This window comes from Cetorhinus maximus, chromosome 19 (genome assembly GCF_964194155.1).
Source record: "Cetorhinus maximus chromosome 19, sCetMax3.hap1.1, whole genome shotgun sequence".
In the NCBI taxonomy this organism is placed as follows: domain Eukaryota; kingdom Metazoa; phylum Chordata; class Chondrichthyes; order Lamniformes; family Cetorhinidae; genus Cetorhinus; species Cetorhinus maximus.
Window position 1 is genome coordinate 90,065,375 of NC_135897.1, and position 111,445 is coordinate 90,176,819.

A 111,445-nucleotide genomic window follows, 5' to 3' on the forward strand; every position below is an offset into this window, starting at 1 on the left:
CCTAATTCGTGCACTCTTGTGCTGTTCTTGGGATCTTGCTGTGTGCTAATTGGCTACTGCATTCACATTACAACAATGACTGCACATAAGAAGTGCTTGATTTGCTGTAAAGTACTTCTGGGACGTCTTGAGGTTGTGAAATAAGAGACATGATACAAATCTTCCTTATCCTCTTACTACCAACAAACAGTAGTGCATCGCACATTTCACATAAAAAAATTTCCAAGACACCGTGAAGAGTGAACACAGGGCCAAGGAAGCTGAAAATTAGAGGAGTCGTCAATCATTTGCTCAAAGATGAGGGTTTTAATTAGGGTCATAATAGAGGGAGGCGAGTCAGGGGGCTTTAGGAAGAGAGTTCCGGAATTTGGGACCTAGCTGACTTGAGGCATAGTTGTCAGTAGTGCACCAGAGGGAAAGGAGAATGCATAAGAGGTCAAAGACAAAAGAATAAGAAGTACAGAGGTGGTTTTATAGGGCTGAAAGAGATTATGTAAAGGGTAAAGAGCAGGACCATAAAAGCACTCAAACGTGAAGATGAGAAGTTTAATCTGAATCATCGCTGAGCCCAGGGCCAATATAGGACAGGTATGAAATTAGCTTGCTTCTGTGCCTGGATAGAAATGTGACTGAAACTCCTGACCCTGGAATCAGGAATGTACAATTATATTAATGTATTAAAATAGTATAAAGAATTTCTAGCGCATGTATATAGATTGGCTTCAAGTCTCATTCCAAGATGCACGTGTTTTAAATAAGGGAGTGCTGCTGCCTTAGAGGGAATGTCTTGGAGATGAATTGTTAAACTGGCTTGAACTGAATTTTAAAGGTCTAAGGGAGTTATTGGAGGGGCAGCAGGAAGTTCTCCTGGTGTCCTGGCCAATATTCCTTCCTCAGACAATGCTTAAAAATGACAGATTAACTGGTCGTTCATCTCATTGCTGATTGTTGGACCTTGCTGTGCAAAAAATAACTGTCGCATCTGCCTATGCATGTGAAGTTCCTCCAGATGTTTTGGCGAATGCATCTACACCGCCATCTGAAATCATTAGCTATAGTTTTGTATCCCAGGCAAGCACAACACCCACTCTCGTTGCTTGGCTCCTCCCCTAATGTAAACTCCTGGCTGGGGAGAGAGCTGTGTGCTAAAACAAAAATACCTGGAAAAACTCAGCAGGTCTGACAGCATCTGCGGAGAGGAACACAGTTAACGTTTCGAGTCCGAATGACTCTTCATCAGAACTGTTCTGATGAAGAGTCATTCGGATTCGAAACGTTAACTGTATCCCTCTCCGCAGATGCTGTCAGACCTGCTGAGTTTTTCCAGGTATTTTTGTTTTTGCTCTAGATTTCCAGCATCCGCAGTATTTTGCTTTTACCTTAGAGAGCTGTGTGCTTCCTGGATACATGCTTGCGAAGACATTGCAGTGGACTTATATTCCAAGTAATACCAAAACCAAACCAGCACAGCTGTGAGACTTCTGTCTCCAGTGGGACTTACCCCTCTTGAACCTATGGGGGGTTTAATATAGGTTCAGACTGAAATTCCTACAGGTGCCCTAAGAAACATGATAAAGTGTCATATAGATGCAAGTCTCTTGCTCTTTCATTGTTATAGAGCTCAAATATAAATTAAAGCTCTCTCACTCATGACAACCATTCCCCACTGCATTCAACCCCCTCCCCCAGCCATCCCCAGAAGATGGCAAGGATAAGGAGTGGAAACCCTCATGTCAGTTGTAGCTCAGTGTGTGCACTCTGCCCTCTGGGTCAGAAGGTTGGAAGTTCAATCTTGCCCTAGTCACTCGAGCACAATAGTGAAGGAGCAGAGCAGGAGGTCTTTTGGATAAGATGTTAAATCTGGTGACAATCAACAATCCCATTAAAAATACAAAAGCTAAATACTGCGGATGCTGGTCATCTGAAATTAAAAACAGAAAATGCTGGAAATGGTCAAGCTGATGTCGTGATGGTCACTGACACAGGAAATCGGAATTGTAGGACTTTCAGTGAATGGGGATTTTTATTCCCGGTATCACACTCAGGTGAGTTTATCACGGATAGCCCAGGCAGAAAGGCACCTTCTGGGTTCCCTCCTCCCTTCCGCTCCCTTCTTCCCTCTTCCAGCAGCTTGTCCTACTCTGCACATCCTCCCCTTTATTCTAGTGCACTAGCTTGCCACACCAATTCCTTCAGATTTCTGCAATTTGAAACAACGACAGAAAGCACGAAATACTTGTGGAATGGTAGCAGCAACCAGAAGAAAATCAACCAAGCTACCAACATGTAAGTAGTTGATGATTCCTTTAAATAGGGGGAGTCCCATCCTTCTGCTGAACATTTGACAGCACTGGTGTAAATGTCAGCATTTGATCAAAAGTCCATTTAATTATAAGGAATCATCATGCTTCACATGCTATAGACTTTTCTATGTCCTATGAACACGTTTTCATGATGGATCTCCCTTTTGCATTTTCTGGGTGGACATTCACTGCACAAGCACCAATGCCTGCACCACATGTGCATGCGTGCCATGGATGCCAATTTGGAAATTTAAGGGCACTCACAGCTACCAAAAATTGGGTGCTAATAAGTCTAATTAATTACTCTCGATGGCTTTTTTTGTAAAAGGGTAATCATTTTTAATGAAATGCCCACACATTACAACCCTTTTTCCAGGCACCACGAACATTTTTTTCACATGAGACACTTGCTGGAAAAAAGCTAGGAAATAGATAGATAGATTAATCTTGCAATCATTTCCATATAAGTTCTGATGATAGTTGGAAACTTGGGAACTTCATCAGTTATCCTGCCACACATTACTCATAGCATTCTCTGGGCATGGAGTTTCCATGTCATCAAACAAATGATGGCTCTTACACTTCCATAAAAGTACATTGCGTGATGCTAAAAAATATATATACTTTTTATTTAGTCCTATGCATATGAAGAGGGGAAATGGGGGCTATTAACTGTAAACTTCTCTGCAATTTTTTATGTACAAATTAAGAAATCATACATTTTCTAGTAGAAACAAAGCTCTATCCATGCTTCCGCATGGATATTTTATATGGAAAATTATATATACAGCTCTAGGTAAATACTTACGGTTATGGCTTGCCTAGCTTTAAGTGTAAAACATGCAGGAAATTTGAATGAAATCTGGGTCAAATCCTCAAATTGTCTTCTTATTGTCCATCCACTTAATGGCTGATCCTACAAGGATATTGCAAAATTTGAAAGTACAATATTAAATTATTCAGAAGTAACAATTTCTGCCCAATGTTGATTTCTTTGCACACAATTTTCAAAGAAAAAATGCACCTTTCATTAAAACCCAAGTAATTTGGTTTAGTTTTTTAAAAAATATTTTACGAACTTGACAATGTAACATGCCTGCCATAGTTATGCAACATTTATGTGTTACATGTAACAATGAGCCCTAATGACAATGCTCAGAAAATAGTTTATAGTACACCTTTTGTGTAATGTACTGGAAAGCAGTGTCCAAGACACAACTCATAGACCAAATCTACTCTGCAAGCTCTTATCACCCAAAATCCCAGTTCTGTTCTTTATGCATAAAGGCCTAATTGACTTAAATTTCCTCAGCCTCCAAGAATTAAAAAAACAGGGCCATACCCTAGACCAGTGAAGCGGCAGCTTTTTTGACAAATATCTAGTTATGGGTTGTAAATATTGAGTTTTAATACGGGACTGGAAATCATTTTTTACAACTCTCTTACCATTTCAACTTGAAAGACTAAAGAAATAGTAAAATTCAACTAACTGAGTCAGCACCGTCAGATGACAGAGGGAGGGAAATATGGTATTCGTAGATCTTATACTTGAAGAACTGATTTAATTAGCAAATCACCAATTGCTGCATACAACTGCATTTTTAGTGCAGTAAAATAAACTCTAGGTGGGTCTTTATCTTATCAGAAATATTCTTTACTTTGAGACATTTTCCTTCTTTGTCAATTTCTTCCAAAATAACTTTTCCTATAGAAACACATGTTCACGTGTTTCGTAATTGTTCAAAGACAGAGAAGCTCTTTACAAGAAAATCAATGAAGGTGGAAGTATCTTTAATCGGTAGAATGTGGTATTAACATCAACAAAGGCTATGAATAAATGAATTAGGCAGCTGAGATACCCTTAGGGAGAGATCAAAAGTGCCACTCTTTATTGATGATGTGGCAGAGATTCAAATATTTTTTTCTTTCCTGTTTAACGCAGCCATGCTGCAGAGCATTCAATTAGAAATAAGCATATTTACTATAATTGTTGACACTGAAAGATGTAGCTAATAAATGTTTAGTGAAGCAAGAAAGTGAAAGTGAACATAATCATCTTTCATGGTCTCTAATGGTTTCAGACTATCAATGTTGAAAAAAAGAGCTTAGTAACTGACAATATCTTCTTTCTCATCCTTCAGTACAAAGGTGACCATGTTCATCATCTGGGTTGTTTGATAGGATTCTGGTGGGTACGTGGGTGACTGTTAAGGCTGATCAGCACCCACAAGGTTCTGCTCCAAATAGGACAGGAAGCTTTGCTGGCTCAGGATCTCCTCTCCTCGTGTTTTCTCTCTGCCTCGATATGCGCTTGCTTTCAGAGGAGGCGGCACTATTTTTTTAGGTTGTGCCAGATGCAGCGATCCTGGGAAAGCTTCACCCAGGACTTGAAATCAATACCAAAATTCCTAAGGGAAGCCTTCAGAGTGTCCTTGTCACGCTTCCTTTGACTGCAATGATAACACATCCTAGACTCAAGCTCCCCATTGAAGATGCACTTTGGTAAGCAGGTATCAAGAATTCTGGCTCCATGACCAGCCCAACTCAGTTGTCACTGTCTCAATATGGTGTAGATGTTTGGCTTGCCAGCTTGGTGAACACCTCAGTGCCTGCTATTTGTCCTGCCATCTGATCTTCAGAAGCTTCCAAAGACAGCTCAAGTGAAAATGGTTGACCTTCTTGACATGATGCTGGTACACAGTCCAAGTCTCAAACACATAGAGCAGAGCAAGCAGGACTATTGCTCTATGGTATTACAGTTTGCTGGGCAGTCTTGTTCCCAGACTGATATTCAAAGTCTGCTAAAGGCTACATTTACTTTGGCAACTCTTGCATGTGTCTTGTATCAATATAGAGAGCTCGAGAGAGAAAGAGAGAGAGAGGGAGAGAGAGAGAGAGTGCTGTCGAGATAAGTAAGCTTGTCCACTGCTAACAGGCTCTGATCATGGAATGAAATCTTGGGCTCGAGATAGGGCTTTCCTAGAGCAGACTGGTATAGTAAGGCCAAAGTTGTCGCATGCATTGGAAAACAAGTTCATGCTACATTGCATGTCCAGTTCTAAACCAGCAGCTAGTGCACAGTCATTGGCAAACAGGAAATTGTGAAGTATGTCCTTGGAGACCTTGGTCTTTTCCTAGCGTCGTCTCAGATCGAGCAACATTCCATGTGATATATGAATTCAATGGGGATCATAATCATGGAAGGAAACAGAGAGCACGACAAAGAAAAAACTGCTGTATAGGGTTGGCGCCAGCACACAGCCCTGTTTAACACCATTAGTGACTGAAATTGGGTAAGAAAACTCACCATCACCCTATATATGTGTGATCATGACATAATGGAACTGTCAAACCATTGTGGTGAATTTCTCAGGGCAGCCAAATTTCTCCACTACCTTCCAAAGGCCCTCACAGCTGTCTGTGTCAAAAACCTTGGTCAGGTTAACAAACATGGTGTAGCGGCCTATGCTCTGTTCTTGGCATTTCTCCTGGGGCTGTCTAACCACAAACACCATATCAGTGATTCCTCGACCTTTTCTGAAAGTGCACTGACTCTGTGGCAGCAGACCCTGGTTGAGGTGTTGCACTAAGTGGTTCAGAAGGACTCGGGTAAAGATTTTGCCGGTGATGGAGAGGAGTGAAATTCCTCTATGATTGTCGCAAGATTGGCAAGTTTCTTTCTGCTTGTACAGGTGGACAGTGGAAGCACTTTTGTATTTTTGTAGGATAGTTCCTTGTCCCCACATAGACTGAAAAAGTGAGCTTCTTGACCAGTCATTGATCTCCAGCCTTGTAGACATCAGCTGGGATAGCATCAGCTCCTGCAGCTTTGCCCCTAGCTAAGAGTTTTATTGCTTTCATAATTTCTAACAGCATGGGAAGATCATCAAGAGAGCAGTTGATGGCAACCATGGCAGCCTGTCGATTGCTCCTTCATTAATGAATGAAGACTGACTGAGGATGTGGTTAAAACACCTTACCCAGCTTTCTAGAATTTGAGCTTTTTCTGTGAGCAATGTTGACCTGTTGACATTGAGGATTGTTGGTGAACCAGTAGTCCAAGGCCCATAGACAGATTTCAGAGCGACATAGAAACTCTCCCAGTCTTTGTGGTTTGCATATGACTGAAGCTCATCTGCTTTGTGGTTCAGTCAAGTGAATTACATCTCTCTGAGCTTACACTGGATAGTCTTGCTGATGTTTTGATAGGCATCATGCTTGGATAGTGATGACTTGTCATTGAGGTAAACCCTGCCCTGTAGAGGCAATGTTTCTCCTTCAGTAGTTACTAGATTACATCACTGTTGTCATCAAACCAACCTTGATGCTTACCAGAGATAGGGAAACGGTCTCTAAAGCAGAGTACACTGTATCCCTAAAAGCTGGTTTAGTCATCCTCCATGCAGTGAGTATCCATTTTCACTGTACACTGGTGACTCTCAAGTTTCTCTGAGAGAGGTTCCTTCATCATTGCCCGTTTGAACCATGAAGTATTGAGACACTTCTGGACCTTCATGCCCTGGTGCATCTAGGGGGATAGATTTTGGTGTTTAGCTTTGAAATGATAAGACAGTGGTCAGTCCAGCAGTCAGTGCCTCACATGGCTTTTGTTACATGCACTTCCTGCCTGGTGATGACATTGTCAATTAAATGCCAATGCATAGAACGGGGATGCATCCAAGATGTCTTGTTGCGATTAGGGAGGTGAAAAACTGTGTTGGTGATGAAGAGCTCATGTTCAGCACACACGTTCAGCAAGAGGAGACGATATTGGCTACAACTGCCAACCCTTTTTTCTGATGGCCCTACTCACATCTGTTGACCTGCACAAACTCTTGCACTGAAGTAACTAAGAACGATTATCTTGCCTGACTTTGGCACAGTAGCAATCAAGGATCGAAGGTCATCAGAGAATTTATTCTTGACTTCACCAGGGTTGGTCATGGTTATGTCATACATACCGATGAGAGTTGCTTGCCTGTTGCCGTGAAGGGGGAGTTTAAGCTCTATCAGAAGATCATTAACACTCTTCGGAAGGCAAGTCAACTTACTAGTGAGATAGTTCATGACAGTAAAGCGTACAAACATTCAAACAAGGAGCAGGAGTAGGCCATTCAGCCCCTCGAGCCTGCTCCACCATTTAATAGGGCAATGGCTGCTCTGATTACACCAGCTTTGCACAGTTCTTCTTTTCCACGGCCGTCCAAAAGAATGTGGAGAATCTGTGCCGATTTCCTTGAGTTATCCTCCTCAGCTGACCCTCTCACTGAGGGCAGCAGCAATCTGGACACTGTATCTAGCCAGCTCTCTGCCAACAAGAGCAGTTCTTCTCTCAGGTCTGTCAGCTGCGGCGTTGTCCATGAGGGTGCACGTATCCATGCACCAATGGGGATTGGTGTCAACTTTACATTCTTTTTTGAAGTTGACTTCCGACCATATTGGACAGACCCCTGCCTACTGGCCAGGGAGATGAAACAGTCAATGTTTAGGGCACCTTTACCAGCTCCTTCCTCATGCTAAGGAGGTGAGCAGTGTGGTCTGAAAAGGGGTGCTCGGTCGCTCAGGGGGGCTGTAGAGTTTCACTTCTGTTTCCTTCCAGTGAGAAATGACCCTATGGCCTGTGCTGCCTGTGTGCAGGCTCATGGTTACAGCTCCCAGTGAATCAACACCTGCTTCCATGTTGCCTGCCCATCGCCACATGGGTTGTGACAGTTAGATGTTGGATTGCAAATGATAGAAAGATAGTGAACATGAATTAGTGAATTGGAATATAGTGAGGGAGAGTTGCACATCATCACCATCCAGGACAAAGCAGCCCACTTGAGTGGCACCCTTTCCACAAATATTCACTCCATCCACCACCAACGAACATTAGCAGCAGTGTGTACCATCTACAAGATGCACCGCAGAAACGCACCGAGACTCTTTCAGTAGCACATTCCAAACTCACGAACACTACCATCTAGAAGGACAAGGGCAGCAGATAGATGGGAACACCACCACCTGGAAGTTCCCCTTCAAGTAACTCACCATTCTGACTTGGAAATACATCGCCATTCCTTCACTGTCACTGGGTCAAATCCTGAAGCTCCCTCCAGCACTGTGGGTGTACCTACACCACAGGGACTGCAGCGATTCAAGGAGGCAGCTCACCCCCACCTTCTCAAGGGAAGTTAGGGCTGCGCCTAGCCAACGACACCCACATCCCATAAATTAATTTAAAAACTCTCGTTGGGACCTCTCTTGGTTCAGTGGTAAGACAAGTCTAGACGGCTGGTGACAGATCCAGATGCTGTGAGTGACCAGAATGTCTTCTGTGTCTTATCGAGCTCTATGCAAATCCACAACACAGTGCTGACCTGCCTGCCAGGCTGTTTGAGCACAGATTGGTCCCAATCCACCAAAATCAGTCTTCACGTGCCAGGGTAGACAAATCCCTGAGTCGCTGAGGGTAAGAGACCTGACAGATACCCTCACCTGGTTTGGCCCATCTCTTGAAGCGTTTCACTGGCATGTGGCCGCTGCCGAATGCTAACAGCTACTTCAAGCCACAGGTGAGAGCTGACTGAAGGTGAGGACCAATACAGGATGAGCCACTCTAAACAACGTGGTGAGCCCAGCTGTGAAAGGTGCTACCCCTCCCTTAGACCCTTGGACCCTTTACACCCCAGCTGACAATATAATGAGCTTTCCTTCACACTCGTATGTAGAAAAGATTCCACCATTGGTTACTTTGAATGAGATGTTAAACCAAGGTCTTGTTTGACTGATTCAGGTAATGGCAAAGATCCCAGGGCAATATGCAAAGGAGCGGAATGCCCTGGCCTCCCTCGGCCAGCACCACCATAAAGGATGGCCACTGGTCTTTCATTGATTATTTCAACTTTAGCATATTTACAGTGCACAAAATGACTTCCATATTTGCCGGCATAACAACAGTCAATTCATGGCATGTAATGGGGCATCTAGGCAAGGTGTAGAAAAGGTGCTCCATACACATACGTCTGTCTTAGAATCACAGAATTTTAATGGCATAGAAGGAGGCCATTCAGCCCCTCGTGTCTGCACCAGCTCTCCAAATGAGCATTATGACCTAATGCCAACCCTACCTTTTCCCCGTACCCCTGCACATTGTTTCTATTCAAATAATCATCTAATGCACACTTGAATGCCTCAACTGAACCTGTCTCCACCACACTTCCAGGCAATGCATTCAAGACCCAAACCACTCGTTGTGTGAAAAAGTTTTTTCTCATGTCACATTTACTTCTTTTGCAAATCACTTTAAATCTGTGCCCTCTCGTTCTTGCTCCTTTTATGTGTGGGAACAGTTTCTCCCTATCTACTCTGTCCAGCCCCTTCATGATTTTGAACATCTCTATCAAATCTTCTTAGCCTTCTTCTCTCCAAGGAGAACAGACCCAACTTCTCCAATCTATCTTTGTAACTGAAATTTCTCACCCCTGGACCATTCTTGTAAATCTCTCCAATGTGTTCACATTCTTCCTATATGTGGCGCCCGGAACTGTACACAATACTCCAGCTGAGGTCTAGCGATTGTCTTATATAAATTCAGCATAACCTCCATGCTCTTGTACTCTATGCCCCTAATAATAAAGCCTTGGATACTATATACTTTATCAACTGCACTCTCCACCTGTCCTGCCATCTTCAGTGATCTATGCACATATACACCCAGATCTTTCTGCTCCTGCACCACCTTCAAAATTTCACACCTTATTTTATATTGTCTGTCCATGTTCTTCCTACCAAAATGCATCACCTCACACTTCTCCACATTGAACTTCATCTGCCACCTATCTGCCCACCCCACCAACTTGCCTTTGTTCTCTTAAAGTTCCACACCATCGTCCTCGGAGTTTACAACACTACCAAGCTTCGTATCATCCACAAACTTTGAAAGTATCCCCTGCACACCAAGATCTAGATCATTAATAAGCATCAGAAATAAGATGTATGCCTGGATCAATTGTAGACTAATTGATAGCAATTAACTATTATGGTTAGCCAATAATTCCATTGTCATTGTAAAGAAAGACTTGCATTTATTTGTACTTTTCACGACCACCAGTGTCTCAAAGCACTTTACAGCCAATGAAGCACTTTTTGAAGTGTAGTCACTGTCACCATGGACAAGAAGGGCCAAACGGCCTCCTTTTGTGCTGTACTCAATCTATGATTCTATGTAATGTAGCTGCCAACATCACACACAGCAAATTCCCACAAACAGCAATGTGATAATGACCAGATAATCTGTTTTTTGTGATGTTGATTGAGGGATAAATATTGGCCGGGACACTTGGGATAATTCCCCTGCTCTTCCTCAAAATAACAGAATCTTTTACATCAACCTGAGCTGGTAGTTGGGACCTCAGTTAAACACCTCATCTAAAAGGCAGCAGCTCTGACAAGAGCAGCACTCCCTCAGTACTGCATTAGAGTGTCAACTTTGATTTTTACATTCAAGCCCTAGATTGGGACTTGAACCCGGAATTTCGTGATTCAGAGATTAGAGTGTGACCAACTGAGCCACAGCTGACACATGCACCATGTGACTACTAGGATTGTAGAGGTTGGACTGGATGGACCCTGGTCTTTTCTTGTCCAGCAATTTCTATGTTCCTATATTGTGTGTTACTTATATCTTAAATTGGCAAAGTAGCAACTTAGCAATATCTTAAGAACAAAGAGATATATATATATTCCACTTAATTAATTCTCAGTGGTTTACTTGGAACACCAACACTTTCTTTGTCTCCTGAAGCAATGTCCTTAATCCCTAAGGTATGCATCACTGCATTATATAATGGGTAAGTGATCTGCCTCCAGCTCCTTGCTTTTGCTGCACCAGACTCTCAATCACCCTCTACTTTTCCCTTATTCCTTTATGGGAGACACTTTATTCCTACCTTGTATCACCCCAAGTCCAAGACAAGACTGTCATCTCATGTTGATGTGGATAATTAGCCAACTAATTCAACATGAATTGTGCCCAAGACTGTTGCATTCTTTTGATTTAAATGTAATTTAATTGTTGATGTTAGATCAGTGTTATTGAGCAAAGATCACTGACTAACTGCATGTGTGGCTCCAGCAACACTATTTTCACACATGTGACACATGCGTCATCTTAGTAGCCTTGCACACGCTCACACAGTGCAGGTAAATGTACCTGTCCATGTATATATCTACTTAACAAACACCCATCACTATTCAGTAACCAAAGAAGGAAAGCGCTCATAATGATCAAAAAAACATTTGTACACTCTGCTTTCCGTCTCATCATTTTACCAACAAATGCACGAGGATTCACATGTATACACCGTGCAAATATTTAGTCATCAGATCACAGCCCCAAAGCAGTGTATGTTACTTTTATTTATGAATCAGAAATACAGTTAGCCACATGCTAAAGTATTGGACAACATTGCTAGATTGCAGTCTTCAGGGAGTATCAATGGATGGACGATTGCTGGCAAAGGTACTTTGAGAAGGAGAAAAAAAGTCACAAATCTACAGACTCTGCTCACTAGAGGCCATCACTCATTCAACTGACTAAGAGAAATTATCTGCAGCTGCGGCTCAGTGGGAGCACGTTAGCCTCCGAGTCAGAAAGGTTTGTGCTCAAATCTTTCTTCAGAGACCTACATCCGTAATCTAGGCTGACACTGCAATGCAGTGTTGAGGTGCTGTGTTTTGAATGAGATGTTAAATCTCTGCCCCTTTCTTTCTACAGCAGTCACTATGAAACTGTAGTTTAATGAACAGATACATGGTTGGTATTCTGGAACAATGTGATCAGTGAGCCGAAGGGCTCATCAAAGTTCTTGGTGATTTCCAGTATTTTCTGTGTTTATACCAATGATTATATGGCTTCAGTGTAAGTCAATGTTTATAGACAGAACATTAATGAATTGGCACAGTTACACCAGCGAGTACAGCCGCCTCATACCATTGATTGTTCATGGTGACTCCATGAGTTTAAATATTGACACAACCAATGAGTGAACGAGGTGTTGTAACAGTCATTAGAGCTTCATTCCACTTCAAACTCATGACTGAAACATGGATCAGATTTATTGCAGTATCTTGTGCTTAGGGTTGCCAACTGTGATTAAATTTACTTCAGGAGATTTCATCCCATGACTTGCCCCCACTCTCCAGTCATTAGTCGGCCAACACATCCATCCTTTCGATGCACTGTCTTTACTGTCTTCCTAAGCAAAAAAGGCTCATTACCCAATTGGATAAATGCTTGACTGTGAGCCAAACAGCCTTTTTTCCCATTTTCAATATTTTTATATCTGGTAAAAAGAAATGTTCAAAGGAAATGATAAAAAAAAATCTTTTTTAATGTCCCGATGGTTTTTCTCCAGGGTTGCAAACGGCAGTGTCCTGTAGATTGATGTTCAACTCCTGAAGACTCCAGGCCAACCCTAGTGGTTGACAACCCTAATTGTGCTTGGGATAAAATGTAGAACTAAAAGTGGACATCTATAATGGAGCCACACTCAATTTCCCATTCATTCGTTTAAATGAGCAGAAAATTGGGCAGGATCCTGTAATCCTCCCATCCAATTTACTATTGCATTGTCTGGAGCCTGTGAGTTTGGCAATTCATTATTTGCTTAATTATTAAAGGGAGATAAATTCTCATTCTGGTGTAATAACATGAAAAAATGTATTAACCTGACAAATTCCCTTCTTTTTGACAGAATCTACCTAGCTCCTTTATTAACGTTCTCTCAGCTTTCAAGAGGAGGGAAGTTTAGTCAAGATAGATAAATCTTCACTGATTCAATATTTTGAACACCCACCTACTCCTGGAGCAAGATGAGCAGAACTTGTTTCTTTTCCTTCCCAAACAGGAACATTTTCCTCAAGATGCTCACCAATTACCTCAAAGAATTCATTTGGAGCTGATTAAATACATAATTTCAGGTAGCATTATGATTCAAATTCATGACCATCCGGTTGGGGAATCAGTGATGTGGCTAAGTGACTGGCCATTGACATTGTCAAGCAATTGGTCAAGCTAGATCATTGTCCTCTGTGGTCATATTTACATGTTTTACAATGGCTTGGAATGATTCCATGCTGCCACACTCATCCTCAGTGGGAGTTGACACCTTTTGGCTCAGCAATATCATTGTCTTCCTTGACCCTGATCCACCAAGAATTGGCTTGAAGCGTCAACATTTTCCGCTGGATTTGGCATGTGTACAGACCCTCGTTATACTCATTTGCCACAATACTGAGGTCCTGGTCTTTCACAACGAAGTATCCAGGCACTGAATTGGCTAACAATTCCCCATCCTTGTACCAACTGAAAGAAACAAACCAAATGTTAATTGTTGTAGCTGGAGGGGAAGAGCTTGCATTTACATAGCATCCTATCATACAAAAAGGAATTGCAGGTGATGTCAAGTACTAAAGACATCATCCATTTTACACAACAAGATTCCACAAAAAGTAATGAAATGTTTGGCCCGTTTACCTGGTTTTTTTTGGAAGTGGCCATAAGATCATAAGACGTAGGAGCAGAAATAAGCCACTTGGCCCATCGAGTCTGCTCTTCCATTCAATGAGATCATGCAGCTCTCTGCAGTCTTTCTCCAGTTAAATAATATTCAGCTCCTCTATTCTTCCTGCCAAAGTGCATAACCTCACATTTTTCCACATTATATTCCATCTGCCATGTTTTTGCCCACTCACTTAACCTGTCCATATCCCTCTGTAGACTCCTTGTGTCATCCTCACCACTTGCCCTCCCACCTATCTTTGTGTCAACTCCAAACTTGGCGATAGTACATTCACTTCCCTCATCCAAGCCATTAATATATATTGTAAATAATTGTACCCCAGCACTGAACCCTGCAGCACTCCACTTGTTACAGATTTCCATCTTGAAAATGTCCCCTTTATCCCAACTCTCTGTCTTCTATTAGTTAGTCGATCCTCTATCCATGCTAATATACTACCCCCAACGCTATGGGCTCTTATGTTATTAGGTAGCCTTATGTGTGGTACCTTATCGAACGCCTTTTGGAAATCTGAATATATTACATCTACTGGTTCCCCTTTATCTACCCTGCTTGTCACCTCCTCAAAGAATTCTAATAAATTTGTCAGGCGTGATTTCCACTTCATGAAGCCGTGCTGACTCTGCTTGATTAGATTACGTATTTCTAAATGTTCTGCTATTACATCCTTTATAATAGACTCTAACATGTTCCCAATGCCAGATGTTAAGCTAACTGACCTATAATTATCTGTTTTTTGTCTCCCTCCCTTTTTGAACGTGGATGTTACATTGGCAGTTTTCCAATCCTCTGGGACTTCTCCAGACTCTAAGGATTCTCAGAAGATTACTACCAGTACATCCACTATCTCTGCAGCTACTTCCTTTAATATCCTAGGATGCAACCCATCAGGTCCAGGGGACTTATTGGCCTTTAGCCCCATTAGTTTCTCTAGTATTTGTTCTCTAGCGATAATTGTTGTATTTATTTCCTACCCCCCATTTTGCCCCTTGATTATTTAGTATTTTTGGAATGTTATTAGTGCCTTCTGCCGTGAAGACTGATGCAAAGTATTTAGTTAGCTCCTCTGCCATTTTCTGATTTCCCATTATTATTTCCCCAGCCTCATTCTCTAAGGGGCCTATGTTCACTTTGGCCGCTATCTTCCTTTTTATATATTTAAAGAAGCTGTTGCTGTCTGTTTCCCTCAAAGTTTATTTTCTCCTTCCTTATTATTTTTTGGTCATCTTTTGTTGGTTTTTAAAACGGGGTAGAATGCAAGTAGAATAATACCACAGGATGCTCAATATCCACGTGAACTGCAAGTCAGAGGACTGAAATTGAAATTCGACAGGGACACAAAATGGGCGGAGGCAAATTTCCCACCCATTATACACTCCAATGGAAAGGAATATCATGCCAGGTATAGACCCAATGAGGAGGTCTTGTGGTGCAGTGGGTAGTGCCCTGCCTCTGAGTCAGAAACTTTGGCTTTGAGTCCTAACCCAGGACTTGATGGCCAAGGCCGAGGAAGATGTGTTCACAACAAGGCCAAACAATTTGCTATCAATCTGAAAATCCATCCAACACAGGCCAACAGCGAGTGGTAAACATGGGAGAGATTCCTGGGCAGCCATGTGATGGAAAGAAAGTTGAAGCCTCCACCATCACTATCCATAGCTCCAGGCTACAACCTACATGTATAGGTGCATGCTGCCACAGCAAATGGACTTCCTGAATGATCTGTGATACACATGTGGAACCAATCTGTTACTGCCTACTTTGCAGCTTCACTGAAGTTGTGTTTTGGAAATAATTATTAGAAAGACTTATATTTATTTACCACCTTTCATAACCTCAGGACATTCCAAAGCATTTTACAGCCAATGAAGTACTTTGCAGTCACAGTTGTGAGATAGGAAACACAGCAGCCAATTTGAACACAGCAAGATCCCACAAATGGCCATCTGATAATGACCAGATCATCCATTTTAGCTTGTTTGTTGAAGGATAAACATTGCACAGGGCACCTGCTCTTCTTCAAAACAGTATAGTTGGATCTGTCATGTCCTTCTGAGGGTGCTGATGTGGCCTTGGTTTAACGTCTGATCCAAAAGATCAAAAGCTCCAACAGTGCAGCATTCCCTCAGCACTGCACTACAACGTCAATCTATGACATTGTAGTAATCTGATGTCTAATATGCCTTTGAGACAAATGTTGTAATGTAAGATCACATGGCCTTGTTACCTAATAGCAGAGTAGTGTGGGCTACCTTTGTAGCCAGTAGTCTTGAGTTAGAGTCTGAAGAGTAAAGACAGAGTTTTGAGTTGTATGCACACAAGTGTAGCTAAGAACGATCTACTGATCTTCTCTGTCTTGGTACCAACTCGGTCACCCTGAAACAAGCGTGTAACCCAGATCCTTTAGCCCCAACAAACCAGGGCACTGGATCCAACAGATATGTGCTCAAGTCTCTGGTGTGGGATTCAAACTCACAACCTTCTAACTCAGAGGTGAGAGACTACCACACATGAACCACAATTTTATTGCCAGAGACTGTGCGTAACATCACGCCCAAGTAGGTAACGCAGTACTGCACTAGATTACATTAGAGCTGCTATTTAAACCCACATTGTTGTACTATCACTGTTTAAGAGAGGACTGCTCACCAGGACACTAGGTGAATTCCCTGCTATTCTTTGAATAATGGTACATGAATATAGCTAGGCGATTACGTGACAATGATTCAATGAAGCTCACCTGACATTAAGAGGAGTTGTATGTGAGAGAGTCTTTCCACATCGGAAGGTCACTATACGACCTTTGGATACGTATTTCATCTTGATATTCTGAGGTAGAGCAGTGGTTGTAATTGCTGCATCTGGTGGTTCTGAAAGCAAATGAGGAAAGTTTGTTACCGAGTCAAAGCTGCATACTTTGTCAGCAACTTAAGTTAACTTTTCATTGTTCTATTTTCCATCTTATTTGAAAATGGAACTGTCATTGTTATGGAGAATTAAGTATCCCCAAGCCAGAAAAAGAATTTTGTGAATTGGCAGATGACCATGATTCTCCTTTAGTTGTTATTTTCATGAAACATATTTGTTTTAGATTAAAATGAAAGCCTTTCATTTTCTCTTTTTCAATATACTTTGGCCGTTTGACTCCTGCTGATCTCGATGTCAAAGAGGTTGTAGTGGGGGTTAGGTGGGTTGGGACAGAGAAGTTGAGTTGTCCTCCAGCTGCATTGGTGGGATTATTAAACCTCCAGGATTGTCCTGGAATGTCCAGTAATTGAAGATTAACCTCCAGGGCAGTGTTGCAACACTCACGAGAAAAGTCATAGGAGACATTAAAAGAAAATGTTTTTTTTCATGTTTTCATTTTTTAAATTTTCTTTGATTGTTTATTAGTTTTGCAAATATTGGAGACTGGGGGCAAATGTTGTTTGACTGACAGGAGTCATCCAATCAGGTAATGGAGAACCATTCCTATTGACATGGGTGCAATGTGAGATCGGAGGTGTTGGGAAACCCATGGCAGGTGCAATTTGTTGGTGGAACAGTCAGAGATGGAAGATCATGTGGTGAAAGCTTCAGGAAAAATGGACTTAAAGTTGGCAATTCCAGACAGTAGTTTGGACATAAGAAAGATAGATCTGAGTATTTTTCTAATTGACAGAACCCAGGAGCTGTGGAGGAGCAGAGAGATTTAGGAGTCAAGTACAGAAGTGACCAAAAGCTAGTGGACAAAAATAATTGAAAAGATTAATTAAATGTTGACATTTATTGCTAAAGAACGAATCATGTCAAAGCTTATTGTCTTACACTCATCAGGACACTTCGCAAGAATATCAGTATAAGGGGAAATTTGTATAAATATATAATTTATACAATTTATTATATACAATTTATATTTATTTGCAGACAGAAAGAACATGTACACATATTGCGCCTGTTTCAGCTAAACAAAATAAATGACAGCCATTCACTGACTCATTCCACAGGGCAATGAATTGACCAATCAGGGTCAAGCTGCCTGGTTTAAATTTCAAACAATGCTTGGCAGTTAACTGTCAGCCACCATAACTGGTGCATTCTCCATGGCAACGTCTCTACCAATCAGAATCCACTTGCCAACCAATCAGCACTCTCTTCACATACAATATAAATTGTTATTTTCCCCTTATATTGGTATTCTTGTGAAGTGTCCTGATAAGTGCAAAGTGAAAAGCTTCAACATGTCACTTTTTTCAGTAATGCTCAAGTTCTGTACTACCAAATGACTCTTGACATTTATCTGAAGGGGGCGGGAATAAAAATGAGTGGAAGTTCTGGAAAGGTCCGGTTAGGCTTGTTATTCTGTCTGGGCACTGTAACTCCAGAAGAATATATTGGTCTTGGAGTGAGTACAGCATAGATTCACCAAAATGATATGGGGGCTAAAAGTATTAAATTAAGAAGACAGGTTGCATAGACTAGGATTGTATTCTCTTGAGTATATTAGGTTAAAGGCTGATCGAATTGAGATGTTTGACATGATGAAAGGATTTTGATAGGGTAAATGGGGATAAACTATTTCCTCTGGTAGGAGGAGTCCAGCACAAGCTTCTAGAAACTTAAAGGTAGAGCGAGACCATTCAGGGGTGATGTCAGAAAACACTTCTTCACTCAAAGGGTAGTGGGAAGTGGGAACTCTCCCAAAGTGCTGCTGAGACTTTCTTTTCAAAAGTTTAAAATTTCAAAAACTGAGATTGATAAATTTTTGTTAGGAAAGATTATTAATAATTACATTGGGTACACGGAGTCAAGATATCAGTCAGCCATGATCTAACTGAATGAAAGCAGAGGGTTAATGGGCTGAATGGCATCCTCCTCTTCCAAAGTGAAAAGCACCTGACAAAATGAAGGTACCATCAAAGGCCGGACTCAAATTGCTGCTAGGCTTGGGTCTCCCACAGTCCACATAGGTATTTGGTCTCTGCCATTTCTCCCATCCCTCTTCCAGCAATGGCAGGGACCTGAATGCCATCCATAGTGGCACGAGCACCATAGCTATGCAAAACAAGGAACTCTGTCTCTATGATGGTTGCTCTAATAGCCAGGCCAGAAACTGAACTGGACCAAACATATAAATATTGTGGCTGCAAGCGCAGGTCAGAGGTCAGGAATTCTGTGATGAGTAACTCACCTCCTGACTCCCCAAACCCTGTCCACCATCTACAAGGCACAAGTCAAGAATGTGATGGATTACTCTCCAGTTATCTGGATGAGTGCAGCTCCAACAACACTCAAGAAGCTCGACACCATCTAGGACAAAGTAGCCAACTTGATTGGTACCCATCCACCACCTTCAACACCCTCCCCCACTGATGCACAGTGGCAACAGTGTGTATCATCTACAAGATGCACTACAAATACTCACCAGGAGTCTTTCAACTGCACCTTCCAAACCCAAGGCCTCTAGGAAAAAGTCAGCAGACACATGGGAATATCACCATCTGCAAGTTCCCCTCCAAGCCACTCACCATCCTGACTTGGAAATATATCGGCCGTTCCTTCACTGTCACTGGGTCAAAATCCTGAAACTCCCTCCCTAACAGCACTGTGGGTGTGCCTACACCACATGGACTGCAGCGGTTCAAGAAGGCAGCTCACCACCAGCTTCTCAAGGGCAACTAGGGATGGGTAATAAATGCTGGCCCAGCCAGCGAAGCCCACATCCCATAAATTAATTTTTAAAATGGAAGTGTCATTATCATTGCAGAGCACAGGCAGGATTGAAACTCACCAAAACACAGGTCACACACTTTAGGACAATGCTTTTTCATGAATGAGCGACGCTTCTTGCAGAATCCAACTCGTGCCCAGGGATCGCACAGCCTCTTCTTATCAATGCAGCCTGTAGGGGAAGGGGAGGGCATTATTGGAGGATGGCATATTGCAATGAATATACCAGGACAGAGAGTGGAAAATCACCCCGGGTTACCTCCACGAATCATTATCTCGCAGCCCACCACCCCCGACCCAAAGTGGGTGTGCACAGAGGATGGGGAAGGGTTTACGAGTGTTGGCGAGAATGTGAATCCCTCTGTGGTGTGCACCTAAATGGGGAATAGTGACTTGGGCAATGTCCTTGGTTGTGCAACCCTGGCACAGGAAGAAGTCACACCTTCAGGAGAAAACAGTGATGGAAGCAGGACACATGGTCATTATCTTTTCAAGTCCTCTTTTTTAAAACAATTAGAAGAGAAACAAATTAAAATGGTGTGAGGAAAGGGACTAATTGGATAGCTTTCAGAGAGCCAGGTCAAGCATGAAGGGCCGAATGGCTTCCTTTGCTGCCATTAATTCTGTGAAAACATTGGAAATAAATACCAATATTTGAGTAACACTTATTACCCTGACATATTTGTATCATCAGCAACACCATATACAGAGCAAACAGCTATAAATGAAGGCACTATTTGTCTTACTCACCACATGGGAAGGGGCACATCTGTAATTCTCAGCATACCGTACTGAGCAGGTGAGTGATAACTGCGGCAATAAAATAGTACATGGTTCCAGATGTTGTGAAATTACAATATTATTCTCTCACACTTTTTAAGGTCAGAAATGAAGCTTCTCCTTTCTTGATTCATGTAGAGTCTCATTATGTGGCCCATGAAGACAGGATCTTACAGAACAGAAGGAGGTCACTTGGCCCATCATGTCTGTGCTGACTCTTTGAAAGAACTATCCAATTAGTTCCTTCTCCCCCTTTGCTCGTTCCCCTAGAGCCTTTGCAAATTTCTCCTTTTCAAATATTTATCCAATTCCCCTTTGAAAGTTCTGATTGAAGCAGGTAGTGAACACCAGATTATAATCAGTAGTAATCATACCATATAGTCGCTGGATTCCCCAGATGTCATCCTGTGTGATCCTTCGCTGCCCGGTAAAAGTTGCATTGGGATGCATCAACGCACTCTCATTGCGGGAGTGCATAAGCCCCAGTGCATGTCCAATCTCATGAGCTGCAACTTGCACCAGGTCATTTAGCCAAACACCTGTCAACAGAACAGAGTAAAACTATTCAACAGAGCAGGACAGAGGGCCAGGATTAACTGATAAACAGTGAAGATCCTTTAAGAGCAGGAGAATCCTTTTAGGTCCAATAGGTTGATCACTTCACGATAGATCAATCTCACAAACCCACCTGTTAGTGTCAGCCATTGCTCAGTGATACCACTCTCTCCTCTGAATCTGAAGGTTGAGGGTTCAAGTCCCACTCCAGAGACATGAGCACATGATCAAGGTTGGTACTCCCAGTGAATTACTGAGAGACTGCCGCACTTTCATGTGCTGTTTCTCATTTGGGGTTTTAAATTGAGGCCCGATTTCTGATTGAGGAGGGTCAGCCTGCCTCTGTACATTTTGTGCAAGCAAGAAAGGTTATCTTGGGATGTTGCTGAGCTACCCTGAAAATTCCCTCCGGCTTGCCCAATGGAATCCAAGTTCACTAAGGGGTAAGATGGTTCGATCCAGGAGAGGACCGTTTATCACCCAATGCCAAAGTTGCATTTCCTTGTGGTGAAACAATTTTCTTATTCATTTTAAAATTCTGGCCCATCACTTTCAGAAGAGCAGGGCCTTGGTTTCATATCCTTTAATAGCATTTCCCAACAAAGATACATCAATCCCAGTCTTGAGATCTTCAATTAACCCCCAACCTCAACAGTTCCTGATTTCCATTACCCTTTGTGTGATGAAGTGCTTCCAGAACAGCCTAGCTCTAGTTTTAATGTCATTCCCTCGATATGAAGTCAATATAGTGAAAATTGTTCTAACTTTTCCTGTTGTACAACCCTATTAAACGTCTATTTCAAATACTAGAAAAGACTGGCTAACCCCCATCTGCTCTGAATTTGGTAAATTTACCCACAGCTTTCAATATCTCATTGATTATTTCCTCATGCTTCCTAATCTTCCTGATGCTTCTTGTTCCATCTGGAGCTGTATCTCCTCAGGGGCCATCTCCTTCGAGCTTGGTCACTTGACTGCATCACCGCTGCCAGAAAGCAGCAATTGAAAATGGAACAAAGTAAACATGCCGGGCAAAACAGAACAGCTTTACTCATCATTCTCATTATTTCTTTCTGTTACAAAAGGTTGTAGTTACTTAGCGCCTTGACAAAAGAAAGAACTTGCAATTCTCCCCTTGCACAAGCTCAAGGATGTCTCAAAGTGCTTTACAGCAATGAAGTATTTTTGAAGTGTAGTCACTCCTGTAATGTAAAAGCCACTGCAGCGAATTCGCGCACAAGCTGCCACAGGCTACGCTGTGACGATGACCAGATAATTGTACTCTATTGAAAATTGCATTGTGCTTTTTGTCCACTTGAGACTACCATACACACATGTACCAGCAGAGGGAGTGAAAAGAATCCATGCTTTAACAGCACGTGCAACAGTTCTTTTTCCTACTGAATGTGGCGGAATCTTACTGTTTCTACCCAAGAGCTTCACAATAATCTGTTTTTTGGTGAAGTTGGCTGAGGGATAGCTTTTGACCAGGACACCAGGGAGAACTCCCTTTTGAATTAGTGCCTTGAGATCTGTTACATCCACCTGAGGGGGTAGATGGAGGTCACAGTCGGGAACAACTGTCCCTGATTATACAGGTCTGTCCATATTTGAGGTGGTCGTCCTGTGTCCTGTATTGTTTGGTCTGGGACAGCCTTTGTCCCCTATTTTTGATCTTTTGGTATAATGCACACAGATTACACACACCTCTCAGTGGCAAGCTCCCACTGTCTCAGCAGCAACCAGCCCCTTCCCCAACCCTACCCCCACAGTCACGGCAGCAACACTCTCCCCCTGTTCCCACAGCCATGGCAGCATCACCTCTACCCCCTCCTCATACAGCCCCCATTCCAACGTGTTCCTTATTTTTTCCCCCAGAGTTGGTCACCCTGATAGCGGTTTATGCATCATCTGAAAGACAGCACCTCTGACAGCACTCCTTCAGCACTGCACTGAGAGTTTCAACCTGGATTGTGTGTTCAGTTCCTCCAACAGGATTAATACCCATAACCTTTTGCCTCAGAGCTAAATGTGCTCCCCACTTTCAACACCAGTCTTTCAGCTCACATCAATACCTTGCTTCCAGCTGAATCGAGACTTCCCCAGAATCCAGAACTCATGATTGTCGAAGTGAATCTCACCAAGTGGTGGTAGGAAAGCGTGACCCAGCTCGCCATTGAGTCCATCAAAGCAGGGGTGAAGTGGGGCGAACCAGCAGTCGGTGTGATTGAACGTGTAAAATCCTGAAATGCATTTAAAGTCAGCTTTAATAATGCACAATCACCCTGAAGGTCATGCTTTCCATGAATGATTTGGAGGAGACTATGTCCTCTCATGTTGTAACATTTGCTGAGGACACCTGGTGTGTGATGAGTACTTTGAGAAACATTTTGACATACAATCATACGGAATTTGACAGGTTGGAGACTAGTTGGTCCATCACGCCTGCCCCACATCTCAATATTGGTGGGACAATCATGATTAAGGACTTCCTCCCCCATCTGCTACTTCCCACCAAACCCTGCAGCCATGTAGGATTGGCTCAAGAAATTGGCCCTTAGCAAGGGTGGAAAAGGGGAAGGGTTTGGGTGTGACACAGTGAAGATGTTCAGACCCTGGGGATGGCAGAGAAGCATCATGAGGCTGATCCCTGGGATCAAAAGATTGAATTATGAGGAAAGACAGTAGGACAATAAAATAGTACACTTTGGGATGAACATCTGGAAGTTCTTCTCTAAAGGACAATCAGAACATGGAATGGACTTTCAACTAGGGTTCTGGGGATTTAGGAACAGGAGAAGGCCATTCAGTCCCTCAAACCTGTACCGCAATTCAGTTGGATTGCGGCTGATGTCAATTCTATCTAGTTGCTTAGATAATTCTGCAACGAATAATATCATAAATAATTTTAAAAGGGAGTTGGACAAATCCTTGAGGATGAGGAAGTTAAAAGGTTACAGACAAAAAGTGGAGAATTAGGGCTAAACACGACTGCTCTTTTAAAGAGCCGGCACAGGCACTGGGGGCTGAATAGCCCCCTTCTATAATACTATGATGAATACCCTTCCCTAATGAAGCTTTATTAATTTCAGTATTGAAATTTTCAATAGACCCTCCAACCTCAACAGCTATTTGGAGGTGAGATTATCCATGAAACAATGGGATGCTTTGATGATATGGAACCTGTAGGTTTTAAATGAGTGCATTTGCTTAGTTGGGCTGAATTGAGTTGAAGTCTTGCAATTAATCTCCCGCTGCTAATCATTAATCATCGCACCCTGCTCCCATCTTGCTGGAAGTGTTCGTGTGTGGACATCGGGTAAGCAGAGCGTCGGGTTTGGTTGTGATGCCCCATATAGTCAATCACCCTGATGAAAATGTTGTCCCACCTGCTCAAGCATCCACCGAACAGTCACCCTCATTGTGGGAGAAGTGTCATAGGCAGTGGGGCCAGGGTACCAATGAGGTGACTGGCACAAGATGGAACCAAAGGAGTCAAGCCAACAGGAGAGAAGAGAAGGGGAGAAAAATTGGGGGATTAAAAAAAATAGAAATAGAAAAGTTCCTGATCTGAGATATGAATTCTGAACAAACACTAACTGAAGCTGTCAAGGCTGGAATCATGCTGTGTCACCGGATGCTTCATATTCCACCTGTGTTATGGTACCTTCCAATACTTTATCGGACAAGGATTCATGGGCCTTCTACAAACTCTGCTTACTGCTACTTCCCTAACTTGCTATCTGGTTATTAACAGATGTTTCTCCAGCTTTTCTGAAAAGGAGTTAAGCAAGGTCTTTTTCCAGAGGTGGGAGTAGGTTCATTCCCACTACTTTGAGGGGGGAAAAAAACATTCTTCTTAATCTGTAACCTGACTGAAACTTGTTAACATTGGATCCATTCTCACAGGAAATGTAATGGTTGTTGTATCCTGCTTCACAATTGAGGCATTAATTTCAGGGTAGGGGAAAAAACTGAAAATGGTGAGCTGCAAATGCATCATTTCCTGAAGCATTCTCCCTAAAGAACAGAAGCAGCACATTTAACCCAATATCCCAAAATGTAGGAGAAAGTTTGTGTGGAGCATTAACGTTGGCGTTGACCAATTGGGCCAACTAGCCTGCTTCTGTATGGTACATTCAGCTTAACTCGATATCCATATTAGGATAATATAAGAATTTGATTCAATCTCTTGAGGGTAATTTGGCCATCTGGGCAGGATATTTTTATTATTATTTGTTCTCCGTTCCTGGGCATTGTTGGGAAGATCAGCAATTATTGCCCATCCCTCGCTGCCAGGAGAAGATGAACGGGATTTCTTCTTGAGCCAATGCAGGAGTCACATAGATGTCAGACTGGGTAAAGACGGCAGGCTCTGTTCCCTAAAGGGAACTTATGAACCAGTTGGGTTCTTACAACAATCCAACAGCTCTTTAGTTCGAATTGAAAATCATACTGCTAGGGGTGGGACTTGAACCTACGTTCTTCTGGATCTTTCATCCAGAGCTTCAAAAGTGTTAGTTTCAGCACCAGAACCACTGCACCGCTAATGCTGGAAATGAGAACACATTACAAACACTGGTTTATAATCCTGAGGAGCTAAAAGAAATAAAGACTTTCATTTCTATAGAGCTGTTCACGACCACTGGATATCTTAAAGTGCTTTACAGCCAATGAAGCACTTTCGAAGTGAAGTCACTATTGCAATGTAAGAAACGCCACAGCTAACGTGCGCTCAGCGAACTCCCACAGACAGCAATGTGATAATAACCGGATAATCTGTTTGTTGTGATGCTGATTGAGGGGTTATGTTACGTTGCAATGTCAACACATAAAGAGAAACAGCTTTGGATAAAAAGAAATGGAAGGAATTTTCATAGAAGTCAGTGCCCACCAATTTTGATATCTGCATCCTTCTGTGGTGGGACCTCTGTGAAGGTCAGAGGTGACACATCACTCCACATTACAAAGGCTATTGCAATGGCCTTCCTGGTGTCATCTTTATTCAGAGTGCTTGGAAACTGCACAATCCTGTGGAGAAATGCAAGAGTTTCAGGTTGTAGAAGGCATTTTCTCTGTAATCCATTGGTTTACCATGGCCTCACACTGCTTATCTTTCTGGAACAGGAATTTCCATCCTTCGGGGATAGCAAGTCCTGCCTCAAAGAGCTGCTGGCCAATCAGAGGCCAGCAGCACTCCAGCACTTTGGGACAGAGGCATTTGGCACTGGATAGATTTGGGTCGGTGTTTGGTGGTCTCATCAGGTGCCAAGCTGGAAGGCTCCCGTGAGGGAGATGAGGGACTGGGGTCTGAGAGGCATGGAGGAAGGACATTCAATGGGGGGGGCAGGGGACTGTAAAACCATGGGGGGACCCTCTGATTGGTCCAGGGTGCCCATTAAGGATGTGACCCTCCCAAGGCCAATGCAGGGAAAGCGGCCAGGCTGATCGGATGGTCTCCCACCACCGGTTAAATCCCAGCAATGGCAGGATGAGGCCTTTAACTGGGCATCAACTGCCTACTTAAGGGCCTCAATTGGCCCACTGGCAGGCAGGTTGGCCGCTGGTCTATTTGTGGTGGGGGAAAGGGTGGGTGGTAGGAAGTGGGCAGCCTGCCTGGTGGATTTAATGAGCCTCTTCCCCACCAATCACCTTCAAACCCATCGGCAGGGGAGTGTTAATCCAGCCCATTATGTGTTTTCTTTCCCATTTTCTTTGAACATTTTTGCTTATTAACTACAAAAATATTGGAGATGGGAAAAAGAAACTGTTTGATTGGCCAGGGGCAGGAGACGAAGAGATGAAACTTCCAGGAATACATTCAATCAGAGTTGCCAGCCCAAACTCTCAATCGAGAGTATTGCTCACCTGAAATGTAGAACAGGAAAATCGGATGTCTGTGCACAACTGGAAAATCAGGGGTTCGTTGCCTGGGATTTTCCATGCGTCCATTAAAACAGAGATTAAGCTCCACAATTCTAGTAGGTTCAGACAGCAAGTGAAGCTGGGGTACAGTACTGATGAGTATAAGTTTGACACTGTATAACACTGAGTGCAGTACTGGGTGGGGACAGGTTGACATGCAATGGCATTACCATCGCTGAATCCCCCACTATCAACATCCTGGGGGTTGCCATTGACCAGAAACTGGACTGGGACTAGCCATATAAATACTGTGGCTGGTCAGGTCACAGTAGGTCAGAGACTTGGAATTCTGCAGAGAGTAATTCACCTTCTGACTTTGCAAAGCTTGTCCACCATCTACAACTCAGGGGTGTGATGGAATACTCTCCCCTTGCCTAGATGAGTGCAGCTCCAACAACATTCAAGGAGCTTAACACCAGCCAGGACAAATCAGCCCACTTGATTGGCACCCCATCCACCATCTTCAACATTCAGTCCTTCCAACACCAATGCACAGTAGCAGCAGTGTGTATCATCTACAAGATGCACTGCGACAACTCACCAAGGCTTCTTAGACGGCACCTTCCAAACCACTGACCTCTAACACCAAGGAGGACAAGGGCAGCAGATATATGGGAACATCACTACCTGGAAGTTCCCTGCCAAGCCACTCACCATCTTGACTTGGAAATATATCGCCGTTCCTTCACTGTCGCCGGGTAAAAATCCTGGAACTCACTTCCTAACAGGACTGTGGGTGTACCTACACCACAGGGACTGCAGTGGTTCAAGAAGGCAGCTCACCACCACCTTCTCAAGGGCAATTAGGGATGGGCAATAAATGCTGGCCTAGCCAGCGACGCCCACATCATGTGAAAGAATTTAAAAAGTTTGTTACTCTACAACATTGGGGTACATTACTGGCATGTACAGGTCTGTCACTGTATAACACTGGGGTACAATTCTGGTGGGAACATGTGTGTCACTGTGTAATGCTGGGATACAGTATTAGTGGGGACAAGTCTGTCAATGTGTAACGCTGGGATTCAGTGCAGTATTGATGAGTGCTGTACTGGTGAGAGCAATTTGAGGATATTAATGAACACAATTGTGGAAGGACAGTATTGGTGCACCATTATTGTTCATCTGCTTAATATTTGATCTTTCCTAAAGCGTTCAGATGCCAATTTGCTGAACTGACCCAGGAATAAATTTATCTGTATCTTTGGTAAGGTCTAGCTACTGTTTTGTGTTCACTCACTTATAGGTGATGTTGAAGTGGTCCCATTTGTGCAGCAAGGGGTTAATGGCGTAACGCTTCTGGCGTGACAGGAATGTGCTGGGCAGCTCCTCTGGTGAAGTAGGAATCTGGTATGATTTTCTTAATGCACTTCTGCCTTCTTCCTAGAAACACAATCGAAAGGATTCAGTTCAATAACCATTAAAGGTGGTGAAGAAAGAAATGTGTCAATCTGACAGAACACAGGAGAAAAAATGGAAATATTTGAATCATAAAATTATAGAATTTACAGCACAGAAACTGGTCATTCTGCCAATAGGCTCACTGTGGTGTTTATGTTCCACGCAAGTCTCCTCCCATCCTACTTCATCTCACTCCATCAGCATAACCTTCTATTCCTTTCTCCCTCATATGTTTATCTAGCTTTCCTTAAATGCATCTATGCTATTCACCTCAGCTGCTGCACATTGTAGCAAGCTTCACATTCTAACCACTCTCTGGAGTAAAAATTCTTACAGCAGTATTCAGTCCATCATGCCTATGCTGTCTCATTGATAGAGCTGGATAATTAGATCTACTCCCCTGTTCTTCCCAATAGCCCAGAAAATTTCTCACCTCCAAGTATTTATCCAAATCCTTTTAGATAAGAGCAGGAGTAGGCCATTCAGCCCATCGAGCCTGCTCCACCCTCAGTAAGATCATGGCTGATCTGAATGTGGCCTCAACTCCACTTTCCTGCCTGCCCCCCATAATCCTTCACTTCCTTGTCTATCAAATTCTGTCTAAATCAGCGATGAATATATTCTATAACCAACCTCCACTGCTTGCTGGAGTAGACAACCCCAAAGATGAACCACCAAGGGAAGAAATTCCACCTTATCTCTGTCTTAAATGGGAGACCCCTTATTTTGAAACTGTGCCCATTGTTCTAGATTCCTCCACAAAGGGAAACATCCTCTCCCCTGTCAAGCCCCCTCAGAACTTATTGTTTCAATAAGGTCATCTCTTGTTCTTCGAAATGCCAATCACCTCAGACGTTCCACATGAGGCAACCACTTTGTCACAGGAATCAAGCTTGTGAAACTTCTCTGAACGGCCTCCAACACAAGCATATTGTTTCTTAAATAAGGGGACCAGAAATGTACACAGTGCTCCAGGCGCAGTCTCACCAACACCCTATACAGTTGTAACATGACTTCCTTACATTTCTACTCCAACCCCGTGCAATGAAGTCCAACGTTCCAATCACTTTCTGAATTACTTGCTGTAGCTGCATGCTAACTTTTTGTGATTCATGTGTGAGGACACCCAAGTCCTTCTGTACCGCACCATTCTGTAGTCTCTCTTCATTTAAATAATATTCTGCTTTTCCATTCTTCCCACCAAAGTGGACAACCTTACATTTCCCTAGATTATACTCCATCAGCCATCCATCCGAGTGACTGAGGAATCTGATTCTATCATACACTCAAGCAGTACATTCCGGATTGACTTTGAACTTACCCCCTTCAAGCGCAAGGTCATCTTCACTGGTTCCACTCTTCTTTGCACAGAACACCGTCGTTTAGGAGATGAGGTTGAATAACTGCAACCCTGGTGCTGTGGATTAACTAAACAAGCCCCAGGCATTGTCCTTACATTCCAACACCTACTGGTTGGGATCACCAAACCTGATGTTGACCCTTTTCCAGGGGGTTACTCCTATTTTGATTCCTCCCCACCGTTCCAGCAATTTAACATGCACGTGCAGTTTGAGTTAGTGTCCTTATGTGGGTCAGGGAACAAAAGGGTGATGAATGAATGGGACTTGATGTGGGTTACGGCAGTGGGAGCAGAGTTTTGGATGATCACAAAGTTTTGGAGAAAACTTTGGGAAACCGGCCAGGAAAGTGGGTTAGTCAGGTAACCAGGTTACATAGGAACAGGCTGCACCTATTCATCTAGTATGGGCAACATTAGCAACCAAATCTTCAAGCCTTCTCATGACAGACCAGTAAGCCATTTCAAACGGGAAGGCAGTGGCGTAGTGGTATTGTCACCAGACTAGTAATCCAGAGGCACAGGGTAATGTCCTGGGTGGAATTTGAATTCAATAAAAATGTAGAATTAGAAGTCTAATGATGACTATGAAACCATTGCTGATTGTCAGGCAAAAGCCCATCTGGTTCACTAATGTCCTTTATGGAAGGAAATCTGCTGTCCTTACCTGGTCTGGCCTACATGTGACTCTAGACCCAAAGCAATGTGGTTGACTCTTAAATGCCCTCTGAAATGGCCTAGCAAGCCACTCAGTTGCATCAAATGGCTAAAAAGCCTAAAAGGAATAAAACCGGACTGACCACCTGGCATTGACCTAGGCACCAGAAACAACAACAGCAAACCCAGTCCTGTTGACCCTGCAAAGTCCTCTTTACTAACAACTGGGGGTTTGTGCCAAAATTGGGAGAGCTGTCTCACAGACTAGTCAAGCAACAGCCTGACATAGTCATCCTCACGGAATCATACCTCACAGATAATGTCCCAGACGCCACCATCACCATTTTAGGTATGTCCTGTCCCACCAGCGGGACAGACCCAGCAGAGATGGTGGCACAGTGCTATACAGTCAGGAGACAATTTGCCTGGGAGTCCTCAAAGTTGACTCTGGACCACATGAAGTCTCCACACGGAGTGACCATCGCACAGTCCTTGTGAAGACTAAGTTCTGCCTTCACATTGAGGAAACCCTCCATCGTGTTGTGTGGCACTACCACCGTGCTAAATGGGATAGATTTCAAACAGATCTAGCAACTCAAAACTGGGCATCCATGAGGCGCTGTGGGCCATAGCAGCAAAATTGTACTCAACCACAATCTGTAAACTCATGGCCTGGCATATCCTCCACTCTACCATTGCTACCAAGCCAGGGGATCAACCCTGGTTCAATGTAGAGTGCAGGAGGCCATGCCAGGAGCAGCACCAGGCATACCCTGAAATGAGGTGTCAACCTGGTGAAACTACAACACAGGACTACTTGCGTGCCAAACAGCATAAGCAGCAAGTGATAAACAGGGCTAAGCGATTCCACAACCAAAGGATCAGATCTAAGCTCTGCAGTCCAGCCACATCCAGTCGTGAATGGTGGTGGACAATTAAATAACTCACTGGAGGAGAAGGCTTCACAGATATCCCCATCCTCAATGATGGGGATGCCCAGCACATCAGTGTAAAAGATAAGGCTGAAGCATTCGCAATAATCTTCAGCCAGAAGTGCCGAGTGGATGATTCATCTCGGCCTCCTCCAGAGGTTCCCAGCATCACAGATGCCAGTCTTCAGCCAATTCGATTCATGGAGTCATAGAGTTTTACAGCACGGAAAGAGGCCCTTCGTCCCATCGTGTCTGCGCCAGTCACCAAGCCCCTATCTAATCCCATTTTCCAGCACTTGGCCCGTAGCCCTGTATGTTATGGCATTTCAAGTGTTCATCTAAATGTTCTGAGGGTTCCTGCTTCTACCGCCCTTTCAGGCAGTGAGTTCCACGTAACCCCCCACCTCTAGGTGAAAACATATTTCCCCAAATCCTCTCTAAATCTCCTGCCCCTCACTTTAAATCTATGCCCACTGGTTATTGACCCCTCCACTAAGGGGAAAAGTTTCTTCCTCTCTACCCTATCTATGCCCCTCATAATTTTGTACATCTCAATCAGGTCCCCTTCAGCCTTCTCTGTTCAAAAGAAAACAACCCCAGCCTATCTAGTCTCTCTTCATAGCTGAAACACTCCAGCCCAGGCAACATCCTGGTGAATCTCCTCTGCACCCTCTCTGGTGCAATCACATCCTTCCTATAGTGTGGCGACCTGAACTGCACACAGTACTCCAGCTGTGACCTAACTAACACCTGGTACAGCTCCAACATAACCTCCCTGCTCTTGTATTCAATGTCCCGACTAAGAAAGGCAAGTATCCCACATGTCTTCTTAACCACCTTATCTACATGTCCCGCTATCTTCAAGGATCTATGGACATGGACGCCAAGGTCCCTCTGATCCTTTGTATTTCCTAGGGTCCTACCATTCATCGTGTACTCCCTTGTCTTGTTAGTCCTCCCAAAATGCATCACCTCACACTTTTCTGGATTAAATTCCATTTGCCACTGCTCTGTCCATCTGACCAGCCCGTAGATGGGAAAGGTGGAAAAAAAAGATGGGAAACCGGCCAGGAAAGTGGGTTAGTCAGGTAACCGGGTTACATAGGAACAGGCTGCACCTATTCATCTAGTATGGGCAACATTAGCAACCAAATCTTCAAGACTTCTCATGACAGACCAATAACCCATTTCAAAAGGGAGGCAGTGGCGTAGTGGTACTGTCAAGTCATGGCATTGCTTTCATCAGGGCAATCAAAGTCAAGCTGCCTGGTTTAAATTTCAAACAATGCTTGGCAGGTAACTGTCAGTCAGCATTAATTGGTGCATTCTCCATGGCAATGCTTCTTCCAATCAGAATCCACATGCCAACCAATCAGCAATCTCTTCTCATACAGTATAGGGTTGTTGCTTCCCCTGACGTTGGTGTTCCTGCGATTGCCCTGATGAGTGCAAGATGAAAAGCTTTAACAAAATGTCTTTCTTCAGCTTAAAAAAAATGCTGTACAAAGGAATGCCTCACAATTGCTGATATACGTACAAACATACATATGAATATACGAATTAGGAGCTGGTGTTGGCCACTCGGCCCCTCAAGCCTACTTCGCCATTCAATAAGATCATGGCTGATCAACCCAACATTCCTACCTACCCCTTATAACCTTTAATCCCCTTGTTAATCAAGAATCTATCTAGCTCTGCCTTAAAAATATTCAAAGACTCTGCTTCCACCACCTTTTGAGGAAGAGAGTTCCAAAGACTCACAACCTTCAGAGAAAAAAATACTCCTCGTCTCTGTCTTAAATGAGTGACCCCTTATTTTTAAACAGTGACCCCTAGTTCTAGATTCTCCCACAAGAGGAAACATCCTCTCCACATCCACCTGTCAAGACCCCTCAGGATCTTAAAGGTTTCAGTTAAGTCACTTCTTACTCTTCTAAATTCCAGTGGATACAAGCCTAACCTGTGCAGCCTTTCCTCATAAGATAACGCAACCATTCCTGGTATTAGCCTAGTAAACCTTCTCGGAACAGCTTCTAACACATTTACATCTTTCTTTAAATATGGAGACCAATAATGTACATAATACTCCAGATGTGATCTCACCAGTGCCCTGTATAACTGAAACATAACCTCCCTACTTTTGTAATCAATCTCCCTCACAATAAATGATAACATTCTATTAGTTTTCCTAATTACCTGCTGTACCTGCATACTAACCTTTTGTGATTCAAGCACCAGGATTCCCAGATCCCTCTGAATCTCAGAGCTCTGCAATCTCTCGCCATTTAGATAATAAGCTTCTTTTTTATTCTTCCTGCCAAAATGAACGATTTCACATTTGCCCACATTACACTCCATCTGCCAGACCTTTGCCCACTCACTTAACCTGCCTATATCACTTTGTAGCCTCCTTACGTCCTCTTCACAATTTACTTTCCTACCTATCTTTGTGCCATCAGCAAATTTAGCAACCATTCCTTTGGTCCCTTCATCCAAGTCATTTATATAAATAGTAAAATGTTGAGGTCTCAGCACTGATCCCTGTGGCACACCCCTCGTCACATCCTGTCAACCAGAAAAGACCCATTCATGCCAACTCTCTGCTTCCTGTTAGCCAATCTTCTATCCATGCCAACATGTTACCCCCTGCTTCATGAGCTTTTATTTTCTGCAATAACCTTTGATGTGGCACTGATATCCAAGTTCCCAATCTCCGACGAAGGGTCTCAATGTGAAATGGTTCTCGTATGATGGACTCCCCCTTCCCCTCGATAGTTTTCCAGCTTTTCTGTTGATAACTTAAGGTTTCCAGGACTTAGATGGATGAAATGGCAGGGACACAAAAATAGGCGATAGCAGATCAGCTGTTATGCACCATGATGTACCTCTCTGGCACAAACAACTGGTCTATCAACATCAGCTTCCTGCATCCACTGAAGTTTAAAGATTGGTTTTCAGGATATTAAATTACAAGCCAACTGTACGGGCCCTCCCTGTGCATATAGAGCCCTTCATTAAAAGTTTGGGTGGAAATGCTGCAGGGATTTAACTAAGGCCTTGCCACGATGTTCTTGGTGGTGGTGGGGTTACTAACTCTGGATTCTTGGTGGTTTCATCACACAATCTCCTGCGTCCAACCACCCCATCCCCATACTCCCAGCACTGGTCACCCAATATGCCCGTGCTCACAGCAACTCACCTACCCTGTTAATTAGAAAATGTCCAGACATTTCATTACCCAATTGAATGATTCTTGATAGTCAAACAGCCATATTTCCCCAATCTCTGAGTCACATGGTTTAAGCTTTAAGTCCCACTCCAAGGAGTAAGCACAAAAATCCAGGCTGACGCCCCAGTGCAGTACTGAGGGAGTGCTGCACTGTCTTTTGGATGTGATGTTAAACTGAGGCCCCATCTGCCTGCTCAAATGGAGGTAAAAGGGCCCATTGTATTATTTTGAAGGATAACCGGGGAGTCATCCCCAGTGCTCTGGGCCAATAATTATTCCCCAGTCAACATCACATAATCAGATTATCTGGTCATTATCTCATTGCTGTTTGCAGGAGTTTGCTGTATGCAAATTAGCTGCTGCATTTCCTACATTACAACAGTGATGACTTCAGGAGTGCTTCATCAGCTGTAAAGAGCTTTGAGATGTCTAGAGCTTGTGAAAAGCGTTACACAAATGCAAGTCGTTCTTTCAATCTCCAATATTTTTGTAAAAAATAAACAAAAGTGTTCAAAGATAACTGAAAATGAACACAGTTTTTAATGCCCTGACAATTTTTCTCCTGCCCTTTGCTGACAGCAGTGTTCAGGAGATTAATATTTAATTCCTAGGAATTTGAGCACAGCCCTGAAGGGTTGCCAATGCTATTGATGGAAGGTTGGTGGAAACCATTGAGAGAAATGACATAAACTTCAGAAGGGAGAGATTTATTCTGGTCACTATCAGAGCCAGAATCGAACCACCTCAGTAAAATTTCCCCATTTTGTATCTTAAACGAGCACGAGTTGAAGTTGCAGTTGGGAGGAATAGGGGCAGAATACTCGACCGGCTTTCATGGCCAGGCGAGATCTTTATTATTCCATAAAAACAATTTTTCATATGAAGGAAGAAATATATCAAACAAGTTTTAAGACTTCTGAAAAATATTTTGGTTAATTCTTTCATCTTGACGTGGCAGCTTTCTCAATAAAACGTTAACATTTCTCTATCTCAGAATTGATTGATAGTTTATTTTTCTGGGTGAACAAAGGATCTCTTTTGCAAATGTTTGTAAAATTCGTTCTTACCAGCTCAATCTTCCACGTTGGAAAAGCTTCAGCGGGACTGAGGAACGGCGAGGACATCCAGAGCAACAGGAACAAAGGGAAACTCCAAGAAAATATTTCATAATCAGACCCTTTGCACCAATAACTCGTTCCTAAAGATTTCCTGTACATTTTTTTTTTTTACTCACTGAGCAGCTGGAAAGTGACCTTAAGTAAACATAAAGAGAAATGTTACACAAGTTGCTGAGACTGTGCTCAGTTGGGTCTCTATTAGCAGTGAATTAGGAACAAGTTCTTGCACATTTCTGTTCTGAGCCTTGTTACAAAGGGGTAACATTTACAAAAATGTCAGGAGTGGATGGTAGCCCTCTAAGGCAGTCTCCCTCTCAGTCTCACCTCCCCAGATTGAAACCAGCTGTAAGAAACTGGAGAGGACGCCAAGGGAAGACTCCTGCCAGCACAGCACTTCTGTCTTCTTATTTTATATGGTAATTGTTGCTCCTTGTGGTGAAAGTGCACAGCAGTGACTGTCTGTGATTTGTATTACAAGGGCTTTACCGTGACTGAATAAGTCAAGTTTTACTTTTATTGTTTTGGATTCTGCGATTGTTACTAGTGTTAACTCTGCAAATGCATTTACTATTTAAGTAACTCAGTCATGGCTAAGTGGGCATCACTTTTGCCTTTGAGTCAGAAGGTCACAGGTTCAAGCTGTATTGGGCAGGTGGTGCATAACACTATAACCATAACTTCCTCCTAATTGTATTCAAGTCCCTTTAATAGCCAAGGTCATGGAGCTTTCAAAATGGAAGAGCTGTTTAAATGTAACTGATAGGGTGAATGTGTATGGGAATACTCGTTTGAACTGATTTAGGGAAATCCATACATTTCAATTAACCCAGGAGTTTATTATTTCATTTATGACAATCTGAAACACGAGGCAGGGCATAGGTTCTGTGTATGTGTAAAACAAATAAAAGCCAGAAGAGGGAGATCTGTTACTCTACAATCCAGTTGGTGGCTGTAGAGGTTTCTCAATCAAGTTGGAAGTTGGAATGTATCTGGAAAACAACAAACAAGTAAGGTTATTTTAAAAAATGTATTCATTCATGGGATGTGGGCTTCACTGGCTGGGCCAGCATTTATTGCCCATCCCTAGTTGCCCTTGAGCAGGTGGTAGTGAGCTGCCTTCTTGAACCACTGCAGTCCATGTGGTGTAGGTACGCCCACAGTGCTGTTAGGGAGGGAGTTCCAGGATTTTGACCCAGCGACAGTGAAAGAACAGTGATATATTTCCAAGTCAGGATGGTGAGTGACTTGGAGGGGAACCTCCAGGTCGTGGTGTTCCCATCTATCTGCTGCCCTTATCGTTCTAGATGGTAGTGGTCATGGGTTTGGAAGGTGCTATCTAAGGAGCCTTGGTGAATTTCTGCTGTTATGCTATGGATATATTCAGATTCCACTCTTGAAAACCAATGATGGATCAAATGATACAATCTTGGTCCCCATCAAGTAGAATACTTCCCCCCACCACCTCCCCCCGCACCCTCCAACCACTTGCACCATCCTTATCACAGATAGCCATCTACAGCCAGTCCACCAGGATTGGCCGGGCATCTCCAGGAATGGAAGATTAATCCCCAGGACAATGCTGCAAGAAAAACCTGGGAGAAAAATTATCGGGCATTTTAAAGAACAGATCCTTTTCTTCTGCTTTTTTTGTTTCCTTTCATTAATTAGATAAAACAATTTTGGGGGTGGTTAAAAAGTCAATGATTGGATCATTCTTGACTCTCAAACAGGTAATAAAGAATCTGACTGCTTTCCAGTTGGCTGCGGGAATGCGGTGTGCCATGAGGATGGACAGGTTTGGTGACCAAAGGCGTGGGGGAGGGAGGGGGTTAGGGGTTGTGAGGGAGGGTGTGGGGGTGGGCAAGTCAGTTAACAACAGCTTGCATTTCAATAGGGTTTTTAACAAAATACTATTAGATATTTTACTAAGTTAAAGGTGCTATAGAAATGCAAGTTAATAGAAACATAGAAACATAGAAAATAGGAGCCTGCTCTGCCATTCATTATGATCATGGCTGATGACCCATTCAATAGCCTGCTCCTGCTTTCTCCCCATATCCCTTTCGCCCCAAGAGCTATATCTAACTCTTTCTTGAAAGCATACAATGTTTTGGCCTCAACTACTTTGTGGTAGCGAATTCCACAGGCTCACTACTCTATGGGTGAAGACATTTCTCCTCATCTCAGTCCTAAATGGTCTACCCCGTATCCTCAGACTGTGGCTCCTGGTTCTGGACTCCCCCACCATCGGGAACATCCTTCCTGCCTCCACCCTGTCTAGTCCTGTTAGAATTTTATAGGTTTCTATGAGACCCCCCCCTCATTCTTCTGAACTCCAGCAAATACAATCCCAACCAACTCAATCTCTCCTCATATGTCAGCCCTGCCATCCCAGGATTCAGTCTGGTAAACCTTCGCTGCACTCCCTCTATAGCAAGAACATCCTTCTTCAGATAAGGAGACCAAAACTGTCCACAATCTTCCAAGTGTGGTCTCACCAAGGCCCTGTATAATTGCAGCAAGACATCCCTGCTCCTGTACTCGAATCCTCTCGCTATGAAGCCCAACATACCATTTGCCTTCTTTACCGCCTGCTGCACCTGCATGCTTACCTTCAGCGACTGGCATACGAGGACAACCAGGTCTTGTTGCATATTCCCCTCTCTCAATTTACAGTCATTCAGATAATAATCTGCCTTCCTGTTTTTGCTACCAAAGTGGATAACCTCACATTTATCCACATTATACTGCATCTGCCATGCATTTGCCCACTCACTCAGCTTGTCCAAACCACACTGAAGCATCTCTGCATCCTCCTGACAGCTCACCCTCCCACCCAGCTTTGTGTCATCTGCAAATCTGGAGATATTACATTTAGTTCCCTCATCTAAATCATTAATATATATTGTGAATAGCTAGGGTCCCAGCACCGATCCCTGCGGTACCCCACTAGTCACTGCCTGCCATTCGGAAAAAGACCCGTTTATTCCTACTCTTTGTTTCCTGTCTGCCAACCAGTTTTCTATCCATCTGAATACACTACCCCCAATCCCATGCACTTTAATTTTACACGCTAATCTCTTATGTGGGACTTTGTCAAAAGCCTCCTGAAAGTCCAAATAGACCACACCCACTGGCTCCCCCTCATCAACTCTGCTAGTTACATCCTCGAAAAATTCCAGTAGATTTGCCAAGCACGATTTCCCTTTCATAAATCCGTGCTGACTCTGTCCGATTCTGCCAATGTTTTCCAAGTGCTCAGCTATTAAATCTTTTGGACTCTAGAATTTTCCCCACTACTGACTTCAGGCTGTCTGGCCTATAATTCCCTCTTTTCTCTCTGCCTCCCTTTTTAAATAGTGGGGTTACATTAGCTACCCTCCAATCTGTAGGAACTGTTCCAGAGTCTGTAGAATCTCGGAAGATGACCACCAATGCATCCATTACTTCTAAGCCACTTCCTTAAGTACTCTGGGATGTAGATTGTCAGGCTCTGGGGATTCATTGGCCTTCAATCCCATCAATTTCCCCAACGCCATTTCCCTACTAATACTGATTTCTTTCAGTTCCTTCCTCTCACTAAACCCTGTGTTCCCCAACATTTCTGGTATGTTATTTGTGTCCTCCTTTGTGAAGATTGAACCAAAATATGTATTTAGTTGGTCAGCCATTTCTTTGTTCCCCATTATAAATTCCCCTGTTTCTGACTGTAAGGGACCTACATTTGTCTTCACAAATCTTTTTCTCTCCCTATACCTATAGAAACTTTTACAGTCAGTTTTCATGTTCCCCACAAGCTTACTTTTGTACTCTATTTTCCTCTTCATAATCAATCCCTTGGTCCTTCTTTGCTGAATTCTAAACTGCTCCCAATCCTCAGGTCTGTTGTTTTTTTTTTTGCCAATTTGTATGCCTCTTCCTTGGATCTAATATTATCTCTAATTTCCCATGTAAGCCATGGTTTGGCCACCTTTCCTGTTTCCCACCCCCCCACCTTAAACCAGCTTATATTTCACCCCCCTCCTAATATTACTCAGTTCTGTTGAAGGGTCATGAGGACCCGAAACGTCAACTCTTTTCTTCTCCGCCGATGTTGCCAGACCTGCTGAGTTTTTCCAGGTAATTCTGTTTTTGTTTTGGAATAAACAATTGTTGCAACTCACCCATGTGCCCTTTGAATGTTTACCATTGCCTATCCACCGTCATCCCTTTAAGTAATGTTTCCCAATCCATCATAGCCAACTCGCGCCTCATACCATCGTTGTTTCCTTTATTAAGATTCAGGATCCTAGTCTCAGAATCAACTATGTCACTCTCCATCTTGATGAAGAACTCTATCATATTATGGTCGCTCATTCCCAAGGGGCCTCGTACAACTAGATTGCCAATTATTCCTTTTTCATTACACAATACCCAGTCTAGGATGGCCTGTTCTCTAGTTGGTTCCTCAACGTATTGGTCCAGAAAAACATCCCGTATACACTCCAGGAATTCCTCCTCTATGGTGGTGTTACTAATTTGATGTGCCCAATCTATCTGCATATTAAAGTCAGCCATAATTACAGATGTTCCTTTATTACATGCGTCTCTAATTTCCTGTTTAATGTCATTCCCAACATGACAACTACAGTTTGGGGGTTTATATACAACCCCCACTAATGTTTTTTGCCCCTTAGTGTTTCTTAGCTCTACCCATACAGATTCCACATCATCGGAGCTAATATCTTTCCTCACTATTGCGTTAATTTTCTCTTTAACCAGCAATGCAACTCCACCACCTTTTCCTTTCTGTCTGTCCTTCCTAAATACTGAATACCCCTGGGTGTTCAGTTCCCATCCCTGGTCTCCCTGCAGCCATGTCTCTGTAATCCCGACTATATCATACCTGTTTACATCTATTTGCGTGGTTAATTCATCCACTTTATTGCGAATGCTCCTCGTGTTAAGGGACAAAGCCTTAAGGCTTGTCTTTTTAACATTACTTGTCCCGTACCCACTATTTTTCACTGAGACCCTGTTTGATTCTTGCCCTTGATTTCTCTGACTATCACTTTTCTTATTCCCCTTTCTGTCTTTTGTTCTTGTCCTTGATTCCCCTTCCTCTGACTCCTTGCATAGGTTCCCATCCCCCTGCCATTTTAGTTTAAACCCTCCCCAACCACTCTAGCAAATATTCCCCCAGGACATCAGTCTTGGTCCTGCCCAGGTGTAACCCATCCAGTTTGTACTGGTCCCACCTCTCCCAGAACCAGTCCCAATGTCCCAGGAATCTGAAATCCTCCCCTTCACACAATCTCTTCAGCCACGTATTCATCCAATATATCCTGCTATTTCTACTCTGACTAGCACGTGGCACTGATAGTAATCCTGAGATCACTACCTTTGAGGTCCCATTTTTCAACTTACTTCCTAACTCCCTATATTCAGCTTTTAGGACCTCATCCCTTTTTTACCTATGTCGTTTGTACCAATGTGTACCACAACTACTGGCTGTTCGCCTTCCCCTTCAGAATGTCCTGTAGCTGCACTGAGACATCCTTGGCCTTAGCACCAGGGAGGCAACATACCATCCTGGAGTCTCGTTTGCAGCCACAGAAACACCTATTTATTCCCCTTACAATTGAATCCCCTGTAACTATGGCATTCCCACACTTTTTACTCTTCCCCTGTGCAGCAGAGCCAACCATGGTGCAACAAATTTGGCTGTTGCTGCTTTCCTCTGAGAGGCCATTCCCCTCATCAAAGCAGTATATCTGTTTTGCAGGGGAATAGCCACAGGAGATTCCTGCACTGCCTGCCTAGTCCTCTTGCTCTGCCTGGTGGTCACCCATTCCCTTCCTGCCTGTGGACTCTTAGCCTACAGTGTGACCACCTCTCTATACATGCTATCCACGATACTCTCCACCTCGCGGATGCTCCATAGTGTCTCCAGCCGCCGCTCCAGCTCCGAAACCCGGGCTTCCAGGAGCTGCAGCCGGAGACACTTCCCGCACACATGCTGGGCCCAGGCACTGGAAAAGTTCCCGGCTTCCCACATAGAGCAGGAGGAGCACACCATGGCTTTGAGCTCTCCTGCCATGACTTACCCTATTAAATTAAATTAAACCTTCTGGAAGATACTTAATATAAAATAACATCAATTACTCTAGTGCCCTCCTTCCCTGCTCCTCGTTGTTACAGAATATAGCCCTTACAAACCACAAAATAAGACCTTAAAAACTGTAAGCGATAAAAGTAGTAAATACTTATCTGATCATACTCACGGTACTCAAAGGGTCACCTTGTTCCCTCCTCACCAAACCCCCAAAGCAGCACTCTAGTGCAGACAGTGATGCTGACTACAGGATACTCTTCCCAGACTGCTTCACTGCGATGCTGACTGCAGGACACTCTTCCCAGACTGCTTCACCGCGATGCTGACTGCAGGACACTCTTACCAGGTAGAATTTAATGCCCTCCTCTGTGTCGTCTTTGGAGGTGCAGTGGCATTCAATCAGGGGGGAGGGTATTAGGCAGGCACCTGCCACCTTCCCACCTCTGCCAGGATTAAGTCTGTGGCGGAAAGGCTTATGGACGGCCTTCCTGCCCTGCTGTCAATTGAGGCCCTTAATTGAGGCAATTAGTGCCCACTTAAGGGCCTCATCCCACCACTGCTGGCAATCATCCTGTTGGGGTTGTTTGCAGGCTCCTGTGGCGGTGGTAGGGAGGTGGGGATGGTCCCTTATTCAAAAGCACTCAGTGCCTGATCGAGGGACCTGACATTGTGAAGATGTTGGGGGGGGCGGCGGGTGATGGGGCACTGTTGAGAGCCAGCCCCCTGCTCTTGCTGCCAATGTTCCTCCTCCCCATAACCCCCCAAACCACGATCCCCTTCCCACCATCACTCTCCTGTGTCCAGCATCCCTCGGTGATCCTGGGCCTTAGGTGAGTACATTACTGGCAGCAGCCACCTCTTCCTTGGGGTCACTGCTGAGCAATGAAGAGTTGCTGGCCTCTGATTGGCCAACAGCTCTTGAGGCAGGCAGGGCTTCTGCCTATGGGTTCCTTGATTCTGGGGAAGACCCACCACTGCCCTGTTAAGTGCCTGATTGGCACTTAATGCGACAGGCTTTCCCAAAAAGAGGCAGCGTGGGCTCTCGCTGACTCTCCAGGAGGTAGGCGAGATCCCATTACCTCCAGTAAATACTGTCCACCTTCCCAGAACCCCTTTCATTTTACCTACAATACACTCAGTTTTTAAAACACTGAAGTAAACTGCAGATAGAAATAAGTAGAAGCTACACCAATCATATTTACCCACCCTGTCCCTCTATCTCTTCATCCACCTACCTAAGCTGCTCCAATGAACATTGATCAAGGTCAACCACAAACCATGGAACTGAATCCCACTCTCAACAATAATCCTCTCCTTAGTTAAATCAAATTTTCTCTTGGACCAAATTGTTTTTTACATTTAAGCTTGTATCTTTGGCTGCTTGTTCTAGCCACCACAATTAGTGGAATCAGTTCCCTTCCAGCTACCATGCCCCATCCTTTTAAACATTTCTGTCCTATTTCCCTGTAATTTGTGTTGTTCCAATGGGTTAAAATAGAACTAATTTGTCAAGTCCTTTATTTTCTCATACTGGGCAGCATAGCACAGAGTCTGTATTGTACCCTCTCCAAAGCCTTAATACCCTTCCATTAGTATGGAGTCCAATTCTACACTTATTTAACTGAGCTTTTTACATATGTTCATTACCTCTCTTGCTGTATGTTCTAGACCTCATGGCAAACTAATAATTCCATTAGTTTTATTTTTCAATAACCTCATCAACCTGAGGTGCTATCCTTAATGTTAAATGCTTCCACAGTACCAGCTTATTCCAGACTATAATTACTGTTTATTCACCAAAATGCATTTCATGCTTACTGACATTGAATTGCATCTGCCATTTTTAGCCCATTTCTCCATCTTATCAATACTCCAATTCAGGAGAAACCTCTTTACCCAGGGAGTGCTGAGAATATGGAGCAATAAATGCAACTAGCATAGATGTACTTAAGTGGAAGTTGGATAAGCCTGAGGGAGAAAGGAATAGGAAATGCTGATGAGGTTAAATTAAGGGTGGGAGTTGGCATGTGAGAGGCCCAAATACTGGCATGAACTAGCTAGTCTGTTTCTGTACAGTAAATTATATTGCTCATCTCTCTCAACCTGTCCTTTATAAAGGCCAATGCAAAGTAAATACCTTGCCATTTTTGATCTAGAAGTTGACAATCCTACAAGGCTGACTTTTAACAATGTTTTTACTGATATACTTTTAAGATACTTTTGATGGTTTTTACAATTCTTCCTCAATCAATTTTCGTTTTGCATATTTCAAGCTTGTTTTCTCACTCCCTTCAGTTTTTGTCATCATGACAGTCCTTGTAGATTTTTAATTTTAATTGATCCCCATTATCTACTTATGACAACAATAAAACATGCATTTATACAGCACCATTAACATTGGTGAAACATCTCTGATGCTTCACAGCAAAGTTAATATAATCCAACTGCAAGCCATGTAAGACGTTAGGACGGCTGACATAAAACTTGGATAATGAGGTATTTAAGGAGCACCTTATAGGAAGAGAGTTAGAGATGGGGAGATTTAGGGCACCCTAAAACTAACAGATCCATCTTTTTAAAAAATATATACTTATTCTAAACGTTTGCATCTTTAAAAAAAATTCCACTTGTTGCTCAACAGTCCCTCCTTGTTTGGATGAAAACTACTTATATTTATATAGCACTTTTAACATAATTAAACATCCCAAAGTGCTTCATGGGGGCATTCTAAAACAAAATATGACACAAGCCACATCAGATGACCAAAAGCTAGGGCAAAGAGGTAGGTTTTAAGGAGTACCTTAAAGGAGGAAAGTGAGGTAGAGAGGTGTACATGGTATTCCAGAGCTTGGGGTCGAGGCAACTGAAGGCTCAGCCACCAATGGTGAAGCAATTAAAACTGGGGATCCAAAAGAGGTCAGAATTAGAGCGCAGGTATGTCAGAGGCTTGTGGGTTGGAGGAGATTAGAGTTAGAAAAGGGCAAGGCCATGGTGGGTTTTGAAAACATGGATGAGAATTTTAAAATCAAGATGTTGCTTGACCAGGAGCCAATGTAGGTCAGCAAGCACAGAGGTGATAGGGTAATGAGACTTGATGAAAATTAGGATATGTGCAGCAGATGGCCTAGAGTTTATAGAGGGTAGAATGTGGGAAACCAGCTAAAGATGCATTGTAATTGCTGAGTCAAGGTAACAAAGGCACAAATGAGGGTTTCAGCAGCAGATTAGTTGAGACAGGGTGAAATCAGGCCATGTAACAGAGGTGGAAATAGTCTTACTAATGGCGTGAAGTCAGAAGCTCATCTGATCAAACGTGACACCAAGGTTGCGAGTGGACAGGCTTAACTCCAGACAGTTAACAGAGAGGGGAATGGCCTGGCATCACATAAGTGCCAGGCAATGATCATCACACCAAGAAGAGTATCTAACCATCAACCCATGACACTCAATGGCATTACCATCACTGAATCCCCCACTATCAACATCCTGGGGATTACCATTGACCAGAAACTGACCTGGACTAGCCATATAAATACTGTGGCTACAAGACCAGGTCAGGGGCTAGGAATTGTGCAACGAGTAACGCATCTCCTGACTCCCCAAAGCCTGCCCACCATCTACAAGGCATGTCAGGAGTGTGATGGAATACTCCCCACTTGCCTGGATCAGTGCATCTCCCACAACACTCAAGAAGCTCGACACCATCCAGGGCAAAGCAGCCCATTTGATTGGCATCCCATCCACAAACACTCACTCCCTCCACCAGCACCTCACAGTAGCAGCAGTGTGTACCATCTACAAGCTGCACTGCAGGAATTCACCAAGGCTAACCTTTGACAGCATCTTCCAAACCCACGACCACTACCATCTAGAAGGACAAGGGCAGCAGATAGATGGGAACACCGCCACCTGGAAATTCCCCTCCAAATCACAACATCCTGACTTGGAAATATACTGCCATTCCTTCATTGTCGCTGGGTCAAAATCCTGGAACTCGCTAACAGCACTTTGAGTGTACCTACACCACATGGACTGCAGTGGTTCAAGGCAGCTCACCACCACCATCTCAAGGGCAACTAAGGATGGGTAATAAACGTTGGCCCAGCCAGCGAAGCCCACATCCCGTGAATGAATTTTTTAAAATTGAGTTGGTATCTGCGGAATGGAGTTTGGAACAGGGACTGAAAATGATGGCTTCAGCTTTCCCAATATTTAATTGAAGGAAATTTCTGCTCATCCAATACTGGATGTCAGATAAGCAGTCTGATAATTTAGCAACAGTGAAGGTGGTGCTGTAGAGTTGTCAGCTTACATGTCCAAACCAAGGCTTTGCTTTTGGATGATGTTGCCAAGGGGCAGCATGTAGATGAGAAATAGGAGTGGCTGAGGATAGTTTCTTGGGAAAACCAACGGAATGGTGCAGGAGCAGGAAGAAAAAGCCATTGCAAGAAATTCTCTGGCTATGATTAGATAAATAAAAATGGAATCAGGTGAGAGCAGTCCCACCCAGCTGGACAACAGTGGAAGGGCACTGGAGGTGGTTGGTTTGCTCAAACATGGCAAAGGCTGCAGACGGGGCAAGGAGGATGAGGGAAAGTTTGTACAAACGTATGAACAAAGAGCCTGCTCCAACATTCAGTAAGAACATGGCTGATCTGGTAGTAACCTGAAGTCTGCATCCCACCTCCTGCTGATAACTTCTCACCCCCTTGCTTACCAAGGATCGATCTACCTCTGCCTTGAAAATATTCAAAGTCTCTGCTTCCACCACCTTTTCACAAAGAGAACTCCAAAGACTCACGACCCTCAGAATAATTTTTGCCTCAGCTGTTTTAAATGGGCGACCCCTTATTTTTAAAGTGACCCATAGTTCTAGATTCTCCCACAAGAGGAAACATCCTCCCCACATCTACCCTACCAAGGCCCCTCAGGATCTTATATGTTGTTTCAATCAAGTCGCTTCTTACTCTTCTAAACTCCAGCGGATACAAGCCTGTCCTCATAATGCAACCCACCCATTCCAGGTATTAGTCTGGTAAACCTTCTCTGAACTACTTCCAATGCATTTACATCCTTAAATAAGGTGACCAATACTGTACACAGTACTCAAAATGTAGTCTGACTAGTGCCCTGTATAACTGAAACATAACCTCCTTACTTTTGTAATCAATTCCCCTCATAATAAATGATAACATTCTATTAGATTTCCTAATTACTTGCTGTATTGCATACTAGCCTTTTGTGATTCATGCACTAGGACACCCAGATCCCTCTGCACCTCAGAGCTCTGCAATCTCTCACCATTTAGATAATATGCTTTTATTCTTCCTGCCAAAACGGACAATTTCACATTTTTCCACATTATACTCCAAATAGTATTAAAGGGACAGAAGGTGGGTGTCATGGACAAGATAAGTTCAGAGAGGGCATGAGGGGAGATAGGACAGAAAGAGAAAGATACAATTTCATGCTAGGGTGGGGTGGGTGGGTGAGGGGTGGTGGAAACATTAAAGCAAATTTGGCCAAGTGTAATAATGGAAGTGAGAAAGGCAGCAGAGACTGATCAGATTGCCTCCATCTTAGTGACACAGAAGTCCATGAGCTTCTTACATTTGCTGGTGAAGAGGCAAGGAAGAGGGGTTTAAAACAATAGTGTGCAGTAAAGAACCCAGAGGGTTTTATTTGCATTCTAGTATGATCCTGGTCTAGTGAGCAGTTTTAGATGACAGCAGAATTGATAGTGCTTTAAGTGGTCTAACCAGATCTGACAATGAATGGCTATACCAGTTATCCTATCATATCATTTCAAATCTGCTTCCCTGAGACTTAAGGGAGTGGAATTTAGGGAGGATGAGAGGGCAGTGAACTCAGGAGAGGGAACATGATGAGTTGAGAGAGAACCTGATTAGACAGGCAAAGACAGGATCAATGTTTGGTTGTGATACATGTCATAAATGGTCCACTGGCTGCAATTGTTCTGTTCAGACACTTGGACAATATTCAGTTCAGCAGGATGAAAAGACCATCAGAAGTCAAAGTCTTCAGGAGAGCAAGGATGGAGGGGGAAAATACATTCATTGTAGCATTCTTTCACTTCACCAAATCTCCCGATGCACTTTACAGCATAAGTGGGAAGCAGCAGAGATGTTACAGGAGTTATGATCATTCACTATTCAATCAGACCATAACAGAGCTGCATCGCAACTCCATTTTCCTCCTCCTCCATATCCCTTGATACTTTATAAAAGGAAAAACTCTCCATCATAACCCCGAAGTCTTCAGATGACTGAAGGGCACCAAAGAGGAAAGCACCGAAGGATTTTGAAAAAAAGTGAGGCAAAGAAGTTTACTTTGAACAGTGGCATATAGATTGTAAAGCAAAATAAATCTCCCAATTCACAAAAAAATCACAATCTGTACTGATTCAGTATGGTTTATTAAGATTAACTGGACGATCACAAAAGTTGCCAAAGAGCGATCACACCATCAAGCAAAAGGATTTACAGGCGAGAGTCTTCCACATTTGTCCTTTTAAGACTTCCCTCTCTAAAAATGGTGCAGGTTTAGGCCACCGACTGACCAAAATCGCCATGATCTCTCATACACACACACGTATACATACACAGAGCTCAGGTCCACCATCAGCAGACCTATGTAGGAATATGCAACTCTTGTGCTGTAATGTAAAGTTATGTGCACCAACTAGTTCCATGGAGAGGGGTAAACAAGTGAAAACTAGAGTGGCCAATAAAAAGAGAAAATGTCATGAGTTTGAAGGACCACCAATTAACCAACTTTTTAAAATTGTGCCACTCTGACTAGCTTTGTCCTTCCTGAATAAAAGGTCCTGGTCATTATACTCGGGATTAGTTAAGATGTATATAAACTTATTATTTCTCAAATGCATAAAGTACATATTTGCTCCTCTCAAATCAGCCAACTTCATATAGAAATACCCTTGGGCCATTCCCCAAATACTTCAGATTTTAATCGTTCATGATGTTCTCGTTTATGGGGCCATCAGCCAAATACACCTCTTGCCCAGTGGCCTTCACTGCAAAAAGTTGCTTGTGATTTTGCAAAAAAAGTCAGCCAGTGAACTGACACACTTTCTTTCTCTCTCTCACCATCACATTAACCAAAAACAAATAGCAACATTTTTGACAAGAATCTTTTGGTCACAGGAAATAATTAAAAAAAAAGACACTTTCGGCAATTCAACCACAGCTCAAAGGAAGGACCAGCAGAGTCTCTTGATTGCACAGAACATTCATTACAACATTGCCATCAGTACACAGTTCAATCTCTATCAGGAACGTCCAGTTACATTCTATGTTCTATGGAACTACAATACGCATATATAGTTGGAAAATACATTTGATGAGGTGAATGTGAAATGGGACATGGAACGGGAGCTGCTTTGAACGCTGGGCGTCATCAATGAGGGGAGTACATAAAAATCAACTGAAATGAGGCAAAAGCAGGATTGTGTGTCGACTGGGTCTCCGTTGTCGGTGGTGCAGCCACACCCTGATAAATGTAGCTACTGCCATCTCCTAGGCAACGTCAAGTGCATGGTGTAGTGACCGACAAGGAGGCAGAGAGTCTGATGTGTTCCAGTGGGTGCCGCAGGGGGCTAGTGGGTAAGCCCTGCTTCTCAGCACCTGGTCTCATAGATCCCGCTTCGTCCAATGTACCGGACCCATTTTATCACATCATGATCGCTGTAGTTCAGCTTCGGCTCAAACACTTTAAGGTAGCGCACCTTCAGTCCAGATGGAGCGAACGGGACCTGCACAGAATAATGTTGAATTCATACAATTGGTAGTGGTCAAAAAGAACAAAGCTCATTTGGCCAGCAAAGCAAGATATTTACATTACGCTGCCGCGAAGCCTACATCTTGCAAGAAAATGGAAATATATAAAAAAAACAAGGGGATATTATAGCTAATATCTAAACCTTTTAGAAATATGCTGAGAAAGAATAGCAAAGAAAAGTGTGGGCCCATTGAAGACACATGCATACAGGAGTCGGGAACAAGGCAGGCTAATTAGAACTTCAAACTAGAACTAGGATATTTAGGATTTTTAATGCCAGGAAGCACGTCTTGACACAGGGTAGTGGAAGCCTGGAACACCAATCCGCAAAAGGCTGTCAGTTGGAAATTTCAAAGAGATCAATAGATTTTTGAGAGGCCAGGGTATAAGGATTACAGAACTAAGGCAGGTAAATAGAGTTTGCCAAAATAAACAGCAGAACAGATGAGGGTTAGTTGGTCTGGTCCTATGAAGCTGCAATGGGTAATAAAGAAATGACTTTTTAAAAAAATTCCTTTCCCCAAAGCAGAGACTCAGGACAAAATCTCAGCAGTACAGGGCAGCCTACATTTTAAGGAGAGGAACATTGGATTTATTGCAAGTTTGAAAGAAAAATATGAGGGAGAAATTTGACTGAAATATACACAAATCTTCACGACCTGGTAATTTCCATCACAGGTTATTAAAGGAAGTTGGTAATGAAATTACAGATACATTAGTCATCATTTTCCAATGCTTTCTACATTTGGGAACTGTGCCCTTGGATTGAGAAAGTGTAAATGTCACTCCACTCAGTTGTTTTGTTGTCACAAAGTCTTGAGGCCCTCTGTCTAGACTCTTAAAGAAATCGAGGAAAAAGCTGAAAGTTTTGGATTAATAAAACACAAGTACTGTGAAGAGATGCATTTTTACAGGGAAATAACAAATGTAACATTCATTTGTACTACAGAATTCACAAACAATAAAACATACATTGCTTCAGTGCCTTGCAGGCTATAAGTGTACTTGCCTCAAAGTTCATGGAGATGGGTGGACGAGCCCATTTCTTTTTGTCATTAGTGGGTAGAAGCTCAATCTCAGCACTGATCTGCGATTCCTTCATTCCTGCCATACGTTTAATCCTGTGGGGATAAGTTGAAGAGAAATTCATGATTCTGCTTTCCAAATGTAAGTTATGACACAGCAAAATACAAAGCATTCCACCATGTAGAGCTACAGCCACCTGAAAGAACAGGAATATATGGGTAATTTTTGGGGTAGCATTCTGTAACTAGTGGGGCATCACAAAGATCAGGGCTAGGCCCTCATCAATTGCTGCCGATACAAAGTTAGGTGGGGAAGAAAACTGTTCAAAGGACACAAAGAGGCTGCAAGAGATTTAGATAGGTTTTTTTAAAAATTCACTCATGGAACGTAGTTGACGCTGTCTAGGCCAGCATTTATTGTCCATCCCCAATTGCCCTCGAGAAGGTGGTGGTGAGCTGCCTTCCTGAACCGCTGTAGTCCATGTGGTGTAGGTACTGTTAGGGAGTGAGTTCCAGGATTTTGTCCTGGTGACAGTGAAGGAGCAGTGATATTTCCAAGTTAGGATGGTGTGTGGCTTGGAGGGAAATTTCCAGGTGGTGATGGTCTCATGTCTCTACTGCCCTTGTCCTTCAAGACGGTAGCAGTTATGGGTTTAGAAGGTGTTGTTTAAGAAGCCTTGGTGAGTTCCTGCATTGCATCTTGTAGATGGTACACACTGCTGCCAATGTTCATCAGTGGTGGAGGGATTGAATGTTTGTGGAAGGGGAGCCAATCAAGCGGATTGCTTTGTCCTGGATGGTGACAAGCTTCTTGAATGTTGTTGGAACTGCACTCATCCAGGCAATTGGAGAGTATTCCATCACACTCCTGACTTGTGCCGTAGAGGGTGAGTTACTTGCTTCAGGTTTCCTAGCCTCTGACCTGCTCTTGTAGCCACAGTATTTATATGGCTAGTTCAGTTCAGCTTCTTGTCAATGGTAGCCCCCAGGATGTTGATAGTGGGGAATTCAGTGATGGTAATACCATTTAATGCCAAGGGGCGAAGGTTAGATTCTCTCTTGCTGGAGATGGTCATTGCCTGCCACGAATGTTACTTGCCACATGTCAGCCCAAGCCTGGATATTGTCCAGGTCTTGCTGCATTTGGACATGGACTGCTTCAGTATGAGTTATTGTGAATGGTGCTGAACATTGTGCAATCATCAGTGAACATCCCCATTTCTGACCTTATGATGGAAGGAAGGTCATTGTTGAAGCAGCTGAAGATGGTTGGGCCTAGGAAAATCAAGAAACTGAGCATGTTGGTATTCAGAATGATTTCAGCACATTTGTACACGGATCAAGTTAACATGCAAGTACAGCAAGCAAGACAGACAACAACTGGTATGCTAGCATTTATACAAAGGGACTGGAATATAAAAGTAAAGAATTCTAATTAAAAACTGTCTAGGGCCTTAGTGAGGCGATGCCTCAAGTACAGTGTGCAGTTTTGGTCTCCTTATCCAAAGACAGACATAATTATCTTACAGGAAATACTGATCTAGATAACTCCTGGCATGAAGAGATGGCCCTATGAGGAGTTATCAAGTATAATGCTCCTATATTGAAAACAGTTTAGCAGAATGAGAAGAATATAAAATTAAGGGCTTGACAGGAGAGATGCTGGGGTGTTGCTTCTCCAAGCTTGGGAGTCTTGAACTAAGAGGCACAGGCTAAGAAGGGTTGGCTATTTAGGGCTGAGACGAGCAGAAATGTCTTCAAACTGTTAAGAACCTTCAGAATTCTGTACCCCAGAGGGCTGTAGACGCTTACTCGTCAAGTTCATTCAAGTTAGTGGTCGACAGATTTTTGGATACAAAGGAAAGCGAGGGATATGGGGATAGTGCAGGAAAGCGCAAGCTGAGTTAAGAGATTAGCCACAATTTTATTGAATGGTGGACCAGGCTCAAGGGGCCAGATGGCCTACATCTGCTCCTGTTTCTTATGGTCTGCTTAACTGTTCCTGTAACTCCAAGTTATCTTCATAAAATTGGCTTCATATACTAGGCTTGACAATATAGCTCGTCATTCTATAAAGGACAAAAAGCTTGGAATACTTAAATTGTCAAAGAAAGAGCTGCTATCACTCCACGCACCAATACCTGCACTTCCAACTGAACATTGCTTCACATGACCCAACACTGCCCGTATTCAAATTCAGAAATGCCCATAAACAAAGTGTATGACAGTGTTTCAAACAGCACCGCTAATCTGCAGCATTTAATATTAAATTCATTTTGCTTGAAGCTAAACCTGTCCAGTTAAAATGGTTAAAAGCATATTAAGTAATGTGCAAAGGGATTTAAACCTATTTTTTATGACTATTATGTCATAACTATAATTTTAAAAACCTTTGTGAACTTTTAGGTATTTTAGCACATTTTGAAAACGTCAGTATTAAGGAATCCAAGGTCATGGGTTAGATGCATAGCAAAGTGTTTGAATATCTATTTGTGCTGAATTTGAGGATAGTTTTGCACAGGAGGTGCATCTCCACAAGGAGCTGCAATTAGAGCTTTTTTTTTTCTGGCCACAGGGTGTTGGTCTCACTGGCTAGGCCAGCATTTATTGTTCATCTCTAACTGCCCTTTAGAGGGTGTTGGGGAGCTGCCCGCCTTCTTCAACCACTGCAGTCTACGTGGTGTAGGCACACATGGTGCTGTTAGGGAGGGATTTCCAAGACTTGGACCCAGTGACAGTAAAGGAACGGCAATATAGTTCCAAGTCAGGATGATGTGCGGCTTGAAGGAGAGCTTGCAGATGGTGGAGCTCCCATGCATCTGCTGCACTTGTCCTTCTAGGTGGTACAGGTCACAGTTTGGACTGTGCTCAAAGGAACCTTGGTGAGTTGATGTCATGCATCCTGTAGATGGTACACACAATGCTGCCACTGTGCGTCAGTGATGGAGGCAGTGAATGTTTAAGGTGGTTGATGAGGTGCCAATCAATGATTGAACACAGGCTCTCAGTTGCAGAGGGAGGCAGGGAGATGGAGGGGGCTGGGGGGAAAAAAGAGGGGGTGCGGGGAGACCGAGAAAGACAGACTGTTTTCTGTGTTAGCCACCAAGCAAAATGCTCGTGAGAACAGGTTCCCTCTTTGAAGAAATGGGGCCTATGTAGATAGAAAGACCCAGGATTCGCCAGAGTGCCTTCCCCAGAAATCAATTCAATTATACTCAGGTGGATTGATTGAAGAGACTTTTGAAAGGGCATGAGGAGACTCTGCCTAACCAGAAAAGGGGGAAGAGAGCCTGTTGAATCACTGGGAAATTCATACCTCTTTATAAGTTTTCCATCTCTATGGTGATTGTTTAAACTCCTGGTAAGCTATTTTGTGACTGCTGCAATACACAAGTATAAAGACAATTCTTGAAGATTTAAACACAGTTTAAGGTCACTTACTTCCAAACAATTGCATTCTCACTAGCTTTGTACTTGGCCTTCCCTTTCATGCAGATGACCTGCACTCCACTGGTGTTGAGTGGGGTTGGAATACGCACCTGCAGGATACAGCAGAACTTGTCAGCAGAGTAAATCCAGTGAATTGGCAGGGTGAGAAAAAATGATTACATATCCCCAGTCATGCACTTCCTTGGCCAGAATCAAGTTATACCATCATTGATCAGCTAGTCAAACTCAATATCAACGTCAGAAAATGCTGGAAAAACTCATCAGGTCTAGCAGCATCCGTGGAGAGAGAAACAGAGTTAACCTTTCGAGTACATATGGCCCTTCTTCAGAAGGGTCATACGGACCTGGAGTGTTAACTCAGTTTCTCTCTCCACAGATGCTGCTAGACCCGAGTTTTACAGAATTTTCCACTTTTGTTTCAGATTTCCAGCATCCACAGTATTTTGATTTTTATCAATATCTACTTCATCTGTTAAAATTCAGCATCATCTTTGGTTTCTTTACTTGTTCCATTACCATGTCCTTTTGCCTTCCACCATCATCCTTTTAAAAAAATTTTTTCCTGCCTTTTACCATATCATAGACTGTCCCTTTGGTTCTCCCCACAATCTCTCCAGCTGCTGTGCTTGCTTAAAACCTGCTTAACTTTTTCCAGCTTTGATAGAAGCCATCAACGCAAAATATTTTTCTCAGGTTCTGGCTGACTTGAGCATTTCCCAGTGATTCTGTATTTATTTTAAGAACTAAAATCACGATCTTTCCAGTCAGTACAGACTTGGCTCAATCATTATCAGGATTGCATTTGCACTTCAGCACTAATCCATTATGGTATTTAGCTGTAAAAAGTGGAAAGCAAAAATGAAAGGTAATACTGAAATCGCTAGAATTACAAAGCCAGTAAAGTCATTGGCAATGAGTGTGTACCACTTATCAGAGCTTCAGAGTTCTTCAGTTCTGAAAAAGAGTGACAAATCTGAATCCTCAGAACTTGACTTCCGTCTTTACACAAACTGAATGGTCTGTGCATTTCCAGCATTTTACGTTTTTATTGTAGAGCTTCTTCCGTGGAAAGGGTTATTGAAAATTAGATAGATTGAAGACACAGGTGGAAGGAGCCATGATTGCTGTCTAATGACAGGTACAGGACGTTTGCATCTCCTGTTAAATCTGAAACATGGGCAGCCAAGAGCCAAGTACAAACACTATTACTGAGCGACTATAGGAAAGGATCAAGACTCAGAGCAGGTCACAAAAGCTGATAGAGAGAAGGAACATCTGAGTGTTAAGTCAAGCCTGGCCTAAAAGACCAGGAAATTGTAGGGCAGGGAAGAAAGAGGTAGAGCCAGTGGTTTTGGACTTCTGGCACGCTGGGAAAGAAAAACGTAGTTAAGATTAGGAGATGGTATCATACTTAATTTCAACAGAGCTTAATAAAAATTAGCAGGTAGTTTGACGAATCTACGCTTTCTACCTTTTTTCCCCTAAATCCCCCCGTGACATCAAGTCACTCTCCAACCCTACAATCTTCCAAGATCTGTGCTCCTCCAATTCTGGCCAATTGCACAATCCTAATTTTCGTCACACCTCTGCAGTTAGGAGCTGTCCAGGCCCTAAGCTCTAGGCTTCCCTCCCTAAACATTTTTGCCTCCTTACAATGTATCTCATTGACCAAGCTTTGAGTGATCTGTTGTAATATCTCCTTAGGTGACTTGGTATCAAATTTTTTTTGACAACGTTTCAGTGAAGAGCCTTGGAATGTTTTACTACATTAAGTGCGCTACACAAACGCAGATAATTGTTATAATTAGTGGTATTTGGTAGTGTCTGGACTGGGAAGCTTGGTGAATTTTAACATTTGATGTTTCACAAAGCACGTTCAAAACCTTTTATTTAATGTTTTCTCAGTTTGATGCCTATTGCCAACACAGTCCCACTCATCTCTCATCTGGATGCCCATAAGTGGAAGCAATTATAAATTAAAAACATTTCATAATTTTTGCTACTAAAAGTTCCTAATCTAAAGACAGTACAACACCGAAGTTATTAGACTCTAAATGCCCCAAGTCTCGATACTTCAGGACCATCAAATATACAAGGAATGCATAGATCTTTCAATGAAATACAAGACACGTTTGCCACCTTCAGGACGAGTACCAAGTGGTTCGAGTATTTAAAAAGAGCATTGAACAGCTCTTTCCACTGCCAGACCAACTCGTGCAAAAGTCAAAATAGGACTCTTGTGTGAATCCCAGATACTAAAAGAAGATGCCACTGGATCTGTCATGTTGGAGCAGAGTTATCTAGTCAGGTCCCATTTCCTGGTGGAATCATAAAAAGTAGTCAGGGGAAATGCTCCTACCAAGCAACAGTGACAACACCAAAAGTAATTCATTGGATTATAAGAGCCTGTGGTGTTGGTGGTAGTATATTAGCATTGATAGAAGATTGGCTAAATAATAGAAGAGAAAGTTGGGATAAGGGGGGCATTTTCGGGATGGCAACTTGTAACTAGTGGAGTGCCAACAGGAATCAGTGCTGGGGCCTCAATTATTTACAATATATATTAATGACTTGGATGAGGGAAGTGAATGTACTATTGCCAAGTTTGTGGGTGACACAAAAATAGGTGGGAAGGCAAGGATGACACAAGGAGTCTACAGAGGGATACAGGCAGGTTAAGTGAGTGGGCAAAAACTTGGTAGATGGAATATAATGTGGGAAAATATGAGGTTATGCACTTTGGCAGGAAGAATAGAGGAGCTGAATATTATTGAAATGGAGAAAGGCTGCAGCACAGAGGGATTTGGGAGTCCTTGTGCATGAATCCCAAAAAGCTAACATACAAGTTAAACAGGTAATAGGGAAGGCAAATGGAAAACAAAAACAGAATTACCTGGAAAAACTTCAACAAGGGTCATGTGGACCCGAAACGTCAGCTCTTTTCTTCTCCACCGATGCTGCCAGACCTGCTGAGTTTTTCCAGGTAATTCTGTTTTTGTTTTGGATTTCCAGCATCTGCAGTAGCTTTTTGTTTTTATATTAAGGCAAATGGAATGCTGGCCTTTATTTCAAAGGGAATGGAGTATAAAAATAGGGAAGTCTTGCTAAAACTATATAAGGCACCAGTTAGACCACACCTAGAATACTGTGCTCAATTTTGGACCCCTTATCTAAAGGAAAGATATACTAGCATTGGAGGCAGTCCAGAGAAGGTTCACTGGATTGAGCCTGGATATGGAGGGATTTTCTTGTGAGGAGAGGTTGAGCCTGTACTCATTGGAGTTTAGAAGACTGAGAGGCGACCTTATTGAAAGATATAAGATTCTTAGGGGGCTTGACAGAGTAGATGCTGAGAGGTTGTTTCCCCTTGTGGGAGAGTCTAGGACCAGAGGGCATTATCTCAGAGTGAGGGGGCGCCCATTTAAAACAGAGATGAGGAGGAATTTCTTCTCTCAGGGGGTAGTCAATCTTTGGAATTCCGCAGAGGGCTATAGAGGCTGGGTCGTTAAGTGTATTCAAGCCTGAGGTAGGCAGATTTTTAATCAGTAAGGGAATCAAGGGTTATGGGTAAAAGGCAGGAAAGTGGATTTGAGATTATCAGATCAGCCATGGTCTCACTGAATGGCAGAGCAGGCTCGATGGGCCGAATTGCCTCTTTCTGCTCCTACGTCTTATGGTCTCATTTGAAACATTCTGGGATATCTTGTTGTGAAAGGTGTTCTATAAATGCACATTAGCTTTTCTTTAAATTCACAGTGCAGCAGCCAAGATTTAAGTTTCCTTCAGAATGGTTACAGCACAGCACAGAACAAGGTCCATGTCAGTGCTGGCTCTCTGAAGGAGCAATTCACCCTAGTGTCACTCCCCTGCCTTCTCCCAGTAGCCCTGCATATTCTTCCTTTTCAGATAATAATCCGATTCTCTCTAGAATGCCTTAATTGAACCTGCCTCCACCACACTTTCGGGCAGCAGATCCTAACTGTTTGGAGAAGTGCCTTTGTGCAATGTGGCCATGGGCTGGCCATAGTCATGTGAACACTGATGTCCTCCTTGATGTATTAAGGCTTGCGAGCAGAAGCCATTTCAACCACTACTTGGAACATGGTGTCAGGAGTGTGCAGCTGAAATTGCGTGGAATTTGATAGCTGAGAGAGCCAGCAGCTGTAACAAACAGCAGAGAATAATTAAAAGTTCAGTCTCCAACTTTACACAGGACATTGGTCACTGGTTATGTCAGTATGACTTAGTATTCTAGTACCTGCTCCAATGGAGATGAAGGTGGATTTGAAGATAAATTGGAAATTCTTCCAGTCTCAATGGCAAAACTATGAAATTGCCAGAGTTAAATAAGAAATCTGAACAATTAAGAGTAACACCACTTATCAATGCTGCGGAAAGCATGCAAGAACCTTTACTGCACCTTGAGGATCAGAAAAGCTAGTCTTGTGAAATTTTGGAGACCTCAAGGACCCACTCTGAGCCCTTGACTAATGCTACTTATGAATACTGTGTGTTGAACACCAGAGCTCAGGAAGAGGGGGAGAATATTGATCAGTATGTGCCTTCATTGAGATGACGAGCTGAATCTTGAGAGTTTGAGAAACCGAAGGATGATCTGATCAGAGGCAGGATTATCTTAGAAACAGGGGACCCTGCTGCGTGAGCACATCTGCTGAGAGAAGAGAAACTTTGAGTGTAAATTATTAACATGTGTAGAAGCTCTGAAGCGGTCAATCATCAATTGCAGAGTATTGATTGGAGAACTAATGAGGCTTTGCACTCTGCTGAGAAGCAGTTGTGGCCTTGCAAGCACAAAACAATTGAGAGAAGAACTATTGGCGTAAGAGCCAAAAGAAAGGTCAAGGAGTACTGGATGTAAATATTGCAGAGGACACCACACAAAAGAAGAACACGTCGAGCATGGGAAAGCAGTGCTCTAACTGCAAGAAGTTGAATCACTTTGATTGCAAGTGTTTTGCAGGAAAGAAAAGGAAGCCTATAAAGATGGTTGCTGGAAAAAAGTCTGTCGAAGAACCTGATGAATCACTCTACACCCTACAACAGGTTGGCACTGTCAAGTCTCAAGGAAAAAATAGTGAGACACTAATGGAATGACGACTGCAGAAGCAGAGCATCAAGCTAATATAAAATGTCAGACAGACACTGGTGCTACGTGCAACATCATGACCTTTACAGACTTGTATGAAGTTGCTCAAGGTGGTGATCGAAAAATCATGCTGAAGGTAACGTTGAAGCTATAAGATGGAACGATGCTCATCCCAAGTGGGCAAACTAAGTCAAGAGCCCAATGCTATGGGAAGAAAGATTTGCAGTTCCAAATAGTAGACACTAAGCAAAATCCATTCATTTCAGTTGGAACAAGTCAAAAGCTTGGACTAGTAACCTTCCATGTACCAGAAGAGGTTTGCAGTGTTTAACCCAGCACAAAGCCGTTGACTACTGAATAAATCCTAAATTTTGCATTTTTAAAAATGTAAACATGCATGCTTCTTTGGATAGGAACAGATTGAAACTGTGGTGGTTGGGTTAAGAGGTGCAAGTTTGCAATGTTTAAAAGCTTATCAAGTGTGTAAAGATTAGGCTCCAGTTCTATCCTTACTTCCTGGCTTCAGAGAATAGTCCAATAGCTCAGTCAGTAACTGGGGGGAGAAAAGAGGGGCTGAAGTTCCAAGTGGAGATCCTGGGACACAATTCACACTCAAAGCACTAGCATTAACATCTGCTGGCAGATCTGCTGTGTATTTATCATTTCTTAAGCCAGAAAAATGGATTTGGCTCAAGAAGCCCATTTGCTGCTAGCTGTAAATTTAATCAAAAGCACACCACTGAGCTTTCGGGCACGTTTGAATGTTTTGCGAGCAGAACGTCCAAGTGGAAGAATCCAAACAGAGCTCGGCACTGTAAATGCTGGCAAGGGTCAAACCGTCTGGTTTCATGGAACAAAAATATAAACTTTCTCTGTAATGGGAGCTCGAGGAAAATGAAATGGAGTAAGCAGCTCACTGCAGGATCGGGATTTCAAGCAGAAGAACTTCAACTGCAAAAGAACCTCTTTCTGATTAGTCCAGTTAGCCTGCTGTTTCTCCCATACATCAAAAGTAAAAACAGAAATGCTGGAAATACTCAGCAGGTCTGGCAGCAACTGTGGAGAGAGAAACAGGGTTACTGTTTCAGGTGTGTGGCCTATCATCAGAACTGAGAAAAGCTAGAAATGTTAAGTTCTGAGCAAGTAAAACTATCAAATGATTTGTAAAAAGCGAGCTTCAATCATCTGTACTTAATCCCGATACTTATTTCAATGTCCTCCAATCAAAATAGCATGGCATTTTCCTTTCCAAATATACATGCTCTTTGGGACTCCCTCAGTGGCTCAGCTGGTTAAGTCAGTGAGTAAACCGAAACTCATTTAAAAAAAAAAGGTCCCAGGTATAATCCCCAATCCGTTAGATGATCTCAGCTGGGTAGTACATATCCCCTCGACATCAGCACCACAATTCGTGACCCTAGTTAACAGCCCGGTGAACACCTGCGGATGTTGCATAGGAACAGGATTAGACTCTGTTCGGGTACACAGCCCGGCAATCATACAGACTGCCAGCATTTACTGCACAGATCAAAAATGGCCATTGGGAGGACGAGCAGGACTACGCTGCAGAGAAAAATGCATGCCTTCAGCAGAGCAGTGGGAGGAAATTAATTTGGTAGAAAAACAGATGGTGAGGGGGAGAAGATGGCCAATGCATAAGGAGTAAGGATCTCATTCATTGTAGTGGACATGCCATTTACACCGCAAAATTAAGACACAGGCACACCAGTAATGAACTCGCTAATCAAAATCATCAGGAAATCTTGAGATTACTTAACTAAGAGCAAATGTTGCAATGAAAACGGTGAAGTTGCCTGAAATCTGCATTATTTGATTCTCCTTCAAAAGCTAAAAATTTAACTTCGCTTTTTTTTCCATTACTTTAGCTTAAACAGATTTGATAAAAAGCTCCTGTTGATTATTAACCTCAATCAAATGCACTAACTGCCCCGCTATAAAATTGTTCCACGTGGCTTGTGTATGCTTGCTCAAATTCCACCAATTGCATGTTTTGGTTTTTCACACCATTGACTTTAATACCCATTTCAGTTAGTGGTCACCATTAATCATTATATCTGCTGGAGTGCATACTTGATCTTTTTTTCAAAAAAGGTGGTCAGGCAAAATTGTGCTCCCCTGGCAATCCAAACCCTCAAGGCAAAGGGATTCAGTCATGGATGAGAGAGTCATGTTGCACAGTAGAAGACCATTCAGTCTATCATACCTGTGCAGACCCTTTCAAAGAGCTATCCAATTAGTCTCACTCCCACACACTCTTTCCAAAGCTCTAATTCCACCCCACCCCCCGAGTATTCATCCAATTTCCATTTGGAAGTTATTAAATCTGCTTCCACAATCCTATCAAGGCAGTTCATTCCATAGAAACATAGAATAGTTACAGCACAGGAGGAGGTAATTCAACCAGTGTCTATGCTGGCCCTCTGAAGGAGCAATTCACCTAATGCCACTCACTCCCCAGCCTTTTCCTCCTAGTCCTATAAATGTTTCCTTTTCAGATAATTCCATTTCACAACAACTCACTGCATAAACAAAATTCTTATCTCGACTCAATCCTTTAACTCTGGTTACTGATCCTTCTGCCAGTGACAACAGTTTCTCCTTAATTACTCAATCAAAACCCCACAATTCTCCCCTTAATCTTCTTTGCTCTGAGAAGGACAATCCCAGCTTCTCTAGTCTTTCTTCACAACCAAAGCCCCATATCCCTGGTACCAATCTAGTAACTAGTCCTATCTGTATTTCTTATTTATTGGTTGGTACTATTTGAATTTTAAGGGCTTAGAGGTTTAGGAAGACCCGTTTTTAGCACTGCTGGTGAATGCATCCTGAATCAGAACACCGGAGATAACCAACTTGAGATAGGAAAATTTAAAAAAAACATGCAGCTAAACTTTGCATGTGGCCCCTAATACTCCATGAGATACACTCTTCTGCTCCATAAACCCCAACATTGGGATCCCTAGCTCATTCTTAAAAATTAATAAGTTGGAATTATTTTAGCAACAAGAAATGTGTACGAGGTGATGGCAGGAGTAGAGATGGTAGACATAAAAAAGCTGTTTCCATTAGATGATCATGCAGGGATTAAGGGGCACAGGTTTAAGCTTTTGGGTAAGAGATTTCAGAGGGATGAGGGGAAAAACTTTTTACATAGTGAGTGGTAACAACCTAGAACTCGCTGCCTATGAAGATGGAGGAAGTGGAGATAATTATAATTTCAAAAGAAAATTGGATGGACGCTTGGAAATAAAATTACAGGGCTACTGGGACAGAATGGGAGAAATCGGACTGCTCTACAGCAAGGCATCATGGATGCGAGGGGCTGAATGGCTTCCTTATCTGCCATTATGGATCTAAAGCCCAAGTCCCCTCATTAATCAGTGGAGATCAAGAAGGGATGTCACATTCAGATAATTGTAAACCTTCCTGTCGTCTTGACTGATCCTGAAAACAAACTTTACAGTACTTTGCTACTTTATGAGTAATTGAGACAGCATGCATTAAACAATACTTGGCTGCAACCAATAACCTAGTTAATGCCGGTTTTTGATCCTTATTGACTTCTAATTAGCACCCTTTTCAGCAAACATCAGTGGACCAGAGAAATGACAGTTGATTCTTTGCTCCTTTAAACATGGATGCTCAGAATAACTGTAGTGACCGCAGAGAAAAAAGTCAGGTTATTCAATTACAGCAACGCTCATGTCAAACATATACACAGACTTCCCTTTGATCCAATCACACACATACACCCTGTGTGCACATTTAAGATCCAAACATCATATAAACTCAGTAATCCAGGAAGGTAACTGAGGCAAAACAATCAGTTAATGCACTAGAGCGCTAAGCTTCAATGGCTGAATGACATTTCTCATCTCGATCTAAAGGGCGAAGCTGAACAGACGACAGTAAATCAAAGAACAGCATTCAGGACAGAAGTTTGCTGAGACGGCAAACCGCAGACATTCTCAGGAATATGAGTTCAATCAGTAAACCGGGCAGCTGCCAAGAAATAGAAACGGTTTGCATCTCTTTCCCAGCAGATGCTGATTCCCAACTGATTGTTGACATATGGAACCAATAACATTCATGGAGACTGAGCAAAATCAAAATGTCGAGAACTGCCAAGTGCACTTGGCTTAGTGCTAGACATTCAGGGTTAAAGAGTGGCTAAGATTACCACAGTGCGGCCTTGACTTGCGTCTCAATTAAGAATAAACAATAAGATATTAGCAGTTCAACTCAGACACAATTAAAGTAGCTTTCCTGAAACACTATTCTGTAGCAAACCCTGCATCCCACTATTAATCTTTGGTTTGAACCCTTCAAAGCTGTGACATCCTGCCAAAATTACCCTGCAACCAAATCAAGGTTCCCTCCAGCTAAGGATTAAAAATACTGTGTAAAAAAAATTCACTCCCTCCTGGCTCTTCTGCCAATTACCTTATATATGTGCTGTCTGGTTACTGACTCTCCTGCCAGAAGGAACAATTTCTCCTTACTTACTCTATCAAAACCCCTCAATTTTAAACATCTCTACTGAACTTCCCCTTAACCTTCTCAACTTGAAGGAAAACAACACCAGCTTCTCCCATCACTCCACATAACTCAAGTCTCATTCCTGGTAACATTCTGATAAATCTCCTCTGCATCCTCTACAAGAACCTGGCATCCTTCCTAAAGGGTGGTGTCCCAATTAAAAGTAACATTGGACGAACATCAGAACTCTCCATTATGGTTTATAATACAGGGGAAATAGGCATTTATTTAGCACCTTTCAGGATATCCCAAAGTGGGTCACATTACTTTTCAATGTAGCTCTTGTTCTATAGACAAACACAGCAGCCAATTTGCAATAGCAAACAGCCACAACAGCAGAGATTATGAGAGTTATGGTGCTGGGTATGGCTCATGGCTAGTAATCTTGCCTGAGTCAGGAAGACGTTGGTTCAAGGCCCACTCCAGAGGCTTGAGCAGTTAATCCAAGCTGACACTCCAGTGCAGCACCAAGGGAGCACAACACTTTCAGAGATGCCCTTTCTCAGATGACACATTAAACCTAGTCACTGTCATCTACCCAGATGGACGTCAAAATACGTCACTCCGGCACTATTCAAATAGTAGCAGATATTCTCTCAGCATCCTGGCCAATATTTATTCCTCAAACAGCATCACTGAAGATAACCTGGTAATTTTATTTTCATTGCTGTTTGTGGGATCTTGCTGTGTGGAAATTGGATGCTGTTTTTCCTACCAGAGTCAGTGCCCACAATTAAAAAGTATTTAATCAAAGTGCTTGGTAAAATCCTGTGGCCATGAAAGACAGTATAAATGCAACTCCTTTCATTATCTGTTTGGTGGCATTGACTGAAGGATAAATATTGGCCAAGGTACAGAGATCTTTTGCAACAAACCAAACGAGGTGAATTGGGGCCTCAGTTTAATATTTCACCTGAGGATGGCATTCATATAATGCAGTTCTCCTGCGACATATCAGTCTAAATTGTGCACTCAGGTCTTGTAGTGGACCCTGACTAAGACAAAGTGCATTAGCATTGTAGGAGAATGAAAAACGCTCAAACCTTGTCCTGATTAACAGTGAGCACTATTTTTATTATGCTGTGCATTTGAGAGAGATTATAAAGGAGCACAAAGAAGTTAAGGAAACATGGTGAAAACAGTAGAAAGGGGTGAAAATCCTTTACCTCAATCTTCTGAGCCAGCAGGGATGGTTTGAAGTTTGATTTGATGACAACTTTCACTTCAAGTTTAGTGCGACCTACTTCTCTGACCAATGGGATCACACGGAACGGCAGAATGATATCTTTAGTGGTTCGGTACCTTAAGAAAACAATGTAATCTTTTACAAATAGAACAAAATAAATAGAGTGTTTTCTCCCCTTGACCCTGCCCTCAAAAGTTTACAGGCATTACTTATCCAAAACTCAGAGGCTTTAAACAAACAAAAATTTTCTTGCCTCATTTCCAAGACATCACAGATGATGTCAATCTTTATTTAATGGCCTCAAGGGTTACTTGCAGGTGAGCAAAGCACTGTTGAAAAAGGTAAAAAAAAAATAGTGGCTGTGACTCTAACAAGTTAAACACTGTCAATCATGGCCAGTGGAGGAAGCAAACTAAGCCAATCAACAGGTGTTTATATACTGTGGATCTCCATAATAGTCAAAATGAGCCAAAACGCCACCCTTATCTATACGTAGCTCCAGGGTTCTGAATGTGGCAAGATCGAGACCCCTGCACAGATTAATAATGCACTGTTAGCTCTGCTACACAAGGGAGCCTGTACATCTTATGCTCATGTCACAGAGGGACAGCCTCAATATTAGAACTTACAAACGGTATGCTGAATACAAACTGTAAACCCAACTATGCTAAATTGTAATCTCAGATTGCTGAGGTTTACAATAACTAATTGAAGCCTACCTGAGTTGCGATATTTTGATGCATGGAAATGGCTGCAGTGCCCATAATTTAGGTTCTTCGGATTAGTATTAAATGCTTAGTCACTTAAACCTTTTATCTTGTGATGGTGTTAACCGTATCGACCACCTCATTAATTGTTCTATTAAGTAGGAATTAACCAACACTCTAGTACTGTATTCCATCATAAACATTAACGTAAAAGGGAACCCAAAAATCTTCTACCGTTATCCAAATAGTAAGCAGGTAGTGAGAGGTGGGGTGAGGCCTAATAGGGGCAAAAGGTGATATGCACTTAAAGATGCAGGACAAGGCTAAATATTCTACAGAGCTGAAATTGAACCAATGGGCTGAATGGCCTCCTTCTTCGCCATGGCAGGTAATAATAACAAGAGGGGGTAATCCTTCTGCACCATAATTACTCTGATTTTAATCGAAAGGTAAAATACTGCGGGTGCTGGAAATCTGAAACAAAAAAACGTGCTGGAAAAACTCAGCAGGTCTCACAGCATCTGTGGAGAGAAAGACAGAGTTAACGTTTCGAGTCCGTATGACTCTTCAGACTTTTTGTTTCTGACTCTAATCAATGCTGGCTGGTTAATTAACAACATAATTAAGTTTAGAGTACGAGGGAGACCAACAACAAATGCATTTACGTATCTCAAAAACTCGAATTAAACGTTCTGCAGTATGCTGGAAAAAGGAAAAAACATATTTCCTAATATAAATTACTGACTAGAATTTGAAATCCAACATTTTACATAGCATGCAGGATTTAGTACTCACTTAATGTAGAAAAAGCAGTCCAATTCCAGGAATCAGCTGTACAAGTAACATAATTGTTTTGGAAATCTGAAGCCATTCCCTATGCATGCTTTTATGAACCTTCTTTGTTCCCCACATTGCTGGGTACTTACCTCATAAGTTCATATTCGCCATCTGGTGGGATGAAACTAATGCTCCTTTCAGATTCAAACTTGCTGAGCCGTACACACTGGTGGAACGTGCAGTCATCAATTGCTATAGATTGTTTACCACTACAGAATAAAGAGAGGGGTCTAGAATTACAAAATAATTTGGCTTAAAAAACAGACCAAGTATCATACCCAGGTTTCTCCCTTTGCACTAAGTGAAAGCATTACATTGTGGATCTAAAGATAATAAACTTAATACATAAATTACACTGCCATCTGGACAAAAGTGCAAGTTGCCTCAGAATGGACAAATCTGCTCAATTACATATTAAGACTAGCGTTTTTGCAGTCAGTTTCTTCTAGCAACGTGAACAGAGGTATTGGATCAACATGATTTCAACTTGCTTTCAAGGATAGGAAACATCACAAAGACCAGAAGTGAGAGGATCCATGTAATACAAATAGCCAATTATATTTTTGATTTAAGCAAAATACTGCAGATGCTGGAAATCTGAAACAAAAACAAAAAATGCTGGAAAAACTCAGCGCGTCTGGCAGCATCCGTGGAGAGAGAAACAGAGTTAACGTTTCGAGTCCGTATGACTCTTCTTCAGAGCTAAACAGAAACAGAAATGTGATGGATTTTATACTGTTTAAGAGAGGGTGGAGCAAGATAAAAGATCAGGGATAGGCGGGGGCCAAGGAGAGCCTGACAAAGATGTCATGGACACAAGACAAAGCGAGTGTTAACGGTAGTGGTGAAGACTATTGGGATGGGTGGTGGAGGGAAGTAAAAAAAAATGAAAATTACAAGTAAAATTACAATTTTAAAAACTGGATTTTTTTTTTAAGTGGGTAAAGATGGAAGACAGAGTTTATGGTCTGAAGTTATTGAACTCTATGTTACATTTGGAAGGCTGTGAAGTGCTTAATCAGAAGATGAGGTGCTGTTCCTCCTGTTTGCACTGGGCTTCACTGGAACATTACAGCAGGCCAAAGATAGTCATGTGGGCATGAGAGCATGATATTGTGCTGGAATGGCAAGCCATAGAAAGGTCTGGGTTATGCTTGCAGACTGAGCGAAGGTGTTCCGCAAAGCAGTCACCCAGCCTTCTCAATGTAGAGGAGACCATATTGGGAGCAGCCAATACAATAGATCAAATTGAAGGAGGTGCAAGTAAGCGCTGCTTCGCCTGAAAGGCGTGTTTGGTGCCTTGGAGGGTGAGGAGGGAGGAGGTAAAAAAAAGGGCAGATGTTGCACCTTCTGCGATTGCATGGAAAAGTGCCGTGGGAAGGGTGATGGAGAAGTTAGGGGTGATGGAGGAGTGAACCAGGGTGTCTCGGAGGGTGTCCCTACAGAATGCTGACTGGTGGGGGCTAAGGGACCATAGACTATAAGACTTAGAAGTTGGCCAATCGGTCCATCGAGTCTACTCCGCCATTCAATGAAATCATGGCTGATCTGATAATCCTTAAATCCACTTTCCTGCCTTTTGCCCAGAACCTTTGATTCCCTTACTGATTAAAAATCTGCCTTGAATATACTTAATGACCCAGTCTCCACAGCCCTATGCAGTAAAAAGTTCCACAGATTGACTATCTCAAAGAAATTCCTCCTCATCTCTGTTTTAAATGCACGCCCCCTTACTCTGAGATTATACCCTTTGGTCCTAGGCTCTCCCACAAGGGGAAACAACCTCTCAGCATCTACCCTGTCAAGCCCCTTAAGAATCTTATATATTTCAATAAGGTCACCTCGCAGTCTTCTAAACTCCAATGACTACAGGCCCACCCTACTCAACCTCTCCTCATAGAAAATCCCTCCATGCCCAGGATCAACTAAGAGAGCCTTCTCTGGTCTGCCTCCAATGCCAGTATATGCTTCCTTAGATAAGGGGACCAAAATTGATCACAGTATTCTGGGTGTGGTCTAACTAGTGCCTTTGTATAGTTTTAGCAAGACATCCCTATTTTTATACTCCATTCCCTTTGAAATAAAGGCCAACATTCCATTTACCTTCTCTATTACCTGTTTAACTTATATGTTAGCTTTTTGAGATTCATGCACAAGAACTCCCAAATCCCTCTGTGCTGCAGCCTTTCTCCATTTAAATAATATTCAGCTCCTCTATTCTTTCTGCCAAAGTGCATAACCTCACATTTTCTCACATTATATTCCATCTGCCAAGTTTTTGCCCACTTAACCTGTCCATATCCCTCTGTAGACTCCTTGTGCCAACTTCACCACTTGCCTTCCCACCTATTTTTGTATCATCCGCAAACTTGGTGATAGCAAAATCACTTCCCTCATCTAAGTCATTAATATATATTGCAAAAAATTGAGGCCCCAGCATTGATCCCTGTGGCACTCCGCTAGTTACAGGTTGCCATCCTGAAAATGCCCCCTCTTATCCCAACTCTGTCTTCTATTACTTAGCCAATCCTCCATCCATGTTAATATACTACCCCAATGCCATGGGTTCTTATCTTAAGTAGCCTTATGTGGTACCTTATCGAACACATTTTGGAAATCCAAATATATTACATCTTCTGGTTCCCCTTTAACTATCCTGCTTGTTACCACCTCAAAGAATTCTAATAAATTTGTCAGGCATGATTTCCCCTTCATGAAGCCATGCTGACTCTGCTTGATTAGATTGTGTATTTCTAAATGCTCTGCTATTACATCCTTTAAAATAGATTCTAACATTTTCCCAATGACAGATGTTAAGCTAGCTTGCCTATAGTTGCCTGTTTTTTTGTCACCCTCTCTTTTTGAATAAGGGTGTTACATTGGCCATTCTCCAATCCTCTGGGACTTATCCAGAATCTAAGGATTCTCGGAGGATTACTACCAGTGCATCCACTATTTCTGTAGCTACTTCCTTTGATATCCTAGGAAGCAACCCATCAGATACAGGGGACTTGTTGGCCTTTAGCCCCATTAGTTCCCCCAGTACTTTTTCCTCTAGTGATCGTTATTGTATTTATTTCCTCCCCCTCATTTTGCCCCTTGATTATTTAGTATTTTTGGAATGCTATTAGTATCTTCTATCGTGAAGACTGAAGCAAAGTATTTATTCAACTCCTCTGCCATTTCCTGGTTCCCCATTATTATTTCCCCAGCCTCATTCTCTAAGGGGCCTATGTTCACTTTGGCCCCTCTCTTCCTTTATATATATTTAAAGAAACTCTTACTGTGCATTTTTATATTACTTGCTAGTTTACCTTCAAAGTTTATTTTCTCCCTCTATTTTTTGGTCATCTTTTGTTGGTTTTTAAAGCTTTCCCAATCCTTTGGCTTACCACTAATCTTTGTCACACTGAATGTTTTTTCTTTCAATTTGATACCGTCCTTACCTTCCTTGGTTAACTGTGGTTGGTTTATCCCCTTCCTAGAATCCTTTTTCCTCACTGGGATACATCTTTGTTGAGAGCCATGAACTATTTTCTTAAACGTCTGCCATTGTTCATCAACCGTCTTTTCTGCTAAACTCCTTTCCCAGTCCACACCAGCCAACTCTGCCCTCATTCCATTGTAATTACCCTTATTTAAGTTTAGCACAGTTGTTTCTGACCCAGGTTTCTCACTCTCAAACTGAATGCTAAATTCTGTCATATTATGGTCACTGTTTCCTAGGGGATCCTTCACTCAGATCATTTATTAAACCTGCCTCATTACACATTACCAAATCCAAAATAGCCTGATCCTTGGTTGGATTCATAACATATTGTTCTAAGAAACTGTCCTGAGTACACTATGATTTCTTGCTCGTGGCTACCTTTGCCAATTTGATTTTCTCAAACTACATGAAAATTAAAGTCACCCATGTTTAATGTACTGCCTTTTTTACATGCCCTCATTATCTCCTGATTTATTCTCTGTCCTTCAGTATACTACAGTCAGGGGGCCTATAGACTACTCCCACCAGTGTCTTCTTCCCCTTATTTCTTACCTCCCCACAAAAGGATTCTACATCTTTCGATCCAAGATCCTTTTTTTGCCATCGCACTTATTCGATCTCATACTAACGAAGCTACCCCTTCTTTCCTACCTGTCCTTTTGAAAAGTTACATACCCAGAATATTTAGATCCCAGCTTTGATCTACTTGTAACCACGTCTCCGTAATAGCTATAAGATCATACCCATTAATCTCTATTTGTGCCGTTAATTCATTAATTTTGTTCTGAATACTATGTCCATTAATTTTGCCTTTTTAACATTTTTTCCCCCTTTTGACCCTCTTTGCTGTTTTTTAAAAATGTTTGTACACTCTGTCCCTTCCTGTCACACTCTAGACATCATTACCAAATAACTGCCCTTCAAGGCTACCATGTCCTTGGGCTTTGTAAGCCTATGTATCCCCTCTGGGAGATAAAGCCCCCTGGGGAAGATGTGTTTGGTGATGACATCACGCTGGAGTTGGCAGCAACCGTGGAGGATGATCCTTTGAGTGCAGAGATTGGTGGGGTGAAAAGTGAGGACTGCGGATCCCTATCATGGTTTTGGGAGGCAAGGGAAGGGGTGAGGGCGCAGACACAGGAGATGAGTCAGACATTGTTGACGGTCCTGCCAACCAGTGGGGGCGTGGACCCTTGGTTAAGGAAAAAGGAAGACATGTCAGAAGCAACGCTTTGGAAGGTGGCATCATCTTTTTGATTTATTGAGTTACACATTACAATTCATGTGAGCCATGAGCACATCAGTCAACGAATGGAACTTGTAAATTACCAGGATTCATGCCCAATATTCTGCTCCTTTAATCCAATCTCTATTAACTTCACATCTGCCTCCATTCTGACATTGTCAAAGGCTCAAGCACCATCTATCTTTTTACCAGCGATAAGCGAAATACAAACTGTAAACACAAACATCATGGACACCCGCTTCCACAAAAAATTAAGTTCAACCCATCAATTCCATTCTGCTCCCCGCCCCAACCTCCATTCTGCCCCACCCCCTGCCGATATCCCTAACCTCCCTACCCCTAATGGCTCTCCAACCGATTACTGCCTCTTTCAGAAATAACCATTCTAATCACTTTAGCCTGTCTTCAGCTCTGCTCGCAGCATTGAGTCCACCCTAGCAAAGTCACAAATGACATCCTCTGTGACTGTGCTGCATTATATAAACATACAAATTAGGAGTAGGCGACTCAACCCCTTGAGCCTGCTCCACCATTCAACAAGATCATAGCTGATCTGACTGTAACCTCCCACCTACCCCCCCCAATAAACTGGCACCCCCTTGTTTATCAAGAATCTATCTAGCTCTGCCTTAAAAATATTTAAAGGCTCTGCTTCCACTGCCTTTCGAGGTAGGGAGTTTCAAGACTCGCTACCTTTAGAAAAAATTTCTCATCTCTGTCTTAAATGGGCAACCCTTTATTTTTAAACAGTGACCCCCCCCCCCGCCTCGGTTCACCATCAAGGGGAAACATCCTCTCCACATCCACCCTGTCAAGACCTCTCAGGATCTTAAGATGTCAATCAAGTTGCCTCTGACTCTTCTAAACTCCAGTGGATACAACCCTAGCCTGTATAAAACAAAAACAAATACCTGGAAAAACTCAGCAGGTCTGACAGCATCTGTGGAGAGGAACAGAGTTAACATTTTGAGTCCGTATGACTCTTCAACAGAACTAAGGAAAGATAGAAAAGAGGTGAAATATAAGCTGGTTTAAGGGGGGGTGGGACAAGTAGAGCTGGATAGAGGGCCAGCGATAGGTGGAGATAACCAAAAGATGTCATAGACAAAATGACAAAGAGGTGTTGAAGGTGGCGATATTATCTAAGGAATGTGATAATAGATGACATTAAGGGTAGAAAGCAGGACGAGCAAGGTACAGCTAGCCCTAGTTGGGGTGGGGTGGGGGGGAAGGGATCGAAATAGACTAAAAGGTAGAGATAAAACAAAGGATGGAAATACATTTAAAAATAATGGAAATAGGTGGGAAAAGACAGACCTGCTGAGTTTTTCCAGGTATTTTTGTTTTGGATTTCCAGCATCCGCAGTTTTTTGCTTTTATCCTAGCCTGTCCAACCTGCTCTGAAGGAGAGCCATACGGACTCGAAACGTTAACACTTTTTCTCTCCACAGATGCTGTTAGACCTGCTGAGTTTTTCCAGCATTTTCTGTTTTTGTTTCAGATTTCCAGCATCCGCAGTTATTTTGCTTTTATCTTAGTATAGCCTGTTCTCTGGCTGGCTCCAAACACTATGAACTCATCTAGGCTACCTTTTCACATCTGATTTATCCAGCCTATACTTAGGTAAAAATCCCCCATGACTTTTGCCGTACCTTTCTGACAAGCTCCCATTATTTCTTCCTTTATGCTCTGTCCTAACATGTGGTTACTGTTAGGAGGCCTGGACACCATTCCCACAAGTGACTTCTTGTCCTTTTTATTTCTCATCTCTATCAAACTGTCTGTACATCCTGGTTTCCTAAACTTAGATCATCTCTCTCTGTTGTGTTAATACCATCATTAATTAACAGAGACACCCACCCACTTTTTCCCAGCCTTCTGTCCTTCCCAAGTGTCATGTACCCTTCACTATTCAGGTCCCAATCTATGTCATCCTGCAGCCATGTCTCCGTAATGGCTATCAGATCATACTTATTTCTATTTGCACTCTCAGTTCATCTGTTTGTTACATATGTTACATGCATTCAGATAGAGCGCCTTTGGTTTTGTCCCTTTATAACCTCTAGCCTTACCTGATGTACCCTGAGCTTTGTATTCTCTATCCCTTCCTGTCACAATCTGTCAATCATTTCCCATAGTATTATCTTTCTTTGTTGCCTTGTCTATACTCTTTGATTTACCACATCTTCCCAAGCGTGAACCCTTGCCTCCGTTCTTTAGTTTAAAAACCTCTATACTTCCCTCTTTAAGTGGTTCGCTAGAGCACCAGTACTAGCACGGTTCAGTCCCAATGGTACAGATCCCACTGTCCCCAATACTGGTGCCAGTAGCCTACGAACTGGAACCCACTTCTCCCACCCCAGTCTTTGAGCTATGCATTCACTTATCTAATCTTATTTGCCCTATGCCAATTTGCATTGTGGCTCAGGTAATAATCCAGAGATTACCATCTGAGGTACTGCTTCTTAATTTGGTGCCTAGCTCCTCATACTGACCATGCAGAACCTCTTTCCTAGTTGTCTGTCTCGTTGGTACTTTCGTGGACCACATTGATTGGATCCTTCCCCTCTCACTGCAAGTTCCTATCCAGACCTGAGCAGATGTCCCAAACCCTGGCACCAGCCAGACAACATAGACATTCTCGCTCTTTGCCTCACAGAACAGTGTCAATCCCCCTCACTAGACTGTCCCCTACTATCACTACATTCATTTTTGCACTCCTCACTTGAATGGCTTCCTGTAGCACAGTGCCATGGTCAGCTCATCTACCCTGCAGCTCCCACTCTCATCCAAACAGGCTGAAAGAACCTCAAACCTGCTGGACCAAAGCAAAGGCAGAGACTCCTGTGCTTCTGCCCTCTGGGTCCCCTTACCTGCCTCACGCACAGTCTCAGAATCACAGAGTGCAGAAGAGGCCCTTCAGCCCATCAAGTCTGCACCGACACGTGAGAAACACCTGACCTACCTACCTAATCCCATTTACCAGCACTTGGCCCATAGCCTTGAATGTTATGACGTGCCAAGTGCTCATCCAGGTACTTTTTAAAGGGTGTGAGGCAGCCCGCCTCCACCACCCTCCCAGGCAGCGCATTCCAGACCGTCACCACCCTCTGGGTAAAAAAGTTTTTCCTCACATCCCCCCTAAACCTCCTGCCCCTCACCTCGAACTTGTCCCCCCCCTTGTGACTGACCCTTCAACTAAGGGGAACAGCTGCTCCCTATCCACCCTGTCCATGCCCCTCAATCTTGTACACCTCCATCAGGTCACCCCTCAGTCTTCTTTGTTCCAATGAAAACAACCCAAGTCTATCCAACCAAGTTACACTCTCCTGTCAGCCATTGACCAAATCAGAAGGCCCTGTTCTTAAGAGATGTGACTGCCTCCTGATACAAAGTATCCAGGTAACTTTCCCCCTCCCTGGTGTGTCATAGTGTGTGCAGCTCAGCCTCCAGCTCAATGACTGAGCCGAAGCTCTTCAAGCTGCAAATACTTGCTGCAGACATGTTTGCTCTGGGTCACGTTGACATTCAGGAGCACCCACATGCAGCAGCTCCAACATTGCCTGTCCTGACATCCTTAATGAGTCTTTATTTCCATTTTTAAATATATTTTATTAACTTTATCACCAGTTTGCATTCCTTTTAAGCCTTAGGAATAGAATAGACCTTAACCACTCACCAGATATTCGCCAAAAAGCTAGCTCCTACCCCTGTAGTAGAGCAAGAACCTATTTCTATAGCGTGAAAAAGTTTGAAAAAACAAAGGAGCACCTGTTTCCCCTCCTCACCTAACTGCCTTAATCACCTAAATCCAGCACTCTGTTCCAAGTCGCAATCCACACTAAGTCGCACTGAAATGTCTGTTCATTTATCCTTCTCAAACTAAGGAGTTAGCTGACCCCAGTTACAGAAAAATTGGCTTAAGCTACTTTCCTTAAATTAGCTAGCTTCAGCTGCCCTTCCAGTAGAACCCTGAAACCCTACTTAAGGCTGGGAAATTTAGAATTTAGAAAGTAAATTTGTCAATGCTAAATAAAAACAAAATTAGATTTTACAAAGAGATTAACACCCCCTCACTCACCCAAACTGCCAGTAATCAAGCAATTATACCTCCCCGCCTTCTTCAAACAATGCTGTTTAATGCAGGCAACTACAAGGTCCTCTTCAATTGCCACCCCTTCACTTGGGCTCAATTTCGCCAATCTCTTACATTTGGCCTCCAAACTCCAGAAACTCAGCTCTGAAGAAGGGTCATACGGACTCAAAACATTAACTCTGTTCCTCTCTCCACAGATGCTGCTAGACCTGAGTTTTTTCCAGCATTTTCTGTTTTTGTTCCATTAACTACAACTTGTTCGACTTGGCATTCCACACTTGTCCCTATATTAAATCATCAACTTTACCCTAACAGCCCTAGCTCTCTTCACCCCAATGTAATGATTTTAAAATTTCTCATTTTCAAATGATTTCGCTACCTCTCCCAGCCTATCTCCCTAAATTGATCCAGATAGTCTCCTCATCCTGTCTTTCAGCCTCCAGCCTTCAGTCTCCTCTGCCCAAATCCCATCACTGGCAGATCGCTGGTCAGACTCAGGCTCAAAGTTTTGTCATTTCAACTGAGCAAGTATAGGCAAACATAAACAAAACGGAAAATGCTGGAAAAGCTCAGCAGGTCTGGCAGCATGTGTGGAGAATATGTGGAATCTTCACAAATGCTGCCAGATTTGCTGAGTTTTTCCAGCATTTTCCATTTTTATTTCAGGTTTCCAGCATTCGCAGTATTTTGCTTTTATGTTATACTGGCCAAAACTGAAGGTATTGGCATATTTTTGCTACATGCCCTTAACAAGGTTTCAGGAGCTGGTTCAATACTGGTATTAGTGTAGGTCCACTCAGATGTCTGTTTAATGGCTAATTATGCCATTAAAGATAAGGCCATGATACAGATCAGAGAAATACTTCAATCTCAGACTTCCCCACTGTATACCAAAATGTCAAATTTACATGATAGTCAGTCATTATGCCAAGATGTATACATGAACCACAAGCAAAGTGACTTTTCTCCATCTTCAGCAAAGCCAAAAATAAATGCAAGGGGTTAGGGGGTTGGGGGAATTAGTCAGATTTTCTTCTTGGCAGACGTGCATGGACATTAGAAGCTCACATTGCAAACTCTGGCACAGGCACAACTACTTGGGCTGCTTTTAAACATCCATTTGCCACGGAACATTCAAGCTTTTCATCTTCAAAGACTGCATGGATTTGCATGTGGAGCCTCCAGGGCCACATGTAAAGTTTACTTATCAAACATCATACATGTTGCTGATTGTAACGGATGTTGGGTTTCCGATTTAAGATATATCTACCAACGAAGAAATAATAATCTTTTCAAAACCTCGCAACCCTCAAATTTCTCTCAGGATAAATCAGCCAGTACAAACAGAGCTGCCCGAATGGAACTGCCAGGGCTCCATAGTTACGTGCAGCATGGACCATCAGTTAAGCGCACAATGGGAGAACAGATTTCATATCCCTCACCTTTTCGCACTCTCGTCAGCAGTTCCTTTGCCTTGTTTCTCAATAACAATCTTGTCGTTCATCCCAAACTTGCACTCCGGCATTCCACTCAAGTAACTCTTCATTACTACCCTGCCTGAGACGTGAGCACTTAGAACCTGACCTGAAACACAAAGGCAAAGGTTTCAAAGCAGGAAGCAACACATCCTTTCTAATAAAGACCACAAAGCTCAGGGGCAGGGGCAGTGAGAGAAGCAGTTACAGCACGACATTTTAAAAGGAGTACAAAATTGATTAGATGGAGTAATTAATTAAAATGAAAAAAAACTGCATACTGAAGTCTGTGATCACCTAGAAGAGACATGCTGACATTTCGGGTTCAGACCAGCCATCTGATAATTCCCAGCAAATCATCCTTAAATTTCATATTTTCTGTTCTTGCAGCTTTTCTTCTCTCTACAGGTCAACACTGGTTAATACATTTTTTTTTAAATGTTATGCTTTCTGTACAGATTTTGCAGCTTTAACTGGATCTTGAACTGAGCTTCAAATCCCCAACATCTAGTCCATCACCAAGATTGCTTACTTCCACCTCCACATTATTCATCTCTTAGTCCTCGCAGCACCACTGAAACCTTCATCTATGCCTTTGTTGTCTCTGGGTGTAACTCCTTCAGCTCTAGGTTTGCAGCCACCCAAGTTCATCCAATCTCAAGTCCTGACTCATGTACATCTCCGCCCACACATCCCACGCCAATCACAGCCTTGCTTACCTATCAGTTCTGATGATGGGTCCACCACCTGAAATGTCATAACTTGTCTTTCCTCTCACCTACTCTATTTCCAGCTCTATACCTTTATTGAAAAGGAATGTCATACTCAAACTAACGTGATGGGCCCGATTTGGTGTCCTGGCACTTTGTTTCACATTCAGCAAGTGCTATCTTGACAAACTGAGGCAAAAAACATTGTGTGTTTCTGGCCTGCTTTTTGGCCATAAAAATGTGCAACACGTACCAATTTCTAGGTGAGACATCTATGTTAATCCTTGCTCTTATTTTAGGAGTCCCTGACGGCTGTCTGAAATCAGCTTTGATTTTTAAATACATAGTGATGGGTCCTCAAATGTTGCCCATCACCCCTCCCCACCCACAGCCCCAATTTCCCGACCACTAATATCCTGCACCCTTGTCTCTGGTCACCATTAAGTGAGCACTGACTCTATGCCAGTGATCTGACAGGGTGGGGAAGACATCGGTGTTGTGCCTTAAAAGGCACAGTTGTTCCAGGCTGAAAGAAGCAGTGCCCAGGAGACTGCACTGCACACTGCATGGATAAAACTGTTCTGCTGAGACATAATTTTGACACCCTGATATAAAATAAACTTATAGTATAATATTCTTGAAGCTAAAAACATGTTACGTCAACTTACAGAGCGAACGACTTTAGGAGAATTAATGTTCTGAGAAAACCTAGTTCTACCCCTCAGTATACAAAGAGCAAGTTGCTTTCCTGGAAAACACTTTGAATGTCAATGAAAATCGTAATACACTATTTCAGATCAACAAATCAAAGTTTAACATTCTATTGCAAAGACCAGGATATGCAATGAACAGATCATTCACATCAGACAAAATCAACCACGGCTAAGCTGACACAAGGTGAAATTAAAGACGTTTACTTTTGAAAATACAAAACTGGGGGAACAGCCCAATGAAAATTACTCATCTGTGCAATTTCCAATAGCTCAGCTGGTTAAAGAAATGAATAACTGAATTATGTAGGCTAGCAAGGTCCAGGCTCAGTTCCCAGGAAATCTGCAGCTCTCACATGGTCCAGTCCATATGCGACTCCTAATACATTGCTCTGAAATTGACTCAACTGTCCTCTGAAATGGCCTAGCAAATCATTCAGTTGTGAAGAATGCTACTCGCCACCTTCACAAGGGGAATTAGGCATTGGACAATAAACGCTGGACTTGCCTGCAACATCGACATCCTTTGACTGAATAATTTTTAAAATGTGCCCTGGGCTAAAGAAGAAGAAGCCAACTTTCCTTTCCTATCGAGTAATTCCTGTTGGAATGTTTGTAGGATGGGCTATCAAAAAGTACACAGACCAGCTTCCCACATTCAATAGCTTGTCTACACTGAAGTAGAAGGATGCATCAATGAAATTTTTCCCTGAAAGGAGTCAGTACTTCAGGCTGAGGTTGGTGGGGGGCAAGGTGGAGTCAAAATTGGCAGGAAAAAGGGGAAGAACTAAAATTTACCCTCCAACTGTACAGCTGCGGCACCTATTTATCATGTACCTTGAGGTGACATTAGCAGATTGACACTCTCCAGAACATCCAGGAAAAGCTCGTTTCGCCTGTACTTGATTCCTTCGCGTCTCCATCCGATCTGTCCTGTTACCTGGCTGGTGATCTGTGATTGTTCTTCCTTGGTCTGGAATAAAGAACATTTGTCTGATCTCAATTCAAGGCTTTGAACTGGATTCCAAAAAACTTTTAAAGTGGCACCAGGTTACATCAGCATAGCAGTCAATCACGATTGTAAACCGGAGTAACGCAACAATACATCCACAGCACATTACACTGTAACAGGTCTCAGTGCTGACTTTCCCCTTCTTCTCTAGAAAACTAGATTAAGAGTTCAATAATTCAAGATATTTCCACAGCCACTTTTGAATTCCCTGCCCCACCACCAATAAGCAAAGCAGAAGCAGGTAGATTCTCCTACCTGGTGCTACAAATCAGGTCATCAGTCACAGGTGGAGAAAAAGAAAGTGTTACAGCAGGTTTAGAACCAGGAGCGCCACACACAGGGTTAACAGGCAAGTAGTGAACAGAAGAGTTGATTTAAAAAAAAAGAGAAAACAAGTTAGCTACGAGAGCAGGTGCACTGAAAATAAATGATGTATTATAACAGTTCTGCATCACATCTCAAAAAAGGTCTCAAAACGCTTTGCCTACAATTAATTACTGTGAAGTGTAGTGACTTTTACAAGCACAAATGACCAGCCCCAGTTGCAGCAACATTTAAAGCAAGGATTGTAGTTATACTGGCAGGCAATACATTACATAGCTTCTAGGTTTATGCTAACACCAACAATCTCAATTTCCATTGCGACTATAATAACCCTACATGTTCTCTCAGCAACTGCACCTTCAGAAAAAAAATTAAAGATTTAGTTCCAGACCAATATTTTATTAAATGGCTCCAGGGCAAAATGCACTTTTACTACCACATTACATTCAGAAAAATCTGCCAAGTATTAGATCGGAAAAAGCTTAGGTCAGAGACCTAGCACCTTCCTCACTAGGGGTCTCCCATTTAAGATGGAGGGGAAGAGGAATTTCTTCAGAACAGTCATCAGTCTTTGGAATTTTCTTCCAGACAGCTGTGGAGGCTGGGTCATTGAATATATGCAAGGCTGAGATAGACAGATTCTTGACTGATAAGGGAGTTAAAGGGGACAGGCATGAAAGTGGTGTTAAGAGCACAATCAGATCAGCCATGATCTCACTGAAGAGTTGAGCAGGCTCAAGGGGCCGAATGGCTCACTCTGGCTCCTATTTATGATTTTTTTTTTTTAAAAAAAAACTGAATTTTTCACTCACTCTACTGATTGAGATGTGAGAGAAATGGAGGGAGTACCTGGGTAGTTCCTTTGCATCCAGAATTCCATGAAACACGATCTCACTTGTCTTAAAATGTCAGGTGTGATTTTCTATCAAAAGACTACTGAGATAACAGGGCCAATGGGTCAGGCCTGGAGTACAAATAGTGCAGCTCCTTCTTTTGGGACTTTTTTCTCTTATTTTCTACTTGCAGGGCAAAGGGCGATCCCAGCCTCTGACATAAATTTATTTCTATCAGTGTGGTTGCTCTCTCCGAAGTTACAAAGCCCTGCCGGAGTTAGGGAAACCCCGTGATCACTATATTACGCGGGCATGGAATTTGTCTTGTAGTACAAGTGAATTTGTCCCTGGAACCACAGCAGGAATTCCTTTTGCACTTGATCATTTCTTAAAACCTTCAATAAGGCAACTGGAACCAGGTTCAATCAAAAGGGAATTATACTGTTATTTGAAGTGGAAGAATGTGCAGGGTTACAGAGAGAAGGCAGGAGAATGGCTCTAGCTAAACTGTTCTTTTGGAGAGCCAGTGCAGTCATGATGGGCCAAATGGCCTCATCCTGTGCTGTAGCAATTCCGAGATTGCGGAATTGCTAGGCGGAAAAAGACCAGTGTATATAATTCGCCTGCCACCATCCCTACAGGATAATGATAATGGACTAGTTGACTAATCATAGCCTTCTTCTATCCTCTGTTTTCTCAAAAACTGAAGAAGAGACTGGGAGGGTGAAATTTGGACATGTTAAATATATTGGAACGAATACAAAACTGCCTGCATCAACAAAAAAAAGCTCTGTACATTATACTGAATGACTTCCTGCTGAGTCAGGCTGAGCATTTGTGTGCAAACACAGGACACATCTCAGACCACCCTAGAGTCCACCAGCAGCAAATAATCCTATCTGCGCCAGCCAGCCTTCCCAAATAGGAACTGTTATCAGTAGTACTGGCCCCCAGCCCTGCTTTCGGCTTCCTGGAGGACTGCTATTTCACCACTCCACTGCTGGGAATACAAACATGGGGCACTCCACTAGCAAGGCATGGTTCATCAGAAAGTGGGCACTGTAAAGAATGCAATTCAGCACAATATCCATTGCTAACAGAAGCCACTTATACTCCTCATTCAACACTATTCAGAGTAAAAAGAAAAGCACATTTTAGAAAGAGTTATTTCCAAGCTACCTGATCTCAAGCAGAGTGGAATACAACAAGCTTTAATATTCCAGCACTGTAGTGTGCGTGCATGCATGCACTATACATGCATGTGGCTTGAATTATGCAGGGATACTGCTTTGCAGTCAGTGACTCCCACTAAAACACTTGTGCAGCTCGAAAACGACACAACCAAGATCAGGTGCAATAGCCTTGCGCCTAGTGTTACACAAAGAGCAACCACTTGGGTGAGGGTGGACAATGTCACACAGCAGCAACCCAGCATGAACTAGTGTCTTCAGCAAAGAAGGGATGAAAACTTGAGGGGTTTAAAATATTCCCTTAAATTATTCCTCAACCCCAGCGAGAGCCAATAAATTTATTTGGATTAAGGCCATGTCTTTGCTGATTTGGTGGATGTTGGACAGTCTTCAGAGAAAGCTGCATTAAAGCTGCTTTAAAATTAACTAGGGTTTAAATATAGTCATCCTTTAATCAGTGGCAAACTGCAGATTACAATTCTAGTCAAAAGACACAAATAGCTCAATGTCAATATCTTTGAACACTGCAGCTTTCTTCAGGCTCAGTGCTGCTTACCTGGCTTTTGATTCCTTGTTGGGTAATAAATGTTTTCAGTGCTCCAGTCTCAGAATTCTGTGGATAGCCAAAATCTAGGATTTCTGAGCAAACAAAATAAAAAATCTTTTCAACTACAACGCCCAGAGGAAATAACAAAGTACGAAGAGTAGGGACAGACTTTTGGAACAGAACACAAGTCAAAGAAACTCATTCCAGTTCAGTAATAAACCCTATATCCCCTTTTAAAACAGAGGAGCTAGTTTACCCTGAAACCAGATTCACTTCACCATTAGCTTCCATTTAATACCTTCAGTACCTTGCCCACATGGTCATTCGTTAAGCGGGAGCTCAGTGAGCAGCCAGTGGGATATGCAATGCTTGCATGAACGGCAAGTGTCATGAGGCAGTACAGACATGCCAAGTGGCAACTCAAGACTAACAGCTGACCATGGGACCAATCTCATTTCATAGTTCAACTATAAACCAACGCAGCGATTAAGGAACATGTATCCATTCAACAGCTTCCACTGTCAAGCTCATAGGGCATCCCAATCTGGAAATTCCATTTTAACAATTCTCAGCCTTATTTTCAAAAGCCTGCAGGGTCTCAACACTCCTCCTCTCTGAAACCTCTTCTAGCCCCACAACACTCTAGGATCTCTGTGCTCCTACAATTCTGACCTCTTGCACAGCCCCCAATTTCCACTGCTTCACCACTGGCGAGCGTCTTCAACTGCCTAAGCACCAAGCTCTGGAATTCTATCTCTGTGCCCCATCTCTCTTTTCTCCTTTAAGACGCTCCTTAAAGCCTAACTCTTCAACCAAGCTTTGACCAACATGTCCTAATGTCTCAAGTGGTTCAGTGTCAAATTTTATTTGATAACACTCCTGTGAAGTGCTCCAAGACATTCTACTACATCAAAGGTGTTATATGAATACAAGTTTTTGTTAAGGGAAATAACCAAGTTTTGATGTCACTTATCACTGCCCACTTCCTGAGAGGGTGGTGGAGGCAGATTCGATCGAGGTATTCAAAAGGGATTTGGATTGCTATCTGAAAAGAATGCAGGGTTACAGGGATAAAGCAGGGGAGTGGGGCTAGGTAGAATGCTCTTTCAGAGAGCCAGTGCAAACCTGATGAGCCGAATGGCTGCCTTCTGCACTGTAAAGATTCTGAGATTGTGATTATTGACTTTATGAAAACATATTGGCTTCCAGTAATGCTATAATTAAGTTGTTGGGAATTGTTTCTCTTCAAAAAAAATTATACAGCATTGTAATAAATCATTATTTTTAAACATAAAATCAGAACACTCCAACCAAGATTGTCTGACTTACAAGCTGTAGATTGAACCTGGGGTCTCCTCACCTGCATGACTTAGCTACTCCCCCATTATGTATCCTAAGCCACTGTGGCAGCAGGGCAGGAGGACAATTCAGTTCCCCTTAGAAGTCTGTGGGTTCTAGAGCTGCCTCAGCTTGGGCAACATTCTCCCTCCCACCATGTTCAGAAATTAAGACATTTATTAAAATGTATTCTTGGGCTATGGGCATTGCTAGCAAGGACAGCATTCATCTATCTCTAGTTGTCCTTGATAAGGTGGTGATGACCTTCTTGAACCACTATTGTGTGGTGAAGGTGTACCCAGAGTGCTGTTAGGTAGGGAGTTCCAGTATTTTGGCCCAGTGACAAAACTGGGCTGCTATATGTCCAAATCAGATTGGAGTGAGGCATGGAGGTGATGAGAGCTCCATGCACTTGCTGCATTGCCTTAGAAGTGGAGGTTGTTGGTTTGGGAGAAGCTGCTGAATAATTATAGTATATATATTCCCCTTGAAAAATTTTCTTTCACATATAGCTGCAATGTTTGATAATCAAGAGGAATGTGTATCCAACTCATTCTGCCCTAAGTCTCCAATTTTACCTAACTTGAAAATGGGCCTTTTAAAAAAATCTCACCCTGTAATTCATCAGAAATAACAATGAGTGTGGCCAGTTTTTAAGAGGAAAACAGTAGCTAATTTGTAAAAATGGATAACCCAATCAAATAGGGACGAATTCTCAGCGTGCAGACAAACGAAATTCATCCCAGGGTGGGGGCGACATCAGGGCAGTTAAAATCAATTGAAACCTTAAGACTGAACACAATTACAAATTTTTTTTTTGAACATTCATCTGAAACGAAACCAAGTGAACAAGCCGTGCTTATCAAGCTCCAGGTCAGTCATGGAATTGTTGAATGTACTTTTGTTTTACATGTCATCTTGTACAGAATAGAAATAGGACATTCAACCCAAATGGTCTGTGCCAGTAGTCAAGCCCTTCTTAATCTAACCCTATACACATATCCTTCTATTCCTTTCTCCCTCACATGTTCATCTAGCTTCCCCTAAACACATCTGCACTATTCACCTCGACCAATCCTTGCAGTAGTGAGTTCCACATTCCCAGTCTGGGTAAAGAAGTTTCTCCTGAATTCTCCATTAGATTTAGTGACTATTTTAGATTGATGGTCTCTAGGTTTGGTCTCCACCACAAATAGAAACAGTCTCTACCTCTACCACTTTCATAACCTAACTTTTGTGCGGGCAGGGTTACAACCATTCCCAAAATGCAATCTTCCACAGGTGGATTAGGTAGGGGAAAATCATCTAAGCAATATGATATTGCAGCTAATCTATTAAAAATTCCTATAAACTCATCCAAGAATGTCAGCATTTTTATTTTTCTCCACTACCCCAGGTGTTTTTCTAATTCATTCTTGTGAAATAGGCATTGTAGCAAGGCTGGCATTTATTGCCCATTGGCAGTTGCCTTAAAGTGGTGGTGGGTTGCCTTCAACCGTATGAAGTTTACCCTGGACTCAGCAATCACAATAATAGCATCAGTCTGCACTGAGTGCAATCTGAGTATCCATATGCTTGGGACACTTGAATATGACGAATTCACAATCCATATAAAATCATTAATGGCAAGAGAGACAGATGGAAAATCCTTTAACTGATTTCAGATCAGCATAGTGCGATTGCTTTAAGATTATTTGAGTGTTCTAGGTTTCTGCTTCACGTTCTTCAGTCCACACTCCTGTTTCCCATCCCTGCATCTTACACTTACCGTCCAGCAGCTCATAAATAAGGACAAAGTTGTTCTTGATGTTTTCCTCACTGATCTTTCCAAAATATGAAGTCATGACATCACACATTTTGTACAGGAACTCAAAGACCATGGCCGCGTTAACATTCTGCTTGGTGACTGCAGCTAGCCAAATATTGGAACGTTTAACATGGAAGAAGCTGGTACGTGCGATGTTAGTCACTGGTGAGCGAACTTGCTGCCTTGCATGGATGACATTGACGCGGAAGGCATCCACTGCATTCCGTCTATAAACAGGAAAAATGCAACCAATTAGGCCACTTTGGACAAGTCTTCATTCAAATGTTAATTTATGTTCAATTCATTTGAGACATGAGAAGCCTTAGGGACCACAGATATTGTCACTCAGCTTGTATAATCCATAAATATAGAAAATATTGCATTTAAGATAGGAAGTTTCTTTTGTGATGCTCCTAATTAATCACCTTAACTGCTCCCACCTAAAGTGGTGGAGCTGTTGCTAGTTAGTACCTCACTCACCCCAGTTGTATACTCTCAGTATTCTCTCCAGGCACAACCCCCACTTAGATACGGTAGAGATAGTCATGCTCACAATCACATTTCAGTGAAATTCTGATGACAATTCTGACTCATTCAATATTTATGTTTCAGAGGATGCGGTTCATTTCCAATAACATGTTGCAATTCTTAGTTTCTATTAGAGACCACCAGCAAGTAATGTCACATTCCAGTGGGAGAGTCAGGTATTGCACCACATTTGCTCCCTGACCAACAATAATTCGAAGATTTAGTGCTTTCAAAAGCCTGGAGTCACAGAACAACAATTACTTTTTGTACCACGATATCACCCGTAGCCCACCCACTTCTACTATACAACATCGAGAAACAGGGGAGGATGGCAGCTCTTTCAAGCTACCCTGCACCAAAACGGCAACCAAGCCAAACCAAGATGGATTACTGCATCTAATTTTTCACTGACGTGCTGTTATTTTCTACCAGAACCCAATATAAGAGGAGGCAAACTCCACACCTTCAAATGAGCACCTGACTTAGACAATCACAAGCAGAAGACAGCCCCTTCTTTTGCAGTGGATTTCCAACCGGCCCTACAGTCACTAGTGCATGGCAAGTTAAAAAGGGTGCCAAAACGTGCCTGCTTGACTACAGCTCATACACTGATGCAAAAGCACTTTTAGCAGTGCTTTACTCTGTGAAGAGCTACATCAGTTAGTTCCATATGAGAAGAGCTATCAATTCTGGAACAAAGCAGTGATGAAAAGCAAACGCAATCCCATGTCTGTGAACCTTTGCCACAGGGATTATCTGCAGAACCCAATGCATTTGTTAAGGGAAAACTAGGAAGCAGAGGACAACAGTGAGGGGACAGTCAGATTAGTTTTAGACTGGTTATCAAAGGGATTCTATAACCTCTGCAATTTGCAGCAATTTCTGGTGATAGACTGTCCACCAATATCCATTACAAACCTACCGACTCCCACAGCTACCTCGATTACAGCTCCTCACACCCCGCTTCCTGTAAGGACTCCATCCCATTCTCTTAGCTCCTTCGCCTCCGTTGCAACTGTTCTGATGATGCCACTTTCAAAAACAGTTCCTCTGACATGTCCTCCTTCTTCCTTAACCGAGGTTTTCCACCCACGGTGGTTGACAGGGCCCTCAACCGTGTCCAGCCCATCTCCCGCGCATCCGCCCTCACACCTTCCTCTCCCTCCCAGAAACATGATAGGGTCCCCTTTGTCCTCACTTATCACCCCACCAGCCTCCGCATTCAAAGGATCATCCTCCGCCATTTCCGCCAACTCCAGCATGATGCCACCACCAAACACATCTTCCCTTCACCCGCCCGGCGGCATTCCGCAGGGATCGGTCCCTCCGGACACCCTGGTCCACTCCTCCATCACCCTCTACACCTCAACCCCCTCCCACGGCACCTTCCCATGCAACCGCAGAAGGTGCAATACCTGCCCCTTTACTTCCCCTCTCCTCACCGTCCAAGGGCCCAAACACTCCTTTCAAGTGAAGCAGCATTTCACTTGCACTTCCCTCAACTTAGTCTACTGCATTCGTTGCTCCCAATGCGGTTTCCTCTACATTGGAGAGACCAAACACAGACTGGGTGACCGCTTTGCAGAACACCTTCGGTCTGTCCGCAAGCATTACCCAGACCTACCTGTCACTTGCCATTTCAACACTCCACCCTGCTCTCATGCCCACATGTCCATCCTTGGCTTGCTGCATTGTTCCAGTGAAGCTCAACGCAAACTGGAGGAACAGCACCTCATCTTCCAACTAGGCACTTTACAGCCTTCCGGACTGAATATTGAGTTCAACAATTTTAGATCATGAACTCTCTCCTCCATCCCCACCCCCTTTCCGATTTTCCCCCTCCTTTTTGTTTTTTCCAATAATTTATATAGATTTTTCTTTTCCCACCTACTTCCAATATTTTTAAGTGTATTTCCATCCATTGTTTTATCTCTAACCTTTTAGCCTATTTCAATCCCTTCCCCCCAACCCACCCCCACTAGGGCTATCTGTACCTTGCTCGTCATGCTTTCTACCCTTAATTAGCACATTCCTTTAGATAATATCACCACCTTCAACACCTCTTTGTCCTTTTGTCTGTGACATCTTTTGGTTATCTCCATCTATCACCGGCCCTCTATCCAGCTCTTCTTGTCCCACCCACCCCCCCTTAAACCAACTTATATTTCACCTATTTTCTATTTTTACTTAGTTCTGTTGAAGGGTCATTCGGACTCGAAACGTTAACTGTGCTCCTCTCCACAGATGCTGCCACACCTGCTGAGTTTTTCCAGGTATTTCTGTTTTTGTTTTGGATTTCCAGCATCTGCAGTTTTTTGCTTTTATATTATTGCAGTATTGCAATATCAGTTTATTTACAAATTCATAACTCAAGCTCAAGGAATGCAATTTTTATAGAAAGACGGTCATGCAATATACAATTAAGTTACAAACCATGCAGTTCTATGGATCTGTAACATCAAACTGTAAACTTGTACAGACAGACCAACTAGAAAGATCAGGAAAACGTAACTATTGGCAAGGAAACAAAAGTTCACAAACAGCAGCAGATGCCCCTGATGGATGAGTTGCGCTTCTGAAGTCAAGATTCACTCACCGAGAGTACAGTATCAGACAGGTGTGAATCTCAGTGCACTAATGAAGAATCTGCTCTAGGATTTTTTAAAAAAAACATGTTCTTCTAAAAAGCACTGACCTAAAAAGCAAGCCCTGCAGCTGATCCTCACAAGACACAGACACATTTCTAGTACAGGAGGGATTAAGAGGAAAGAATCACGAAGCAAGAGAACATTCAGAAGCAGGAATCCTAACCTGGTGGTCAGGCTAATCGCACCAACAAATTACCACTCCATCTCAGATCAGTTAAATTGGGATGTGGGAATTAAGTAATGTAAACCAGGTTTTATATTGTTCTTGTGCAGCCAACGACAACCAGAAGCTAAACTCACTAGATTCTGTTTCAGTACCAGCTGTCTGAAGACCCCCCCCCCACCCTCTTCTCTCCCATCTCAGCCACCCCACTAACAAAACAACCATTTTCTTTACTGGGTTCCCTAAACCTGTTGCATTTCATGGGCCTGATTAACAGCCTTCTTTAACAACAGTGCAATCAAGCCATGTTGCCAGCAAAAATAGAAACAGAAATACCTGGAAAAACTCAGCAGGTCTGGCAGCATCGGCGGAGGAGAGCACAGTTGAAATATAGGAAAGGGGTGAAATATAAGCTAGTTGGGGGGGGGGCGGCACCCTTTCCTATTTTTACTTAGTTCTGTTGAAGGGTCATGAGGACTCGAAATGTCAACTGTGCTCTCCTCTGCCGATGCTGCCAGACCTGCTGAGCTTTTCCAGATATTTCTGTTTTTGTTTTGGATTTCCAGCATCTGCAGTTTTTTGCATTTATCTCCATGTTGCCAGCAAGTGTTGATTCACAGCAGTGATGTCACGACATGCAAAACGGGCAAGTGGTCACAGCTAGTCTACACGTGCATGACATATTGGGATTTGCTTTGGGAGCTGGACACTCATTACTATACTTAAACACAAGTACAGGGGATCTGGACATTGAGCTCCTTCTCCAGAAACAGTTTTTAAAAATTCATTTATGGGATGTGGGCGTCGCTGGCTAGGCCAGCACTATTGCCCATCCCTCAATGTCCATGAGAAGGCGGTGGTGAGCTGCCTTCTTGAACCACTGCAGTTCATGTGGTGTAGGTACACCCACAGTGCTCTTAGGGAGGGAGTTCCAGGATTTTGACCCAGCGACAGTGAAGAAAAGGTGATATATTTGGTGAGTGGCTTGGAGGGGAACTTCCAGGTGGTGGTGCTCCCATGAATCTGCTGCCCTTGTCCTTCTAGACTGCAGCAGTCGTGGGCTTGGAATATACTGTCTAAGGAGCCTTGATGAGTTTCTGCAGTGCATGTTGTAGACGATACATGCTTCTGCTACTGAGCGGTGGTGGAGGGAGTGCCAATCAAGCGGGCTGCTTTGCCCTGGATGGTGTCAAGCTTCTTTAATGTTGTTGGAGTTGCACTCATACATGCAAGTGGAGAGTGTACCATCACACTCCTGACTTGTGCCTTGTAGATGGTGGACAGACTTTGGGGAGTCAGGTGGTGAGTTACTTGTCATAGGATTCCTAGCCACTGACCTGCTCTTGCAGCCACAGTATTTATATGGCTAGTCCAGTTCAATTGCTGGTCAATGGTAACCCCCAGGGGACAATAGTGGGGGATTAAGCAATGGTAATGCCATTGAATGCCATGGGGCGATGGTTAGGTTCTCTCTTGTTGGAGATGGTCATTGCCTGGCACTTGTGTGGCATAAATGTTACTTGCCACATGTCAGCCCAAGCCTGGATATTGTCCAAGTCTTGCTGTATTTGGACATGGACTGCTTCAGTATCTGAGGAGTCGTAAATGGTGCTGAACATTGTGCAATCATCAGCTAACCTCCTTGCTCCTGGCTTTATGATGGAAGGAAGGTTATTTGATGAAGCCACTGAAGGTGGTTGAGCCTAGGACACTACCCTGAGGAACTCCTACAGTGATGTCCTTGAACCGAGATGATTGATTTCCAACAACCGCAACCATCTTCCTTTGTGCTATGACTCCAACCAGTGGAGAGTTTTCCCCCGATTCCCATTGACTCCAGTTTTGCTAGGGCCCTTTGAGGCCACACTTGGTCAAATGCTGCCAATGCTGTCTTGATGTCAAGGGCACTCACTCTCCATAAATGTTTGTCTCCTGGTGCCCAGGCATTACTAACAGTCAAAAACAGAATTACCTAGAAAAACTCAGCAGGTCTGGCAGCATCGGCGGAGAAGAAATCAGTTAACGTTGTGAGCCTTCATGGCCCTTCGGCAGAACTGAAGCATAGTTAGAAGAAGGGAGAAATATTTCTCCCTTCTTCTAACTATGCTTCAGTTCTGCCGAAGGGCCATGAAGGCTCGAAACGTTAACTGATTTCTTCTCCGCCAATGCTGCCAGACCTGTTGAGTTTTTCCAGGTAATTCTGTTTTTGTTTTGGATTTCCAGCATCCGCAGTAGCTTTTAGCTTTTTGTTTTTATATTACTAACAGTCAAGTGGCCGAAACCTTTTGTTGTTTTGTAACCAACTGCGTGTGAATTCCCTGTCTGGCAGTAAGGTGTGAGGGGGAATTAAGTGAAGCTACATCCAGTCTAAGCATAACAGATGATTTGGCCTAACAGGTCCATACCAGTGTTTATGCACCACATGAGCTTTCTCCCACCTCTCTTCATCTAGTCTTATCAGCATGCCTTCCTGTTCCTTTCTCCCTCAAGTTCTTATCTAGTTTCCTCCTAAACGCAATTAAATTTTGTAAAAGAACTGAACTCACTGCCAGTTAACTTCCGCTCAAAGACACTTCTTCCTTCCCATCCCTTAGTTAAGCGGCTTCAGCTATGTTTCAATTTTACAACATGACCAAGATAAAGCTCATAGGTCAAATCACTAGTTAATTAGTACAAGATGACAAATGACTCTTACCTATTTCTAGTGCAGCCAATGAGCACATGATGAGATGAGGGAAAATGAGACGTCAGCAAGGAAGGGGAGGTGACAGACCAACGAGAGAGAGGATTAGAATACACAAAAGCACAGAAAGAAAAACACAGATGAGAAACACAAAGGACTACTCACAGACATCTAAAAGGAGAACAATGGATAAGTGCGAGGTGCTAATCACCAACATATACAAAAGCATTACAAACAGTCGACAGATTAACATATCACTTGGGCCTCATTCACACTGGCTTTGTGAACTTATGCATATTGGGCTTTGCTAGCAAGTAGTCACATCAAAGCATTATCTTTGGTGCTTCTTCAGCACTGATGGCAGGGGAGCAGTGGCCATGCTTCCACTCAAAGTGCCAGTGTTGATAAAATTAACTCAATGTTCCCTCATGATATTCGTACACCTGTGTTTCTGTGGGTCTAAGAATCTGCGATCAGGATGAAGCAGTCAGTTTTTGAAGCTTTAGCTCAAGGGTGCTTGTACATTACTTTCCCACAATTCAAACTGAACAAATGCCAAGTGAAAAAGTGCTTTCTATTTCGAGCAGCACAGACTGAGCCTTTGGCAACAAACTGCAAATTAAGAAAGCGGGTCACAATGACAACTCCACCCCACCCACTCTCACCTAAGCAGAACGCAGGGTGTAGAAAACCTAAAGTTTTCCCTGCATCAGTACCTGTAAAACATTGCTACATGTTGACACCAAGTATTTTTTTCTGGTTTATGCGGATACCTTTAATTTTAAGGTCAAGTGGGATAAGATATTTAGCACAGTACTCCCATTCATTCAGCACCTTATCCCGGGTTTCATTCGGGCCTGAAGTTGAACAGTTCAAGGAGAGTCTGCGAAAACAACTCTGTGCCCAGCTTATATCATAGTTTCGAAAGCCAGCCGATTCATAGCAACCCTCAACACACTTTGAAATCTCACTTCTCATTATTTATGATAGATTTTAAAAACAATGTTAACACCAGTTTATCAGAATATGGAATTCCCTGCTACAAACAGCAGACAGTTCAAACAGGAAGTGAATAAATATTTGAAGAAAAATTCTAAAGGATGTGAGAAAAAACAAGGAAATTAGACTACTGGGCAGTTCTTCCAGAGAATGTGCACAGGCACAATGGGTCAAATGGCATCTTCTGTGATGCAGAATTCTACAATCTCAGCCAGAGTGCTACAGTTTGCTACAGTGCTACACTGTCTCATGAATCACAGGTAAAAAAAACGAGAGCTGTAACACCTGGTGACGATTCAGCTGATGTAGGGAAACAGCATGCGAGTGCACAGCAGCTCACACAGATGCAGACAAGGACAGGGTGTGGTTCAACTTCCAAACAAACGCTGTCATGAATGATGGGAAGAACAGCCATTTGGGAAATAGCAGCCAAAGTCACATTAAGACTGAATTCACAATCACAGGAAAGTCAAATTCATAAACATTACAGAACTTAAGCATTGCTGAAAAAGAGACTCTTTTGCTAAAGCTTTTCATCTTGCACTCATCAAGACAATTCACAAGAATACAAAATGTAATGGGAACAACAATTTATATTGTATGAGAAGAGAGTGCTGATTGGTTTGCAAGTGGACTTGGTCGATGTGATGCCATGAAGTTGATTGTGACTGACAGTTAACTGCCAAGCATTGTTTGAAATTTAAACCAGACAGCTTAACTTTGGTCAAGGCATTGCCCTGAGGAATGAACCAGCAAATGGCTGTCACTTATTTTGTTTTGCTGAAACAGGCACAATTTGTGTACACGTTCTTGCTGTCTGCAAAGAACAGGGCTTGGCTTGACTGTTAACTATCAGTCACCATCGAGTGTTGCATTCGCCATTGACATCTCTACAATCAAAGTCCACTTACTTGCCAACCAATCAGCATTCTCTTCTCATATAAAATTGTGTTCTCTTTACATTTGGTATTCTTGTGAATTGTCCTGATGAGTGTACGACCAAAAGCTTTGACAAAAAATGTCGCTTTTTTCAGCAATATTCAAACATTAGCTGAATCTACTGAACGACTGGACATTAGAATGATCAATCAATGGCGTTCAACCTGGTGACTCAGATAGTCAACAGTCAATTCCCATCCTGGGTGCCTGATGCACACACAAACAAAGTGCTCAATACAGAGAGTATTCCATTCTTCAGCTAACATCTCTCACCTTGAGAAACATGAAAGTCACAGTAAACTGAGGAACTTTTGGCCTGTCAAAGAAGCATACACTCTTACATCAATCATCCCATTGTGCGTGTGCCAGACTCTTTCAAAGAGTCTAATTAGTCCTACTCTCCTGCACTCTCCCCACAGACCTATAATTTTTTTCTTTGAGAATATCACAGTTCCCTTTTGAAAGCTATTATTAAATCTGCTTCAACCACCTTTTCAGTGGTGTGTTCCATATCATAATTCACTGTGCTAAAAGGTTCAAATCCTCTCTGAATCTTTTGCCAATTACCTTAAATCTGTACACTCTGGCTACTGACCTTCCCAGCCACTGGAAAGTTATTCCCTATTTACTCTCACAAAATTCCTCAATTTTGAACACCTTCCTGGCCTCTTCACACAACTGAAATACCTCATCCTGGTACCATTATAAAACTCATTTGCACCCCTCTTATGGTTTATCGTCCCTTCAGGGTTAATTTCCTACTGTACAGTTTAAATTTTTAGCTTGCTTTAGCCAGACTGCTGCAAGGTCGTACAGTAAAAATGTGTGCATAATCCACTTTAGTCCATGGAAAACCTGAAAATCCATTTGAAAACAGTAAAAACCATAGCATGTGGAAACCAAAACACAATGCAGGAGGGAGAGAAGGTGAAGTTGAAACAAGGCTATGTTTCAATCAGTTCCATCTTTTCATATATAGGTACACAGTTGTGATTAAAGCAGGGCTGCAGTGAAGCTGAAGTTTGAAGAGTTTAGTTCATTTCCACATTCGAATTAGAAGGCAGGAGACGTTACTTCCAGTCAACAGGATTCTATTCTACTCCCCACCTCACATACCACTGGTTGTCAATTTTGGATAGCTGACTGCGATTTTGATCCCACTATTGGTTGTGAAAACTTGAAAGCCAGGAGGCAGCAGCTGAATAAAGTTCAAGCACCACACAAATTTCACAGTGCTGTTAAGTCAGCATTTTGGGAACAGCACAGGAGGAAGGGTTAGCATGAATATCATAATCACTGGGATAGTTGCCCCATTGCATTCTTCTTCCGCATTCATGTTCCTAGTTCCTCAGTTTAACAAGACTGAATTGCATTAAGTTAGAATTTTAAAAAAATATATAGTTTTGCATATAGCACTCACGAGCCATGTATCTTGCAAGGCTAACGTTTATTGGAAGAGGTTCTGCCCAACCTTTCTATTTGCAATGCAAACACATGCATTGTGAAAGTAATTGTAAGTCATCATAGAGCTCAGGCTGCTGGACCATTAAGGTTAGGGAAGGTCAGTCCCTACCAAAGAGCAGAAAACCATTTTGATGACTTTTATTAACAAGCCTAAAGGCCAAACAATGGTGGCCTATAGTGCTTGGATATGGTGTCCACAGGGCTACTGTCTTCACAGCTGCCCAAGAAAAATCAGTTCTTGAGGCGGCTCCCCACTCCTCTTGAGGCAGCTCTTTCACAATATAACGTAAAGCTATCTTAAAGGTAAACTCGTTAATACAACAAAAAAGCTCTTCTCAGTGTCAATTGGCAAAAGATGCTTACCCAATGTCATCTCTGTAGACTCGGGAGATGAGAACTTCCCCTTTGTGGTTGTAAATGAATAAGCCTCCAATCATGGTAGAATCTTGGTTAATCCTTCCTTCCCATGTTGATTAAAAGGCCTGAAGAAAAGAAAAGAAAATATAAGTGCAGGTACAAATTTTAATTGAAACCAGGTTTTGCCTCTTCCATTTGTGAAGGCATGGGTAATAGGCAGAGCGCTGCTCCTTTATGATCACTGGACCAAAATCCTGGAACTCCCTCCTTAACAGCACTGTGGGTGTATCTACAACACATGGAATGTAGCGGTTCAAGAAGGCAGCTCACCACCACCTTCTCAAGGGCACTTGGGGATAAGCAATAACGCCCACATCTCATGAACTAATAAATAAATAGAAACAAAAACAGAAACAGAAATACCTGGAAAAACTCAGCAGGTCTGGCAGCATCGGCGGAGAAGAGCACAGTTGACGTTTCGAGTCCTCATGACCCTTCAACAGAACTAAGTAAAAATAGGAAAGGGGTGAAATATAAGCTGGTTTAAGGGGGGGGGAGGGGGTTGTTGAAGGGTCACGAGGACTCGAAACGTCAAATGTGCTCTTCTCCGCCGATGCTGCCAGACCTGCTGAGTTTTTCCAGGTATTTCTGTTTTGGATTTCCAGCATCCGCAGTTTTTTGTTTTTATTATTATTAAATAAATAGAAAGCTTGGATGAGGGAATGTTAGAAATATGAATAATGGCGTATAATATGTGGCATTTGAAGCTCAGCTTATCAACCTGGAATTAAAAAGGTCATTCAGTCCACCAAGCCTGCTCTCTCAGACCATGCACAACCCAACAATACAGCAGACTTTACTCCACTCACTCCACCCCACAAAGAGAAGGCTATACACAAGTACTTGCTAATGACTCAAGGTCATCATAGCTCAAGGCAATTCCCCTATTCTTGCACCTGAACTATTCGACTCTGACCCATGTGTCCAGGCCAAAATCAGCCTAATCTCTCTATTGTCACAGGAACTATTTGATCCAGTGGAGTACTTAATATGACATAACTCTGACACAAGGCTAAAAAAAAAACTCAGGGCCACAAGATGGTACAGAAGATTTTTAAGGGAAGCATTCTCCTAGTATGAAAAACTCCCTTTGTACATGGTCTCCAGGCTACATGGACTTACTAGTCCGTTTCTCTAACAGTGAGGCCACAAGAGTTAATCACTGGCCATGAAGCACTTAGATGCCCTGAAGTTATGACAGTTGCTATGTAAATGCAAATATGCCTTTTCTTTTGAAAAATCACAAGCTCACCCTCCTCCCTGTACTGTGCTGAAATTAGACTTTATACAGACTCCTTTCATCTAAACTCTCCTCGAACATTGGATCTATGAATTCCTTTACTACCCTCATTTTTCCTTTCAACTTATCAATATGCTTCTAAAATCCAAGCTGGGTTTCACCTAACCATCATTCACCTCATCTATCCTTCTGTTCTTCAACATGGAACTCTCCTGCACTCCAGAGTTTGTTTCAGCACCTGGAATCCTCCGAAAAAGCATCCAAAATGAAGTCTCTGATTTGAAACCACATGGGCGTTTTCTGGCATCACTTACAACCCTTTACTGAGACATCTGCAGTATTTTGGCTGGATGGTTTAGCACATACATACAGTCCAGCATGAGATCAGTAAGATTTTATCCTTCCTCCAAGGCATGGAAATCGTATTTGCACAGAACATAAATACTGCACAAGTTTGCAGAGCTAAAATATCCTCGGCAAAAACGGTGATCACTAATCAAACAGACATGCTAAACATACAAAACATAACCCAGCAGCGGGTTTTTTAAAAAAGAGATATACTGTAGCCTTCCTGAAACTCCAAAAATGCCACATCAATACACAGGCCAGTTCAATGTTAGGATCCAAAATAAAATCATTTAACCCTGGCTTTGCCACATCAGCTGAATACAAGACACACACTTAATGCAGTAGTGTACATTCGTTTTCTGCGTTGCAATGTACCAATTTCCCAGACGGCATCTTTCCAGGAAAATACTGATGCACTTTCAAAGGAATTCCGGCTCAATTCGACATAAGTATCGCTCGCAAACACCTGCTGGCAAAGTCATCGCTTATCTCAACAGAGCAGAGAGGCTAATGAAAGGTTGCATTGTTTACAGGGCGGTGGCTTCATGTAGTCAGATATCACAATGTCCTGTCTCTCTGCTTGTAGCACCCTTGCTTTGCAATGGCTTCGTTTTTGTCTCGCTGCTTTAATCCGTTTGCGATGTAGCTGTTTTTTTTAAATGTGCAAGCCCGGGCGTGGCCTGTTCCCGGGGAAAAAAAACAAAATCTGCAATGGCAACTCCGGGAAACTGAAGTCTGCAATGCGACAAAGCAGCCCTGCCCATTCAGCGGAACAAGCAAGTTGTCCAAACGCAGCAATACCAGTTACACACTTCGGGAGGCAGAGGACTCATATCCTTGCAGGGGCAAGATTTAAGTCCATCACTAAAACATATTTGCGTAAAACAAACAGTCCTTCCTACTCCCAATCCGTCAAAGCCACAGCAGGGATCATCCTGAATAGAGATAAGGTGTGCTATGTTTTGAGATTTCACTTATAGTCACCACTGAGCTTATGTTACAGCACAAACCAGTCCTGCCCATTCGGGAGGAACAGGCAATTAACACAAACCCAACTGGTTCACTCATGCTCTTTTGGCAAGGCAATCGGACCATCCTTATTTGGTCCGGGCCTACACGTGATTGCAGTAACATACCAACATGGCTGGCTCTTAACTGACATGCAGTGGTCTAACAAGCCTCTCAATTGTATCCAAAAATACCTACTGCCAGCAATTCAAGCTGGAAATCTATTACCACTTTCTGGGAAACTCGGGATAGTCAGTAAAAAGGTGGTCATTATGGGTTGTTGAGCCTGCTCTACCATTCAATTCCATCATAGCTGATTGTTTTGGCCTTTACTGCAAGTGGATTGAATACAGGAATAAAGTCCTGTTACAATTGTACAGTGAAATGATGAGACCACAGTTCAAATACTGTGTACAGTTTTGGTCTCCATATTAAAAGATGGATATACTTACATTGGAGGCAGAACAACAAAGGTTCATTAAATTGGTCCCTAGGATGAGAGGGTTGTCCTATGATGGCAGGCAGAGTAAACTGGTTCTATGTTCTCTGGAGTTTAGAGGAATGAGGTGTGATCTCATTGAAACCTGCAAGATTCTGGAGGCTTGACAGGGTAGACACAGAGATCGTTTCCCATGGTTGGGGAATCTAGAACACTGGGATAAGAAATTTCTGCATGGAAAAGGTTGTGAATTTTTGGAATTCTTAAGAGGGTTGTGGATGCTCCAGCATTGAATGTATTTGAGGCCAAGACAGACAGATTTTTTGGTCTCTCAAGGTATATGGGGAGTGGTCGAGAAAGTGGCGTTGAAGCCGAAAATCAATCATGATATTACTGAATGGCAGAGCAGGCGCAACAGGCTGCATGGTCTACTCTCACTCCTATTTCTTAGGAGTTACCTCAACTCCACTTTCCTGCACCATCTCCACTGATTCCTTTGGTGCCCAAGATTTGTCCCAAATATGCATAATGAGTGGACATCCAAAGCTTTCTAGGACAGAACTCAACATGAGTGAAGAAATTTCTCATCTCAACCTGAATGGCTGACCCCTTATCCTGACACTGACTAAAACCTTTCTAAATACCAATGTTGCCAGTAATGTCCACAACCCATGAAAACTGTGAACAAATAAATCTGGAATAGGATCCCAAACTGACCTCAGACTGAAGTCAAACGAGTATCCTGCATGGCTCCACTGTAGCTTCGCTTTGGTGAAAAGCAAATCCATCGTACAGTGATGCTACAGTTGTGTAAATATTGGTATGGACAAACACAGTAAGATACTCCAACTGCTTCCACGTAAAGAAAACTGGCCAAATATTTGAGATCATCCTAGATCAAGATAACAAAGCTCCCTTCACTTTAACATCTTCCCAGAGATCCCTTACTACTTCAGTGTTTGTCTTCCGAAGATTGTAAATTCTGTGCCAAATCTGGAGAAGGGGTGTTCATCCCACACTTATTTGGTACCAAAGCATAGCTAGCTACGTTTATTCAGTCTTGGGATGTGGGTATCACTGGCATTGGTTATCCATCTCTAATTTCCCTCAGGTGTCTACCCTGTCAGGCCCTTTCAGAATCTTGTGTGCTATCTCTTTGAACTGTTGCAGTTTGGATAACAACAGCGTGCTCTGCCATTGTACTTAGCTGTTAGCTACATTGGTGTGGGACTGAAGTCACATATCGATCAAACCCAATAAGGTTGGGCTATTCAAGCCTTACAATCAGCACTCATGGAAACATATCCAACCAGCCTGAGTTGCATTCAAATTCAGGATCCTAGAAGTGAAAACCCACTGCACCACACAATCCTCCCTTACATCCACATTTATATTGGCATTTGCTATTGTTGCATAATCATGCATTCCAAAGCATCTATCACCATATGACCGAGGATAAAAATGTTACAACTCACTCCATTTTAGTGTGACAAACCACAAATGCAGCTCAATGGGTTATTCTTCAGTAACCAGTCTCCAGTGTTTTTTTTTAAATTCAGATATTACATGTACTTCAAATTCCTATTGAATTTGACACACTGAAATGAACTGTGATGCATATAATTGACTGACCTACAATCTTTTGTGACAAGCAATGCCTCATAGGCTCCAGATGGTCTTCATGGGAACGTGTAGTGCCAGAAGTGTGGAATGGTCAAGATCACATTTTTTACTGAGCAAGAAGCCTTGGATGTGCCTGGAAAAGTATGTTGCAATATATCTGCAGGAAAGCTATGCACAAAGCAATGAGTCAAACCTGCCACAAAAAACCCACTGAATGTAGTAAAAAAAACTCCTACACAATTGTCTTATGGATTTCTTTGGAAGCAGCAAGTGGGAGAAAGGGAAGATGTAAGAACAGAAACTAAACTTGGCTAAAAGCAAAATACTGCAGATGTGGAAATCTGAAATAAAAACAGTGCTGGAAAAACTCAATAGGTCAGGCAGCATCCGTGAAGAGAGAAACAGAGTTAACATTGAGTCCAATATGACTCAGTTCCAAACAAGAACCTTATTAGACTTGAAACTATAACTCTTTCTCTCACCACAGACCCAAGGTATTCCAGCACTTTGTTTTTAAATTTACTTCCTGCAGAAAGCAGAGATTCATTTTTTCCAGATAGCGTACACCAACTCTGCTCCTGCTTGGTAACTCGTGAAGAATGCAGTTCAGTGAAGTGCAAGTGTACCGATGGTAGCAGTGTTGACAGCAATTTGATGTGATGAACTTCAAAGCTCACACAAGCAAAGCATGATACAGTACAGTGATCTTTTCCTAGGTGCAACCGCTAATATAAACAGCAATAGCACTGTTAAACAGGACTGTAAGGGTTGGATGGGTGGGGGAGAGGAGAAGTATAAAGTGCTACCTTCTCAGCAGAGACTCCAGAGAAGTTTCCAGTAACAAACCTCTTAGAATGGAAGCCCATGAGTAGTTATTAAAGTTCAGAACTATGGATCCACCATCAAACTAGACACTTTGTACAAGGAACGTATGTGCTGCTACAAACAACTCTCAAGCTGAGCAGCCGACCATTTTAGGTAAGCCTGGAGCAATTCTCAATTAATGATGCCAGATCCAGGTTACAGCTCAAAGAACCAGGTAAAACGCAATGGAAAGATTACTGAAAAAAACACTTGCAGTATCCCCTCCTCAAACAAATGTTTCAAATACATTGCATCAATTGGAACTCTTTGACTACCATTGCACAGTAAGATCCCAATAACGAGATGAATGAGTAATTTATTCTGTCTTTAACGTGTTATGAGGAATAGTAAACAGGGTACTAGAAGAACTCTGCTCTTCAAATAGTGCCATGCGATCTTTGGTAAGATCTCAAGACTCATCCAAAAGATAGCATCTCCAATAATGCAACACTTCCTTCAGAAGTAGGAACTAGATTACTTTTAACCCATAATTTTGCAACTCAAAATACGGCACTGACCAAGGGAAGATTCGAGTTCTTGATGTAGACTGAGGAGTGTGGAGAAAGGGGAAGAAAACCCAAATGGAAGTGGAACAGCAAAACAAAATTTAACAAACTACATAAAGCAGATGGTGTTGATTTGAAATTAATTTGACAAAACTGGAAATGGTTTAAGAGCTACAGACCAGCCTGTATCTGAATCAGGAGCTCCAAAAAAATGCCGCAAAATCCAGATTGCAAGCTTTGTAGTTATATTGTGTTGTTTTTAATCTAAAAACACAAAATTGTGGTCAGTCTTTTTAAATACTTGTTTTTCTTATTCATTCCCAATTTCAGTTATTTCTTTACTGGTTGCATTTTTTTTCACCATTAACTGTTTGTTCTGAGGAAGCCTGATTAGTTATCTCTCAGACAAATACAGAATTCAAACCCTGAAACAAGGTCATTGCATACAGCTGATACAAATAAGACTCATGCACGTCATTCATCCACTGATACCAACATGCTTATAGAGTGTGGGGTTCCGAAGAGGAGTCATATCGAAACATTAACTCTTTCTCTCTCCATAGATGCTGCCAAACTGGCTGAGTTTTTCCAGCACTTTCTGCTTATAGAGCATTTCAGCTGATACCATTTGGTCCACTGCTCTTAATCCATCACCTCAAACTGTTCTGCCCACCAGTGACAGGTTTTCGACCCAACTGTTCTTTACCCAAGTGTTATACAGCTCGAAATGCTCCTTCCAGACACAGAGGGAGGCAAGTATATGTGAACTTTGCCAGCAATCCCCATTTGCTGAGATTTTTAAAAAAATAAAAAGTCCAACCTTGAAGAGAAAAAAAGTAATCTCCAATTGTTGTTTCACTGGTCAAAGAGCAAAACTTTGCACAGCACCAAAGTTACTGTGCTGAATGAATTCCCAGTGACAAGAGTCATAAATTGAGCAAGAGATGGGCACACACCCTTCCCAAAACAGACCAAGGAGACTAATCCACTTCTCCCAGGCAAAGAAATATGTAAAATGGCTTACTGTTCCCCAAAGTTTATTAAGCAGAATGCAGAAAATGTATCTATTTTTATCAATCTGTTTGAATCAGATATATACGCAGCCTCATTCTAATGCAATTTTTACAGGAAAATTGTAGGACATACCCACCAAACTGAGACACAGGGGGACAAAATTCTACTAAAGCTTTGCTTAGTCTGGTTAATGTTACAACTGGGTGACCAGAGTACATGCTATATGTAGCAAGCTAACAAATTAGAAGAGGTCAAATCTCCCGCAAGGCTAAACCAAGGGTAAAACATATTGAGCAACTCAGAATCCAAACAAACAATGTAACCTTGTTACTCATCTTAAAACAAGTTCAGACTGTCGGAAATATTGTAATTGCATTGAGTAGAGGCAGACACACATCACTCCATTTTTCCCTAAACCAAGGAGATTACACAGCTGTCTGACTGGCTACCAAGACCAATGAGTTGTAATCAAGTCTAAAATCAGCTAGGTTACTAACTACGGCAGCTTTACTGTTTAAATGAATTACACCATCATTATTTCTTATCCTAGTACAAGACAGAGATCCCTGCCCAATAATGGAAGCACAATTAAATCTGAGACGTGAACAGGCTTAATTATAACATTGGAACCAGTACAGTATCAGAAAAAGCTCTGAAGAGTCATATGGACTCGAAACATTAACTCTGTCTTTCTCTTCACAGGTGCTGTCAGACCTGCTGAGTTTTTCCAGCATTTTTTGTTTTTGTTTCAGATTTCCAGCATCCGCAGTATTTTGCCTTTATCAGAAAAAGTATATTAGCTTAAATGCAATTTAAGTATGTGCCAATATCACACCTGGCTAGATGCTCTGAATTTAGCTATGTTACTCCAAGCACAAGTACTCCACCGTGGTATTATACATTTCAAAACCCAAATTTGTACAGGCAAAGCCCATAATTATACTAATAAAAAGACATACTGCAAAAGCTGAAAACAGAGCAGGCCACAGATCCATCAGCATTTTGCAAAGAAAAAGAAACTAATGGACTTCTTGTGGCATTACTCACATCTTAGTTAAGGCACTTAGTAGTTAACAGAAACTGTTCCTTTAAAAGGTAATACTCTAAGTAAGCAAGTCCAGGGTCAATGCAGCTGCTGTTCATTTAATTTTAACTGCTTGTAAATTTCAGGCTCCAGGTCAATGACTGGCTTTAAAAAAAATGTCACATGCAACAAAATGCAGCATCTTGAGTGAGATGAAGAGTGTCTGTATAATAGTATCTAACCTGAGTGGTTACTGCTCCAAATGTAGTGCACCTATCAGATCTCTGCTCTAATTCATATTTCAGATTTTGTAATCCAATTGCATTGCTTGGTGTCTTCCACTATTCAAATGGATAGATTATGAAAAGTTAACAAACGCCATTACACTGCAGTGACAGTGTGGATTATGCTTGGGAGCATAAAAATACAACAATGCCTATAGATTTGAAGTTGTTGTATTACATTCAGCCTGGATATTGAAATTAATTTGGCTTCCAAACCAATTTTACAAAAAAGTGACCTAATGAATGTAAAAGTCCGCATCAATTGACCTTTCATCACTGAACAGTAAGCTATATCTATATTTTGTAGGGTTACAGAATGCCCCTTCTCTGCTCTTAGTAGGACTAGGTATTATAATTGCAAACTGCGATGAAACCAGACATGTATAAATTACATGAGGATCAGGATAAGTTCGTTATCCAATGTACTAATTACACCTTTCAGTAACTTTGACTAAACAGGTTGGAACCTAATCTAATAATCATGAGGATTAATAATCAGAGTAGATAGGGAGAAACTGTTCCCATTGGTAGAGATGTCAAGGACCAGTTGCAACCGATTAAGAAGCAAAAGAACCAAAGGCGGTGTGAAGAAAAACTTTTATGTAGCAAGTGGTTAGGATCGGCAATGCACAGCTTGAATGTGTGACAGAAGCAAATTCAATCGTGGCTTTCATAAGGGAATGGGATAAGGACCTGAAGAGTGAACATTTTGCAGGACGATAGGAGTGGGACTAGCTGAGCTGCTGTTACAGAGAGCTGGCATGGACCTGATGAGCCAAATGACCTTTTTTCATTCAATCACGGGATGTGGGCTTCGCTGGCTGGGCATTCATTGCCCATCCTTAGATGCCCTTGAGAAGGTGGTGGTGAGCTGCAGTAATCATTCTTCTACTGTAACTTGCTTAGATTTCAAAGGTGTCTGATATTTCACTGTCAACATAATTATAGAGCTTAGCCACACTAATAATGCAGAGTACTGTACTTTGCTACCAAATATCTGCAATGAAGTGTACATTATAACACTACAAAACAGGAGTTAACACGCTGCAGTTATGTCAATAGAATTGTTCAGTGAATCTAATTTTAGCATCACTAAACCAACCACAGCTCTCAAGTTCAAATTATTCATAAGTATTCCTGAAAAGAGAGACATGTCTAAGCTTCTCGTCTTGCACTCAAAGTTTAGTCATGTCTCTTTTTTCAACAATGCTCAAAATTTGTACTACTAAATGACTATTTATTCACAAGTAATAAGATCACATCAGATAAGTAAAAATAGATATGGCATTTGGTCTAAACTAAAAACCAGAAAGTTTAGAAATTGGATCACCCTTCTGAGTTGAGATACAATTAAGACTTCTTCAGCAAGGACAGAGAAGAGATTGGCTAGCATGACTGCTCCTAATTACCAGAGTATCGTGGGGGTCTGTAACCCACTGCGTGAAAGGGTGATAAGAGGCAGAAATGCTCATCATATTTAAAAAATACAGATATGCACTTTTAGGTGTCATAATCAAGAAGGCTAAGGACCAAAGCCTGAAAAGTGGGACTAGACAAGATTGTTCTTTCTCAGCAGGCATGGACATGATGGGTCATAAATGTTTCCATGTTAAGCCAATACTGAGTGGATAGCATTTTCAGCCAAGAGAGATGGTTGTGGGAGCAAGCAAAGAATTGAGCACAAAATCCAATTTCCACACACATCTATCTCATTGCTGTTTGCGGGATCTGGCTATGTCACCAGATAATGTGGGTTCCTTTTCTTGGTGGCATGGATTGTGAGGAGGAATTAATGACAGGGAGAGTTGCCTTGCCCTGCTCTTCATTGAATAATGGCCAGATATCTTTAACACCCATCAAATCAGGAATCTGGGAGCAGCTGGGTTAACACCGGAAGGCACCTCTGACAGTGCTGCACTCAGTGCTGAATGCTGGCACGGACTTCTGATCCAGAGGGCTGCTAAACCGGGGAGGGGCAAACTGCACTGCTGAGACTGGAGGGAGGAGGTGCAATGTCCCTGGGGTTCATCAATGCCGACACAATGCTCCCCTCCTCCAGGGAGGGCCTGGGGACTGTTTTCACTTGATGCCCCCCCACCCCCGGGTCAGTACCTCAGCTCCTGGGCAAGGGTGTGGGCATGCAGCGGCCGGGCAGCTCCTCTTACCGGGTGTTGAGGTCTTCCGTCCTCCTCCGCCACCCCCAAAACTCGGGGCCGCCCTCCACAAAATGTCCGCCACTCCCCCCGCCGCCCTCTTCCCCCGCCAGCCCCGCACTCGCACACTCCCGACCCCGGTCCGCGTCCGCTGGGCCCTCGTCCACCGCGGGTTAGAGAGAAGGTCGGCAGCTCCCCTCCTGCTGCTCCCCGGGCTGTCCGCTCTCACCTTCCCGCCGCTTCCGCCTGCTCCTCACAAAATGTCCGCCACCAGCACCGCCGCCGCCTTCCTACCTCAAACCAGCAGGTCACATGACAGCCCACGCACGTAGAGCGTCGCACGTCATGACGAAGTATCCTGTGCGTACTGTGACCACGCCCTGCTTTATTTGAATGAGCAATGACTCCCTCGCCATGGTTACAGCACAGGAGGGTGACAAGTGGACTGACCAAAAACAAAAATACCTGGAAAAACTCAGCAGGTCTGGCAGCACCTGTGGAGAGGAACACAGTTAACGTTTCGAGTCCGTGTGACCCTTCAGCAGAACTAAATAAAAATAGAAGAGGTGAAATATAAGTTGGTTTAAGGGGGGGTGGGACAAGTAGAGCTGGATAGAGGGCCAGAGATAGGTGGAGATAACCAAAAGATGTCACAGACAAAAGGTCAAAGAGGTGTTGACGGTGGTGATATTAGCTAAGAAATGTGCTAATGGAGACATTAAGGGTAGAAAGCAGGACGAGCAAGGTACAGGTAGCCCTAGTGGGGGTGGGGTGGGGGGAAGGGATCGAAATAGGCTAAAAGGTAGAGATAAAACAATGGATGGAAATACATTTAAAAATAATGGAAATAGGTGGGAAAAGAAAAATATATATAAATTATTGGTAAAAAGGGGGATCGGAAAGGGGGTGGGGATGGAGGAGAGAGTTCATGATCTAAAGTTGTTGAACTCAATATTCAGTCCGGAAAGGCTGTAAAGTGCCTAGTCGGAAGGTGAGGTGCTGTTCCTCCAGTTTGCGTTGAGCTTCACTAGAACATTGCAGCATGTCCACGGCCTTTCAACCATATGGCCAGGGGTTGATTACTGTGCACAACTACATGCCTTAACAAGGAATATACATTGTAAATATCAAGAGTATTGGGATTGTACTGAGGCATCCCAAACATACTGTATGGAGACAAGTTGAATTCTATTGCATTTTCTGTAATCTTCAAATTGTAACATTTATTTCCCTCAGGCGGTATGGTTGAGATGGAATGTATATTGTAAATATCAAGAGAATTACCATCGTATTGAGGCACCTCAGAGTGGAACATGTTTTTTTAAATCCTTGCATGAGATGTGGGCATCGCTGGCTAGGCCAGCATTTATTGCCCAGCTCTAATTGCCCTTGAGAAGGTGGTGGTGAGCCACCTTCTTGAACCGCTGCAACCCCTATGGCGTAGGTACACTCACAGCGCTGTTAGGGAGGAAGTTCCAGGATTTTGACACAGTGACAACGAAGAAACAGCGATATAGTTTCAAGTCAGGATGGTGTGTGGCTTGAAGGGAAACTTGAAGGAGGAGGTATTCCCATAAATCTGCTGCCCTTATCCTTTTAGATGGTAGAGGTCACTGGTTTAGAAGGTACTGTCAATGGAGCCTTGGTAAGTTGTCTGAAGACGAGTTGAATTTTATTGCTCTTTCCGTAAGTTTCAAGTCAAAATGTTTTGTAATGTACTTTTAGAAATTTTATGAACAAAGTATATTTTTTGGGAAAAAAATAGACTGACCATGTTCTGTAAAATGTGGAATGATCGAGTAGGAATTGACAGAAACAAGTACCTGGTGCCCTCTTGCAATGATAAAACACAAGGTGGCCATCCAAACAAACTACGAAGACCATTTGTATCAACAATCTTTCTTCCCAAGGACAACCCCACATTGGAATAAGGTGCCCTTTCCCCATAACCATTTCCGCATTATCCAAATTGATTACCAGCTGTCCTGTACTTTTGACTATTTGTCATGTGTCTCTTAAGGGATGCCTTTTGTTCCATATTTCTAGGTCAACCTGTGGGGGACTGAGCCTGGGAGTCTCAGCTGAGTGATTTGAACGGGTCTGTGAGTCGGCCAGAGATGATAAGTTGTAAGATTTGGTTGCTTTAAACACCACTGCCTCCGCTCTTATGGTTACCAGAAACCCCTCCAACCACCACCCTTCCCCACACTGCTCAACTGGTCACCAGTACCAACTCCCCTCCCTTAATTTTATTTCATAAGAGTTGGATACCCTGCCTGCTTCCACTCTCATGAAGTGCATTCCAGGTCCTTGCCACTTGTTGCGGAATAAAGTCTTTCCTCACTCATATCACCTTTGATTCTTTTGCGAATTACCTTAAATCGCTGTCCTCTGGTTCTCAACCCATCTGCCAATGGAAACAGTTTTTTTCTATTTACTCTGTTCAAATCCCCTATGGCAGTGAACACTATGAATTTTGCCATCTATACAACCACAAAATCTGGGCCATTATTAATAGTTCCCTCTCCTCAGGTACATTCCTCCCCACCACTTCAATTCTGTAGATCACCCAAATCTTCAAAAAAAGTCCTTGACTCCACTGCCAAAGGGAGGAGTAGAAAATCTCACTGCTCAGCACCTGTATGGACACACAGGTTCATACATTACTGTCTTTTTTACAGTTCACTTAGTGGAATTCCTATGGGTGTCATGCACCCTACCTTCCTACAAACCTTGGGAGCAAGAGGAAAGGATGTGCCTGCCGATCAACAACTGAGGCCACAAGGCCAGCAGCAGGCAGCATCGGAGGGGGAGAGTGGTCAGGAGGCAGCCACCCAGGGAAGGCAGCAGAGAAGAAGGTCACTGGTGCAACAGCGTGTCTTCAGAATGCGGACAAACCACCTCCAGATGTCGGAGAGGCAATGCCAGGGACACCTGAGGATATCCGGGAAGTGGTCACTGGAATTTGCCAGATCCTGCAGCAGGTCCTGAAGCTATGCATGTGGCCCTTACAGTGAATGCAGTGCTCGACTTTTTCACCAACGGCTGCTTCCAGGGCTCCACAAGCAATATGTCTGGCATTTTGCAGGCTGCCACACACAGGTGCATCAAAGAGATGACCAGTGCCTGCTTCTGTTATGCAAGTGAGTTCATCAGGTTCACCATGGGTGATGACAGCCAGGGCAATGGACTTCGCAGCCAGCTTGGTTCCTGGAGTGCAAGTGACTGCACTCTTGTTGCTATTAGATCTCCCTCAGAACATTCAGCAGCATATGTGAACCGCAAGCGATTCCACTCTCTAAATGTCCAGCTACACCTGCGACTACAGGGTGAAGAATCATGCAGGTCTGTGTTCATTTTCCAGGGACTCAAGACTCAAATATCTTGTGGAACTCGCAGCTTCCTGAGCTTTTTGAAGCCCCTGCCCAGATTGAAGGCAGGATCTTCCAATGGAAAGCCTCCCCTACCACGCAACTGCACGTGCTTCACGTGCTCACCGCCAGCCAGTTAGATTTTCAGGTGCATCACTTGGGTGTCAACCCCCGAGAGGGTTGTGCAACTTTGGAACTCTCTGCCTCAAAAGGTGGTGGAAGTGGGGGTCATTGAATATTTTTAAGGCGGAGGTAGATTGATTCCCTTGCCTAACAAGAATCTGAGGTTATCAAGGCTGAATGGGAATGTGGAATTCGAAACGCAAGCAGATCAGCCATGATCTTATTGAATGGCGGAGCAGGCTAACGGGGCCAAATGGTCTACTCATGTTCTTATTTCTTACGTTCTTATGAAAGCGGAAGTGGTGCTCACTCCAGTTCTGCCGTCAGGAACGGCTCACCACTGATTAAATTCTGCCCTATGACTCCTAATAGCGCCTTGAGATATTTAGCGATATTAAAGGCACTGTATAAATACAAGTTGTTGTTATTAAAGAACACATCCAATCAAAGAACAGTACATATGAGCATACGAATTAGGAGCAGGAGTAGGCCACTCGCCCCTTTGAGCCTGCTCCGTCACTTAATCAGATCATGGCTGATCTGATTTTAACCTCAACTCCACATTCCTGCCTACCCCCGATAACCTTTCACCCCCTTGCTTAACAAAAATCTATCTAGCTCTGCCTTAAAAATATTCAAAGATTCTGCTTCCACCGCCCTTTGAGGAAGAGAGTTCCAAAGCCTCATGACCCTCAAGAGAAAACATTTCTCTTCATCTCTGTCTTAAATGGGTGACCACATATTTTTAAACGGTGACCCCCTAGTTCTAGATTCTCCCACAAGCGGAAACATCCTCTCCACATCCACCCTGTCAAAACCACTCAGGATCTTTCTTGTTTCAATCAAGTCACCTCTTACTCTTCTAAACTCCAGTGGATACAAGCCTGGCCTGTCTAGCTTTTCCTCATAAGACAACCCACCCATTCCAGGTATGAGCCATAAATCTTCTCTCAACTGCTTCTAACACATTTACATCTTTCCTTAAATTAGGAGATGAATACTGTACACAGTACTCCAGCTGTGGTCTCACCAGTACCCTGCACAACTGAAACACAAACTCCCTACTCTTGCATTCAATTCCCCAGCAATAAACGATAACATTCTATTTACTTTCCTAATTACTTGCATACCTGCATGCTAACCTCTTGTGATTCATGCACTACGACACCCAGATCCAATTGCATCTCAGAGCTCTGCAACCACCACCATTTAGATAAGCTTTTCTATTCTTCCTGCCAAAATGGACAATTTCACATTTTACCACTTATTCTCTATATTTGCCAGATATATGGCCACTCACCTAACCTATCCTTTTGTAGCCTCATGTCCTCTTCACAACGTACTTTGCTACTTATGTTATCAGCAAATCTAGTGACCATACCTTCAGTCCCTTCAACCAAATCATTTATATAAATTGTAAAGAGTTGAGGCCCCAGCACTGATCCCTGTGGCACGCCACACATTAACATCTTGCCAACCAGAAAATCACCCATTTATGCCTACTCTCTGTTTCCTGTTAGCTAGCCAATCTTCTATCCATGCCAATGTTATCCCCTACACCATGAGCTTTTATTTTCCACAATAACCTTTGATGTGGCACCTTATCAAATGCCTTCTGAAAATCTAAGTACTGTACAGCCACTCATTCCCCTTTATCTACAGCACTCCAATAAAGAACTGCAATAAATTGGTTAAACATGATTTCCCTTTCACAAAACCATATTGAGTCATCTAAGTGCCCTGTTATAACATCTTTAATAATAGCTTTTAACATTTTCTCTATGACAGATGTTAAGCTAACTAGCCTATATTTTCTTGCTTTCTGTCTCCCTCCCCTTTTGAATAGAGTTACATTGACTATTTTTCCAATCTTCTGGAACATTCCCCGAATCTAATGAATTTTAGAAAATTAAAAACAATGCATCAACTATCTCACTAGCCACTTCTTTTAAGACCCTAGGATGAAATCCATCAGGACCCGAGGACTTGTCAGCCCGCAGCTCCAACAATTTGCTAAGTACTACTTCCCTGGTAATTGTAATTTTCCTGAGTTCCTCCTCCCTGTGGAAGTATATATATGAACATATGAGTCAGGAGCAGGAGTAGGTCACTCAGCCCCTTGAGCCTGCTCTACCATTCAATAAGATCATGGTTGATTTGACAGGGCAATAAATCTTGATGCCTTAAGCAGAGGAGGGGAAAACATCACATTGAAAGAGGCAGCAAAGATCTATGATGATGCATGCTTCATGCATTGATGTGCTAGTTTTTTACCCTACTCCATGAATTACTTCACCAACAGTCAGCATGGTTTCACTGTAAGAACCATCTATGAACGTGCACTATGATTGACTGGCAGTTTTAACTCATGGTTTGTAGGAAGACCCTTTGACCTATTTGATTTCATCCTGACTGAATACCAACTCTACCCCCTTCCTGTTAAAACAGCCGATTGCTTCTTAAATAAGTTTAATGCCCTGGCCAGCACTGCTCTTCCTGCCAACATTGTTCCTAC

At 42.7% G+C, this 111,445-nt stretch overlaps 2 protein-coding genes across 7 annotated transcripts; both read right to left on the reverse strand.

Moving 5' to 3' along the window:
• Positions 1-11,682: 11,682 nt before the first annotated feature.
• On the reverse strand, positions 11,683-36,334 carry mmp23bb (matrix metallopeptidase 23bb). Its single transcript, XM_078564350.1, has 8 exons — positions 35,480-36,334; positions 28,077-28,219; positions 25,806-25,942; positions 22,987-23,154; positions 20,731-20,895; positions 19,638-19,748; positions 16,608-16,737; positions 11,683-13,650 (listed from the first exon to the last, which is right to left on the reverse strand). The coding sequence occupies exons 1-8, from the start codon at positions 35,627-35,629 to the stop codon at positions 13,437-13,439; spliced, it is 1,218 nt and encodes a 405-aa protein (XP_078420476.1). The 5' UTR covers positions 35,630-36,334; the 3' UTR covers positions 11,683-13,436.
• An 11,707-nt stretch (positions 36,335-48,041) lies between these two features.
• LOC144694028 (AP-2 complex subunit mu) lies at positions 48,042-105,784 on the reverse strand. 6 transcript variants are annotated; one of them, XM_078564364.1, is made up of 11 exons: positions 105,666-105,784; positions 94,880-94,998; positions 85,054-85,319; positions 81,957-82,039; positions 78,879-79,014; positions 76,589-76,730; positions 66,404-66,523; positions 64,751-64,886; positions 53,909-54,006; positions 50,452-50,563; positions 48,042-49,416 (listed from the first exon to the last, which is right to left on the reverse strand). In XM_078564364.1, exons 2-11 carry the CDS (start codon positions 94,951-94,953, stop codon positions 49,282-49,284), a joined length of 1,302 nt encoding a protein of 433 aa, XP_078420490.1. In that variant the 5' UTR covers positions 94,954-94,998; positions 105,666-105,784; the 3' UTR covers positions 48,042-49,281. The 6 variants fall into 6 exon arrangements, with proteins under 6 accessions (XP_078420490.1, XP_078420494.1, XP_078420492.1 ...); XM_078564368.1 differs by having other exon boundaries at positions 105,449-105,721; XM_078564366.1 differs by having other exon boundaries at positions 105,573-105,696.
• Between the last annotated feature and the right edge of the window lie 5,661 nt (positions 105,785-111,445).

What these genes read in the sequence shown, in the direction of transcription:
- LOC144694028 (XM_078564364.1), bottom strand. Translation starts at nt 94,953, where the DNA reads ATGATTGGAGGCTTATTCATTTACAACCACAAAGGGGAAGTTCTCATC. An exon ending in GTCTACAGAGATGACATTGG is followed by an intron (nt 85,320 to 94,879) that starts GTAAGCATCTTT and finishes TCCTGTTTATAG; the next exon opens with ACGGAATGCAGTGGATGCCT. An exon ending in TCTGCTAATGTCACCTCAAG is followed by an intron (nt 76,731 to 78,878) that starts GTACATGATAAA and finishes TTTGTGTTTCAG; the next exon opens with GTCAGGTTCTAAGTGCTCAC.
- mmp23bb (XM_078564350.1), bottom strand. Translation starts at nt 35,629, where the DNA reads ATGTACAGGAAATCTTTAGGAACGAGTTATTGGTGCAAAGGGTCTGAT. An exon ending in GGATGCAGATATCAAAATTG is followed by an intron (nt 23,155 to 25,805) that starts GTGGGCACTGAC and finishes AATGCATTTCAG; the next exon opens with GATTTTACACGTTCAATCAC. An exon ending in AGTGTGTGACCTGTGTTTTG is followed by an intron (nt 16,738 to 19,637) that starts GTGAGTTTCAAT and finishes ATTTGCTTTCAG; the next exon opens with AACCACCAGATGCAGCAATT.